Source organism: Rissa tridactyla, chromosome 11 (assembly GCF_028500815.1).
Source record: "Rissa tridactyla isolate bRisTri1 chromosome 11, bRisTri1.patW.cur.20221130, whole genome shotgun sequence".
NCBI classification, from domain to species: Eukaryota; Metazoa; Chordata; class Aves; order Charadriiformes; family Laridae; genus Rissa; species Rissa tridactyla.
In genome coordinates, this window is record NC_071476.1 from 19,192,309 (window position 1) to 19,334,067 (window position 141,759).

Below are 141,759 nucleotides of genomic sequence, written 5' to 3' on the forward strand. Positions count from 1 at the left end.
AAGGGCAAGTCCTGTCTTTAATTACAGCTATGCAAAAAAAAAAAAAAAAAAAAAAAAAAAAATAAAAGCAGCGGTTAAAAAAAAGCACTGTCAGAACATCCGCGCGCGCAGCGCCAACTTGAAACCAACGCGGGGAATGCAGTAAGAGCGGAATGGACTTAGTATATATAGGATAAAGATTCGGCGGGTATTAGCGAGGGGTAAGGGGGAGACAGTTGAAGCATTTAGAAGAGCTCAAACCCTTTGGCATGAGGAAAAAAAACCTCTTTCGGGCAACCAGCAGAAGCCGATCGCCCGCCCGCTGTAAGCGCTCACACAAGAGCCTCAGGGGTGAAATGCGACAGCAGCGCCTTAAACTCCTCCGAGATGCGCCTCAAACCACCCCGGGATGCACAGAAGCAGCTCCACGCGCCACACTGGAACCGCCACCGTTTATCCTCTTGGTTACGAGCTAATCAAGACACGTCCCTTCCGGGGAAATAAGTATTTAAGGGCCCACAGCGCAGCAGGCAGGCGGCCGAGCCGTCACGTGCAGACCCGCGTCCTGCGGTCGCTCGCGTCCGACACCGGCGCAAGCTCGGCCCCGCCAAACTCCCCTCCAAATTCCACGTTGCTGCAACCCGAGGGTGGCCGGGGTGAAAGTGCTGCGAGCGAGGACGGTGTTTATGCGCCAGGCAGAACCCACCCGACCCGACGCCGAAGCGCCCCCGCGGTCTTTGAAGCGAAGAAAAGAGGAGCGTAAATCAGCAAGAGACGCTCCGAGCGCCGACACCGACCCCACAACCGGGACGAAAAGCTGGCCTGCGGCTGCTTTCTGCAGGGTTAAAGGGACCCGGTGACCATTTTTCAGCAGCTATAAAGGAAGGAAAGAGTTTCATCGCGTTTCTCTCCACCAGCCTCACCTCTCTGGAACTGGAAGCGCCGCTGGGAGGAGGCGGGATCCAGCACCCCCGCAGCCAGGTGCGCACAGAGGGGATGGCGGCTGCTCCGTGTGTTCTCACACTTGGGTTTTTTCTCACCGAAACACGAAGGGGAACCAGCCCAGGAGATGAGCCCGTGAGGAGGCAGCAGCTTCCAGGCACACCCGGCACGGAGCGTTTGTGCTCGGGGCCATCCCTCCACCGCAGCCGGGCTTCGCCGCTCCTCCTTTTCCCCTCGGAACGCAGAACCGATAACGAGAAACCAGGTTTGCTGTTGGTGCCGGTAAAAGGTTAACTGAGAAATATTTCTGGGTGGTGTGTTTTTTGTTTTTTTGTTTTTTTTTTTTCTTTTTTGGAAAACAATATACATCCCCATGCCCGCTTACACCAACTGGTGGGACTGCGGGGGTAGCTCTCTGCAAGCGATAAGCTTCTCCCGTGATGGGAGGACAATAATCCGTGATGGGATTATATATTTATTTATTTAAATATTTTGTGCTGGTCTCAGCCCGATGCTTTTATCTGCGCCACGAGCAGAACGGCGATCGGTTTTCTGTGCCGCGGTGGTAGACAGCACGAGACGCGTGGGGCAAAGCGCTTTGGCCATCAATTCTTATTTCTGCTCCAGCAGAAACGTCACGTCTCCAAAACTTGGGCTACCCGGAGACGGGAGTTCTCCCGGCTGCTGCAACCACAGATCAAAAACGGTGTGAGGACAAAAACTGGCTTCCACCCGAGCTCCCAGGAAGACCCATCGCTGGATGAGCCCGGAATGGGAAGAGGCAGCTGCACAGCACAGATCCCGCTCCGTTCCGGCGGCGCGAGAAGGCGGATGCTCAGCTTCAGGCAGAGCGAGGCCAGAGCAGCTGGCTGGTGATTTAAAGCAGCCATTAATATTCATAATAACTTTTACATCTCGCCTTCCCGGCTAACAAGAGGAGGCAGACCCTCTCCGGGAAAGGCATCCGTACACCCGGCCGGGGCGCAGGAGAAGCGGAGGGGGCAGCCCCACGCAGCCGGCACGCTGGGCTGGATTTCTCCCGCACTAAGAGGCAGCGCAGCAAAGGCTTCTTAAAAAACAAAAACAAACAAACAAACAAAAAAAAAACACCCCACCCCCCCCCCCCCCCCAAAAAAAAACCCCACCCAGGTGTTCTGGGACTGGAATATTAAGGGTAGGCGCAGGGTATTTTTCGTCTGCCTGGGCTGTTCAGAAGACCACCTTAGGCAACACCCGCCGCACAACTCGCTCTGAACTCGAGCTGTTGGGTTTCCCCCCCCCGCCACACACCTCCCCGCCCCCTTCTGAAGCTTAAAAGAATGAAAAAAAAAAACCGAAAAAAAAAACCAACCCCAAACCACAATGTTCAAGCCCAACTCTTGAAACCAGCTACCTCGAAACTCAAGTACTGACCCGAAGCTGGCACCGAGCGGGACGTAAAGCAGGCGCTCCCTGCGCTAAAGAAAAGAAGTCAGGAGTCCGTACTATATTCTTAAATATGGTTTAATACTCTTCTCCATTTCTGTACATCACAACACCAAGATATCACTGCTTGGGATCTCTCTGCAGAGGCTATATAGTATGCGAAGGCTAGGAATTTTCACCCCCGTTTAACGTGTTTGTATGTGTAAGTGTAATACATATCAGTATATATTGATATACACATCAATATATAATGCAATATATATCACTGAAGAGAACACATTGATTAAAGAAATACAAAAATTTGGCATCATTTCCAAACTTAAATAGTAAAAATAAAAACTACAAAAAGGAGCTGCATACCCTAATGTATCATGTGAAACAACAAGCAGTATATTCAAAAAAAAAAAAAAAATAATGTAAATTTACATCCAATTTTTCTGGTCTTGTCATGTCACATTAGACCCATTTACAATGGCAAAAATCCAGAACGCACCCCGCTGTGCAGCCCGCAAACGTGCTCAAACCCGGGGTTTGCACACCAATCTACGGCGGACCCAGTCACGCCTTCCGTGAGAGATTCCAGCTTCCACGTGAAACCGACGGCGGAGCCCTCTGCCAGGTTAGAAACCGGGGTTACAAATCCCACCGCTCACCGCGACAGGCATTTTGGACCTGCAAGAACAGCGTGGCAGAAGTTTTAAGACAAACCCCCCCGTCCCCCACCACCACCACCTGGCCCCCTTCAAGTGAAACAGGATTATTGGAAAAAAAAACAAACCAAAAACCTAAGCAGACCAATAGGCAGGTATGCAACTTGGAAGAGAAGCTGCTTTTTCGAGGGATGCACCGGGAGCGACAGAGCCAGCGAAGGACAGAGCTCCGGGGGCACCGTGACAGCGGGGCGCCCCGCGGAGAACCCGGTCACCCCCGCAAAGAAGCAAGACCTGCGCCTTCTCTCGTGCCCATCGGTGTTCCCTTCACCCCTCCCCGGCCCGCGAGGCCGCCTGAAAACCCCTTCGCCCTTTTCTAGCCGGTTGAAATGCATTCTATATAGCAGGCACGACAAAAAAAAAAAAAAAACAAAACCAAAAAAAAAACCCAACACAGCTGGAATTTTTAACCCATTAAGGGCGCTTTAAGAGCTCAGCATCAGATTTACAGGACGCTTGTGAGCCAAGAGAACGGAGCGCCTTAGTGCTGGGAGACGGAGGGCCCCAGTGGGTCGGGCCAACGTTCAAGGTATTAGTATCAAATGCTCCAAACGCACCAGCACTAAGGTTTCCGTCAAGGATTCCCCCTCACTAATTATTCCCGTAAAATTACCCGCTTCCGCTAAAGCGCTGTGGGTTCAAAATTCACATAATCAAGGAAACCTTACGCAGTCCTAAAACAAAAACGCGAAAAAAAAAAACCACACCCTACTGAGGAACAAAACAAAGCAAAGTGTACCTTACTTCACTTCAACTGTATTTTTATTTTTGTCAAGACTGGAAAAAAAAAAAATAGTAAATCCTGAAGGCTGCACTGCTCAAATCCAAATTAAGCCCAAGACTCCAGCAGCATTTTCAGCGCAATCAGTGAAGTGCGTTTCCTAGTTTGTCAGAGCAGCGCTTCCGCAAACAGATTAAAGCACGTTTGGCCGGTGGGCCTCCCCAAACCACCTGAATTTGCAAGCCACGCGTTACAAGCCAGCACTCGAGGGAAGCGCCTCCCCGCTCTTTGTGAAGAGAACGAATGGCTCCAATTTCATTACGTTTCTTCTTCTGCAGCCTAAGCTGAGGATGCCATGTAAATGGGTCACGCGGCCGCAAAACGCGGCGGTTGATTTTCTCCAATCAAAGGGAAAAGAAACAAACCAGTAGGATCTTACTTCTATTAATTTTTTTTTTTTTTTTGGAAGGAAGAGGTTTACAGCAGTTAATGTATCATGAAGGTTAAAAAAAAAAAATCGTTTTCATAAAATACAAGAGCAACCAATTTCACCATCGAGTAAAAGTAAAAACTGGGATTCTTTTTAAATTAGTCCAGAGTGGCATATAGGAACTTAGTAGTTTGCTGCTGTACTGACACTATGACAAATCAAAGTGTAGGGTTTTGCTTTTTTAAATCCAATGCTTGTGGATCAAGTTCTGGAAATGTTCCAATTCTAAGGCAGGGATCTGTTGTGTTTTTCCACCATGAGTTTTGCTCCTTGGGTTGGATGCTGGAGGGGCGAGGCACGTTTTGCCGGACCCAGGTCGACTACCTAGTAGTCATCGAGGTCAAAAAATTCGTCGTCTCCTCCTTGGTATTCCATTCCCTGGAAGTCCACTCGGTACCGCAAGATACCTGGTAAAAACAACAGGGTTTAGCTTCTTCAAAACGCAAAGAGCTAGAAAGGCGTTTTAAGCAGTTCACTGAGCCCCGGCTCTGCACGTCAAGCGGTTTCTCAATTAACATTTTCGGAAGCTGAGTTAGCACTTGTATGGCAAGTCAGGCTCCAACTGGCAGCGGACGTGCAGCCCGAGTGAAAATGCCACATCCCTGTTACCGCCTGAGGTCACTTATTGCCAAAAGAAATACCTACCTGCCCAGCACAGACCAGGCTTCTTCCGGAAAAGCTGGTCTAGGAGGACCCCCATCTCCAAAAAAAAAAAAAAATACCGGTACCAGATCACCTGTCCTAGCACAACCGCTCAGAGGGAGGCCTATCAGTTAAATTCAGAGGGCGGCTGGCACCGAAGTACCTTTTACAATGGTGTAAAAGCAGGATTTAACTGCTGTCTTCCCGGCCTCTTCCCACCCCAAACACCGACCGGGGTTTTCTGGGAAACCTTCATCCCTGGAAACGTTTACTGAGGTGAGGGGTATACAAGGAGTTATTTCCTTTCAAGTCTGCAGGGACTGGAGCAAAGAGTACCCCACCACGCAAAAAGGCTGGCTCTGGCAGGACAGGAGGGACTCCTGGAATTACAAACCCTGAAAACTTAGAAACCTGTTGCTCCTTATGTGGCAAAACAATTCAAAGCTCGTTTCCTTCTGACTGGCGTTCTTCGGCCCCTAGAAATTCCTCTTTACGATACACTCATCTCTGGTTTACGTCCATCGACCTGAACACAGCAAGCGGCAACGCTCGGTTTATCAGCAAACAAGCAACAGCTTTGTCCCGGAATCCCTGCTCCGGGGAGGACAAGGGGCACGGCAGGCGTTTTTGCGCTACCCCGCTAGTGATTTTTGTCAGACTGAAGCACGCGAGCTATCGGCATCTCTGCCAGACTTCGCTGAAACTGGTCAGTGAGCTCCAGAGGAGGACTGAAGGATTTCCAAAGCCTCATATCTCCCTGGAGTTGGGCTAAAAATACTTTTCTTCCGCAAAGAAGCGGAAGACCAGGGGGCAAAGTACAGGGAAGCTCCGAGAGATGAGTAACAGACATCCAGCTGCTTCAGAAACCAGGCTGGCGTTTGTCATGCGCCACTTCCACCCAGCAGGGCACGCTCTGCCCCAAAACACCACCAGCGCAGGGACGGAGCGAAGCAGCTCAGGGCCCTTCTGGAATTCAGCTGGAAGGAAGGACAGCCCACCCTCTGAGCGCTCTGAAGGACAAAGGGATCTGAGGAACACAGCCCGAAAGCCACGGCCGCCCAACACGCAGCATCACCTTGCTGAATCTGGAACGAATTCACCTGGAGACCCCTGCTGAACACGATAGTTTCTTAAACGGGTATTGTGACTAATAGGAGCAAGATTAATCTGTGCAGCTTTCCGCTTGTGTTGGCACCAGATTATCAATTCACCCATTAAAAAAAAAAAAAGAAAAAAAAAAAAGAGAGACAAACATATTTTTCTCTTGCACTTTACCTCCAATTCCTCCAAATCCTTTCACAAATTGGGATCCTTCCTGTGATTTGTCTGTCACAATTTCCAATGTTGCTCCAAATTTCTTGTAGTTGTTTGCAAACCACTCCAGCAGGGGCATACTTTCTATCAGTTCGTGTTCCTGGCCAGTCTACGGCGACGTTTGAGGGAGGGGGGGGAAAAAAGAAAAAACAAGAGTTACGGTCATTGCATGTTAGGTATTGAGAAAATTCATATCAAAAGCTGTCTTTAGCTTAACCACCGGCTTTCTAGTCCCAAGACGGACACCAGCCTCCCTGCTCCGCAGCCCGACACCCTCGCCAGGGCCCAGGCGGTTGGCGTTCCTGACACATCTGTGTCAGGCAAGCGCTGGCACAAGCAAAAGGCGCCTGATGCTAAGAAATTCAATACTGACAGGCCTTGCTTTGGGCCTCCATACTAGAGAAGCTGGTGCAGAAGGGGAAAGGCCTCGTTTATTCCTCTGCTCAACCGTCACCTCATGCTACGCTCGTTAAGTTTTCCGTATTTCTTTGGATTTACTTTACAAACAGTCCATCGCCACTCATCTAACTGTTTACTCTAGGAAAAGACAGAGGCAAAAAGTATAGTTTTCCCAAGTAGGAGGTCAAGCGATGATTGGCACAGAAACGCTACCTCATTGCGGATAACGTTACAAACCTTCCGCGCGCAGAAGGAATTAGCCATTACCCCACCAGGAGGGAACGCAGCTGGAAACGGCTACCCTGGCAGTCCTCACGCCAGCCAGAGGTGACCACCCTTTTTGCAAGGGACAGGCTTTTTTTGCCCACCTTAATCTGCAAAATAATACAGCTCCCCTGGCCCACCAGGGTCTTTCGGCCTGTACAGGCGAGAAAGTCCCAGGCAGCGAATGACAGATCCACGTTTCAAATACACTGAGAAGCAAACGCTCCCTTGCACTGAAATCCACGTAATAGTTTCTAGCCTCGCAGTTGGTTTGTATCGACCAAATCGGTGCACAGTAAGCAGGGAGTAACGTGCGGGACCTCAGCCTGTGTGTTGCACGGTGGCTACCAAACCCTTTCAGTGGACAAGCTGGAAGAGGGGAGGTTTAGATTAGATCTCAGGATGAAATTTTTCACTCTGAAGGTGGTGAGCCCCTGGCCCAGGTTGCCCAGAGAAGCTGTGGCTGCCCCATCCCTGGAGGGGTTCAAGGCCAGGTTGGCCTGGGCTTGGAGCAACCTGGGCTGGTGGGAGGTGTCCCTGCCCAGGGCAGGGGGTGGCACTGGCTGGTCTTTATGGTCCCTTCCAACCCAAACCGTTCTATGATTCTCCGGATGGTTTGGTGGTGGTCAAAGGCCCCATATTGCCTGTCACTTCAATTCATTCACACAATCTTGGAGGTGGTAGCAGGAAAGGTGGGAGAAAAGCGAGTCTAGAATCCAAGGATTACAGTGAAGGTGAACAGGAAGAGCCACAGGTGACTGTCTTGAAGTCTCATTTGAGTGCCAAAAGGTCATCACGGCTCTCGTGCTTGCAATAATCTAAGCTCAGACATTCAGAATGCTGCACCAGTACACTGGGAATAAACCTCCGAGTCCCAAAGCTGAAATACCTCTTTATCTGTGAAGTGGGATTTATCCTTCTCTTGCTCTGGTGTCAAATACAGGATCTTCTCCTCTGCAACGGGAGAGAAAAATATTATTACATTGAATAAGACGACCAGATGTAGGTTCAAGACAGCAAGAGACTGACAATTACAGCACAGAGGGTTTGACCATTGACTCTGCCGTCTCTTTCTAGCTGAAGCTCTACGGGAAACCAAACAGGGCACACCAGTAGAGAGTAAGCGTAGTGCCAAAACCCCAGAAAGGCAGAGGTCCTGCTGTAGGCATGTGGTTTGGCTACAGTCAATAAGCATTGTGTTTTTGGCCAGAGGGGCCAAGTCAGTCTCCCCTCTACAATGCACTGGTGTCACATTTACACTTCCACAACTGAAAGGCCGGTTTCGTACGAGCTCTGTGACAAACTGCCACGCCAGCACTGCGATTCTCCACAGCGGAAGCTTGCTCATTTCAGACTCTCCCCCCCAGCCCCGAGTAGCTGGAAAGCTGCGAGCTAGTGCCCTGCCTACACAACATTCCCTTGACCAAGTCCTTCAAGATCTACTTAGGGAATTCCTCCAGCGTAATCTATCCAAGTGAGATGGCTTAGGTGTTCAACCCTCACGGACCTTTAAGTGTCACAGAAGCGCTACCTACCCTCCGTGCCTTGGCAGTGCAGAACGTATCTCATTATATCCAGATTTTCATAGACTATCAGGATCTCTACTGCTCCCATTTCCAAAGCTTTTAATGTATCTTCAACGCCAAAACAGTACTTCCCCGTGTCCTGACTGATTTCGTCGAAGTATCGTCCTGCAGCCAGGATACAAAGAGACAGATTGTCATGAACACCGATCACGCACGTGGATTTTTAACAATCCTGATCTGAATGCAAGAAACTGGAAAAGGAGATTGCAATGCTGCTGAAGGAAGCAAGGGATACGGTAACATGTCAAAGCATGTAATTGAGGACATTCATCGGCAGGAAGTCTGCTCTAACTGTCAGGAATTTGGAGGGAATGAGAATGGAGGAAACTTCAATCCCTGTCAGGAATCTCACTCCACTGAAAGGCTTACCTTGGCAGTGAAACAATCAGTTGGACTAACCCACCAACAAGCACTATTTAACTTCACTCTTTGCAGTGTCCGGTAGCTACTCATGCCCTCTTGTGCTTTCAAATCAGCAACGTGTGTCTGCTGACAGTCAAACAAGGGATCGTTTCCACTGCCAGCTTAACACAAAACTAACCTTAACTCTCTTCTTGATGAAGGTGGAACCAATCTGAGAAGATATTTTTTTCCCCTCCCTCCCAAATGTCACCGGAAGGCTTCAAACCAAGGCGATCTCTAATGAAAAGATTATCAGAAGACACGAGAAGCTGGGGGGGGGGAGGGGGGAATCAACAAAAATCCCCACTCCTTAAAGTCTCCTTAAGTCCTGCAGCATTTGAGGAGGCGTCCAAGTAACAGAAAGAATCACTCCAAGTCATGCTCTGCCCAACTCCGAAAGCATCGCAGGGCCGAGGCAGCACACAAAGGCATCAGCACATGCAGTCAAGCACATTTGGCTCGGGAGAAGGCTAAGCATGTAGCGACATACCTATTAGTTTCTTCTCTTGAATGAATTTCACATTGGAGAGGACCTCAGTTGACAACTCGATTGCTTGATTGAATCCATTTTCTCCTCCATACGAAATGTCAACTAGTTTGAGCACTTTGGATTGCAACCGCTAAACAAGAAGAAAGCGGAGACATGAGAAAGAGTCTATTAGGCAGCACTGCCACAAGACTACTTCACAACGCCACGAGAATAAGTACCTGGTAAGAGTCAGAGCATTAATCTATTTTGCTTCACTTGCACGCAGAGGTTCTGAGCCAGAGGGACCTCTGAATGCTTAATATTGAAGCCCAGTTTTCAGGCAACAGGGACACAGAGATTAGGTTTAGTGGAGTTTAATTGCAATAAAGCTTCTGCTTTAGCTTTGGGAACACAAAGAATGTGAACGCCAGTTCCAAACCAGGGAGGACAGGTTTCTTATTAGCACTGTTATTAAGAAAGGGAGATCTCACCTCCTTGCAGGAGGTATTAGAAAAGGGAGACCTCTTTAGGATACATCAGCTTTTTAGTTTTGATCAAATTGCTTAAGACACCAAGGTTACATTCCTCCCCAGGTGCATCTTGTACCAGAGCTACCGCCAATATCACCATGTTACTACTGACAGCTTAAATATTTGGGCTTTGCTCAGAAAAGGTCACTCACCTGATCAAACATGTCGGATTGACTTAATTCAGTTTTGAAGTCAGCTGATCCAGCTAAAACGAGACCAGCCACGTTCACCTTGTCGCCAGAAATGAACAGTTGCACAGCCGTCTCCGCTACCTTCCTTACATAGTTGTGTCGTTTTTCCATTCGCAAACGAGCAAAACGCAAGGCAGACTGACCTCCTCTACCTTTACGAAAGAAGAGATGCGAGGGTAGCAATTTGGAAGTAATTTCATTTCGGGGAGGTTATTAGTACACGGTCCCAACTGGGCCCTGAATAACTGAAGCCAAGGGCAGATGCAGCCTTCGGAATTAGTTTGCCACGAGCAGAGCCAGGGGCACTCACTGGAACAGCAAGTGAATAAAGAGGGTTCATTCACAACGAGAGATTCTTCTCCACGTATTCCACAGAGGGAAATATGTTGTTTGTGGTTGTTGGGTTTTTTCCCCTATACAGACTCACAACTCTCTATAGAAATCTTGAACATCTGTGCACATTTTCTATGTCCTGTACCTTCGTTAAAAGCCATTTCCTTTGTTACGCTGCCTCACACACTTCTCTGGCTGATGCAATGCACCCCAGCAGTCCCGGCTGCACAGGCTTACTGGGGGAGATGTTTCGATTTCATTTCGTCCCATCCTAATCTACAGAGAAGGACGGCAAAGCGGGAGCAGCTAACAGACAGCCTGCTGAATCCATCAGTGGCTCACTACAGCACAGCATCGTGTAACGGAACCACAACTCCGCTCGCTCCATTGGGCTTCGGTGCTTCTCGCAAGGAACAGCTTCTTGCTTTTCACCGTGGTTTGCATGCGACACCATCAGACACAAACTTTACAGGCACTACCGAGTGGCATTACTACTTGCGCTAGTAATATTTAATTAAGACTGTCCCAAACCCAAGGAAAGGATCACACGCACCAAGAAATAAGAAGCGTCACTTTAAGAATATCAACCGCCTATTACAGTGATTCATTAATTTTGACAGAAGGCTCAGACTAGAGGCTTTGCTGTCAGATTTCAGGGGAGCAAAGACTTGAGCAGAGCTGAACACCTACAGGCCAAGTCCCCTGCTTCTACCCTCACATCCCACCCCGCGATATCCTGCGGCAGTCTAGGGAGAGACCAGTGCGTTACCGTGCTTCTTTGGAAGATCCACAGTGAATTTGTGCAGGACTTCTCTTGTGTTTCCTTGAAGAGTTCCAAAGAGTGCACCGCTACCATCTATTACAATAAAGCCAAACTTGCTGTCGTCGGAAAGCAGCGCTGTAAGAGCCTGGAACAGGAAACAGTGTTGTCAGCAGTAAGCACCAGTTTATTAAGGACCTTGGTTCAGAAAGGCTACCAGAAACAACACACCGCAATAAATTTAATTCCACGGGTGGTCGCTGCTTTTTTATTTTTTTTTTTTTTTTTTACACAAAAAAAAAAACTAGAGGAAGAGCAGCAGATTCAGGAGTTGAGACTATTCCAGATTACTCACGCAATGCTGCCAAGAGCAGAAAGAAAACTGATGTTTAAGCTTGATAACCATTTTCACAGCACTACCAGTTCATCGCATGATGTCACGGGCAGGTGTAATAGCAAAACCCTAAGGATCAGCTCTGGAAAGCGTTAATTGAAACGGATCACACCTCTACGAGGCTGCATCACCTCTTCGGTTGGCAGAACTGGAAAAGTGATTTTTCCCAAGCATTCCAGCCAGGAAAGCAGAACTTGCTTAGTTCACTGACCGGGCCATTCGTCAGTTGAGTTTTACGCTGCAAAGCACCAGTACAGACCAGCTTTCAACTCGCCAACTACCACAAAGGCTGGTTTGCCGCACCTGCTGACTTCCAGGAGTCCCAAAGGCAGGATGGTGAAATCTACAGTGGTTACGACAAATTCAGCCTTACACGGCAGAATTAAATTACAGCAGCAGTAATTATCCCGTGCGTAACTGGCTATTGAGAAGACAGCCACAATATTTGCTGGAAAATGAAGTTATCCTTCAATTTTCTTCCCTTTAAAGAAGGCAGATAAATTTACCCTGTAAGGATTGTTGACTAACAACTAAAGCACTGCTTGGTATCAAGGCTTTTGACTTACTTTTGTCCAGTTCCCTGCCCGGCCCTGGTTTTGGTGGTGTGGGACATCCACAAGCACCCAAACTCCACACTCTTTTTCCAAGAAAATCCATCAGCTACTGTTCCCTCGAGGGCAGCCTGAGCACATAGGCCCATTCGGCACACACGCTTCTGTTCACTTATACGCGCCCAATAAATGTAATAGCAAGAATCCCCTTTCTGGCTGGCAAAAACACATCAGCAGGCTGGAGAACTTGTCAAATTCCTGACTGTTTTAAGTCACCAGTTTAATACTGAAAGAGCGATGGTGTTGGTGTACTGCACAGGACTTAACTGCCTGCACGCCTGCCAGCTTGATTATCGGGCTGGATGGAACGAATAGAAACCATCAGTCATCTTTATCCAAAATCCACACCACCAAGTCTACAGCTTTCAAGCTTAAAAGAAACAGACGCTAAGGTTTAATGGAATCTACTGGCCAAAATAAATATTCTGTATTAATTCCTCAGCAGTGGGATGAATGAGAGGAGGAAGTGGCATATTACATTGCAATCTATTTCACTGGGGCAGAGCCAAGCAAATCGTGTGACTGGAATGAGTGCCCCAGCCAAGGTATCAAAATAAGTCATTGTAAATCCTACCCTTCAGACACACATGAGGGTTCATATCCCTCTTGGGAAGTTCCTTCGGTTTCACACAGGCAATAAAATATCTAGAGGAAATCTTATCAGATACTCTTGCGAGGCAGCAGATGACTACAGCTCCGATGTTCCTGATTCCCTCTTATTTTAATAAAGTATCCCATGATCAGTGATTCCCCCAGTTTCGCCTTCGCTAATTCCACGTCAGCAATTCCACTGTTTGACCTATCAAGCACAAAGAAGGGACTATTGCATTTATTCTGTTCCTTCAGCCTGGGCCAAGTTTCCTCTTTGCAGCTTCACCCAAAGGTGAAGATCACGTCCCTTTCTGGCTCCTCGACATGCCCTCACTTTCATAGGCAATTTGTTGATGTACCGAGCCCAATGTCCTATCTGTTGAGTTCTTGTTGAGCATTGCGGGGGAACCACTGGGTTAAAAGCATGGCTCTACAACCAAATGAGACATACACAAGTCGAGACTTCAGTGTAACATCATCTCAAGACAGCATACAGTAGGCTTTTACAGGTAGATGTGATTCGGCAGTGCAAACAATACCAAATAAAACAACTGCGTACTCAAAAGGCACAGGAGAGCTAAGAGCCCATGAAGAAAGGTGCCATTAGTAATCACAAGTGGTAACAATTACCACAAATTCCCCTCAAGTTATTGCCACTCTCTTGCCGAGCAACACTACACACCAGCAAGAGTGTATTTACAGCTGCCTCCTGGGAACAGCCCACTGGGTAGCAGCTACATTTTTTTTTTTTATTGAATCAATGCCCTGAGGCTGTAGCTGCAGCCAAGACCAAATTAATCCCTTTCCTGATAGGGCAGAAGGCAACCTACCACTGTCCACCCACTGCCAAGAACTGCAGGGACAAATATCTCCCTTGGCTTTGCACCCCTGGCTCTCGCCCGAGTTCTCTTATTTACCTCCTGCTTTCAATTGCCGGTGGACATACGGGCTCAGCAGAACTCGAGAGCTGTACCCGTGCGCAGTTTTGTATTCCTGCTAGGTCAAAGATGTATTGGGATTTCATCCTTGGTGGGGAGACAGAATAATAGGGACATACCTCACCTGTGCAACAAGCACGCCTTTCCTTCCTGTACTCCTACCCTTTGAAACCCAACCATGGATCAGACCCCCAAAACCCCAAGCAAACAAGAGCTACATCACTGAAAGGCCTGTCACGCCCATGTCACACAGGTTTGATCACAGGCAATTAAGTCTCCATCCACACATTTATCCTGGTGAACGCCGTAGACACGAAAGGCAGTCAGTCATCTACTACAAACATTGAGACCTCGGCAACTGCCAACCCAGCCAAAACAGACTTAAACGCAATAAACTGACGTCATGGAGTCAAGACTACTGTAATCCACATTAATTTAAATATGCCTCAAACCGTTCGTTTAACTAAGATAAGTAGATGTTGGATAAAAGTAATCCCACTTTACCCCAGATAGATTAGACACATGCCAGCTCTCCATCAAGGGTCTCAGTTAACACATCTGATATCAAGACTGGCAACACTAATATTATCATTACTTTAAGGCCTGGCTTGGAGTAAGATCTATGGGCCTCTGAGGTTAAGAAAAAAAAACAACTTGCCTCCAGTTAGAGAGAAAAGCTTATGTCGGTGGGTTACGCGAACTCAGCAGTTACTAGCCGGGCCATAAATTCAGCTGTAGTAGGAGCTGGACAATATCTCAACTCCTTTTAGCAAATATCACACATTTCTGAATACCGGCCAGTCACAAGCCATCCAGTGGCTTCACCAGCAGGATGTCTTAATTAAAGCCTGCTGTTCTACAGACCATGGACCCAAGCACACCAAGGACTGTTCCAGCGAGCCTAACAAAGCAGCCTGACTGACTACTACAAGACCAGCAGGCAAGAGGAGACTTCTTACCTCCGTGTGGAATTTGTTGTCACACAAATACAACGACGTATTGATTGGTTTGAAAGGTTCGAAGTCAATGTTGACTTTCTTCTCTTTTCCTTCTTCTGTCACAATTGTTCCACAGTAAACAACCAGACCATTTGGAGGTACTACAAAGGACACAAGGTAATTTTAGATCACTAGGAAATATTGCAAGCTGTACCCATCCAAAACTAACTACTAGGCCTTGGCAGTAGAGGCAGAGTTGAAACTGAAGTTCCCAAGTTTTTTTACTTTCCATTTCCACCCCCTCCCCTCCATTCCCTCCCGTATCTCTACAATGGAAAACAAAGTAATTTAGTGCACCTATACTGAACAGCTTGGAGTGGGAAGCTAAAAGGTAACGCTGATGGAAAGACTTGCAACAAAGCCGCAAGAACGTGTGTACCTGTCCGTTAAACCCATCAGCTTGCAAGCTCAGAGAATCCAGGAAAAAGCCGAGCATGCCTGTGAAGCTTTCCTAGTTCTTATACAGCGATTTATAGACTGACCACCTCAATGAAGGCCACTGGCCAGCGTAAAGACAGCAGCGACAAACTCTTTTCTAGTACTCATTTTAGTTGGGTCTATTTCCTCCCAAAACGATGGCAGCTGCATAGTGGCATGCAGAAGGCATACACAAGCTTCTGCTTGATGGAAAAACCACTAGTTTAACACAAATGAACTATTATGGAACAGCTCTTAAGGCCGGCCAAGTTTAGAAGGGTCAGCACCGCTAAGGACAGAATCATGAGCCTGTTTATTAAAGGCAAGGACCATCTTACTATTCTAGCCCCAAGGTCTACCCCTGAAGCAGCCATCCGTGGGCAACATACCTGGAACATCAGTGCAAAACAGCAGCACAGGCCAACAGATTTGATTAGCGGAAAACTGCATAACGCAGGAACTTAAGGCTGCTTCCATGTAAGGGAAGTTTGCCAGCATCCATAGAAGCTAGGAGTTACCTTTGTTATAGAGTTTCAGTCTTTGCTGTACAGATGTAATGGCTCCCAGTACTGAAAGGCGATTCACTCGAGACTTAATGTTGGAGGCGGTGCCAAACTCATCCGCTAACATTTTTGCCACTCGCGAAATCTGGTCTTTGGGGGGAATGATCAACGATATCATGCTGGTACCATTGCTGAGAAAGGAAAAACAGAGGGGTTGTGAGCAGCCACCAGGCCAAGCAACAAGTGTATTTACACCATATTCCACGCGCGCAGCTGTCTCTCCTCCCTCCCCTCGAGGATGTTGTTGGTGTAATTCCCCTTCCGCTGCACAATAATGGAGAGAAAAGAGAACAAAACAGGCTCTTCAGAGGATTTGACTCCATAACCAAGCGTTCAGGTTAGCCACTACCAAGCAGGTCCTCCAAAAGCTGCTCGTCTAACCTGGGATACTCCTCTGGAAAAAAAGAGCATACGTACAGGCTAAGGGCTGCAAGCTAAAGGTGTGTAGGCAGTCCCCGGCAGAGATTATTTAAAACAATGCAGCCACATACTTTAAGGACATTTTTAAGCCCATTCCATTTGTTCTCAGACAGCTGGAGCGCTAACCAGCCCAAGTGCTGTTTTAACACTTTGTTCTCCTCAGATTAAGGCAGAAAACCGAACTGGAAGGATCCTTTTGCAGCAGTTAGTCTTTTCTACTTTCCCACTAGCACTTTGCTTTATAGACAAGCTCACCAACTCTGGCAGCTGCTTTAAATAAAGCACGCTTAAGTACATGACTGATAGCTCAGAAGCGCCAACCCCAGGCACCAACTCAAGAGATAAGACCCCACAAATCACAGAACTGGCTTAAGTTAAGTGAAAAGTTGGATATTCGTTTCTCCTGCGGCTTTGGGGTGGATCCTGCAGAGGTCTTAATCCCCAAAGCAGCCTCATGGTTCAAAACCATCCAAAGCCAAAATGAAAACTGGGGAAGTTCCTGTCTGCCTTCCAGCAGGTACCTCGCATTTGCCATTGAGTTTCCCAGATGTCCGAAGTGCTGCTTCTTCATTGTCTCAAATTTAACCCAGACCTCATACTTCACATTAGAGTAATGGCATAAAAATCAAATACCTCATCGTGTCCTCTAGCCCTCCCAAGGGCAAGCCAGCTAAGCTCTGCAAAAACACCTTTACTCAGGATTCTGAGTCAAATCACCAAAACAAAATGCTTTTCAGCCATAAAAAAAAAAATAAGAGGTTTTGCACGTTTACACTTCTTACGGCAGGACGAGACTAACGCGGTACCTGCCTGCTGCTGTTTCAGATTGTCATGCACTAGCGTCCTGCCTGAAGTGTTTGGGCTACAGAGACAGCAGGGAAGTGCTTTAAAAAGCATCACTTCATTAGCCTCTTTACAAGAGTTGCACAGCCCTCTTCCAAAGATCTTCAATTCAGGCCAAGTTGAAACGGATGCTGGTAGGTCAAATAACTCCCTGACCTTAAAGGCAACTAATTGGTTTTAATATCCAAGATCCCCATACACACTAATCAAGAAAGTCGCAACGAGACGCTTGCACGCATTATTCCCAGAAGGAGCTTTGAGCCATGCTGACAGCTATCAGACTTCCAGGTCACCCCAGCCAAGAATACTCCATATACCACTCAATTAAAGCAGTTAGCTACCCCAGCGAACGGCACAAGCCTTAGGGGAGATATAATGGCCTATCATTCCCAGCAGGCTCCTTTGAGCAAGAGGCTGGTCAGAATGAAAGCAGCTCTTCCCGACTTTTCTGAAAGTAGCACTCTTGAGGCAAGCTCACGCAGTTCGTTTCTTCCTCTGAAAGAAGAATTTCTCAGCCTTCCCAGAGATTAGAAAGCTCTGCACATCACGCCTGGCTTGCTGCACGAGCTAAGGGCATCCCCGTGCGGCACGCGGGAGATGGAACCGTTGGTCACTCCATGGCTCTCCTGCTAGGAAGAGGTTTCCTGTACTGAGGATTAGAGGGGAAAGAAAGAGAAGACAGTGAACTAGGTGAGAAGGTGGCAACAGCACGGAGAAAGACTGGGTGTGCCCTCCCAAGACCAATTCTTCAGTAAAAAAGCACTCGTAAAGGTACGTTTCATTTTTAATGCAAGCCACCCCTCAAATCCCAGCCCCCGGCCTCGTGTTATGTTCGACCGCCCCAGAAACACTGGCATTAGCAGAGCCACTGCCCAGAGCGCAGCTCTGCGCGCTGCGAGCTGGCTGGAGTGTACCGAACCCACATCTCAAAGAGGCCACTATAACCAGTGATTATTTATATTACACACAGCGTCTTATCTATAAGACGGAGTCACGCGTGTCAGTCAAATCACTGCTCCTTAGCAACACCCTGCCCAAAGCGCCCTACCCGAGGTAACACAGCAGACTTCACAAGCCCTCTTGATTTATTACTGCAAAGAAAAAAAATGAAAAGGGGCTCTTAGACGATGCATGCTCCCTCATTTAAGTCTCAAACTAGTTTAAAACAGCACACTACTGTGCTTGGTCCAACCCTTCAGCAAATTCCAGCCTGGATTTATATCCAAAAGCACCTTCCATTACCAACATCAAGTGCATTTCTTGGGTTTGACGTGCTTTCGCCACTATTTACCCAGCCAAAGCTATTTCAGGCACTAACAGATTCCAGCAGAATCCAGCAAAACAGCAGGCAAGCAGCTTGACGTGGGAGCAGCGGCAGCACCTCACGGCACCCCAGGCTGCCGGAGCCTGGAGCACAGGGAGCCAGCCGGCTTGTCACCCTGCATCCCCGGGCACCCAAACAGCCCAAGGGGGCAGCCCTGCCGGCATGCTGCTGCTGCCGCCTGCTGGGTACAGCTGATCCACCCAACTAGGAGTTCATTAGGCAGCCAGCTAATTGAAGGTAACAGTCAGCATCCCCTGCTCATCTCCCTCTTCCTTAAACACGCACGTGGTCAGGATCTGCTCGCTAAATCAAGACAGGTTGAGACCAGCAAGACACCAGCTGAAGCAGATCTGCACACCAGTGACCAGGATGGCTGCAGAACTTCCTCACGCATCACTAACACCATTTTCTCCTACCACAGAAGAGCGGTTTTCCCCTCTCTAAGCAAGCTTGTACCTGTATGTGACCTTTCTGCAGGATGGCAAGGTCTAAAAAAAAAAAAAAACCAACCAAAAAAACCCCACACAACTGGCTGCATCTGCTCAATTCACCACAATGAGAAAAAAAAAACGTAGCAAAGAGTTTCTAAGAAAGCTGCCATTCAAAAACACGTAGAAAAAAACCAGGTTGTTCTGCATAGCGATACGATTTGCAGCTTTCCTATCGGTCTTTGCAGCCACTGTGCCTGAAGAAGACGACAGGTATTTCTGCAAAAATCCCATTCCTCCTCCTCCGCTGGCAGATGAGCTGCCGCTGGGTTCTAGAGTACATTTACTCTGGGAGCGAGGAAGGGGAAATGATGCTGGCTACGGCCTCCAGAAAGGGACCTTCCCAAACAGCAGGCTGAAACCCAACAGGCTCTGCCGCGCGTGAAGCACATGGGACATTTGCTGCCTGGCAGGCCACTGCCAGCCACGAATCCACGAGTCCCGCAGCGAGCACACTGCCAGACAGAACTTCATTAGGGAACTGTTACAGTGAACAATTAAACAATCAATCTAGATTAAAGGCAGTGCTCACACTGGCAGCTCGGGATCGAACATGCAATGAGCTGGTTCTTCCCTGTATCATCCCCAGGAAGGACGGACCCGAAACACTCCAGATGATACGCTGCTCAGCAGCCTCCTGATTTCAAAATGCTGCCTTTTAAGAGTTTCGGTGCACCCAGGACAAATTATACCAGATCAGCTGGAAGCTAATGCTTTCAGACTGAACTGAGCCAGGAAGTTTTAAGCGGCTGGAGACAGTTGCCGTCCCTATTCTGGGCTAAGGAGTGCCTGCACAGCAGCCAAATAGCTGCCGTTGTAACGCAAGCGCATGCATCAAGACCCAAAATGCTCGGAGAGGTCTTGCTTTGTAAGAAACCGGCATCCCGTGCTCAGAGAGGTTTGCTTTGTAAGAAACCAGCATCCCAGACCGCAGGACAGCACAACGTGTGCCACTGCACAAGGAACTGGCAAGGAGAAAACAATTAAAAGCATTAAGGGCAGGTGTCCACACGCTACAAAGAAACAAGGGGGCAATTAAGTGCCAACCTCTAGAAAGGTAGAAACACTTCAGTGTCTGGGTACTATGGTTACTACTCACGCTGTGCCAGCCCTGCCAGTAATTGGCAATTAGCTCAGATTTAGCGTGGCCTGGAAGGTACCAGCATTAGGCATCTCTAGGATAGATGATGATCGAGGCTCTGACTTTGCTCCTAAACCACTGCAAGTGGGCTCCAACCTTGCTCCTACAACCCGCCAGAGAGCTGTTTGGGGGAAAGGAGGAAGCAAAAACAAGCACGTTTTGCTCTCTTGAGACAGCAAGTTCTTTAGAAAATAGAGATTTGTGGATAGGACAGCCTCTTCTAGTCTTAAAACTTCAATGTTACTATGGTTTGAATTTCAGACAACCGTACCACAAAACAAACAGCCTTCCCAGTTGCAGGCAGGCTTAAGAGCAAATGTTAACAAGCTCTCACAGCGAGTGGCAGTGTGTGCTGTGCCAAATCACTGCGAATCTAGCCCTGAAAAGCTGAAGGACGTTTTGCCACTATTCCTGCAAGCAGGTACTACGGCACCCAAGCATCGTTTTCCCTGCAAGATCTTCCTGCACTGCCTAAGAGATATCGTCCCACAGCACCTCACCGTGCCTTAAAACAGCTGTGGCATTGCAGACCGCGAATGGTACCCCTGGAGTCTATTTAGAAGAAGAGCAAGGACTTCACAGAAGACACTTAGACCAGCTGGATCACTGTGTCGAGTCCCATGCCACGTTTGGCACCAGGCGCGGTGCCCACTGTGTACACATTTTATGGTTCAGCATGAGGAAGCCACCACAACAGAAGGCAAGTGCACAAAGCGAGCAGTGTATCACATTTGAAATAAGCTGCCAAGTATATCCCGTGGATGGGTTTCATTACAGCTGACAGTTGAGCCTCCCGTCCTGGGTGGCCATCTTCATCTACAGGAATTCGGTTTCTACCCTTTTGCCCGTCAGAAGGAACAGCTGAGCAGATCCTTAGACCTTCAGCTTTCAGCTGAAACTAGAAACTGCTCTAGTGGTTTTCTAAAAGACTCCTACCATCTTACACAGCGTTACGACAGTAAGATGACTGCCTGCACGGCCACATACCCACACAGAGTGCCAAACGCAGCAAGCACCACTGCAGGGTGGCTATCCTCGGCTTGACAGACAAGAGCAATCCCAACCAGAAGTCTGAGGAGGAACAGTCACTCAACCTGTCTCCTGGAATTTGGGATATGCACTGGCAAGGGAGAGCATTAATTTAACAGACACGCTATAGAAATAGCAGCTACTGGCCTATCCTGTGGTATCAGAGGAGACTGGACAGACGGCAGCTGAGCTGTAGTTGTTCCACAATGAAACATTTTACACTGACAGCACACTGTGTAACGTGGAGATACAGAGGCGAGGAAGGTCAGCCATTCTCTATGACTCAAAATGAGCTTATTTTTACAGGGCACTAGCTTCATGACGTCTTGCTTTGCCCAAGAACCAAGGGCAGCACGAGGCCTATATGTGACTGCCAGAGACTGGCGGGAGCGTGGAGCAAACAGTTTTCAGATAATCTGACTGTAACCACATACCACAGCTTTCTATGAACGTACAGGAAGCTTTCTACAAAATAACTGTTACCACAAACTGCTTCAAGCAATGTTACCTTCCCAAGGTACCTTGGGATGTTACCTTCCCAAGGTAACATCTGTCGGTCTCGGATGGAGACTCCATTCAAGAGGACCACGGATTACTGGGTGCCCATCACACGTATTGAGGAGCCCAAGCTGCTGGGACAGCCAAGACTACCGGAGTTATACGATGGCTAGACCAGTTCCATCGCTAACACATCCACAGCCAGCTGCAAGACAGATGCCAGCAACACCTATGTAATCCAAGGCAGAGCTTCACCAGGCACAGACCACAGGTCCAAGAGAAGAACACTACTTCCGAACAAGTACCCACATAGTCTTTCACTGAAGCATCACGTGCCTGTAGCGCTAAGTTGAGAGCACAGTCCACAGAAGCAGTGATCTAAGTACAGATTATTTAATGGGTTTTTTTTTCCATCCTGTATCTGAGCAGAGATGTTGAGTGAAGCGCTATAAGAAGTGAGCGTCCTTTGGTATAGGCAAGTACAGAATTGCTGGTTTGGATTCTCTTACAAAACACAGGCCATTAGACACTCCCTATTCATACAAGCCCTGTATGCAACAGCGACGACCTTGCTGTAGGGAAGTTCTATGCACATGCTCTTACAACTTATGAGTTACGGCTGTGAAGTACACAAACAAGTCACAGCTGTGCCCTTTAAAGACTTAATGTCTTTTAATAAGACAAAGCCTTCATCAAATAGGAAGTGGCTCAAATCCACTTGAGATGCCAAAATTAAAGAGACAACAGCAGATGCAAAAGCTACGTAACTTTTCCTGGAAATCCTGTCAGCCTGCTAGGAAAGAGCAGAGACAATCTTAAGAGCCTAGGATCCCTTCAGTGCTTCAGAGGCAACGTCATCTGGAAGCTTACCCAAAGACCGCATTGCCTGTACGCAAGAACGTCAGCTGAATGCTTTGCAACAAACACAGCCAGCACGCCTTGATCTAATTGCTGCTTGAGAAACAACAGCTTTTTTTGTGACGTCTCCATCAGAAATAAATGAAATCGCACTCCCTGTTCAGATGACGGGCTCAAAGCACTGCTCGAGCAGGAGAGAAGTGCTGCACCAATACCTAGACAGAGGACACAACACCAGTTAGCTCACAACAGGACCTACCATTAGCTCCTTTGAAGTAAAACTGAGCTGAAAGTCATGCTGTTGGCAGTACTTTTTACAGCATCGTTTCAGCAAGAACCTCACAACCCCTACCTCAGAGGCATTCTGCATTTCACCACAGCATACACCAGAACTCTGGATTGTCTCCTAAAAAGCAACATCAATACGTGTTGTTCCTCAAATGTTTCCAGGTCACCCAAAGAAGGGTACGAAGAGAAGGAAGAGACCAGTTCACAAGCAAAAGTAAGGCAGAGATGACCTCTCTGGATCCAGTGCCACCTCAGAAGCACAGAAAATGCAGAAGAAGGGGGCAGGGTGGATAGGAGGGGACGATCGCAGAGCCAGGAGGCCAAGTCATTCTTTCCTCAAGAGTACTTTTCAGCATAAGCATTAATTGGAGAAAGCGAGCCCCCCTTCCCCAGTCCAAGAAACACTCCAGGATAGCTAATTCCCCCTCAGCCTTTGAATGCCACCTCTGCCCCAGACAAAGGAAAATCACTTAGCTGCACAGCATGAGGCCATGCAGCTATTGCCACCACGGCTCACACAATGCCAAGCTCTCTCGAGCTGTAGTTCTGTCCCAGAGCCCTAGACAGGAATCTTCTATCGCATCTGCCAGCATTACAGGAAGATGATACACAAAAAGCACTCCGTGTAACCAGAAGCAGCTTGAACACAGACATTAAGACTGTCCTGAAAAGGTATTCTGCCCTCTTACTACTAACCCACTGACCTTCTCCAAGAGGAAAAGCCCCCAGATGCCAAGCAAGGTTTCCGAGGGCGAGCTAGGGAGCACAGCACCAAGCCGGAACCCACCCTGGAAAAGAGAAGCAAGCCTGCTTTCCCCAGTGCACCCCCTGCTTCGGCAGCAAGGGAAAGCTTCCCACAGGGAGGCAGCAGATGGCTGCTTCAGCAGAGGAGCAGAAGCAAGACTAGCGTCTCACCAAGGGTCAGGCAAGGCAGTGCTTGCCCGCCCTCAGCAGTCACTGGCCTGCTGCCAGGATCTGCCTCCTGAGCTCAGCATGCCTCCCTCCCCAGGGACAGAAAGGAGGTGAAAGAAGAATCAGGTCACAGACCTCTATTTCTCCACATCGCAGAGAATTTGGCCAGGTATCACGTGTCCGAAGGCTGCACAGGTAGCAGGTGAGCCTTTGCCCATCGGTCCACCATGCGCTACCTGCACAGAGGTACACGTAAGCAGCTCCACACTCCAACCTTCCTCCTATCCCTAACTGGAGCCAGCTCTGACATTGTGGCCGCTGCTCGGGCAACCACCAGCACTCAGATCCCAAGTCAGTTCTCGAGCTCCAGGAGCAGATCCCGACTTCATCCCATACTGCTGAAGAGCACTGGTATCGCACACCCCACGGGGAAGGTGAATCAATGCCATTCTGAAACCCTTGGATCAAAGGCAACACATCACAAAACATAATTGTGCAGGCATGTTTTGAATTGGCTGCATCTGACCTCATGCAGAAAGCCCGGATGCCCAATTACTGGTAAGTGGAACAGACATTTCTGCACTTCAGACATTCGTGACTCACTGGGAGGCTTGGTTTTGCCACAGCTCCCCTGCGCTCCCTCCTCCCTCTCCAATTATTAATGCTTCAAGTTTAAAAGACTTGTTGCATTATGCTAATGGGCCAGTTGGGTACAAGATGTACACTGAGGGACTGAAGCAACAAATCCAGATTTGCTTGTTAAGATGTTAATGCCTTAGAGCTACATGGGAATAGGGAGCTAAATGGGGGGTGAGGGGTGGGAGGGGAAAGGGGGAAATTCCAGTTGCCACAAAGCCAAAGAAGTCTGTCCTCTTTTGACGTGCTCATTCCCATCTTCTACCACGTCATTCGTCTTCAGCAGGCAGGGGCTCATTCATTAGCTCTATGTGAATGACGATCTGTGTATGAATCACACTGTTCACTAATGATTCAGGCAGTTGTAAAAGAGGGTATCGGGCTGCCCGATTACCAAAGGCTATAAACACTTACTAGAGTTTTTGTCTGACACATAACCATTCTGCCAGATCGGGTCATTTTCTGCCACTTGCTAGCATGCACTCTCAGAACAGCACTCCCTAATTGTTGCTATAATTCAAAAGGAACAGGTAGAGCCGGCAGATGAGAAAGCCCAGGAAATATTTTAAGACAATTAAGACACATGGAACCAGCAGGGTGTCAACAACCCTTTGGACATCCTCCCCTGTTCCGGCTGCCTTCTCACCTGGCACAGGGCAGCTTTCTCAGACCACCCACCCTCCATGCCACAGCAACACAAGCTCTCAAGAGACACCGCCTTAGTCCCGAGAGGTCTGATCAGCCCTGCTCACATGAAATCCACATCCAGCTTCCAACCCCAGCGCTACGGAGACCAGCTGCCTGAAGAGACTCAGAGAGTCGAAGCAGGGAAACAGCGGGTAGTACATCCTATGTGACTACCTGCCACACAGCCCTCGGGTATCACTTCTGCCCTGCGCTATTTCTATTTTGGCCTCCCTGCAAATGTCTCCTTCTCCTCACACTACCAGAAGCAAAAGGCAGTATTAATATCATAGCCTTCACCTCTGTAACAGAAACGTGACCTCCTTTAGAAGCTACCCTTAAGACAAGCACAACTTCGAGGAAGCAATTCAGCTTAGGTAAGAACTTAAATCTTAACCTCTTCCCTAAACACTCCATGCTTTAATGACGGATCATAAAGCCAAAGCAGGAAACTCACTGGCAGTAAAGATAAATTCCACGTGCCACCTCGTAGACGCTACTCTTCCACTCCTTGCCCCACTCATCTGTCTCATGTTCCCCACAGAGAAAGAAAACAGCCATTTACCCCAAGGCTTGCCCAGCCCAGAGTCCGGCAGAAGCAAAAGCCTTTTAGGAAAGGTAGGTGCACAGGAGACATCAGCTTGCTGTGGAGAGATCCTCAAGGCTATCCCATGACTGGCACTAGCATGAAATATCAGCACTGCAACCTAATTCACACAGCACAAGTTGGAAATCCAAGTAGTACCTTGCCACAGCACTGCCCTTCACAGATCGACCAGCCCACCCAGGCCCGGTTCAAGGTCCCCATCGCTCTCCATGTCCTAAGGTGAAAGCTTCAGCTCTGCAGAAACAGATCCTGTATCAATGGTTAACTGTTTCCCAGAGCCCAAACCTGAGGCACAGTCACAACGACAAACAGATCTCAATAAAGAGGGTAGGGAAAGAGATCTGCTGCCAGCCTGGGAGCAGGGGAGGGAGCCTCTGAACCGACACATCTCTGGCAGCGTGGCCAGAAACCAGTCACAGCAATGAAGGACTACACCAAATCCTCCTCCTGACGTATGACATCACTTAGAGACAAGATAGTTACACCGGTACTTGCCTAGACATGGTGGCGTTGTTACACTCACGTAAAATAACAGTACACCACTATATATGGTGTAATGTATCTTAAATGCATTTATGGTACAGTAGAGGAATTCACACCGGCACTAAGACTCAACAATTCCAGCACACCCAACTAATCAACAGTTACTCCAGCACAGTTGCAACTTCAGTACAGCACCCGCTACCAGGAGAACAAGCCATCTCCAGTCAAGTGCTGCAGATGCTCCCAGGAGTGACCGAGTATTCGCACTGCCTAATTCAAGAGAGAAATACAGCTCACCAGTGCAGCACAATGTAACCCCGGCATCACCAGCTTCCCAGCACTTTGTTCAAAAGCAATGTGGAACAAGGCAAACCCGTACAGGACATCTACTTGCAACTAACCCCAGTTATTCCCTAAATGCATCCCAGCAGCTAGCACCGCTGCAGCATTCACAGCTGCAGTGTTAACCCACAAGAAGGTGGGCTCTCAGGTCACTTTTGGAAAGGCCCACCCCGCTAACAGTAGGACACGCCAAGGCTGCCTCGGACAACCTGGTGCTTTTGGAGAACAAACAAGTCTCAGCCTTGCCAACCTGTCTGGTCACAAAAGTGGCATCATCCCAGGACACCCCAGAACAAGGTGCGGAGATGCGCAGCCCACCACCCACCTTCACCCAAGCAGCCTCCTGCCCCTGTCCCACCAGGCTGGGAAACAGCAGCAGCATGAGGCTAATTCCAAAGCTGGGCCCTTCCACCGGGATCAGCAAAGCTCCAGATGGACTGCAGGAGAACCCAGCTGCAAATGATGCTTCCTGCAACACAAGCCGGGTAAATCATTTATGCCTAAGCAACAGGTCAGCTTTTCCACCCTCAAGGAGAACTAGTACATGTTTCACTTTGCAGGAACTCCCACGCACCTTCAGGCCTCTGTCCTTCCTGGTGACTTTTTATTTGCCTCACGTTTGTTTTCTCCCACATAGCGGATGGAAGTCTCAACTTCAGAATCCAAACCCTAGAGGAAATTGCATCACTCCGCTTTCTCATGGCTCTGGAGACACCAAGACCTCCCCTTCTCTGCCATTTCTCCATTCCCCTGCCTTGATACATTTCTTCCAGTTAGAACCAGAATCAGTTCAGAGTTAGTTTCTGGGTTTTGCCTGAGCCGAGCTGTTTGCAGGAAGAAAGCCCTCACTTCTAAGACTTTGAGAAGTTTTCCAAACGTGATTCAGATGGGATATCTCAGGCCTAAGCCTGCAAGGAGACTGCTACTTGTTGCTGATACTTGACTTTGCCAAGCATTTACAGCTTAGATTAGCAGAGAAAAAACTGACCGTAGCTCTGCAAACTATTCAGAACTGCAAAGACCAAAGGAACAAAGAGTGATTGTCAGTTTAACACTGACACTGGAAAACTGCATGAAGCAACAGCAGAAAGGCCCCGAGTGAAAGGATAAGGGAAAAAACATAGCAGCTAATGACACTTCTCCTTGAGCCGCTGCAACATCCACATGCAAAGACATTGCTGCAACTTCTGGGGGGCACAGTCTTTCACCAAGACTCCATTTTGCAAAAACTAACTGCGGACTGAAAGCAGAATCCCTTTGTAGGGGAGAAGCAGAGACGAAAATCTGAGCACTCCAAGCTACCAGAGATGAATGACAAGGCTAGACTTCTCACGAGGGCTTAACTTGCTTATCACCAGCCTTTTACCCTCATCATCTTCTGGCTAGAAAGGTTAATTGCCTGTAGCACAAAACTCAAGCCCCATTTGCTCTCACTCCTAATAGACTGGAGGTACCAGCTGCTCCCCCACCCTCCCCTTCTCACCAAATCAGAACGATCAGCTCATTAACTTTGTACAGCATCAGACAGTTTGCAACCCAACTTTGGAAGAGCTAGGAGTAGATAACAGACATTCCCGGTTTAGGAAGCAAGATACAGACAAAAGCTCCTTCTGCTCTCTGCCAGCAGAGATAGGGTTTCGGGGTGGGTTTGGAGGTTTTAAAAGTTATTTTTCATTGCTCTGATTCGCCAGATTCCTGCTACCCAGAGATCAGCAAGAATGGCAGCTTTCCTAAGCCGGGCTGGAAAAATAACACAGGACATTCTCGCTAGGATGTTACCTTAAAGTTTGAGAAGCAGTCTTACCCTCGCTGGCCTCTAGCTGATCAGCTGCTGGTAAAGCTGAAGCTCTAATCTTCTCCCTTGGTTTTCTGACCAAATACTGCCACTTACCTCATCTATCCCAGACACGATAAAAGCATTTCCTTGCTCTCACGCTTACTTAACATTTTGATAACATTCTGCAGATTTCATTGAGATTTTCCCAAAATAGCTGGGTAACAGGAGAGGTGCCCCAACTGCCACGTGTGAATTGAATGTCTAGCTCCAGTTTCCTCCATTTCCCGTCCCTTTGATCCACGGCAGGAACAACCAGCACATGAAACTGGGACACTGCTGCTGGGTCACTATTAGGAGTACATGAGTAAGGGAAGGTGGAGACGCTGAGGAGTCCCTGGCCCTCCACATCACCCTATTTGAAGGCTTTGCCCCCTAACCCACCCCAGAACAGGTCTTCCTACTTCTCAGGAAGAGGAAGAGACTCTCCCAAAGGCCAGAAAAGCCTGTTTCACTGCCTCACACCTCTTGTGACGGAGAGGATAACGCTTCTGGTGGCAAAAGCCGCAGCATCTCTTCCCCTTACTGGGCCCAGACAGAGTAGGATAATTTTAGCTAGAACTCCCTGGAAGCACGACGCGCATTTACACGTAACCAGCATAACCTTGCTTACAGCAAGGATTGCTAGCATCAGCAGCCTTCGTCAGGTGGCGGTTTAGCAGCTAGCACACATATTAAATTAAGGAACAGCAGTATCACGACATCTAGGAGATATGCTAGATCCAGAGGGCTCAGCTAAACCTCCTACATGCATTTTCTTGCACTGGCAGCACCTCTACCACAAAGCAGAGATGTGCCAGGGGTTACAGTTGGGGAAGAGGGAAGATACCTGGGCTGTGGCCCCAAGAGCCTGTTACCCCTAAGAGCCACCTGCTCCAAGCCACCCCTTTGGCCTCACCTCTCCCAGGAACTCTCCAATACCAGCTTTAATCTTGTTCTCTGCAACGTTCACCTATTCCAGACAACAGGAGAGCTGCTGCTAAAGGTAGACATGCTTATGCTACCGCATTTTGCATCAGGGAGAGCCAAAACGCTAACTGTACATTTCCAAAGCGCAGCCTAGCCTCCCTCAGCGCTGTTACAGGGACTGATAGCCATTTTCACAAACTGCAGCGGATGCCTGTAGCTCCCCAGGCCCTTTCAGCTGCACAGCAGAAATCGTTTACACGCTCCCATGCTTGCTGAGACCTCCCCACGAGTACAACACATGTTGTCAGCACTGTGCAAAGGCACAGCTGAATGATCTGCTTTGGCAGTCAAAGTCCACTCTGTTGCGGGGAAGGAAAAGCCTGGCTCCATACCCCCTTTTCTCACACCCCCATCCCTTGCACAGCTACATCGTAAATCAGGTAAAAAAAAAAACTAGGGAGACCTGTGGCTTGGGTTCTCCTCCTCTTTCCCCTCCTGCCTGGGTTAGTTTTCAGCTGAGTGATTCCCCTGGCCTACTCTACACACAAGATCAAACGCTAGCACTACGGAAAGAACAAGACCGTGTCTCAGCTTACGCGAGCTGTCCAAAGGCAACCTACCTTTTGGGGGGCCACAGGACGATGCCAGCGGTGCCCCAGTTAGACTAACACCAGTTCAGATGAGCCTATGGAAACTGAAGCCACAGGGATGGCTAAGGAGCTACCCTTCATTTTTATTTTATTGCGTGGTATACTGAGACGCACACTTTTTCTGCTATTTTACGGCTCCAGTACCTGTAGTTCTTACAATTACTCAAGCCCGACTGGCTTCCTAGCCCATGCAACAAGCCACTGCTGAGTTACCCACAGAAAACAGGCACCACGCCACCTTTGGCGCGGGGCAGCCTGTAAGAACATCCAGCAACTTTACTTCTGGTGGGAAAAAATAAATCAAAGTGTAAGGATGATATAAGCGGGATTAGAGACTTTAAATTTAACGCTATCCCAAACTTTGGAAGAGCTTGCTTTCGGGGAAATTGAGCTAAGCACTTCCACTGGGAGGTGAAGGGGTGAGAGAGATCAAGTAAGCGTCAGTAAGAAAAGTAATCAAGTAACCGCTGCCTGGGCCCCTGCCTCCCTGCCCTTACCCTTCTGCCTTCCCAGAGCCCGCCGCTCCCCTGGGAGGAGCCCGAGCCTGCGCTGGGGACAGAGGAGCCGTCTACTCCGGCTGGAATCCGCCGTTCCCCGGTGCCAGCTGGCAGGGGGGGGGCGGCCAGGGGGGCACGGCGAGGCCGGACGCGGCGTGGAGCTGGTCAGCAGCGGGGCCAAGGCTGGGACGGACACCTGTGACACCCCCGCGGGGGCGGCCGGAGGGAACTCATCGGCTTAGAGGGGGAGCGTGTGTGGGGGGAAAACGGCCGATGAGCGGCCGGGACCGCGGTGGCAGCGCTGGCCTTTTCCCCTGCGGGAAACACGGTCACGCTTCCCCTCTCCCACCGAGCCTTCCCCGCCGGGGAGGCCCCCCCCCGGCCTCCAGGCCCCAGCCCCTGCGCGGCCACGGGGACCCGGCCGCTTCACCACGCGGCGAGACAAAAGGGCACCGGGGCCCGGGAAGGGGAGGCCGGCGTCTCGCCTTCCCCGCGCCCCCCGCGGCCGGCCGGCAGCCCCCCTGCCTCCGGTTCCCGCTCCGGTCCCCGCTCCGGCCAGGACACCCCCACCCCACCCCCCCAGCCCCGCTCCCGGGGGCGGCCGCTGCCCCGAGGCGCCGGCGCAGGCCCCCGCCGCTCACCCTCGGGCCGCCTCCAGGCTCTTGATGAGCTTCTTGATCTTCCAGATCTCCACGTTGCGGTCGGCAGCGCTGGGATCGTCCGCCATCTTCTCCCTCCTCCTCCTCCTCCTCCTGCTGCGGCGGCGGCTGCGGCCTGCGGCGGGCCGGCGGCATACAGACAGCGGTTAGACCCCGGCCCGGGCGCGGCCCCGCCGCCCGCCCCCCCCGCCGCGCCCGCCCTCACCTCAGGCCCGCTCCCCCCCGGCGGCGCGCGGCTGGCGGCGGCGCTGACGTCGGACACCGGCTGCTCGCGCTCCCCCTCTCCGCGCTGCATGTGTTGCAATCGGCTCACATGGGGGCCCGTGACATCACTTCCGGGGGACCGGGGCGGGGCGGAGGGAGCCGCCGGCCGGGAGCGGGGCGCCTCGCCATAGGCCGCCCGCCCGCCCGCGCCCGCCCCCCGCCCGCGCCGCCATTGGCTGGCGGCTCCGCGCGGGGCACTGTGGGGCGCGTAGTCCGGCGGCCGCCCCGGGCCGGGCCGCGGCGCTTGTGCGGGGCGGGGCGGGGCGCAAGAGCGGCTCTCGCGAGAGCGGGGACGGCCGCGCTTAAAGGGACCGCGCCCGGCGGGAGCGGCCTGGCCCGCGGCAGGGTCCCCGCGGCGGCGCTCCGGACCCCGGCCCACCCTCATACCGACCGATCGCTGCCGGGCCGGGGCCTGCACCGGCGCCCCGCTAGAGGCCTGTGCCACTCCCCGGGCCTGCCCAGCCGATGTCACCCCGCGGCCTGCACCACCGCCAGGCGGCCCCGCAGCTGTCGGCGTCGCCCTCCTGGACGCCCGTGTTACACCCCGTGCCACCCTCGGTGCCCCCAGCCCCTGTCAGCCCGCCTGGACGGGGAGCGGAGTGTGTCCCCCCTCCCTGGGCCAACCACCCCCCCCCGCCCCAGCAGCACCCAGCATTTTGGGGAGTTTGGGGCATGTGGTTTTGGGGGGGCTGTGGCCAGCCCTGCACGGACTGGGGGCTTCTCTCCCTCCCGCCGTGCCCAGCCAAAGCCCACAGCCTGCACTTTGGGAACACCTGGTCCCTCCTGGCCCACCCTCACCAACATTTGGAGGAAGGCAAGGCTCAGGGGAAGGAGATGGAGGGACGTGGGAAATATTTTATGGAGCCGCGGGGTCACCTCGCGTTTCTCTTTTTCCCTGGAAATGTCACCTTTCTGCTGCCCTTAGTGGTGCCGGGGGCGGGAGCCACATGCGGTGCCCACAGAGGTCTCGGCCGAGCTCAGCTGCGGGCTCGGGGTGCTGCTGGGAAGGCACCGGTGAAATGGTGGATGTCCAGAGCAGGGCAGCGAGACCAGCCAGGGATTTGGCTGAGAGTGTGGAAATGGCACCCAGGGAGCCCCGGGGTGGCGGTGGTGGCGGCTGGTGGGGGGGACGGTGATCTCGCAGCCCCGTTCTGGAAGGGGAAGATAAGCACGGGGCTGGCTGGCATCCCCGGGCGGGGGGTGAGGGCCTCCCTGCCCCACGGTACAGCCACAGCCCTGCTTGGCCCAGGGCATCCTGCAGAAACTCCCCTACAGGTCCCCAACGAGTTGGGGGCTTATGCCAGCACCCTCCCCACCCCCCCCCGGGGGAGCAGGGTGTCCTGTGTGCCCCCACAGCGCCCGCGGGCTGGGGCATCTCTTATTAATGCTTTATTAATGCTACTCATCCTGGCAGTCCCCGGCTCTTGGAGAGGTCTCGGTGACGAACCGACCAGCCCACCCCCGTGTCACCGCGCTGGCCAGGACAGCGGGGCCGTGGGGAGCCAACCCACACCCCCAAGAACCACATCTAAATGTATCCGCAGCCTCGGTGCCTGGCTTTGCGAACCCACAACCCACCTTTTTTGCCCCAAAGACGCCGGGCAGTGGGTTTGGGAGTGCCAGGGCCCTGCCGGTTCTGCCTCGCGGACAGCCCCAAATGGGGCCGGCTGGAAGCGCAGTGATGAAATGGCGCCGGAGCCATTTACTTGCTGCTTTTATGAAGCGGTAGCAGACAGGCTGCTTTCCTGCTGCCCCCCCAGAGCTGATGCTCTCCCGGTGGTGCTGAGCAGGCACCGACAGCTGGATGCTGGGGGAGAGTCATGGCCGTGGTGTCCCTCCAGCCCCAGTCTGCCTCCCCGGGACATCCCAGCTCTGCGTCTGCCATCGCTCTGGTCACCACCCCTGCCCTGCCTGGCCTCTGTGCTGCGCCATGCCGTGCCGTGGGGGGGCGGCGAGCGCTGCCATAGCCCGAGCCCGCTGCAGCCTCCTCTCTCCCCCACGCTACCCCGTGGCTCCCTGGACCAATGTGGGCCCCTGGCAGAGCGGCACCGAAGCCCTGCCGGGAGCTAGGGACAGCATGGTCCCCTGTCAGGACAGGGACCAGTCTGGGACTCAGCCTGGAGCTGGGTTTTTCTATCAACAGGGTCACGCTGGGGATTTCTGAACCACCTGCTTGGGTTTAAAGTCCTGTTTCTCTTCTGGGGCTGAGCAACTATCGATTTCAGCCCTTACAGGTATTTTTTTCCACATGCATCTGGTCCCACACAGCCCTTTATAATCCTCCTTGGAACAGGAGGATTATGCCTGGCTTTAGGAGATGATCTGCTGAGATGGAAGTTTATGTGCCTGATATGACAAGGGAGGTGTACGCAGACGAGCGGGTGGACAACAGCTTACCCCGTGCTTCCCTGGCATTCCGGCTCTTCCAACTCCACCCAGGGACTCGGCTCCAAAAAAGCGCCTGCTGAGCATCCCAGTTACCACCTCCCAGCCCCACGCACCTGCTTTGCCGTGGCACACTCTGCGTCCTGACGCCACGGAGGCTGCCGTGGGGTGCCTCCGCGGCCCAGCAGCACCCGTCCCCAACAGCCGGCACTCCAGCACACCGTGGGAGCCAGGTGGGAGCCGGCAGCAGCCACGGGGGCAGAGCTACTGAATTAGGAAAAACTTTTCCAATAAACCGCTGTGCTATTTAGAGGGGCGTTTTACAAAGAAGCTGTGCCTTCTGGCAGTCGCTGTCTGGTGGAGAAGGGGAAGAGACTCCATCTCGCTTTCCTCCTGCGATCCTCGAGGAAGCCAAGCATCCCCTGCCCGGACAGGGGACACGGCAGGTCCCTGTCCTCATCAGGCATGGCCTCCAGAGATGGCACGCTGCGGCTGTCCTGAGCCGGGGGAAAATGCTTTTAGGAAAGGAAAAGAAGGCAAAGGGGAGATAGCGCGCACTGGATTGAAATCTCAGCCTTCCCTCCTCTCCTGGTTTGAGCGACACAGGACTAATTCCTCTTCTAATGCTTGGGAAAACTGCACTGCTAGAAGACTCTAGTGTCGGAATTTGTGAAAATATTTACTTTCTAGCCAGCTCCGGGGTGCAGGTTTCAAGGTCTCGGTGTTTCCGAGCTCCCCAGGTGCGGGGACGAGGAGCAGCGAGACCCGGGCACTTGACCCAAGCTGCCAACAGGGTTATTTCATACCAGGAACGGCACATTTGGTAGAAATTGGAAAGTTTGCTGAGGAGCGAGCTCGCTCTCTCTCTCTCCCTCTCTCCCCCTTGCTGGCTGCCATCCTGAGCACTCCTCGCCCCGGTGCCGGAGCCCTGAGCCCTTCCCTTCCTCCCGCAGCCGCAGCGCTCGCAGCGTCCCACCTTGGCTGTCCCTGCGGGGAGTGCACGGCTCCTGCTGGTGGGATGGGCTGGGCATAGTCCTTGTCTATTTTATATTGGTACGGGGACCAGTACTGGTTCTGTGGTGTTATTGATGGGAATTATCTAGCCTTATCCTATCAAATCTGTTTATATTTCAACCCTGGTCTTTCCTTGTTTTTCCCCAATTCCCCCTTTGCAGGTGGGGAGGGGTCATCAATCAATAACTGTCTAAACGACAATAAATTGCTGTGGGTTTCTCAAGCCACAGCACCTCCCCTGTTACGGTCAGGCAGGAGCCGTGAGGCTGGAATCCGCTCTCCCCGTCCCGTTTGCGTTACCGAACGCCGTTATTCCAAGGCAGCCAGGCCTGCAGAGCCCGAGGAGGCTGTGCCTTGCTCTGACCCGCTCCCCCCGCAGAGGACACGCGAGGGGACGCTCGCAGGTGGAAACACGCAGCACGAACATCGCTGGGTCACCTTTTTCCCCCCAAAGAACACGTGCCAAACTTTTCTTAATTACCGTCATACACAGACCAGGGATTTATCCCGGAGCTGCAGCGCTGCTGGGGCTAACGGCTTCCCGAGATGAGTATCGGCCTACGTGGAAAATGGCAGTGGGCAACGGACCCCAAACACCCTTTCTCCAGTGCTGACATCCCTTCCCAGCGGCCGGACGGCACCAGTTACTCCTCAGGACAGGAGTCGCTCCTTCTCACGAGAGGGAACAGCCCAGTTATTGCATCTCCTGCCTTCCCAGCGCTTTTTCCGCAGCAAGAACCTGTTCTCAGCACAACACACATCACCCGATTTCACCTTTCCCTCCCCAGTTCAATAATTTAGCCTATCAAGGAGGAGCTAAGAACAGCGCATTAAAAAATAAAAGAAACACCTACGAAAGATGCATTTAAACTGTGACAGGGAAAATAATTCATCGAAGAAGTAAAGGCCAACCCTGATCAATGATTCAGGACCCCCGAGGCCGCGAGATGATGATCCATTGCCTTCGCCCCGACGGCGCTACAAGCCCAGCAGGGCGGGAAGAGCGTGCGAGTGGCGGCAGTTCTGTCCCGGGCTGCCCCCGGCTCCGCTGCGGGAACATCTGGCTGCGCTTTCAGGTGGGAAAAGCTGCCACGGAGGATGGTTTTTAACCTGTTTCGCTTAAGGATGTTTCCTTTCAGTACCTGAAAGACCCAACTCGCTTTGCTGTAGAATTCCTCTTTTTCAGACCGTCGTTTTACACAGGGGATGACTTTTGACAGCGAGGGAAATTCAGGACAGAAGTCGCCCGCGATCGAGTTTTGTAAAGCAGGTTATCGTCAGGAGACGCGCAGCCAAGTGCCCCCTGCCATTACCAAACCCGCCTATGGGACAGGAGCAGGGCCACGCCGCGACAGAACAGAGGCCGTAGTTTCACACACGAGACCCGCACGGTTGTGTACCTCCATGGCACAAACAGCCCCCGGGGAGCAGCAGTTGCTGGGAACGCGCACATCCCCAGCCACGCGTCCCTCAAAGCTTGCAGGGAACCGCGCTGCTTGCGCGATCTGAGCGTGCCTCTGCCTGCCTGCCGTGAATCAGAGCCCTGCCGCTTAAAACAACCCAACAAAACAGGGCCCGGACCCACGCACGATGAATGTGCAACCACTCGGAGACTTGTGGAAGACCTACGCTCACAGAAAAGCCCCCCAAGGCTGCCTGCACCATACTCTGTGAGCCTCCCCCATCAACAGCCCCAGCAGGTCGGACCCCTAGACCCCACCGCCTCCCCCCGTGGAAGCCAAGCACTGAATTTTGGGTTGGAACTCCTCAGTCCTCCTGAAGCCAGGCAGCTCAACGCCCTGAATTGCTGTGAAGATCCACCCCCCCACCCCGGCCCTGCAGACCTGCGCCCCCCACCATGGCACACCAAGCGCACTGCAGGCTGGGCACCAAAGGCATTGCCCCTCATCTCCTCCTGCGGCTGCACCAGAACTGCATTAGGGAAGCCATTAATAAAGAACACGCTCTTAGCTTTGAGGAAAGGAGAGTATGCTTCAAGCTCCATCTCCCTTTACAGTCAGGTCATTCGCCACTCTCTTTAAAGAGGGTCTTTTCTCCCCCTCCGTCCACTTCATCCCGCCAGCCTCATTCACTCTAAAGCAGAATCTGCTTCCAGTCTGTCTCGGCTAAGATTGCTGGGGAGAGCTGTGTCTGAGGCAGTCTTGGTCCCTTCCAGTCACCAACTTCAAGGAAAAGGAAAGGAAAGTTCAAAGGATGAAGACTTGCTGCCTTCCCTCGTAGCTTCTCTTATTTCAGAGGCTGTCTAGACTGCCAGACAAAAGGAATCCTTTCCTCCCTCCTACATCTCTGAGCTGTCAGGACAAGGCAGCTGTAAAGTTCGCTTTTTCTTTCCCGCTGACTACACACACAGAGTAACAGAGGGGAAAAAAGGAGAAACAGATAAATATATTGTGGCAGGGAGACCACACCGCCTTGGAAGACTCAGTTGCTAGAAGCAGCAGTGGGCAACTGCACCTCTGAGCCTTCAGCCCGTTTGAGAGGCTGAGCCCGAGCACCAAGTGCCTGAAGGTGAAGTCCCACTGCTCCTGCGGATCACAGATCCCCCCTGAGAGCAGCAGAGAGACTCTCAGAAGGGACGGACCCTAATCTCACACCCCATTCCTCCTTTTTCCATGTGAACAAAGCACGAGTTCCACAAAGCTGCTGCCACTACAGCTGGCTGACTGTTCCCCTGCAGGAGTTCTCTCCCAAGCATGTAACGCGCTCGCGTTCTCCATCAAAGGCCAGGATACCAACAACTCCGAGTTGGACACTTTTCTGCTTTTATTTTAAAAAAAATCCAGAATGGATCCAGTAACAGTTTTATTATCAAGGAAATTGTTTTACCATAAGCAGAGAACAGACAGAGGATGGAGCAGAAGGCTCAGACAAGCAAAGTATTTAACTGCCACGTAGCCTCTTTTGTAAGAAATAACGTTACAGCTAAATTTGCAGTAAGCCCTCTCCTTGAGAACGCGGGTACTAACCTAGCTGCAGATCTGAACGTTCTCTAGCAACGTAACCAGCCTTCTCATTGCGCTTCACAGGCCTCGTCACCTGCTCCCAAGTACTCAGATCCACAAGGAGGGTCCGTACAGGTGTTATTCTTCTCCCAGTTCCAGCAGGACTTCCATCTCCACCCTTCCATTTAGTGACATGGTTTCCAAACTTTGATATCAGATTTAGTACACCATTGTGTCAAGTATCAGAGAGAAATGATCAGCAAGTCCCCAGGTGCCTCAGTTGAATACCACAGGGCCAAACACTTCAGAACTTCATCTGGCATGAATTAACTTTCATCAAGTGACAATTTATCTAGCAGACACATCACTAAGTTTATACATTAAAGAATTTTATATATAGAATACTGCAAAAACACAGTAAGTCTGAATTCTGCCCACTGCTGCTCAGGAAGGTCCCCTCTCTCCCAAGCGTCAAGAAATCGACCTCTTCTTCATACTCTAGTCATGGCGAGACAGAGACTTCTTATTGCTTCTCTTCCTTCTGATCCCCTGGGCTTCCAGAACCCTCTCGCTCAGAGGCCATCTGTGAAAGAGTTGGTTTATTATTTGTAGTAACACCACCACGCTGCTTTCTCCCAGATGTGGGTTTTTTTTTTTTCCTAGCTTGCTGCTTTGGTTAGTTCTAGACTGAAGAAACCCTTCCTCCAGTGAAAAGGGTCATTGTCTAGTGGAGAGTGGAAGCCACCCTCATCTCTGCATGACTGCTATAGGAAGGAGGAAGTTATCTTCCCGTTATTTACGCTTTCCCGGTGGATGCAACAAGCTTACACCGCAGCGCTGGACGTTTCCAGTTTGATATCAGAAAAGCACCTTTCCATAGTAAGGAGAGCTTAGCACCACACCAAGGTGACCCGGGCAGAGCGTGCCACTTCCATCCTGGGAGACTCCCCCCCCAACAGCTGAAGCACACGCTGCCAGGTGCCAATGGGTGGGCCTTTCTCTGGGAAGGAGATGGAGAGGAAAACCCCGATGGCCCTACCACTGTAATTTTAGTCACGCTGAACAGGAAGCCTGCTATACAATCATCCTTAAAGTCAGTCCAGGCGCTACTTTCGGCACTCTACACACCTAGGGGAAAGCCTTGTCTGTGCTCTTCTTAGCGCTCCTTATTAAGTATCCAGTACCTGTACAGAAACACAACGCACCGCCCGGGAAGCGGGCTACCTACAGCAGGATGGCCAAGACTTCGGGCCTTCAACTCTACGCGGCTTTCCACAGCAAGAGTCACTCAGAGGGAGCTGCACCGAGACTCAGCGCCACCTCCAAGCACAGCTCTCGCCCTAAACATTCGGTGTCCCCACTCACCCCTCCCCAACCCGGGGCCGCAACATGGAAATGACCGTGAACCTACCTTCTTGTATGCCATTTCGAAGAGCTTCAGGGAAGCCTGCTGCAGGCTGGTTGCCGCCTGCCTGATGTTTTCTCCCGTTTCACTGTCTTTACGAGCCAGAAGTTCCCTCATTTTAGCAATTTCTTCCTTCAATTTGTTGCACTGCAAATAAGTCACAAACAAACATGAAGAAATCCCGCATTCGGTTCGCTGAGAATCTTGTTCCTGTCATTTCACCCACCTATTGGCTGCAGCAAAACTGGTTTTTGCCAGAAGCTGCAAAGTTCAGTCTCAAAGCGAGCCATACGGGACCAGGGCTGTGTTCCGCTCCCAACGGGCACCTGTCCACTTCACTAAACATGCCACAGTTGGCATTAATCGCTCCCCTTGTTTGCCATCTCAGCAGAGGCGCCGAGGACAGAAAGCCCTGCAGAGACTGAACAGCCCGCCAAGGATGAGAGCTGCTCTCCCTGGCACACCTCACCGGCGAGTCAGTCACCCCGGGAACCAGGGTAAAAAGGGCGGGGGGGAAAAGCTGGTTTTCAACTATATTTAAGGCATGTCAGAAAGCCAACAACTAAGGCTGTTCACCGCCCTGTTTAATCCCTTCGTTGCACGTGGGAGAAGGAGCGGAGAGGCAAATAAAAGCAATGCGGTCTCATCCCAGCCCCTGTAGCCATCTGTCAAATGCTCCGCACAGTCTGGCGTTTCTCTGTCAGACTGGCGCGCTGCTGGAGAGGCAGGCCTGGAGAAGCGAGGTTACCGGGGGACAGCTGCGCCGGCAGCGCTTGCTCAGCAGCGTTCCCAGTCAAAACGTGGGCAGAGTTCTCATTCAGGTAGGGGGAAGGGGATGGATGCCTTCTCTGTCAGGCCACCATCTCCGCCCGGACAGCACAGGGCTTCTTCCAAGCTCTGCTACCCACTTCCCCTCGGTATTCCCCAAAAAACGTTACAGGGAACAGGGATTTAGGCTCCGTGCTCCCGAGAGATAAAACTCCAGTGATCATAATCCCAGACACAGCCAATATCCATCCTAGAAGAGAGGAGCTGGGCTGAAAAACAGCATTTGAACTGATCAGAGGCTACTTACCAATGAACTACAATCTTGTTCCCTCGAATGCCTCACAGAGGCCCTAGGAGCCCTTTTATTCTGCTTCCGAGAGTTGTTAACTTGAAGACCGTGCAATCTGTTTTAAATTTGGCTTTTGAAATTCATAACGCAAAAATTAAACTGTCCCTTAGAACGCTATGAGAAAGCACTCTCTTGCTACTAAATATCCACTTCACTCCAAAGATAGAAGAAAAACTGGAGTTAAGTGGATACAGTAATTTTTGTTGCCTCTGAGTTCTTGGGTGCTGCGTTTGTACTAGGGAGGCTGCTGAGAGCGCACAGCGGCTTTGCCTTTATCCTTCTGCTAATACACTGGGAGGCTCTGCTCGTAATCTCTAGCTTTTGAGCAAACCCTCCTCTCACACAGGCCACAGAACAGTTCTTATCAAATGACGGCAAGGCCAAGTCAAGGACGTAATTCACGCAGAAACCTCTCATTAACAGCTTCTCAGGCTCTCAGATCTTCAGTGACACTGAACTTGCACTTTGAAATAGGATATTTGCTATTATCTAAACCATGTTCTTCTAAGCATGTCCTTACATCCTCCCATCAGCCCCGTCCATCCCACTCATCAAGTGCAAAAACCAGAAGAGTTGATGACTGTGCCATCATTCCACAGCACGGAAATACACCCAGAGTCGGTGCCACTGGCCAGAGCCAGCTGAGTTCAGTGAGAATCTGAGCCAAGATACAGTAAGGAATCTCACCTCCTGTACTGGTACAGGACCAGAAACTACCTACCTCATCTGCAGGCAGCTGATCCTTGAACTCCTCCATCTTCGACTCTGTGTCATGGATGATGCCTTCGGCCATGTTTACAGCTTCCACACGTTCCTGGGTAAGAGAGCTTGTAAGTGCCTACTGCATACACTGGCAATACGAGTCATGTACATATGAACACGCAGCTGACGTGTCTTTCCTCAAACTGCCGAATCCCACTCTAGCTCCCACCCAGGGTCTTCCTTCATGCAAGCAAACCATTTCTAGATGCACTCTGGCACCAGAAAGCCCAAAGAGACAGCCTGCGCGAGGCAGCCCTCACGCTTTCACACGTAGCAAATCCCACTTCCCTGGAAGTAGAAGCAACTCGCACAGCACTACTGCTGGCACACTGAAAGAGCCAGCAACTGCAGAGACAGGACAGCTCTCTCTGCTCCTCGGGAAAGCAACGGAACTTTCGGAAAATATTCTTAAGGTTCTTCAGCAACAAGGACATCAGAGACAACTAGAGTGCTGGGTTGCTTTACTCATGTCTCCTCCTTACAAATGCTTGCAGCATCCCAAGAGTGGAAAACCCCCACTGTGCTAGGTAAGAAACACCAGTTCCTAACGTTACTGTCGCAAAGACAAGCAACGGGGGACAGGGTAGGCTGGAAGTACAGAGGAGCAGTACTCCTTCCGAGATATGATTCGGTCCCAGTGTCAACATGAACTATTTCCCCAGCAGGAGTCTCTGGGACACTCAGCCCCCTCCCATCTGGAAGAGTCGTCTACCTGGATAAGGGTGCGACAGTACTCTCAGGAGGCTGACCACTTACAGTGGAAAGCTGATGAAAAATAATTTTGTTTCTACACGATGCCCTCACTCTTTGTGGGATGTCAAAGTTCACAGCAGGCTGCTGAGTCCAGCAGAGTTTATGCACTCACGATACTTTCATGGCAGTAAAACCGTGATCAGAAAGGTGTAATGAGGGAGTTTTGACAATTACAGTTATGCGTCAAGTAAAGAGAAGCGTTAGTTAATAAAGCAACGTAATCACCTTCCTCTGACAGGCCACTGGACAGAGATGAGTCCCACTTCAGGACTGTGACAGGGAAGAACTTATTCAGGGATTTAAGTCACAAAGTCAAAGTAAGGTAACAGGAAAGAGTTTTCAGTGCAGCCTCTCCAAATGGAAGGCACCACCTATGCTTCAAGGCACTGACGCAATTATTTAAACACTGGGACTTTCAGACCAAGGTCTTTAAAGGTTCTCCATGTAACCTAAAAATGCTAATAAGCCAGTGTTTTGTAGCTTTAGAGCTTTTGAGGCAAGGCGATGCTGCTTCACATGAATTTATTCCATGCGTTCTCTCCTCTAGTCCCCTTCTGATCCTTCAGTACTGAGGGTAAGTGTCACAGCACTGCCTGAACACCTGAGATTGTGTTCTTCTAGTCTGTAGAAACCTAAGTGGATAAATTCAGTGTGCCAGTTTCAGCAATCGCTAACTATATGCTCGTGCCATATCTAGAGTAGGCCTTCACTGTGCCTGCTTAAAAATCAATGCTCTATATTTAGTAGCATAATTCATTAGTACTACCCTCATTAAACCAATTAGCTCCAACCATTAACCCTAGGTTCAGTCGCTCATCCGTGGCGAGTGTCAGTCTTTTCTTGACAAAGTCAGTGAGGCTTGCAAACACCTCCTGATGGCTTCAGCTGCGCTGACGGCAAATACTGGGCTCAGAATACAGCATTCAAGATGCCACAGTGAGATTTTAAGCGCTATGGAAAGCAACTTCCCACTCACGAAGGAAGAGGGCGAGGCGCAGCTTTGCTTCACAGGTTCTATAAATTAAGCTTTAAAATAAACTCATAGAAAGAAACTTAATATCCCATACTGGCCCCATTTAAATGGAACATCACTGTGAGAACCCAGCTGTAGTAGGCTAGCTTCAAATAAACAGCCAAGATAACAGGCAGGTGGTCAGTCAAGAGATCGATGACAAAAAGCAAACTAGAATTGCCAAGCTCAAAGCTTTTTTGTCATGAGTATTAGGCAGGCACGTTTGCTTACTGCTGCCTCCATGTCCCGGTAATTCAGGGAGGAATTAAAATGCTAGTCCCACAGGGCAAATAACCCAACCCAAACCCAAGATCCACGTGCCTCCGCGTACACCTTCTTGCAAGTCTGGAGCGTAAATTGAATGTAAGGAAGCAAGCAGACAGTCGGGTAACTGCAGAAGCAAACAGCTGAAGACTGTACAGACCAGAACCTACAGCTCCTCCAAAGGCGGACACAGAACGGTAATAACCGGCAGGTACGCTACTAGCTGGAAGATACCGTAACGATCACATTACCTTTCTTCGCCTGTCTTCCTCTGCATATTTCTCTGCATTCTTCACCATGTTCTCAATTTCATCTTTGCTAAGGCCACCAGAAGACTGGATAACAACTGCATTAGAGAAGAAGCATTAATAAAGAACGTGCTCTCGTCTTGGAGATGAGACTATTACTTCCCAAACCCCCTCAACGGCAGCAGCCTTGCTCAGGGACTCTGCACCTGTGAAGACCCCGTGGGCAGTACAAAGACAGCCAGTCTTTGAAGAGGCAGTGATGCTGCTGGCAAGATAAAAGCCTGACACCTTAGATCTATGAAGTCCCCAGCTCTGCCAGACACTTCCTGTCCTCTGATCTGCGAGTCACTTTGACCATTCTCCAGTTACTCCTCCTGGAAAGTCAGTGTGCGTACGAAGCCCCCAAACCAAAAGGGCATTCTATCAGGTTAAAACAACTAAAAAAAAAAAAAAAAAAAAACAAACCAAAAAAAAAAAACCACCAGCAGAAAACCAACCAAAACCAAAAAATCCAAACAAAAGGAATTGCTTTACTGGGATGCAGAGATTCCTGTCACTGCTGGAAAGCAGCCCAGGCTGGTAGCAGGATAAGACAACATTCTCCACCCAGCTCCTCACACTGCCCTTAGTAAGTGAAGACAGCATGATCCTGGGGGTAGGCTCTTAAAGGTGTCCCCCCCTCTTTTTTTTTTTTGTCCATTAGTGGCAAAAAGTATAGTCTGGACTTAAGGTAGTTTCTGTAGTAAAGCATGATTTCATTGCGAAGGAGAGGACCAACACCCAGGATGTCACAAAGTCCAAAAAAAGGGTATACGACAATCCTCATTAGAAATAAGTTTTCTACGTAACATTTCTCAATGGTACAAAACCCTGAACAAAGACACACAGACGTGTCCTTTGGATACAGACATGGGACAGGCAGTTCAGCTTTGTGATTAGGACCATGCTTGCATACAGATAGGCAGCTAAAAAATTCTGGTTGCCTATTATCAGGAGGTGGCTATTAAGAGGTAGGAGGCAGCCACAGATTGAAAATCTAGAAGGGAATCAAAGTAACAAGCAGTGTGGGTTTGGTAGCAAATTTCTGCCAAAAGCCAAGCAGCAGGATTAAGAAAAGCATATACCTTCAAGTCGCCAACACAGAGTTAATATTTTTCTTAACTGGACATGCCATTGATTGCTCAAGTGGTTGTCTCCAAGAAATAAGTGAAGGGCAGTATAAAGATTTCCCAGTTAGAGGCACATGAGAGATCTATTTTCTATCAGGGGAATCTACAAATGCTTCAAATTAATTTAGAAAATGTCAACCGTGTCGTTAATTACTCCAGACCAGCGGGTCTAATACTTCATTGCACTACAGGGCAAAATATACTGACAGCTTGAAGTCCCCAAGCCTCCTGCCATTTACAGACATTTCCAGCCTAAATGGATGGAAATTAGCAAGGTGGTTAGGCAAAATACCTGATGCTTCAAAATACTTAAATTTCAAGACCTTTGTAATGAAGTAATTAGAAACAAAGCAGGGTCTCAGCACAGGGCTGATCCGTTCAGCTGTAATTGACATGCCTCGAGTTCAACAGAGATCTTCCTAATTCGATTTCTCCATTAAAAGCTGGCACCTTCACGCAGGCAGCCTCAGACAGCAATCTCTTCGTGTGTTAGCAGGGAGCACTCCCAAAGGAACTGCGTGCCAGGAGCACAGCTCAAGAATAACTCATACAAGGTGCTGGATTCTCAAACCCCAACATCTGTCCTTTCAGGGTAACGTAGGGCAGAACGTCGCTGCTCCAAGCTCCTCAGTGACACAGGACACTCCCCTAAGCAGCAGGAGCACTGCTCCACAACATCTGTGAGCCCTCAGTTAGCCAACCTGTATGTCCAACACCTCTCCGGGGACTGAAGCACAGCTGATACATACATGAAACCCCAAGGAACAGTGGCACTCTGCTCAAACGTTGCTACAGCCATCGCAGCAGAGCGCAAGATGAAGAAGGGACTGTCATACAGCGCAAAACGGCTTGGAATGTAGTAAAACCCTGCCAGTGAGGACCTTCTTGACCTTGCTATAGGAGGTGCTTCATCTCTGCCTGATGTGCAAGGCGAGAGCATCCATTGTTGGCAACCTCGGTCAGCAGGCTAACAGAGTGCTATGTGTTTACAGAGGCTTTAGTTCCTTAAAAGGAAGCTACAGGCCAGTTGTCGCTTCCCCCTTTCCCTATTTCGTTTTGCAGTAACCCTTTGCCCTCCTTTCCAGAGGCAAAGATGACTTCAACTGCATTTATGCCGCACTGGCAACAGATTGCTTGTGTCATCCTGAATCCTAATCAAGCGACATGCATCATGGTCCCCACTCCTGGACTGCAGGATGCCCATCAGGGCAGCACTCCAATACCTTTGGAGTCTCCGTGTCACCCTCAGTGCCCAGCATGCTATGGGAGCATCATTGCTCCACACTTCTCCTCCTCATCCCTGGGCAGTATCCCAGAGCACTTACTCTGCTGTTCGCGTCCAGTGCCTTTATCCTTGGCCGACACGTGAACGATACCATTAGCATCAATGTCAAAAGTGACCTCAATCTGGGGCACTCCACGCGGCGCCGGAGGAATCCCAACCTGAGAACGAGAAGTGCTTAGCCATTAGACAGGAGTTCAGGGTACGACGCTCCAGTGTTGGGCATGTTATCTTGGTGATCTGTCAGTTGAATCAACTATCAACTAACTCTCAGAGCCAAGTTCTCTAAACTGTCTGTTGGCATCATGTGGTGAATTAGCACCATCTAGATTTAACAGGCCACAGATTTCTACTCAGAATAAGCACACCAAAAGCACAAGAGGTAGCCCCCAAGTTTGGTTTGGAAGTGACATGGGTTCTGCTATATTGCTAAACTCTTCCCCTTCAGGACGTGGCAGGGTACTCTCTTTCCTCAGTTCTGGACATGACTTGACTTCACTGACTACCTCAAGGCTACCATATTAAAAGCGAGTGACCGTCAGTCCAGCTTCCTTCAAAACAACAAAAGGCAAAGCCCTTCTTTTCTGGATGGTGCTTCCTAGCAACAGGAAGTTTGGGCAAACAGGTAAAACAGTGCCAAACTTTGCCAACACTGACCAAACCACTTCTGCACAGGGAGCTGGCTAGGCAGCCATACACCGCACGCGTGAATCCCTGGAGCATATCTGTTCCACAGGCATTCACAGCAAAGCAGTATCATGCTAGAAATGGGTTTCTCTAGGAACTGCAGGTATCATGGAGCCTGCTCCAAGCGTTGTCTTTGCCACACCAGAGGAAAAGGCCCACATTCAGGTTATCTGCTGCGCGGCCTGGTACTACAGAGCTCTTTTTGCTCTCTGTGCCCAGAAGTGGAGATGGCCCTTCTGGGTGATCAAGCCCTAACGCTGTAGCAGCCCCCGCACCATGTAAGACTGCTTTGAAACTTTTGAGCTCCATCTCAAATGCTAGTTCCACCCCTGCCACTGAAAGGCAGTCCCAGAATCAGGCCGTGCCTTTAGAGACTGCTTTTTTACCACAAATAGGGTCAGATGTCTTCCGTAAGAGGACTCCCCCCAACACTGCCTTCAGAGGTCAACTGAAACGGAGAAAGCTTTGAACTTCTCAAAGAAGGTCAAGTCTAAGGTCATGAATACTGAATAGCCAACGTACCAATGTGAACTGGCCAAGAAGTTTGTTGTCACTAGCCATCTCTCTCTCCCCCTGGCACACTTTAATCTCCACTTGAGTCTGCCCATCAGCAGCTGTAGAAAACACCTGTGCAAAAGGAACAGAAAGTTACTGGACAGGTAGCAAATTGCAACACACGAAAGGATGCAGTTACGTGCTGACTAAACGACATGGAAAGCGATAAAGAGAAGGTACTCTGAAGAGATACAAGAATAATTAAATGCTTGGTGTTTTGTCAGAGGAACAGGGGAACAACAAGGCACCAAGACTAGCAACAGCCAAGGGCACTGGCATCTTGTCTTATATGCACTTGAGCACGTGAAAACTGTCAATGCCATGTCAGCAGCAGACTGCAGTGGCAGCCAGCCACATTTCCTCCTGAAGCAGCAGGGCTCCTGATGCAACCCCACGCCCCAGAGAGAACAAGTGTTATCAGTCAGAGCACACACTAGCAGACGCAGACAACGCAAAGTGAAAGAAAGGATCACACCCAAGTCTACTTTAGGGCCCTACAACACAGGGGGGAAAAAAAAAAAACAACCCAAAAACCTCCTTCCGAAGTATGCAGACCAAGAATGGTGGTCTCAAAGGGGTGTGGTGCTCAGTTACAGAAGGTCTCCACACAATTCTTCTTCAGAATGATGTGTTGACAGTTACATCATGGCACACACACTGTGGTCATGACCAGGCCACAAACATCCTGGGGTATCTTGGCACACATTAACGCAACTTACCTCCCCTCTTGGGCACACTAATAATCAATAGAGATACACAATGGCTGACACTAAATCTGATTTCTAAGATGCTTCTCCTTGCCAGATGCAGAAGAAACAAGACTATCTACTGGGATGCTTTGGGTAGGCTTCACTGGGCATTTTGAGACCACCACAAAAGACACCCCCCATCTATAGTCAATTTGTACCTGGCTCTTCTTAGTTGGTATGGTAGTATTCCTGTTGATGAGCTTTGTGAAGACACCTCCCAGTGTCTCAATCCCCAAGGAGAGGGGAGTTACATCCAGCAGCAGCACATCAGTAACATCGCCAGCTAACACGCCGCCTTGAATAGCTGCGCCAATAGCAACGGCTTCGTCAGGATTAACTGCTTTGCTAGGAGCACGGCCAAACAAATCCTGTACAGTCTGCTGCACCTGAAAGGAGAGAAAGCACAGCTTGTATGCAGAGTGAACCACCACTGCCCAGTGCTGTGGCCACAAGAACATGCCAGCCTTGGCTCAAGGTCTGTATCTTTATCCTCCTGCTGCCATATAATCCTGCGGCACGACAGAAATACTAAACTTCAGGCTTGTGACTGCTGCCTAATTCCCCATCTTCCATGCACCCTGTTCAACGCACTCGTTTCAGTCTAGGCAACCTCTTCTCTGGAGACTTTCTTGCAATCAAGTTTGCCAGCTGGAAGTCAACCTACATCAGTCCTTTCATGTAGCCCAGTGATATTCAGAAGGCATCACTCCATGCTTATCAAGCAGGAGTCAAGGACTGCTCCCCGGGACCTTCTGCAAGCCAGCACCGGGCAGAAAACAGCTGTCAAGGACGGTACAGTTGTGGATGCAGAGTGCAGGGAAGGTAAAAAAAATCCAGAGGAGGACAGTTCATCTTGCTTGTGTGTAATAAAGGAGAGAAAAAATAAAAAAGGAAGTTGTATGACGTACAGCATTTTCAAACTCTTTATTTAATGCGCTGTTTCACCCAGAGTGGTAGATTTGCTATGTCAGCAGACAGCCTGTGCTGTGTTACTAGTTTTTCACTGCTCTGCCCTTTTGGAAGGATGCGCTCATGATTGCAACAGATTTATTGCTGAAGTATCCAGATGGGAACACAACAAGGTCTCTGCACCAGAGCACAAGCTGTCTGCTCTGCTCCTCTGCCTTACAAGAAAAGGGTGTGGGACTTCCTTGCCGCTCGCAGCTCCCTGAGCACACCCGTTAGGCACACATCAGCACAGGTGAGTGTGATGTGCCGAGAAAACTGCGCTGTAAGCAAATGTTCAACTCCTCTGCATTTATGCCAAGAGATATCTGCCCGGAGCGTTCATTAGAGGAAGACACTTTACATATGAGCATATAATTAAGTGCAAGCCTTTCCCTCTGGAGGCATGTTTTACAGTCCAAAAGCAACATTACTTCTAACCACCCACTGTACGTTTCCAGGAGCACTGTTCACGTGACCACCCCAAAGAAGGCACGTTCCCTCCTAACATGGGGAAAATGAACACAACAACGCACACAAGAGCGGGCTCTGCGCTGTGCGCAACATTTAGGCACTGATCTTGGCCCAGAGCTGTAACTACAAGCACTCAGGAAAGCATTCTATAAGCTCAAACCCACAGATGCTGGGGGTTGTAAATAGGGCATAAAAAAAAGTACAAATAATCATTAAAAAAAATAGTATTTAAGTACTGCCTCCCACCCCCAAAGGATACATAACAGTTCAGAAAGGGCTTCCCCACTTCTAGAAGTGTTTTTCATCATTTTATACATGGCTAAGCACACCGTTTTTCCTTTACCCAGCTGGAACAGCAGGAACTTTGGGAAGGTATAACACAGTTACCCCACTTGAGCTTTGGCCAAAGCAGTAGCTTCTGTTTATCTTGTTGCTCTGGTTCCCCTGCCTGGGTGACCTTCTGCACACACTAATATCATCTCCAACCACCAGGCACATTTAACACTTAGGGAAGAAAAAAAACCCCACCCCCCAAACCCCAAATCAATCCCAAGCAGGGCCACGTCCACACCTGAGAAACCTAGAAAGGACCTGCAAAACACAAATCTTAATAGCAAACAAATAGTCCAAGCTTGATGGATCCCCATGGAATGAGATTTTGGTGATCTCTGTAGAAAAGGACAAGCTGTACCCTTGAAGGGAGCATGTACGTACACGTTCAGCTCTGACTTCAGGGGAGCTAAGCAGTAGCCTGCATCGCTACGAACAAGAACAGTAAATCACCAGCAGACAGTACCTTATCTGCAAGACTCTGCATGTCAGCAGAGCAAGCTTTTAAGTTACCTGTTGGTGCTCATCACCACATTAACACAAGGGCCAGGTATTAGGTAACAAGCGTTTGGAACAGCCAGTTAAATATGCTTGACAACACCCAGCCTCACACAGGTAGCTGAATACAGGCAACCAGCAGGTAACGGACCCGTTCTGTTTGTTCAGTGTCTTCACAGCTAGCTGTGCTCTACACGGGGGAAGAAATCCACCAGAAGGCAAGGATTCCTGATATGTAAAGCGCAACTCAGCTAGAGCCCCCAGATCCTAGCTGAGCTAATTAAACAGGATGACAGTGTCCCTTGCCACTGCTTTCATGTGACTACTCTGCTCTGGGGGTCCTTCAACTGCTGGAGCTTTGAAGTTACCAGATTCCCAACTTTTCTGTTACAGATCACCCTTAACGGTCAGTAAGCACTGGCTAGCTGTGCCAGCTTCGCCCATAACAGAGACATATCTCATACCTTTGGCATTCTGGTCATGCCACCGACGAGGATGACTTCACCAATGTCACTCTTGCTGACTTCAGCATCCTGCATGGCTTTCTGGCATGGCGCTACTGTCCTTTTGATCAGATCAGCTACAATGCCCTCAAACTGCGAGCGACTCAGCTTCATGTTCAAGTGCTTTGGTCCAGAGGCATCCATAGTAAGGTATGGCAAATTAATATCAGTCTGCAGCACAGAAACAGACATGGAGTGAAAAACAGGAAGGGGAAATAAGGCAGCTCCATACAGGTTTTAGATCAAGTTACAGGTTCTGTTCTGCCTGTACTGAAACATTTCCACACCTGCTCACTCCGAAGCCCAGTCTTGAAGTGACAGCAGGCACACTTTTATGTCTGGCATTTCAGACAAGAGATATTATATTACGTAACTCATGGTTACAACTGTTAAGTTCCCATTTTAATACTGTGTTATTTTATGGTCTTTTATTAAGAGTAACAATTTCTTTTCCATCATAGCCAGGAGGTAAGAGGGAAAACATTAGAAGTCACAACCTTAATCCTCTTCCTTTTGCACAACACAACAGAAAGACCGTCTTCGGAGTCCCGAAAGATTTTGCCAAATGACTAACGTTTCATACACAGTAAGCGACTTCAAGGAATAACTCATGACTGTTTTCTAAATGCAAACAACTCATGCTTGACAGCCGGTCCACCGCCATTTAACACAAAGTTCATCAGTGCCAGGGACCATAATCCCCACTTTTCATGGCTGTTTGTGAACGAACTTACAAATTCGCATGCTAGATTTTTAAAGCAAATCTTATACTGAAACCATCTTGTTCAAGTGCTGAGTCATGCTGACATCAAAAGACATTACAAATCAAAGCAATTAAAAACATTAATGCTTTAAGCTCTGGAGATTAAGTTTACACAAGAACTAAACACACATTACTGACTACAGGTGTGCACCCACTTTATAAATAGCATGGTCAAAAATATTAAGGGTAAACAGGGCCAAAAGCAAGTTGTTTTCCCTTCACTGCTGAAGAGTTAAGGAATTCAGTTTTTCCTGGTATGAACAGATGGCATTTGCCAACTCTTGAGCTAGTAAAACAGAGCCTGCTATGTCTCTGGCAGAACTATGCATCCATTGTGACTGGCCTAAACTCCTTGCTATGAGCTCCCCACTGGCCAACAAAAAGACCACCATCAAAAAAAAAAAAAAAATGTTTATTCAGAACCTAGAAACTGGCAGAGACCCCATTTCAATTACTATATAATTGACCTTAATTTCACTTAGGCAAGACTATTACACTCCCAACTTGCTGCTCCTCCAGCTCCTTATTCAGTAGTGAATAAAAGACATGCTTGAATGCATTAATATACAAAGTGGATGGAAAAAAAAATGGGCAACACATACTCCCATTTGCCTAGGCAACTCTTCTATAGGCAAATAAGTAAAGATTCTTTATAGAAATTATTTATTATTAGACAAATTAGCTGTTTCAATGGAATGAATAGACTGAGGTTTTGGAACTGCTTGCACAAAGCCGCTAGTGCTTCCAGTAACCCAGCAGTACTAGCTGCAGCTGAATTCCCCAATGCCCAGCATACTTCTGAAATACATAGGAAGTTGGGAACACGATCACATTCCCTGAAAGATCGGAAAACATGGTGCCAGAAGAAAGGCAAAACCCAGCACCCGCTAACATTCTCAGCTTCCAACAACTAAATGTGCTCCTTAAGTCTATCCTGCAAAGGACCTTCTGTTAAAGTGATACTGTTTGGTTACACAGAAGCTTGTTCTGCCACCACAAGAAAAAAGCAGCAATTTCATACAGTTTTATAAACACAAATAATATAAACCTCAGTGTATCAAAATGTTTTACTGGAGTGCTTTGAACCCAGCCACCTACCTGCACAGATGACGAAAGCTCACACTTTGCCTTCTCTGATGCTTCTCTCACTCTCTGAAGGGCCATGTTGTCTTTCATCAGGTCAACACCCGTCTAAGTGACAAACAATATGGGTTAACAGACTCAGCTTTTGCACAGGAGTCACAGAAACCTTTTCTTCATTGCAGTTCACCTTCCTATCACTCTTGACTGTAAAGTTTTTCGTAGACAAACTACGAAAGACAGCCCGATATGTGCATTTCTGCTGATGTCTCTCACTTCTAGCAAACATATTTAGCATTTCAGAAACATCCGCTAGCCCTCTCCGTTCTGGAAGTGATTATGCAGTAAGCTTTTCCAAGCTTTATTCTCTAACTGCTGCATCATAGAATACAAAGGCAAGACTGAATTAGCAAAGGAGCTGGAAGTACACTGTAGTTTCCTACAGCCAGCCAGGCAACCCTGTATTATATGCATCTGTGCTGACACACTCAACTGGACCACAGATTTTTAGTATTAAAAGTAACCAGACTACGTATAGGATAGTCTGCTAGACTAGAGGAAAAAAAAGACAGAAGTCCTGGTATCTTACGTCTTCCAGGGAAGGAGTATTTCACCTCAAGAAAACAAGCATAAGAATTAGAAGCCAGGCTAACAGGTGTCTAATACTCTAACAAATTTCAACTGTGCCACAGATTACAAACCAAGTCCCAGTAATTTAAGAAAATTCCCGTTATTCTATAGAAGCTAAGTGAGGTTAGAAACAGTGTAACACAAAATTGAATTCTGACGAGATACCTTACCTCTCTCTTGAACTCTTTAACAATATGCTGTAGCAAAGCCTGGTCGAAATCTTCTCCACCCAAGAAAGTGTCACCATTGGTGGACTTCACCTCAAAGACTCCCTTCTGGATTTCCAAAATGGAAATATCGAAAGTGCCACCACCCAAATCATAGACTGCAATACTACAGGAACAGATAGAGAAAAAAATGACTTTCTAGACAAAGTTGTGTGGCTTAAAAATCATTCTCCTCAAGAAACAAAGTGTGTAGAATTCATGTTGCTGTCCACACAAGTTAAAAGCCTCTCTAAAGAGAGCAGTAAACAAATTACACAGCATACACATTCCTTAAGCACTCTGAGTCTACGTGGAAGTCTTCTCTGAAAGATGTGCTGCACGATGCCTAACCTTGCTCGTTATTTCAGAGAGGGCAGTACCTCCTTCTTCCAAAAAAAGGACACACTCATATCCAAGGACAGGGACACCAGAACCATTATGAAACATATTTTTCAAAATGTGAGGCTTTCAAAGCACTATAAGAAATACAAAATCCGTAACAAACCCCCTGCATTTATATAACCATCCTCGACAGTGGCAGAAGGCTGAATGCAGTCAGGGAAGAAGATGCAAGCTGTGGACACCAGGCACCAAACCTCAGCGTTAACTCTTGTGCTACGCTTCAGCACCAACGGTGACAGCCTCCCATCCAGTTGTCCTTAGCCACACCTATCACTGCTACCAGCAGGTCGGCTAATTAAATTGACACTCAGCTTCAATAATTAAGTTGTAGCTGCCAAGTTAGGAACTCACTCTCTTTAAAAAGTATGGTTGGCATAGAACAGAGGTGACATTACTCACAGCTGTGAGTCTACTTTGGCAAAATTCCAAACAATGATTTTAAAAAACAGAAAGCAGAAGATGCATTTACTCGGAAAATTACAGCACGCTTATTTAAGAGAGGGTCGGTGTTATGAATAGGCACTTACACTTTGTCTTCAGACTTGTCCAGGCCATAAGCAAGCGCAGCTGCTGTCGGTTCATTAATCACCCTCAGAACATTCAAGCCAGCAATCTGCCCAGCATCTTTTGTAGCCTGAGGAAAAAAAAGGGGAAGAGCGCTGAGTACTGAGAGAAACTAAATGCAATGTATAAGTCTGAAAATCTTACAGCTTGGTGAGTACCTGTCTCTGAGAATCATTGAAGTAAGCAGGGACTGTGATCACAGCATTCTTTGCTGAATGTCCCAGGTAATTTTCTGGAGAAAAAGGGAAACAAAACAGAAAGTTAGCCTTATAAGAATATCAAGCTATTTTTATGTAGTTTGAAATCATTTTCCTGAATAGACAGAAGACAAGCTTGCTGCCCAAGCGCTTGCTGCCTTCTGGGAAGAGGCTGAGGGAGCTGTGCAGAAATCAAGTCCTTCCACAAAACATGGAATAGCCTCTAGATTTCTGACAGAGCAGCAAAGCACCTCCGCAATTCAACCAGTGACTGGATGCCACTAGTGAGAGAGAATTCATCTGAGAGCTCAACTTGCCTTTTTAGTGCGAGACTGAAGTTGCTTTCCATTTCTTTGGAGCGTTCAACATGTGATACACTTAAAACTTACTCGTTTTCATTCTATTTATAGAGTCTGCTGTTGGTAACATTTATAGAGTACAAATAATGTACATATGCTAACTTTGTAAGTATTCGAGACAGCAGGTCAGGAAAAATATGCATTACACCCTAATGGAAGGTCACAAACTTCTCTCAAAAAAGAGAAGGATGTCATCAAACAGAGATTCAGACCTGCTAAAAGCTAAAAATGCGTTCTCACTGCATCATGCGCAGAGGCAGGATTTATGCCTATGCATTAGCCCTGCACAGACCTTACACACTGCATTATTCTGTATCACTTGCAAAGCCAGATTATTCCACAGCTGAATTTATGTCGCTTCCAGGCCAAAAGCTCACAGACCTACACAAAGCAAACCCCTGCTTAAGGCAGAGGAACACCACCCTCAGACACAGATTCATGCCATCCAGATGCTCACATAGCATGTAGTCATATTTTATTCTTGGGCGAAGCTTTAGCAAGTGTCTAGGACCTAACGCTGGAAAAAAATAATCTTTGGATGAAGCTTCACTAACAACCTTTAGTCCTACCCTCCAAACACTCATCATTGGATGCAGAATGTTTACCAAACAAAGCTGGGGAAGGCAGCTACTGACTGTTATCTCCAGTTTTCCCAGAAACCACATTAGGAATTGAAAAGGAGAAAAAATAAAAATCTCCAGTCCAATGGCTACTTTCCTCTAGTGAAGACGTAAAGCCACCACTGGCTAAGAAGCTATTCATTCAGCCCAAAAATTGGGTCCCTTGAACACTCCCTTTCTTGCTACATATCTAGCAGGTGAATAAAAGAAAAGCCACTCAAAACCCTGGCTGCCACAGCCTGTGCTCAGCTGCAGCCAGGGAGGCACAAGGACTGCAGCTTACAAGGAAGAGGAGCTCCCCCTTCTGAGTGAGTGTGTATTCAATTCGGTATGTTTTAAAAAAAAAAAAAGCACTAGTATCTTGCCAAAGATCCGAGATTGAAGTAGGCACTGATCTTCCTTGAGGCTTCCTAACAGTCCATCGCTGTACCCTTCCATGATCTGCCCCATATACAAGGATTCTGTCTGCTGTACAAGGATTCCCATACCAAAAAGGTACCTTTATAGCTGCTGCACTTCCATTCGCCATGACCCAACACCAAGGTCACACTTGTGCTCACACATGGCAAAGACCAAACTGTACCAACCTGCAGTTTCTTTCATCTTCATTAGTACAAAGGCACCAATCTGGCTTGGAGAATAGAGTTTCCCATGAGCCTCTACCCAGGCGTCACCGTTGGAGGCACGGACAATTTTAAATGGAACGTTCTTACTGAAAAACAGAAGAATTCCACACTCAGTTTCCGTACCAGCATACTGCACAAAACCTCTACAATTAGTATTAGCGGACGAACATGTGCAAGTTCTAAAGAATACTGAACTTTATAACAGCAGCCTCAGATCCAGGGAATCCCAGAAGTACCAATATACTACTACTGCTTTTAATCATACATCACAAGTTTTAGGTACGACCATACAGCTTTGATTGTAAACGCCCTCCAGAACGAGAAAAGTCTTCATTGCTAGATGCTGACCATTCTGCACAGCATTAGCAAGGCTTTTTTCTTCTTTGCTGAAAACCTGAAGATCATCAGCAACATCGCAAAATACAGCTTGGCCCTCAGCACATAAGCAATGAAACTTTGAGACACAAGGGCATAACTACTTCACCCAAAAATACAGCATGTCATGTTATGCAGTACTATATTTTATGCATTCCTGCTGGTACTGGAATTGCTCTCCACTCTCACTTACATATCCTTCTTGACTTCAGAGTCATCAAAGCGCCGCCCGATGAGACGCTTGGTAGCGTAGAAGGTGTTGTGTGGGTTAGTTACTGCCTGCCGCTTTGCTGGCATTCCAACCAAGCGTTCGCCGTCGGCCGTGAACGCAACAACCGAAGGTGTTGTCCTGGCACCTTCAGAGTTTTCCAGCACCTATGTATAAAACGTAACAGGATGCCATCAAAAAACATTGATGAAGAACACTAATTTGGACATTCAACTTCTAATAATGTTACTGCAAACTGGTATTCATTTTTTACTTACTTTTGCTTGCTTTCCTTCCATAACTGCCACACAGGAGTTTGTTGTACCCAAATCAATTCCAATAACGGCACCTTTAATTGCTTCTGAGCTGTAAAGCATAGTGTGGGAAAAATAAAATTACTGCTAAAGGAAAAAACCTAGCTCAATAGCAAAAAGGCTTTCTATCCTGAAAATACGATATGATTTTGTTTCCACCAGATGTTGAAGCAATATGCACTGTATTCTGACCTAAGGTGTTCTCTGACTCTTACACAGGAATTTAACCTTCTGCCTCTATATTCGATCAGATCACTTATAACTAAACCTCCACTTGTTTATTTAAACATATAAAACGCTATTCTTCACCAGAATAATCCGTACTACATATATTCTCCACATCCCTTAAGATTTTGACATAAAATAAAATCGTAACTAATTGTGTCCCTACACACATGAAGTTTCCTGGACTTGCTTTGGGTTATTTTTCATGTACAAACATGTTTGAAAACATCCACCTGGAGTCAAAATGCAATAATAAATTGTATTAGTTTATTTACCAATGCTTAGCATGAAGAAAAGAATACACAAAACCAAGAAATTACTAAACCCACGTGCAGGGTTCTCTGCGCCAGAGCCAATGATAACCATCTTTTTGATCCTGACGAGCAACAAATTAATTTAATTCTGAAAAATGGGAGTGGTTTTTACGTAAGACAAATTTGACTCTCCTCCTCCTTTCTAGGAAGTCTGTATTACTCTCTTCAAGGCTACAGAGAACTCCTGAATCATAATTTTGCCTTACAAAGACGTGTTCTGGGATGAAGAAAGCATGCCGGCGGCAGAGCAGGACCATGTTTATTACCAGGCTATGGCCTTTTTACTCCCCAAGATACTACGTCACCCTAACTCCAGTGCAAATAACATAAAGCAGTGACCTTGGAAGTTTGCAACCGCTCGGTTTCTCTCTACTAACCAGAACCGGGCAGTTTTCCTAACACAAACAGATTTCCCATTCTGTGTCCTGAATCAGCATCAGCCACAAAACATCTGACCAAGTTACACAACTAACTGCTACTCTTTTCCCATTATCTTTGCAACAAGAAAAGCAAGCAATTAAAATGCATGAGCTGCTTGAAATAAAGTTTATCTGTAGTGAAACAGAGCCATGCATCATTCTTATTTCACGTCAGCGTAAAACAATTTGTTCCACCAATTTTTTTTAATTTTTTTTTTTTTTTTTTAAAATCAAACAAATCTCAACAATCCACATTGTGTGGATGCTGCTGATGGTAAGAGGATGGGGAAAGAACAATTTTTCCCTTGGAAAAAAAAAAAAACAACAACAAGTAAAGAGATGAAGACACAGCCTTAGAAAAGTGACACACATAGCTGCTATTTTTGTGTTGCTCGTTTTGCTCTGTTATTTCATCTCTGATTCCAATAATTAGTTCTGGTATCAGCAGGAGAGTAAATACAAATATCAAATGGCCAAACATGAAAAAACAAGGAAATACTTACGCATATTTTCTGCTGGATGCTGCTCTGAGAACATTTTGACTGAGGCCATTCCAGAAAGTCTATAAAATAAAGACATTGCAATGAAAAATTAGTTTTAAACATTATGTGATCTTTACACGAAGACTTTCAAAGGCAGACAACACAGCAACGCAGCCTACTACAATGTTTTATTTTTAAAAACTTACATGCAAACTAAGGAAGAATTTAAGAAAGATACAGACTGCCATAAAAAAACAATTCAGGGAATCACAGAAAGGTTTGGGTTGGGAGGGGCCTTAAAGATCACCCAGTTCCAGCCCCCCTGCCCTGGGCAGGGACACCTCCCACCAGACCAGGTTGCTCAACGCCCCATCCAGCCTGGCAATTACTACACCTACTCATCTGACTGATTTGTGTTACCAGAACTGAACTATTTCCCTCATACAAAATAGCCTACGAATATGCTACCAGGCAAAACACATTTCAGTAAATTAACTTTGAACCTTCAGCTTTCCATGAACAGCAGCAGATAAACATTAACTCCTTTCTCAAAGCTTTATGCGTGGTCAGTGGCAAATGATCTACTACATCTCCGAAGAATCTACAGTTGAGATTCTGCAGCAATTCTTTCCTAACTTTGACCATAACTTTGCACGTGCGAATCAGTATCTTAGCAAACTCTGAAAGTATTATCCCCTTTTCTGTTCTGAGAATGAGTTTTTTAACAAAACGCCTTCATAAATGGGAATCGAGACATGAATATTTTCCTAATTCCTCAATACGATCGGCCTCGCCGCACTCCAGGAGCTGCCATTTCCACACGGGGGGCGAGGAACTGAGCAACCTGACCATAAACCTCCCCCAAAACAGACACAAGCGCGCACCCGCGCTCCCCCCTGCTCCCCCACCGGCGGCTGCACCGCCATGAACACCTTTCTTCACAAAATCTCCGTACTTGAAACAGCCCAGCGGGTCGGCGGCACAGGCCCGCCCCCGTAGACCCCCACTCTCCCCCCATATCCTCTCCCAGACCTCCTCTGTCCCTTCAGGGCCGCTGACCCCTAGACCTTCCATAAGACTCAGGTCTCCCCAATCCCGTCATAGCTACAGACCCCCGGGCCTCCCCCACGCCCGCAGGGCCGCCGACCCCTGGGCCTCCCCCATCCCCTGAGATCCCTCCCTATCCCCTCAGGGCCGCCGACCCCCAGGCCGCCCCGTCCCCCCAGGCCTACTCGCTCCCCTCAGAGCCGCCGACCGCCAGGCCCTCCCCGTCCCGTCAAGGCCTCCCCCGTTCCCTCAGCACCGCCAACCCCTTGGCCTCCCCCGTTACCCTGGGCCTACTCGATCCCCTCAGCGCCGCCGACCCCCCGGGCCTCACCTGGGCCGGGCCGGGCGGCGCGGGGGCGGGCGCGGCGCGCAGCAGCAGGCGCGGGAGGCGCGCGGCGGCGCGGAGCATGGCGGGGCGGCGGCGGGACCGGGGCGGCGGCGGGACGAGGGGGCGCGCGCTGCCGCGGCTCTTCTGGAAACCTCCACCCACGTGCGCCGCGGGGGGGGGAGATCACGCCGCAGGACCCCCGTCGCGGGCTGTCCCGACGACCGCCTGATCGTTCCGCTCGCTTTCGGCGCTCCGCTGGGGTACCGACACGCGGGGAACGGCTGCGCGCTGCCTTTCTGAGACGGCGAGAGAGCCCGCCGCCGCGGCTGGGGCTGACTGAGGCGAGACACGGGCGCCGAAGTGTCCCGGTGCGCACCGGCACGGCGAGGGCAGCCCGGGTCCTGCGGGCGGCCGCGCACTCAAGGTCGGACAGGATAAAGCGCAGGGCGATTGCAGTGGCCTTGCGTCAGGCCGGGCGGCGCGCATGCGCACTTGGCTCCAGGGCGCCGCATGCGCTGCTGGCCCTGCCTCCGGCGCATGCGCAGGAGGAGGCTGCGCAGGCCGGGTGATGCGCATGCGCGCTGAGGGGCCGGGGCCGTGCGCGGCCACAGCTGCGGCCTCCGCCTCCGGTTGAAACGGTCCCCGGAGCGCGGGACAAGGCCTAGGCCAGTGGCGGGCAGTGCCGGGGCTGCAGCCGAGCCGGGCCTTCTGCTTCGGCTGAAACGAGTCCCGGGGACGCGGAACGCCGGGTAGGGCCCACCCCGAGGCCTTCACCTGCAGGCGGGGGAGAGCCCGGGCCCGACAAGCGGGGCTTGGGTCTGTCAGTGCAAGAACGCTGGAGGCACAGCCACATCCGAGGCTGTATGAGCTTGGCACGTAACAGGCCTCTGACTGCCGCCTGTCCTCCTTCCTTCCTCAGTCCTGTCAGCCTTAGTCTCTGACTGCCACATGTCTCCATTTCTTCCCCAATCCTGCCAATTTTATACCTTTTTCCCCAAAGGCACGTTCAGCTAAAGGCCTCTGACAACAGAAAGCGTGGAGCCCGGTGCTGATGCTCCGCCAACAGGCGCTCCGCGCTTCACAGAAGGCTGGTTTCTAGTTTGTCAGGGAGTGCTGCGTTGCACATGGAAGCCCATCGTTTCACTTCCCGCTGGGTCTCCAGAGGAGGCGGTGTGGGCCGTGGTGGCCTTTCACCGCCAGCACCGTGGATGTGGAACCTGCTCCTGGAGAAGCACAGGGCAGGGTATGGCCCCATCTCCTCCTTGCTGGGTTCCTTCTTTAGGGCCAGGAACCATCGCTGGGGCCCGCTAAATCCCAGCCGACATAACTGAGCCAGGATTAGCTAACACCCATGATTGACAACTGTTGGGATCGTTTCTGCATGGCTCACAAAAGCCTTACCTCATCCCTCAGGCATCTTTGCTTCTGTAAATACCTAGTCCTGGGACGGGGCACCTCTGATCCAGCAAGGCAGGAGGGTACATACCAGTGCCACCCTCTCCTGTCACCAGAAAGGGGCAGCAGCCAGCCGTGCTAGTGCTGCTTTCGGGCTGTGCCTGTGAATCATAAACCCGGGAGAATGACAGCTTAATTCACATCACTGACAGCTCCCAAGTACTGGCAAGGCTGCAATTAAAACACTAACGCACCGAGAAGTGGCTCTCCGGGAGCTCTGTCTGCACCACCCGTCCCCGCTCTCCTTTCGTCTCCGAGGCAAGAACGGCAAGCTGTCTCACCCCGTGGCAAGCAAGCCCTTTGCTCAGGACAGGAGCCCCTCACACAGCTACCGACAACGCAACAGGCAAATCTGTTTCAGCAGTCTCTGCAGTGGTGGTAAAAACGAGAGAAAGAGGAAATCCTCCTGCTTGGAAGGTCACAAAATCCCCTCACTGGGTCCTTGTGAGAAGACAGATGTAACCCGCAGCAGCCTTGGGCACAGCACCTTGGGGTCCGGCTGACTTTAGGTGTCTGTTCCTGGGTGTTCGCCTTCCAGGCACAGCAAACCCCAGGCAGTGAGGGCCCTCGGAATCCCTCGGTGAAAGGCCAAAGTTCAGTCTCCACTCCTGAAATGTGAGATGCTCACCTTCTGCTCACTAAGAACCACAGCTTTGGGCTTCAAATAGCCCTTAGTTGTTGCCCTCAGCTGCACCACTTGCAGTGTCCTTTGCACCATCTGCTCTCCCCCCTTTTCCCGCACATGTTGATCCCTCAGAAGGGATCTGCCTTGTGTTCTCCTCTCCCTAAATCGTGCTACGCAGCCCATAGCGCTGGCAGAACGCATGGCCGTACCCCTTGGAGCTGGCTTCAAGTGTCCGGCAGGGTGCTCTGCGTCAGGCAGGATCAGCCCCTGAGCCTGCACTTCCCTGCCCTTGAGCTTTCCTAGGGAAAGGGGAAAAACTGGCAGGGAGAGGACTGCAGGGCAAGGTGATGCGATTCCTGTCGGACAGTCTGCAGCGAGGACCAGGCACCAGCTGCCTACAACACAAGAACAGAGAAACGGTGAGAAGGAGCTGCCCTGTGGGGACCCAATTAATTTCCTTCCTGTTAACCGTTGCCAGACGCGAGGCTGCTTTGAAGAACCACAGCGGCTGGTCTCGCAGCGGGGCAGCCCTTTGGCAGCTGCAAACGCAGGGCTCCACGTGGATGTCATGTCCCGGCTCCCACAGAGATCGACAGCGGAGCATTTGGTAGACTCCCGTAGGAGCAGAGCGGGGCCGTAACTCCTTTCCTACAAAGCCTCAAGACACTTGGCTGCATTTGGCAGCTCCGTAGGCATCTGTCTCAGAAGGATGTGACTGTAAATGGCAAAAACACGAGGAGGTTACACACGGTTTTCAGTGGAAGAAGCACATCAGAGGCATCTGCCAGTGTAGAGGCAGGCCGGGGCTACCGGCGGCATGACAAGGCCCACAGGGAGCTCTGCATTAGCTTCTCCACCTTCATTATTTCCCAGCTGTGGGGATTTGAGGGCAGTGCCTGCTCTCTGGCTCCTAGATGCTTTGGAGTTACCCTGAGCGATGACGGTATGTCTTCTGGTGACCCGGTGTGAAAAGGCTCATTGAAAAGGCTCATCGAAGCAGCCACCAAAATAGCTGCCCTTCAGTCACTTTCCCGCTCACCAAAATGGAGTTGAGAAGAAAAAGCAGTGATGGATCAAACGCAGCGTGGCGTCAGTCTGCGCCCTGAGTCAGGGTGAATCACAAACCAAGTCCCGCCACGCTCGGTGCGCAGGAGGAGAAAGTCGTGTTTGAATTCAGGGTTATCCCCAAATGCTTAGTGAAGGGCTGGCTGGGGGAAAGGCAGGCTGCGGCGTATAGAAGCAATGAGAAGAGGGCAGCAGGGCAAAAATTAGCCCTCCCATTTGCAGGGGTGGGAGGGATGCAAGCATTTCTCTTTAGCTTGGTTATTTAATAGTTTGTATGCTCCAGCGTCCTAACGAACCACCAGGCTTCCCTGGTTTCACCCCCGTGATTCCAGTGGCACTGGCAACAAGCAGCAGCCTGTAGAGCATCACAAAATAAATCAGAAAGCAACACAGAAGCAACAAACCAGCGACAAGACAGTTGTGAAGGCTGCCTGCGCGTCTGCCAGCAGCTCACCAGACCTCCTTCCTACAGTGCGTGTGGCAGAGACCTGTCACTCAGCCGAGGATGCAGGTGACCGGAGGGAGCAGCAAACCGCATCTCACCCCTACACAAGTGCAGCTGCCATAATAAGGATCTGAGATGCCTCCAGGAACCATAATAATGAGGGCAATTAGTGCGTTAGAAATGAAAACTTCCAAATGCTGTACTCTGCAGATTTTTTTTTTACCCTGCTCTGAAGCGGCTGAGGTACAAAGAGAGAGTGGTTTCGGGAAGGATGCTGCGGCTCTCAAGGCTGGTCTCAGCCCTGCCGAGAGGACAGGCTGGCTTGAAGGTCACCCGTAGCCAAGCTGTGGTGGTGGGAAGGGCGGTGGATCTCAGCCAGCCGACCTCGTGGGCAGGGGAAGGCCCTGGGGACCCCTCTGTTAAGGATTCACATTGTACGTGCCTTGGCACAAGTCTCCCCTCTGCCCTTTGCTGCGCAGGGCTGGATTCATCCTCCCCCCCGCTGGCTCACGGTTGGGTTTTCCAGCACACGCCAGTCCTCTGCTCTGGCCCGGTGTCTCGGAACAGGCTCATCTGCTCTCCCACATATCCCCCAGCATCCCAGCGTGACCCAAATGTGTTTTTCCCGTCTCTGTGTCCCTAATTTCTCCCTCATTAAATGGCTTTGGAAAGATCATTCCCCCTGCGACACGCATGCCTCTGCTGGCGTGAATCTCTCCCTCACTGCTAGCCTCCTGTCCTCCCCAGCCTCTCCGCTCCTTTTGCCCTCTACTATTTGCAGAGCCACCAAATTTACAGCCATGGCAACTGAGAGCGCTCCGTACTCCCTCCTCCAGGCCATCACGAGCATGTGTGACCATACTATTCCCTCCGAGCCAGTTCCTCACAGCGCCTGTTGCCCGCTGTCCTTTTACCCTTTCTGGTTTAACCTGCTCTCTGGATTTGTACCCACCAGCCGAGAACCATTGCTTCCCATTCCCGATGCAGCTCGGAGGACGCAAAGCTCCCCCAGCCAGCACGAGTCCCGAGGCAGCATCTTTGTCTTTTCAGAAAAAGTGCAGCTTTTTATTCTGAAAACAATATAAATCACTCCATTGATACGTACTTGCTATTTCCTTTGTTATTTCCTAAATACGTGTCCTTTCCTTTTTTTAGCTACGGTGCCGTGAACCTCGTGCAGCTCCTGTGTGCAAACACGCTTTGCTTTGTGCTGACTGAATATGGAGCCAGGAGAGAAAGACCCTTCCCTGCCTGGCAGGAGCTGTGCCAGCAAGATCCTGTTGGATCAGCCGCTGCCAAGACGCCTGGCCCAGGTGGAGCCTGCAATTTATTTAATACATACAGTTACAACAATTTCATTTTGAAATCAGCCTCATGAGACAGGTGGGAAACAAAAAGGGTAACATTTGGAGGAGAAAAAAAAAATCCTGATTTGGGCTCAGGCAGAAGAAAAGCTCCTTCTCTGCTACCTTGGCAATAAGACAACGAAGGGGGAAAACATAAAATCATTCACATGCCTGACTCCCTCCTTTCCAGTAGCACCAACATATATTTTCAAGAGCTTCAATGCAGGTTTTTACTGCAGAAAATAAACAGTGAGTTGTGTTCCCCCAAGCAGCAGCAGGAGAACGCATCCCGACTGCCCGCAGCCTCAGCTCCTCACCTCCTGCTGAGCCTTCCCCGCTCAGGCAAACCTCCCCATCGCCCCCGGGTACAGACGTGCTTGGCACAAGCCAACTCCTTCATTGCTGAAGGACACATCTGAGACCTCCACGTCTCGATGTCCAGGAGCTCCCGCAGCCCCTGCTTACCTGGGAGCGGGGGTTGCTCGGCTAGGGGGCTGCGAGTCACACGGGGACCCGGGTTGCCGAGGGCTCTCTGCCCCTTTGCTTTTCACCGGGCTGGCTTCCCCCAGCTCACTTCCCCAAGCCAATTCCCTGCACAGACAACAGCGACGCAGGGTGGGCACAAGCAGCCGGGCCAGGCAGGGAGATGGCTTAAATTGATTTAAGTAGCACTGCAGCCAATTACAAACCCCAAGTCTTCGCACATGTTTTTCTCCTGCAGGAGAAGCCAAAACCCCTGGGTGTAATTAGCAACACGCTGCGTGGCTGAGGGGCCAGCTCAGATGACTCTGCTCTGAACTGCCGCTCGCGGGTCACATCCCTTCCTTCAGAAGGAGACGGCTGCAGTGAGGATGCAGGGAACGTGCTGCCCGGCTGGATCAGGTACGTCTGCACACGGCTGCCCTGCTGCAAAGCAGGCGGCACGGGGGGAGCCTGATGCACCCCTGTGTCCCGCCTGTGACCCATCGACCAGATCCGGGAGCAGCCTGAGGTCGGTGGGGCAAGCGGGCATCACACCTTGGCCCCCAGCAGTGATGTCCCTGCGCTGCTGTCCCCGCGGCGGGGGTCCCAGCCCTGCTGCAGTGACCGCTCTGTGGGCGCACGTCCAGGAACCTGGGGACAGGACAGACACCTCCACAGCCTGTGGGAGCCCTGCCCACGCTGGGACAGTGAAGGAGGGGATGTCCGTGTCCTCCTGTGCCCTGGGCATGCTGGGGAAGCCCTAGGCTGGGATTTCTCCCGCTCTCGGCAGTAACCCAAGAGCTCCAGGGCCCTGAGACAGCCCCCCAACAGCACTACCTATCAAAAGGTACCAGCAACTGCTCTTTGGGCCATTTTTTTTTTTTTTTTTTTGTAAGCAAATGAGGAAACGAGACACGCAAATCACAATTCACTCAAACTCATGTGGTAGATCAGGGATAAATTCTGACCTGGGGTGTTTTCTCTTTGGATCATGTCACTCGTTTTTCAGTCCATCAGCCCTGCCTGTTTTCAAGCGTCTCAAATGCTCTCCTGACCCAGAATGAGGGAAACCAGCTGTACCCCAGGCTCACGTGCTTTCTGCGTCGGTCCTTTCTCGGCGACGTGAGCTCCACACTTAACTGCATCCCACATTTTGGTCTCCTCGAGACCAAAACTCTTCACTCCTCGAAGCCGCGAACCTGCATCCCTGGGTGAGAAAGATCAGAAAAGGACAGGGGTGGGGAAAAATACGAGCCATGAGCTCAACACCAAGCGTCTTATTTCCATGGAGGCATCTCAGATTCTTCCTGTCCCCGTCGTTTTTGTAGGGAGGGCATCGTTTAGCACATTGATTCAAATGACCTCCACCATTAATCTTTGCAAGGCTGGTGGTTTTTTTTTTCTTTTTCCTCCAAGAGAGCAGGCAATTTTAGCCACAGCATCATTCTGGGGGGAGGGAGAGGGACGTGGACAGCTTTGAAGATACCCGACTCAAAGACCTAGTTATTCTGCCTGTTTTTCCCTCACCAACTTCAGCAGCAAGAACACATAAATTGTGTGTCATAGCTGCCTTTTCATCTGTCCCGGGAGTTATAGACTGCACACATAAGACAATTCATGTTCCTCTGCATAATGAGGTGAGTTTTATAAATCATAAATCTTCACTTAATATGCAGGTGGTGTTTGCTGCCAGGTTTAGGAAAACTGATGCAGTTGCCAAGTTCATGAATGTCATAAATCATTCATGCTAAGGTAGTCTGCAATTGCTCAGTCCTTTGAGACAGACCAATTTCAAGGTGGTTGTTTAACACACAAACGCGATCTTCATTGATTGTTTATACAAATATATATTTTCATTAAGTTTTTCCCTCTCCATTTTTTTTTTTATTCTTCTTTAGGTGCCAAGAGCAATGCCCTGAACAGTCCCCGCTAGTGGCTTCTTTCCAGTTTCAAAATTCCATCAGAAATCTATTACCAAATGCATAAAACCCCATGGATTTGTAATAGAAAGAGCCTTCTAAAGCTCAGAAAACACAACCTGGATGTCTCAATAAATCCCGATGCATGTGATTAAAAAAAAAAAAAAAAAGCAGAGCTAGAGAGCGTGCCTCGATTCTTCACGGGGTCGTTTCGGACATACGGTATTTTCTGCAAAATTGCCATTAATTAAAGGTGCGCTGATCCCAGCAGGGTTTGCAGCTCTGCTCGAACGGTAGCTGCTGTGTGCAGAAGAGCAGGTAATGCACCCCCTGTGGGAAATACCCTGGGTGCTTCTGGATTTAGCTTAGCCTACACATACCGGAGCTTGCTGGGTGCTCTGCAACCCCCTGGGAGGTGCAAGATTCAGTGGGAAGTCTCATGGGAAAGCAGCTTTCCCATGAGATCTGCAGTTTTTAGTGGGATGGAAAATTAGAGCTGGGTAAATCCAACAAATACCTGGGAAGAGACACCCCTCCTCCGAGTACCAGCCCCCAGGGGCTGAGCACGGACAAACCCGCTCGGGGGCTGCGGGGAGGTTGGGTTCTCCAGGAGATGCTCCTCCTGGTCTCACGTCTCCCAACCCCAAATGTCCCCAGGAGCTCTCAGCTCATGGTCTTTGTGCCTCATCTTCCTCTGTCACCACCTCCTGGGCTTTGCGTTTCGCTTTCTGGTTTCGTACGACCGCGTTATTTCAAGGCCGCTCTTACAAGGCGAAAGCTCTGTCCCATCTTGAAGTGTTTAGGGTCATCGAGGGAAGGCTGTCACCTCCCCTGCGGAAGCAGGACCTTGGATTAGCAAAGCCTTTCACTTCCCACCTGATTTACATCTTGGAGAGATCCAAAAATAAAAACAATAAATAAGGCACAGTGCTACTGGACAGAGTAGTAAATCAAAAAATGTTTAGGCTCAGAGTCACCCGGCACTTGAGAGGGGCTGTTATCGAACACCACATTAATTTTGAGCGGATCTAAGAAAACTGCGTAGGTGGAAAAAGGCAGAAAATTTTGACTGCTGTTCCTATCTTCCATCATCCTTTGCCGGTGTAATTAACTCATCACAAATAATTCAGGCACTGAGTTCTCTCTCTCTTCCCCCCTGCCCCGATCAGCCAACAAGTGCTGAAGTTTCTCAAGTTTATTCCTTGTTCTGAACTACTCACCGAATAATTTTTGCTAATAACTCCCCAGGCGCAGGCTGTTCCTCAGCATCTCGTTCTAAGCGTGTGCCAGCCAGAATTTGAGAATTGAGCCCGACTGGTCAGTTTAGGTCAGATGTGGAGGTCTCCTCCCTTGATTTAAAGAGCATGAAACCTAGAAAAGGCTTTTAGGGAGAAGGTGGCTTAAAATTTGCCTTGCCACAAATCCGGCACTGGATTCGGCTCCCAGCCTGCCCTGAGATATCCCCAGTTTCAGTGTTGTTCTTCATGGTGCTCCTCCGATCTCGTGGTTCTCAGCAGAGGATGGGATTGGTAAAAACGCCCTGTTTTTATTAAGGCTGCTGCCTGCAAAGCAATTTGCTGGGATATTAATGAAATCTCAGCCCCGGGCGCCGGTGCTGCCAAAGGGAGCCCACCCCTCCATTTCTGCAGTTCCAAGGTTGCAACCTCCTCGCTGCGAGGTGCCCTTCAGAGAAGCATCTTTCTAATGGTAATGGCAGCTGACGCTTCCCACTAATTCAGAGCGGAGATAAAACTTAGGTGAATCTCAAGAGCTACGGGACCTTCATGGCCGTAAGTCCCTCCTCCAGGAATATTTATGTTCTCGGGACTGATTAAGGTGGGGTTGAGCCGTACCTTGCGTTCCTTGACGTTCTTTCCACCATCGAGCCCGTGCTGGCTTTGTGCTCTCTGTGTGAGCAAGTGAGGATGGAGGTGGGGTAGTGCCGCTGTGCTCCTAACCAACGACATTCAACACCGGTGAACGTAGCCTAAAAAAAGAAGAGAAAATGTTGATTATTCCCTGGGAGCTCTGAATTCCTGGGTAAGAACTATCGCAACCCTGTCCTGTGAAGGGCAAGGCCTCCTGGGAGTGGTAATCGGGGATCTGGGGATCAGAGAGCTGAGGGCCCGCCAGGAATTATTAGCGGTGAAACCTTGCAAGCAAAAATTCCAGGTCGCCAAAATGCAGCAATGGCAAAATACGGAATTATCAGAGTTATTCCCACCCTGCTGGTGAAGGGAAGGAGCTGGTTCCTTCCAGGAGCTGGGAGGGATGGTGTCTCTAAGGATGCAGAGGGGAGATGCAAAATTCAAACCTGCCTTTAATTGTTCCTCCAGGTCATAAACTCGAGAGTTGTGGCAGACATTTCTGTGCAAAACGCCGCTGCTGGTTGCGTTCTCCTCACGCGGGGCGAGCCCCAGGGCCAGGCCGGGGGAACGGGGGCAACAAAAAAAAAGACAGCTAGAGCTATAAAAGTGGGGGAAGAGGGGGAAGGAAGAAATTCAGACGGAAACAGGGAAGAGCAGAGCTGGAGGGCTGTAGCAGCGGTCCTGCTGCCGAGGCGGGATGCGGGCAGGGACGGCAAACAGGCTGGGGCTACCAGCGCCGTGGGCGAGACCCATCATTGATTGATAGGAAACCATACTTTTCCTTAACATTTTGAGTTAAATAGGGGAAATTTTTCCATAGCCTGCACAGTCGCGCACAGCCAGAGAGGGAAACGGGGCATCCTGGCCGATCCGGGCGGCTCCAAGGAGGGGGCTGCCGGCCGGAGGGATGGAGGTGCAGGGTCCCAGGGACATCCCTGGCAACCAGGCCGCCATGGGGACCCATCAGCCAACACGCAGCAGCGCTTTCTCCTTTCCCTCTCGTCCCTTTTGTGCACATCCCACTTCTTCAAAGCCCCCGACCGCCCCAGCTAGCTTTTCCCCCTCCCCGCTCCTTTCTCCCAAAAGTGTGACATTATCACCATCCGCAGAACTGCCAAACAAGCGGCTCGCCTTTGCGTTTCCCTGCGGGGCTGCTCTTCAATTAAAAGCTCTTCTTGATGTCTTAACTTTCACCTCCGCTAATTGAGGTTCCCTTTTTCCAGCCTCCTCCCCCTTTTTAATGAGAGGCCGAAACGCCGGTGAAGGCAGCTTTGCAACGGGCAGCGCTAGTGACGGCGCGGTGCGAAGCCCAGGGGCACGTTTGGAGGACGAAGGCTGCCAAAGCCGGGCTCCTCGTGGCTCGGCCAAGCGTCACCGAGCCCGGGAGCAAAAGCCAGCGGAAAAAAATATAGGATCCAGGCCACGTATACGACAATCCTGCCCTTGGTACATGCTCCCGGGCTCCATCAGTCAGCGCTTCGGCAGCTAACGACACCGTGAGGCTTCTCCCATCCCTGTTTAATGCAGGGCAGGGACACAGCGATGGGATGGAGGAGAGTCAGGCACAGCCGGGTTTGCTGCTTGGCCTCGCGCCTGCCACCCGCATCTCCCCTCCTGGACCGCCATCGCAGCACTACCACCCCCAAATATTGTAAAACCATGAGCTGTGTTGAACATAGCGAGGGAGGAAGAGAAAAATAAAAAAAAATTAACAAAAACCCACGTCCTGTACATCCTCTTTCACTTGCCTGCTAATTTATGAACAGGTAAGCCTCTCCCCTGCCAAGCTTTTCTCCACATAAAAAAAAAAAAAGGGGAGGGTTAGAAACGCTTCGTAAAAAATATTGAGCACTTCACAAATTTTGAAAGTCCTTCTCGAGCAGGGACGGGGATAATTTGCTGTGAATTACGCCTCTTTTTAAAAAAAAAAACAAAACAGGGCATGTGTGCAAGCAAAGCAACCGCACACCTTTGTTTATTTTACATCCAGCCTCGGCTACGTTCAGCAGTCCCTGATTATGTATGCTCAGACGTTTTTAAAAGCTGCTCATTTGTGAAAACCAATCTTCTTATAAAATAATGAATTGGAAGCTTTCATGGGAATTAACCGCTCGCTGCTGGGAACCGGCGGGAGGATAACGAAGATATCACAGGGGCTTGCAGGCGGGCTCCCTCCCCGTGCCTCACCCAGGGCTGGTCCTTGCTGGTGGCCCTGGGTTGCTGGAGATGCACCGACCGCACGCTCCAGACTGTGTCCGGTGCTGGGATCCCCAGTTCAAGGACAGGGAACTGCTGGAGAGAGTCCGGTGGAGGCTACGGAGACGATGAGGAAAGGCTGAGAGCCCTGGGGCTGTTCAGCTGGAGAAGAGCAGACCGAGAGGGGATCTCATCGATGCTCAGCAAGAGCTAAAGGGCGGGTGGCAAGAGGACGGGGCCAGACTCTTCTCAGTGGTGCCAGGCTACAGGACAAGGGGCAACGGGCACAAACTGGAACACGGGAAATTCCATCTCAACACGAGGAAAAACCTCTTTGCTTTGAGGGTGCCAGAGCCCTGGAAGAGGCTGCCCAGAGAGGTGGTGGAGTCTCCTTCTCTGGAGATACTCAAACCCCACCTGGAGGCGTTCCTGTGCCACCTGCTCTGGGTGACCCTGCTCTGGCAGGGGGTTGGACTGGTTGATCTCCAGAGGTCCCTTCCAACCCCAACCATTCTGCGTCTGGGATGGATGGAAGATTTTGGGGCTCATTGCAAAGGGTTCCCTTGCACCAGCGCTGATCCCTGCTGCAGTCGCGTCCCCTCGGTGCATCTTCCTGCTGCAGAAGGTCCCCGGTTCCTCTGCAGGACTGCCGCGCTCGCCGAGCTGCTCAAGTCCAGGTGTCCTTGAAATGCTGCTAAAGGGACAAATGTCTGCAAAATCGCTCATCTCTTGCCGACCTGACCATTTTATTCCTTTCTTCATACAGCGAGCCTCGCAGCTTGTAAAGGCTAAAACCATCCTCGCCAGCTCTCCAGCAGTTTTCAACCTGAAACGCTGCGTTGAAATACTCTCATGACTTCAGGTGTAGATTTCATTTCTGGCCTTCGAACAGTTTAAGACTTTTCTGATGTTATGTGCTCGGTTGTCTTTAAAAATCGTTCCTCGGCAGCGTACAATTGCCTTACAAAGTCACGATGCGGGGTTTGGGAGGAGGGAGCAGGAGCCGGAGCAGAAGGGCCGCTCGGAGCCCGGGAAGCCCTTCCCAAAGCCTGGCAGATGGGCAAAGCAGGCGCTTTGACGAGGGGAGAGCGGCGTGAGCTCCGGGCTGGAGGCGAGTGAAGCGAGGACAGCAGGAAGCGGGGGCAGAGCGCAGGAGCCAGAGCCAGGAGCCGGGTTTCCCAGCCCGGAGGGTGCTCGCCACACGGGACCACTCACACCCCGATGCAAAGCCCCGGGCAAGCGGGACGGGGGAGACTCACAGGCGGCATCTGGCTCATCTACAGGCACCGGGGTAGAAACATGCAGCTAAAGCTTTGGGATAAATTCAGGAGGAGGCGTACGTACCTTTTTGTAGACAATAATTTTGACTAAGAGACAGAAAATCAGTTTTATAGGGGATTTTAGCAGGATGTCTGCCAGCATGAATAAACACCGAGCGCTCCCGCCTGGCTCCGAGGACAGGCTGGGAATGGGGCTGCGGGGCAGAGCCAGCCTCAACGGGCTCAGCGTGTGCCCGGGACCCCACGTCCACCACCCCCTGCTCCACGGGGGCTCGAAGCTTTGCCAGCACCAGAGCTACTGAGAAAAAAAACAAAGATGTTTTACCCTTTACAGATCATCTAATGCTCTAATGAGATTCCTTAAAAACACAAACGAGCCACCTGATACGGCAGGATGAAAGCCTATCTCCATGGCAGTGATTTTCCTGAAGACGCTTTTCATCTTTTACCGCTGGAAGCTTCGACGTAAAAATTTATCGCATGCCCTTCCCCTAATAAAATGTGATGGTTTTACTGTATTTTTTATATAAATGTACATTTAGTTTTGAATTATACCAAGAGGCAGGCGCTGGCTTTGGTCGCCTCTGCGACACACGGCGTAAATCGCGGCTCCCTAGCAACTTCTCAGGACCACGGTCTTCTGCCTAAGGGTAAAAGTAACTTCTCTTGACTTCAGTGAAAGTTTCTGGTATCCTGCGGTGAGAGAATAGGCCCCCAGAGACTCATTTGCTGTTGATTAAAAGCAAGACACTAATAGCACCGGGCACCGTGGTACAGCGAACACTGTGCCACCTCCCACCCACGCCGCTGCATCGACTCGAAGCCTGGCCCTGCTGCTCCCGGGAGCCCAAAACTCTCAGAAACGCATGAAAATGCTGACGCCAAAACTGCTTGTTTTTGTGGTTACGCCCTCAAGCGGCGCCCGGTGCCACCCCGGTGCTCCCAGCCGCCCCATGCTGGGCTGACCCCCTATGTCTGCCCATCCTCACCCAGCCCCCGCCTCCCCGGGGACATCCCACCGCCTCCAGGTGACTTCCGAAAAGGTCCTGGGCTTGCCCTATGGCCGTAGCCTTGGTGTGCTCGGCAGCCGGGCAAGGCGTGGAGAGACGGGGACAAGAGTTTACGGGGTCACCACCTCCCATTGCCCGTAGCGAGGAGCACCAGCCTGGCTTTCCATTTCTTGGCCAGCGTGTCCTGGCTGGGGCTTGGTGGTGGTGGTGGTGGGGGGTGTGTTCAGCAGAGCCCCCCGAGCCCGTGGCTGGTGCATCAGCTGCTGGAGTGGCCGCATTTGATCCGATTGAGCATAACAAGCAGCGCGGGACCTGGGGAGATGCGCCATCAGCACGATTAGCCACGTTCTCCGGGGAAAGGGCTACGCCGGGGAGATGGGGAGGATGACTGGTGATGGAGGAGCAGCAGATGGTCTCTCTCAAGGAGAACGCCGGGACAGTAATTACAAGAGACAAGAGGGGAGCTGCTGGCTCGCTCGCTCGCAAGAATTTGTCCAAGCAATCACGGGAAGCATGAGCCTCTCCGGCGAGCAGGGAAGGGAGTGCGGCGGGGGATGAAGACTTTTGCCCGCAGGCTGCCAGCGCCCGGCCAGAGCCCACCCACCTTTCCAAGGGGGCACGGACTCTCCCTCCTCTTCGCTCCGTGCCTGCGACTCCCTCTTCACCACGATAATTATGATTTAATACGCTTTAAGCTCGGCTTGGCTTTCTCCTGCTCTACGTTGTCCAAAGGGGATCCCAACCGCCGGGCTGCTTGTCCCAGCTGCCCCTCAACGGGTTGGAGATCAAGAAGTGACTTTGCTTCTTGCTGCTTGTGTGGGACAAGCTGTGCCAGGAAGGACAGGCTGTGGCCTGGGAGCATCGCTTCCCAGGAAAGAAAAAAAAAAAAAAAAAAGAAAAGAGAGAGCAAAGCTCACAGCTTGCGAGTGTTTTCCATCCTCTTTAGCTCAGCTGTGATTTTACGCCTTATTGCCCCTCTACCCCGTGCCCTCATTTTTCTACTCTACCATGACTCTTTATTCCCCTTGGAGTAGCTCCCTGCCAGCCAAAGCACGGAAAAGGTTAGAGAGGAGTTTAATTAGCGCTCCTCCGCTCCTCTCCCTCCCTGCCTGCTCCCCTGCGCCCGCCGGTGTCCCTGCAGCAGGCCTGGACGAGCAGGGGACGCGGAAACGGAGCGGGGAAGGGGGGCTGTGCCATCCCAGGGGGCTTCTACCGCGAGGGATCCCCCCGCCGTGTGAACCCCTCGATGTTCTAGCTCTGCAATGCAGCCTGAGCAGTAGCTGAGACCTGCAGGTGACGAGGAAATCAGGGCTAATTAGAACCGCTAATTAGATCTCTGCTGAAACGCTGCCTCTGCTCTGCGTCCTGAGATGGGTCCCTCCTGCTCCGAGGGCTCCTTCTGCTCCTGCCACCCCATCGGCGGCGCGTGTGCTACACACACAGAAGACAAAAAGAAATTTAAAAAAAAAAAAAAAAAATCACTTTTGACAAGACTGAAGTATTTCGCATCACGCTGCTGCTGACTTGGGCAGAGCTGCAGCCCCAGCTCCGCCGAGGGCATGGAGCCAGGAACATCCAAGGGAGATCTACAGTGCTTCCCATTTATTGAGAAGTTATTTCCCCATAATCATTCCCATTATTCCCCTCAGCCTGCGGGGAAGGAGCTGCCCAGGACGGCTCCGCACACCCTGGAGAGAGCTCAGCCACCTGTGTCTCCAGCGCCAGCCCAAGTGGGGCCAGCAGCGGCCGGGGGCATCCGCCTGCCGGGACACCCCCACCTCGGGGATCTGCGAGGAGCAGAGCTGGGATTTTCCTCCTGCGGGCTCTGCCAGAGGACTCCGCAGTGTGTCTGCCCAGCCCCAACACCAAAACCCTTCCTGGGGAGCCCTGTCCTCCTCTGTGGTGGAGGAGCAGCAGCGCACAGCTCAGAGGGACATTCCGGGGGACGCCGGGGACAGCCAGCTCCTGGCCCTGAGGAGCCGGCAGTGCCACCTCGAACGTTCCTCATCATAGAATGGTTTGGGTTGGAAGGGACCTTAAAGCCCAGCCAGTGCCACCCCCTGCCCTGGGCAGGGACACCTCCCACCAGCCCAGGTTGCTCCAAGCCCCGTCCAACCTGGCCTTGAACCCCTCCAGGGATGGGGCAGCCACAGCTTCTCTGGGCAACCTGGGCCAGGGGCTCACCACCCTCACAGCAAACAATTTCTTCCTCACATCTCATCTCAATCTCCCCTCTTCCAGTTTAAAACCGTTCCCCCTCGTCCTATTATTACACTCCCTGATCCAGAGTCCCCAGAGAGCTGCAGTGGAGGAGCCGAGCTCCGACACTGCCCACCCCCTTCCCGGCAGCAGCAAACCCTTTGGTCGGCTCAGCCCCTCCCAGAAGGGCACTCAGCACCCGTATCCATCACCTCCGGGAGGGAGAGGACGACCTTAGAGCTCCTTAGAGCTGGGGTTTAAGATTAAAAGCCCCCCAGGACAGCAAAACGCGGACCCGCTGCCAGGAGCGTCGGTACTTTGGAGTTTGTGGGAAGGAGGACAGCCAGAGCAGAGCCACACGGACATTTCGGTTTCGGTGCCGCCAGCGTTCATCGTGCAGGATGCGGCATTGACCAAGGCAAAGGTACCCTTGGGTCAATACCGTTTGCTATTTATACCAGCAGACCTTATTAGGAGTGCCAGATCAGGCTATAAGGCCCTGATTTACTGGAGCACTTAAGCCTGTGCCTAACTTTAAGTACACAAGCAGATCCATTGACTTCGGCGGTTTAAGGTTCGACATTTGTAAGTAACTTGCTGAACAAGGACCTACATTATTCATCCGAAACCCCGGGTAATGCATTCTTAGGAAATAACCGTAGCAAACTCTACAAATCCCTGCTGGAAGGACATCCTAAAGCCCTGGCTAGATAGGGAGATTAGCTGGGATTGCTTTGTAAACAGCGCGCATACAGACAGAGATATTTTTTATTTTTTTTTTTATTTATTTTTTTTTTTTTAAAATCAGGCATTGCAAAATTCAGACTTGCAGCGGGCCCGGCTCTGCCTCCCGGCTGGGTCTCGGGAGAGGGGACACGGCAGCGCCCCGAAGCTTCATAGCGCAGACCACAACGGGGGGACGGAGGATGCAATTAAGCAAATTCATTTAAGTGCAAACGCGGCTACCTCAGACCACAGCCACTCGGGCAACAGCAGCCATAGCTGCGGCCAGTTCAGCTCCTGTTACCACCACACCGAGGTGACATAAAGCCACGTAGAGGTAAGACATCGGCATAAAACACTACGAGCAGAGGAAGCAGGCGTCTCCGCACTTCAGGGACCCCACCCCCCCACCCCACCAAGGTGCAGACCCACGGTACCTGCGGGAGATGAGCCGAGCCAGCCCGCTGATAGCCCCGGCCACAGCGCAGGGCTCGCCAGGTCGCAGCGATGGAGCAGAGCCAAGGACACGCCAGGGACCATGCCCACAGGGCAGGGCTGGCGAGGCCCATGGCAAAGCCACCCCACAGCTCCGGCAAGGACCGAGGGGCTCAGCTGAAATGCATCTCCCAAGCCAAGGGGGGAGGTCCCCAACGAGGCGGCTCCCACCTGCCCCAGCAGCAGGAGCCCTGGGCACAGCTGTGCCACGTCAGGACCCCAATCACAGGATGGCAGGGGTTGGAAGGGACCTCTGGAGATCATCTCCTCCAACCCCCTGCCAGAGCAGGGTCACCCAGAGCAGGTGGCACAGGAACGCCTCCAGGTGGGTTTGGAATGTCTCCAGAGACGGAGACTCCACCACCTCTCTGGGCAGCCTGTGCCAGGGCTCTGCCACCCTCACAGCAAAGAAGTTCCTCCTCATGTTGAGATGGAACTTCCTACGGGTTTGTGCCCGTTACCTCTTGTCCTGTCCCCGGGCACCACTGAAAAGAGCCTGGCCCCATCCTCCTGACACCCACCCTTGAAGTATTGATAAGTGTTGATAAGGTCCCCCTCAGCCGTCTTTTTTCCAGACTGAAGAGACCCAAATCCCTCAGCCTTTCTTCATCAGAGAGGTGTTCCAGTCCCCTCAGCATCTTGGTAGCCCTTTGCTGTCCCCTCTCCAGCAGTTCCCTGTCCTTGAACCAGGGAGCCCAGAACTGGACCCAGCACTCCAGCTGTGGCCTCCCCAGGGCAGAGCAGAGGGGGAGGGTGACCTCCCTCCACCTGCTGGCCACGCTCTTCTTGATGCCCCCCAGGATGCCATTGGCCTTCTTGGCCACGAGGGCACATTGCTGGCTCATGGTCACCCTGTTGTCCCCCAGGACTCCCAGGTCTCTTCCCACTGAGCTGCTCTCCAGCAGGTCACCCCCAACCTGTCCTGGTGTGGGGGGTTATTCTTCCCCAGGTTCAGCACCCTCCACTTGCTCAGAGCCTTCCCGGCACTTTTACAGTGTGCTTTAACCGCCCCCCTCTTTCCTCATCCAGAGGAATTTCCTCCAGGAGAGGTTTTGGATGGCTGGGAGGGAAAGCAGCGATGGTGCGGATGCATCCCGCTGGCCACGCTGCTCCGTTTTGAGGGGACCGGAGCAGGGGACCTCTCTTTGCAAGGGACCTGGAGAGGCAGCCACCAAATCGGCGCTTGCCCACGCAATGTTTTCTGTTACTGCGGCTGCAATTATCCCCTGCAAGCCGTCAGGAGCAACCCGCGCGGCATTCGCGGGGAAAAAGCGCCGCGCACGCTTTGCTGCCGGCGGCCAGAAGACGGCTGGCAAAATGAGCTAAAACGGCATGGGTTTGAGCCATTTCATAAAATGTAATAGAGAATTACGTCCCCGTTGTGCCATTCTACCAGATAGTCGGGGAAAAAAAAAAAAGAAAAAAAAAAAAAAAAAAAAGACCCAACGAAAAACCAGCCCCAGAAATCCGTTGAAAGGATCTCATTCCGCATTCAGCTGATGAGCAACCGGAGAAATCCTTGCCGCATCCGAGCGCGTTTGGTGGTGCCCCGTGAGATGCGGTGTTATCCTTTTTTTTTTTTTTTTTTTTTAACAGCTTTTCCATGCGTCGTGCCACGTGGGTGACCACCTCTAGGTGCGCGGACGGGGTTCCCTGTGCGTGTCCCTGCCCTGCGCCCCGTGCCGGAACGCGGGAGGAAGACCGGGCTCTCCTCATCTTCCTCACCGTGCTGCTGCTGGTGAGATTCGAGCAAGGAAGAACCAAACGTTATGGATCCCTCAACCGCTGTTATTTGTCCCCGTGTGCATTGCTGGTATTTTGCATTAAAATATATGTTGTTAAATTTATGCCTTAATATATATATATGTGTAACATGGCTGAGTTACGGTTGCTGTGGGAACTATAACTTTCTTTTTTCCAAGAGGCTGTTATATGTCTTATTATGTTGTATCATCTGGAGGTTGGCTGGAAACAAGATTGCTGCTGTTAATCCTTCAGCGGGGAGGGCTGATTAAACCCAGCCGTCCCCTCCTCGGGCCCGTAGCTGCACGCAGGGTCTGTATCACCCGCGCGGGGGACAGCCCTCCTAACACCGGCCCTAATTAGACTTCTCGTTTGGGGCAGAGGGGCCGGACCCGGGCGCAAAGCATCAACGTGAGGTGGTTTTTCCTTGCCTTACCCGGGCGGCATGAGGGTGGCTGGGGGACAAGTCCAGCCCCGCGTGGGTTGGGGACCAGCCCCGCTGCTGCTCCCACCTCTCCTGTCCTCGCCGCAGGGACAAACAGGGCCAAGCTCCTGCTTCCCCCCCTCCGGCGGCCAGGGCTTGGGCAGGATTGGGGCTGGGTCCCATCCCTGCCAGCCTGAGCCTCTCCATGAGGAGAATCCGGAGAAGGGCAGATCCCAAATCCTCTGGGATACAACCCCATGAAACCGCCCGACCCCCATCCCTGCCATCAGCGGGACGTGCCCAAGCCCCACGCCGTGGGGTTTCGCTCCCGGGGGGAGAAGCCTGTCCACAGCCCCCTTCCGTACCCGCCCCCAGCACGGCTCCGCAGCATCCGAACCCTCCTGCCTCACCGGGATGCTCGGGGAGCATCTTCATCCCCCCCCCCCCCCCCAACCCCTGCAGAGACGAGGCAGCACCTGGGGGACAGCGGGACGCTGCTGGGACCCCCATCCCACCGAACCCCGCTGAAAGCAGGATGCGTTCCCCAAACCCTGGCGCTTGGCGGGGGTTTGTTTGTGGTTTCGGCCGCTGTGAGTCACCCACCGAGGTGGCTGATTAAAGGCTTTAATGGGCCATGGAGCGGGTTGATTTGCTGGGAGGCTGCCGTAAAAAGATGGGAAGGCTGCTTAGCGCCTCGGTCACCGGAGGTATAAACAAAGGATGGATTTTGCTAGCACATGTCCACTCTCCTCGTAATGAAACACAAATTGCTCGCCGAGAAACTGCTCCGGGATATAGATGTTTGTGAGAGGCTAAATGGGCCTCTTACCGTTTAAATATTTATTCCTTTTTCCTCCTGCTTATTTTTTTTTTTAATTTGCAGAAGGCACCCGTGCATAAAATCTTCGATGCGCAATATTTAAAGGGAAGGGAAGTAACTCCTAGGTGGTACATGCTGCCCTGGCTGGTGTCAGAGCTGCGTCTCCGGCGGCGCATTTGGGTGCGTTGGGACCCCGTGGGGATGAAACCCCCGGCGCCGAGAGGCAGCGCCGACTCCAACCCCCAGCGGAGATGCGAGCGGCGGCCCCCAAATGGCACGTGGTGGGGGACACCCAGCGGTGCTGGAGGGATCCTTCGGCAGGTTGACGTGCCCCCAAGCTGGGTTGAGAGCTCCCAGCCCCCAAACCCCACCTTTAAGCTGGGTTTGGGGCTCCGGGAAGCCTGGCGACGCGAGAGGCTTTTCCTTTAGAGCATCAATCCCAGGCGGGCTCAGCCCCGCTGCCCGCGGGTGTTCCAGCCCAGAGCCACCCCATCACATCTCCCCGTGGAGGGCAACATCCACGTCCCCCACGCCGAGGTGTTCTCCGGAGCATCGTGGCCTCACATCGCTCTCCTGCCGGGGAGGAGTTTTGCCAGATATAAATAATCCTCCAACTGAGGCTGCAGGATGGAGTTATTTACAGAGGAGGGATGAATCCCGCTGCAGGGTGACGTTCCCCGCATGACTAATGGCTTTGGTAGCACTATTTTTGAGTCTGTCCCCACTGGGAGGAGGTCGAGAGGCAGGAGATGGGATGGGGACAGGGCGGTTTTGGGATGTCCTTGACCCTGAGCCGCCAGGAACGGGCTGGCGAGAGCGTAGGAGGAAAATGGAGAGGAGCAGAGGCTTCCCTTGGGCTTTGTCCGTCCCGGTTCAGATTCCTCCCAGGTGACTTTTCAGCTTTCCCGCCGTCACTCAGCCTTCAAGAGCAGAGATTTCCTGATGAAATTAAAAGGAAAACTGGTATATTTGCTGCTTTGAGCCAGGGCCTCATTAAAGCTCACAGCAAAATCCCCGCTCACGGGTGGGGTGAGGTTTTCTCCCCATCTCGTTACAGGGCAGTAGAGCAAAATTAACCCAGCATAAACCCAAACCCAGAAGGTTGGATGAAGGAGTTGGAAGGTGAAGCCACGTCCTCCCTGGCTGCCCTGGTCACACACAAACAGCCTGGCCCTACCTGGGCAAGCCCTGCTTTGCTCCTGCCCGCACATCCCTGCCTGCACATCCCTCCTGCCCACACATCCCTCCTGCCTGCACATCCCTCCCTGCACATCCCTCCTGCCCGCACATCCCTCCCTGTGCATCCCTCCTGCCCGCACATCCCTCCCTGCCTGCACATCCCTCCTGCCTGCACATCCCTCCCTGTGCATCCCTCCTGCCCGCACATCCCTCCTGCCTGCACATCCCTCCCTGTGCATCCCTCCTGCCCGCACATCCCTCCTGCCTGCACATCCCTCCCTGTGCATCCCTCCTGCCTGCACATCCCTCCCTGTGCATCCCTCCCTGTGCATCCCTCCTGCCCGCACATCCCTCCTGCCCGCACATCCCTCCTGCCTGCACATCCCTCCCTGTCCATCCCTCCTGCCTGCACATCCCTCCCTGCCTGCACATCCCTCCTGCCCGCACATCCCTCCTGCCTGCACATCCCTCCCTGCCTGCACATCCCTCCTGCCTGCACATCCCTCCCTGCACATCCCTCCTGCCTGCACATCCCTCCTGCCTGCACATCCCTGCCTGCACATCCCTCCTGCCTGCACATCCCTCCCTGCCTGCACATCCCTCCTGCCTGCACATCCCTCCCTGTGCATCCCTCCTGCCCGCACATCCCTCCTGCCTGCACATCCGTCCCTGCACATCCCTCCTGCCCGCACATCCCTCCCTGCACATCCCTCCTGCCTGCACATTCCTCCCTGTGCATCCCTCCTGCCCGCACATCCCTCCTGCCTGCACATCCCACCCTGCCTGCACATCCCTCCTGCCTGCACATCCCTCCCTGTGCATCCCTCCTGCCCGCACATCCCTCCTGCCTGCACATCCCTCCCTGCACATCCCTCCTGCCTGCACATCCCTCCCTGCCTGCACATCCCTCCTTGCACATCCCTCCCTGTGCATCCCTCCTGCCCGCACATCCCTCCTGCCTGCACATCCGTCCCTGCACATCCCTCCTGCCCGCACATCCCTCCCTGCACATCCCTCCCTGCCTGCACATCCCTCCCTGCACATCCCTCCTGCCTGCACATCCCTCCCTGTGCATCCCTCCTGCCCGCACATCCCTCCTGCCTGCACATCCCACCCTGCCTGCACATCCCTCCTGCCTGCACATCCCTCCCTGCACATCCCTCCTGCCTGCACATCCCTCCCTGTGCATCCCTCCTGCCCGCACATCCCTCCTGCCTGCACATCCCTCCCTGCACATCCCTCCTGCCTGCACATCCCTCCCTGCCTGCACATCCCTCCTTGCACATCCCTCCTGCCTGCACATCCCTCCTGCCCGCACATCCCTCCCTGCCCGCACATCCCTCCCTGTGCATCCCTCCTGCCCGCACATCCCTCCTGCCTGCACATCCCACCCTGCCTGCACATCCCTCCTGCCTGCACATCCCTCCCTGCACATCCCTCCTGCCTGCACATCCCTCCCTGCCTGCACATCCCTCCTTGCACATCCCTCCTGCCTGCACATCCCTCCTGCCCGCACATCCCTCCCTGCCCGCACATCCCTCCCTGTGCATCCCTCCTGCCCGCACATCCCTCCTGCCTGCACATCCCACCCTGCCTGCACATCCCTCCTGCCTGCACATCCCTCCCTGAACATCCCTCCTGCCTGCACATCCCTCCTGCCCGCACATCCCTCCCTCCCCGCTCGGCCACGAAACGCGGGGCAGGCAGCACGTGAGGTTGATGGAAAAGTACTGCAGTGAAATGACAGAGATCTCCCTTCCACAATACTGATATTTTAAAGTTATTTATGTACTAAATGTACCAGGGTTGCTATTGTCTCCACAGCTCCATTTATTGTAAGGCGTGCGGCATGAATTTATCATCGAGGGCTTCGTGCTGGGGAGGGCTGCCTGCGCGGCCCCGGCGCCGCGGGAAGGAGCGGTTGTGGCCGGCTCTGCCATTCCCGGTGACCTTCCCACCTCCCCAGCGCTGCCCGACCCTGGGCCAGGCGCTTACTGGTGCTTCCACCAGGGCAAGTGCGGAAATCAAGGTTTGCTCTATAATTCGCTTTTCACCCGTAGTAAAAGGCAAGTGGAGGTTGAGAGGAGAGGCAAGGGAGCGGGGTGGCAGGGATGGGACGGTGACAATAGGGCTGTGTCTGGGTGGTGCTCCCACTTCCATCCTGGCCCCGGCATGGGAACAGGGTTGGGAGGACACCAAGGACGGCACCTGAAAGCAGGGACATGGTGTGCTGCCTTTCCCTCCCCGTGACTCGGTTTCCCCGTCTGCAGAATGGGGTGGCTGAGGTCCCTCGGGTGGCCGCACTGTTTGGCGGCCCCGTGGCAAAGGCACATGGCCAGCCCTGTCCTGGGAGCCACCCTGCCCCAGCGCGCACGGAGCCAGGTCCCTGTCCCCAGCGCTCGTCCCAGCTCCGCTTTCTTTGGCACTATGCGTCGATCCCCCTCAAACAGCTGCATTTCCAGGAGCCCTGGCTGTTGGCGCTCGGCAGGACATCTCTCTGCCTCGCAGTTTACCTTCTGCTCTTCGGACAAGTGTATTCCTGCCCTTGGACGGCTGTTTGGGTGGCAGGTCCCCGCCAGCCCGCCATGCCTCTGCAGCCCCATCCCCGCCTCCGGGCTTTTTCCCGGTGACTGGCTGGCCTGGCGATTCGCACCACCTGGTCTGATGCCACTCGCCTCTACCGATCCCTTGCCTTTTCTTCTGCCTGTTCCACATTATTAGTCCTTTTCTTCTTCTCCTTCCATGTTGTTTATTACAATTTGCTTTTCTGACGTTCTGTTGGGTTTTATTTGTCTTGGCATCGCATCGTCGGGGATTTCACTCACATCATTTCAGCCCGGGTTTGCACTGACATCATTATGTTTCTTCTTTCCCTCCTGCTCGATTTTTCTTTGGAGCCGGCGCTCTTCCAGTGTTCGCCGGCACGCCTCGGGGACGGTGCTCTTTGGCCTTATTCCGGAGAGTTTGCCTGCCGCGGCGTGCAATCGCTCACAAGCACACGCTTGGCCTCGGGCAAGCTCAGGCAGAGCCTGTTTTAGCATTTCTGGGCTGAGCCGAGGAAACGTTCCCGAGTCTGCAAGAGGAGCGGCTTCAGGGGCCGAGTCCCGGCTGGGAGCAGGAGACCTGCCTTGTACCAGCCCCTGCGGAGTCAGCCCCTTCTCTCTGCCCCACGTCCCTGCCACCAACGCCGAGGTAATGGTGCCCATCTGCTCTGGCATCCGAGGAGGTAAAGGGCTCTCATAGAATGGTTTGGGTGGGAAGGGACCTTAAAGCCCAGCCAGTGCCACCCCCTGCCCTGGGCAGGGACACCTCCCACCAGCCCAGGTTGCACCAAGCCCCGTCCAACCTGGCCTTGAACCCCTCCAGGGATGGGGCAGCCACAGCTTCTCTGGGCAACCTGGGCCAGGGGCTCACCACCCTCACAGCAAACAATTTCTGCCTCAGATCTCATCTAAATCTCCCCTCTTCCAGTTTAAACCCCTTCCCCCTCGTCCCATGGCTCCCCTCCCTGATCCAGAGTCCCTCCCCAGCTTTCCTGGAGCCCCTGTAGGGACTGGAAGGGGCTGGAAGGTCTCCCCGGAGCCTTCTCTTCTCCAGGCTGAACCCCCCCAGCTCTCTCAGCCTGTCCCCACAGCAGAGGGGCTCCAGCCCTCCCAGCATCTCCGGGGCCTCCTCTGGCTCCGCTCCAACAGATCCATGTCCTCCTTATGTTGGAGGGCTCCAGAGCTGGACACAGTACTCCAGGTGGGGTCTCCCGAGAGCAGAGCAGAGGGGGAGAATCGCCTCCTTCTCCCACTATTATTGAAGTTCACTGCCATGAGACAGGAACGATTGCTGTCATCACAAAGGAAAGATCCAAATTCCCACACGATACTTCTTTGGCTTCAAGCCCAGCTGGTTGGGGTGCCCCACACAAGCAGGGGTCACCGGTGATCCCCCCCAAGCCTGGGGCACCCACCCCTTCCACAGCCGTGGTGGTTCACATGCTGTGATCATCTGGTGCCACCTGGCTGCTCGCCTCCGGGTAGGTACCAGGAGTGGCGAGAGGAGGAGGATGGGTGGGCAGGGATGCCACCTGAAGGCTCCAGGGTGTCTGTCCTTCTGGTCCTCACCTCCTGCATGTGCTTAAGAAGCCCAATGTGCTCCACGGCATCAAGTCCTTCCTCGCTAATGTTAATATCCAGCCCTGGAAAACCACCAGAATTATACATAGCACAAATTGTTTGGGCAGGGACACACAGGGATGTGACAAACCGGAGCGGGAAGGAGATACCAGCAGTAACGCAGGTATCGGGTCAGTGCTCGAGTAGGCAAAAGCGCATAGGTTCCCCAAATCCCTGCCTGGTGCATCATCTGCTCAATTAACAGTTGTCATTCATGGACAATTTCCCTTGGTGGTGACCTGCTGGGGATGGACAGAGAGGCTGAGCATGGCCTGGGACGTACCAGCCATCGCGTAAAGCCTGGGGACAGCCTGAGGTGAGGGGAAGAGGGACCTTCGCAGCAAGAGCACAAACTCCTGGTGCCACCACCCGAGGCGCAGCCCTGCAGGAGGCTCCCAAAGCAGCAGCGAGACCCCCCCTGTCAAATCACCCCAGTGCACGTGAATTGATGGGGGGTGAAGAGGGGGCTTGCTGTGGCCACTTGTTATGGTTTGAGAAACCCAACAACAATTTTTGTCGTTCAGACAATTCTCTCACCCAATGACCCCTCCCCACCCAGGAAGGGAGAATTGGGGAAAAAACATGGAAACACCAGGGTTGAAATATAAACAGATTTGATAGAATAAGGCTAGATAATTCCCATCAATAACACCACAGAACCAGTACTGGTCCCCATACCAATATAAAATAGACAAGGACTATGCCCAGCCCATCCCACCAGCAGGAGCCCTGCACTCCCCGCAGGGACAGCCAAGGTGGGACCCTGCGAGCGCTGCGGCTGCGGGAGGAAGGGAAGGGCTCAGGGCTCCGGCACCGGGGCGAGGAGTGCTCAGGATGGCAGCCAGGGAGGGAGGGAGGGAGGGAGCTCCTCAGCAAACTTTCCAATTTCTACCGAATGTGCCGTTCCTGGTATGAAATAACCCTGTTGGCAGCTTGGGTCAAGTGCCCGGGTCTCGCTGCTCCTCATCCCCGCACCTGGGGAGCTCGGAAACACTGAGACCTTGAAACCTGCACCCCGGAGCTGTCTAGAAAGTAAATATTTTCACAAATTCCGACACTAGAGTCTTCTAGCAGTGCAGTTTTCCCAAGCATTAGAAGAGGAATTAGTCCTGTGTCGCTCAAACCAGGACACCACTGCTGTCTGCAGGGGAGGACCGTGGTCACGTATCCCTGTGCCGGGCTTTGCTCCGTGGCCAGGCACCCACCGGCTGGGAGCAGGCTGAGCCCTGGCGTGGTGCTGGTTGTGGTGTCGTGCCCAACTTGGGGCTGTGTCCAGGGGTGGAGGCTCTCAAGAAGGAGAGCTCCACCACCACGCTGTGTAATCCCGGCTGACAAGCCAGCCGGAGCCTCCCGCAAGCCTGCCAAACAGAGCTGGGAGCCTCCTCCTACCCCAGATCCCGGCACTTCTGAGCTGGAGATGCCAGATTTTACCCTCAGTCGGAAAAAAAGAAAAAAGGAGAGGGAGGATGCATAGAGGGAGCCGACAGGAAAAACACGATCAGACATCCCGAATAGCAGAAAAAGCTACAGCGTGGCATGTCTGAGCAGAACAGCATGTCGGTGCTAGCAGCCCGGGTGCTTCAGCTCCCGGTAAGGAGGAGAGGGATCTCGGCACAGCGGCTAACGTGGGAACGGCAAGTCCCGACTTCGTCAAGTACATCTGAGATCCACATTTAGACTCTCTGGGAAATGCTGGCTGAAAGGAAGCTGGCACGAAATTTCCATTTGCAGTCGCAGGGGTTTTGGGGAAATCGATCTCTTTAGAGCCCTTTGGAAACCTCGGCCTGATGGCTTTAAATATTTACTCTCCTCCTGCACACCAGGTCCCAAAATTACAGGGTACATACATTCTCCCAGGCAGCCAATTGATACGGATGCTGTAAACCTCCAAAACAGCCCGTGCAGGTACTGATGAAAGAACAATCCTTAATAAGATTGTGATTTGCAATTGCGAAACTGTGAGAAGCTTTTGAATTGGGGAGGGGCGGGGGGAGGGGGGAAAACCAAACCCAGAAATAATTCTTGTGACTCCAGGGCGTTGATGTCCTTCACGTGGTGGGCTGGCCATGAGAGCAGGACAAGGAAAGCCCACTCCTCAGGCAGCTGCGCCCACCGCCTCCCGCTGCGGGGATCAGCTGCAGAAACACCCGCCTGGGATCGTCTCCTGGTGCTTCTGGGGTTTTGGATGACTCGGACAGGGAAACTGGAAGGCAGAGATAATGCTCGTCCTGCTGTGTAGCTAATGACGTTGCCATCTTGGAGGCTTTAAAGTGGCTGGAGTGAGCATTAGGAGTCTTTGGGATCCATCATTTTTTCTCTTAAGCGTAACAGCAGGTTACATCTATTTTTCCCCTTTTCAAGATGCCTCTGATGTCCCTGCCCGCCTCAGAGGGAGCCCTTAATCAAACCCTAAAAATTCAACAAGACTCTTCAAAGGAAGCTTTTCTCACTTCGTTATGGCCTCTCCCAAAGCGACCAACCCCTTTGCCCGATCCCTCACTCCACCAGCGCGGGGAGCACGGGCAGGACAGGAGCCTGCTCTGCTCTCCAGGCCACCAGAACCCATCATGATTGCTGCCATCTCCTTCACCTACACCTAGAGCCCAAACGCCGCCGCTCATCGCAGCCCAGAACCATCAGCAGCCCCAAGAGCCAGATGCCAAAGGTGCTGTCTCTCATGGGCAAGAGGCACAGGAGGCGTCAGCGACCTACAGACCCGTGGCTGATGGCAAAAATCTTGTACTCCAGCTACAGCACGTTGGACGAGGCTATCAGGAGGGTATCTGGATGGAAATGCCTAAAGGTGACCTGCGAGGAAAGCCTGGAGACTGAGCAGAGCACAGAAAGAAGGTGTCCAGCACCTACCTGCGCTGGCCGGGCTGCAGAGGAGGTGGCACTGGGATGTCTCAGTCTCCCAGCCAGACTGCCGTAGGTCTGTCAGTGAAGAACCCATCTGCACGTGTTTCAGAGGCACCTGATGATAGTGGAGGGTATGAGCATCTTTATTCTTCCAGTCCAGAGAGGTCCTGAGAACAGCCAGAAGACACTTCAGTGGCTCATGAGAGATGTCCTGCTGAAGTCCTGTTAACGTCCCATCCCGTCCTCTGCAAGTCCCATCCCACCAGAGAGCTCCAGAGGATCCCTGCTGCTGCCCTGCACCATGGCAGAGACTCAGACCAACCTGGGGGTCTCCAACTTTGAGACCAGTCTGAAATCAGCAGCAAAAGAGCTGCGGGACACTCAGCAAGGAGTGCAACATCGCGCCTGGTCAGCGAGACTATGGGTTAACCCCTGGGTGAGGAGGAGGAGGATGCTGCGGGTTCACTGGTGTCTCCTGCACCAAGCAGCTGAAGGCAGCACCTCGGAGTAAGGGGTTTGTGTTGGCCGGATCAGCCCCTGCAGCCCATCTCAGCTGTCGGCAGGACATCCCAAACCAGAAATGAGGTCATTTGAGCAAGAACATGCAGATGCGAAAGGGAGACAAATTCTGGAGTGACTTCATCGATCATCTCAGGAGAGCTGACACGTGCGCTGGGGTCCCTCCTGGCAGGGAGAGGACTGTGCTGGGACTGCTCCCTTAAACAAACGGGGCTGACTGGTGAGCACTGGGCATTGTCCTGAGCACAAGAGGGCATGACCTAACGCAGGTGATGCTGTGATGAGCACCAAGTCCTCCTCCACAGGGGAAAAACCCCAGCAGAACACCCTGCCCGGGCTCAGGGCAGCGGCAGGACTCAGCCAGGGCTCCGTAGTGCCCACTGAGCGCTACTCGGACTGACCCCACCGCTGGAAAGTAAAGACGACAAATCTCACCTGGTGCTTGCCGGGCTGAAGGTTGGCTCCGCGTGAAGCCAGCAGGCAAGGTCTTGCTTCGGGTGTCCCTCACCGTGGGGTCTGGAGCCTGGCTGCAGCCTTGAGGGCTGCCCACCCTGAGGTGCATGAGGATTGCTGCAGAGCGTGGAGAAAACGCACAGATTTTTCTTATTTTTTTTTTGTTTGTTTTAAAAGAAAAAAGAGATGGATGGTTTTCTGAAGGAGGTCTGGACTGGATTCAGCTGTTTGTTTAGCCAGGCCAACACCGCATCGACTGCCGCCTGAGCAAACAGCCTGCTTAATATGTCCCCAGGGGAAAGGGCTGAAACGTCCCGAAGGCTCACCCCAGCATTTTACCAAAATTTTTATTCCCGGTCGTTAAAACGTGCTGCTGGGCAGGCCGTAGCAGGTGGTCAGCAAGGTTCTCAATAACCAAGCTGCTCCATACAACAGCAAGCTCTTCCAACTCGCCCCCCTGCTCCGGGTGCCTCCCCAGGGCCATCACCAGCCTGACCGCAGGATGGATACCACACTTCTGCAGCCACCCGGGGCCACAGACAGCTGGTGGGACAGGGAGGGACGCAGCCACTGATGGAGGTGGCCCGTGGACCAGTGACTGCTTTGCAGAGTCAAGGTTTAAACCTAAACGAGTGCTGGGTCTCATTCGCCAGCTGTGAGCCCCAGGGAGGCCGCACTGCCAGACCTTCCTCCTTAATTCGAGGGGCTAGCAACAGTTCGTGGATTTTTTCCCCTCCAACGCCAACCGAGATTTTCACGTTGAGACACACAAAGGTTCATTGCTCCTTCCCAGACCGTAATTGCCAGGAGATGCACACGGGGAGCACCAAACCCACTGCGCCTTTAGGGTTTGACCCGTTTGCCTGAAGGTCCCGCAGACGTGGAGGTGGGTGGCCCTGGGTCATCCCAGGGTGTGTGTCCAACACCGCTCCAACACCCTGAGCTACCAGAACCATGAAATCCACAGCAAAACCATTGCTGATGCTGCTGTCAACTTCCACGAGCATCTCCAATGCTTTTGAAAGCCAGAAAACAAGGAACAACCAGAACATAACGCGTACAGCCAGAATATAACACACCTTCTGGTAAATACGGTGGGATTTAGGCTCAGTTGTACAAAATGCAGAACCGTATGAGTGCCTGACAGCTATCGCGGTCACTGAGACCCCCTGAAGAAACCAGCTGGGAAACTCACTGCCTCTGTTTCAAAGTTGGCTTATTGATTAAAAAAAAAAAAAAAGAAAAAAAAAAAGAAAAAAGGAAGAAACATTAAAAGAAACCCCCAACAGTAAAGCCCCAGCCTCGTTCAGCCTGGCTCTTTCCCCAGCACTACAAGCGGGGCAGTAAAGGAAGGCGACGTGGAACCGGAGCGGCGCCGGAGCCCTGCCTGTCCCCAGAACCACCTCGGCCATCGCTGCCCTTCCCGCGGCTCCGGCTGCCGCCTGCCTCCCAGCCAGCGCTAACCTCGATTTTAAGGCTGAGACCCCAAAGGAGGGGACAAGGCAAAAGCCACATCGGCAAAGAAGATAGAGACACGAGGGATGGGTTCAAGCATTTACAGAGATCTCACCCAGCTTGGACCCACCTTTGCGGAGCGATCGGCACGCACATCTGCAGGGATTTCCCAGCCACATGCGGCAATTTGGGGATGGCAGCAGAGTCCCAGCTTCCCATGGGCTGGCACCGCGCCTTTGCCATGGCACAGGGACAGGACACCGTGCTGGGCAGCCCCTGCACCGGGCGCCTCCAGCAAAAGCAGAGCAAGTTTTCACGCACCGAGGATGAGAGCGAGCCCCGCTCTCCAGTCAGAGCCCTGGGGTCCGGAGAGCCAGGAAAAAAAATATAACGGGCTTATCAAAGACTAATTAGGGACAATCCGAGCTCCTCTATAGTCAATAAAGTTTTGCTACTAGCTGTTATGAGGGCTAGATTTTACCCAAGGAGATTTCCTGTTAAAAAACAGCTTAATTAAAGCAGGTAAAAAGTCCTTGTAGGGCTCCCTACTCCCACCCCAGCAGCCCAGGCAGTCAGGTTACGAACACGCCGCCTCACGGACCTGAAACGGGAACCGAGGGGAGATAAAAAGGGGCAGAGAGAGCCCAGGGGCTCCGCTTACACGTGGGAGCAGGGAGACGGTTCCTTCACGCCGAGCTAGAAACACCAGAGCACAGCATCATCCCCAACCCACACCATTCCATCCCGCCCTCCCCCAGCGTCCCCCACCCAGAAAAGCCCTTACCAGCTCCTGTCCTCGCCCTCCTCAAGTCCTCAACCACCTGGCCTCCCCCAGCAGCCCTTCATTTCTTTAATTGACTTTGGTTTTTTTTGCCCTGCGGGTATTTTCAGCACCTGCTGGACCCGGGTTGTTTGCTTTCGGGTGGAAGCAGGCAGCCCTGCTCTCGTCTGTCGCGGTAGACGCGAGCCGAAGCCAGCAGGGTCCAGGCCAGCTCTCTTCAAGCCGGGCAATAGCTCTATCTAGCTGGAATAAGGGAGCCAAATTCAAAAAAAGCTCCTTTTATCCTTGCCCTGCTGCAGACCGGAGGGTTTGGATGTGCCAAGAGCTCCGCTTGTGCTGCGGTTCCGCCCCCGCCGGCAGCAGCCCCAGGGTTTCGGGCTCATGGGGTGCAAACTCGCCCCGTCGCTGAGCGGTTGAGTCCTCCTCTCTGTCCGGACCAGAAAAAACCCTGCTTTGCCTCCAGCTTGGGAAAGCATGAACTCCCAAGGCTTACATCGGCACGGGGCAGGGGGGGGCGTTGCCGCAAAGCTCCAGTTGGGATGTTTGGATTCAGGATTTGGAGGACATCTTTTGCATTAATCAAATAAATGCATCGTGTGAGGCGATTTTTCCATTTAAATGTCTGAGGCAGACGCTAGCTAAATGATCGGCATGACGGGAGCAGCATGGTCTGGGCGTAGAGGGCACGGGAAGCAGTGGCAAGACTCCCGGGCTGCGAGCCGGCTGCTCGGTCCCTGTGCCAGGCCACCCGCCGAGGACGGAGCCTCGATTAAGTCCCGATAAATCCATGTAGGAAAAGGTAATTCTTCAAACTCGCTGCTGGGACTGAAGGGTAGGAAGGGCGCTCTTCTTTGCAAGACCTCGAAATCCACCGTCCAACGTGTAGCCATCCCTTACAAAGAGCCCGAAATAATTGCTCCAGCTCTAACTTTTCACGCAAACCAAGAGGTTTTTCGGCACTCGCTTTCCCTTGTTTGCTTTCAGAGGGGAGCCTTTCCCGGTGCTATAAGGTTAAGCCGCTGGGACTTAACGCTCCTGAATGCAATGAATAAGGGGAATAAGGGTGGCTCGAACTGGTGGCTGAGCTGCTTATTGCGTGAGTGGCAGCCAGATACGGCGGGCAGAGGCGCGAGAGCCAGGCTTAGGGTGATAAAATAGTTCATTTGGGATAAGCATCCAGCAGGACGGGGGTTCGGCTAATCCTCCCCTGCCCTCGCTGCTCCTGCAAGGAGGAGCGGGAACGTGGCGAGAGCGGGATTTCTTGTAGCGGTGTGGGGTCTTTCCAGGAAATACTCAGAAAATACAGTTTCCTAAGCAGATCTGGGAGCTTGGGGAGACTTGAAAATACAAAATAGTTGCTGGAAAGGAATCTGAAAAGGATAGCTCCTCTTTCTGCGTGGCGTTACACTTCACTTCTCCTGATGGAGAGTTCAAGAGCCAGCTCTTTTTCCTCTTTTCAATTAACTCCGGTGACTACATGCTTTTGAGAAAGGCTTCCATTAGTCACAGTTGCTTTCCTCCTCATCCTTCATGCCTTTCAGCTACAAGACCAGGCTAACTGGTACCCGTATAAAACAGATTTCATGATGACAAGTATTTCCCTAAGTCCAGCTATGATCTGAACGTCGTTACGTCTGCATAGCGTTACCTCTTTCCGAGAAGTCACCATTAGTGCAAATGCAGAAAATAATGATTTGGGACAGACACCTAATATCAAACAAATCCTCGCGCCGACTCCTGCCATCTCCGGTTGACAGTGAAGAGCACCAGGCCATGAAGGAGCACCGTCAACAAGATGATCCCTTCCAATTATCTGGAACTTGAAAGGTCTGGCAGAGGGTATCCGCACACTGGGAAACTCCGGTCTCCCCCAAAATAGCATCAGCCGTCTCTGCACCCCTTCTGATGTCGAAGCTGCCCCAGCTGTGGGCTGCTCTTGGCATGAGGACCCGAGCAGGTTTCTCATCAAGGCTTGTATTTTAAAGGTTTCCATAGTTGCTTCCTGGGGAAGACTGTGTTTCAGTGTAAAGCCTGTACGATGGGCAACAAATCCACCTTCTGCGACCGCAGGGGTCAACCTTTCCCCTTTCCCAGGCATGAAAAACTCATGGTGAAAGGGAACGCTAAGAACGGGCAGCTCAGCAACTGGAAACGAGGGAGGAAAAGCACCGGGAACACCTGACGAGCCAGCGCTTGGCAAAAGCCGCCTGAGCAGCTCTGCTCCAATGAGTTACCATTTGCCCTTGGTCTGAAAAGAGAGCAATGTATTTTTCCTTTCCCGGCTCACTCGCCCACGTGGGGAAATGCAGGCGCGGAGACGAGCGGGCAGAAGAGCACCCGTGCCAAAGTGGGTGCCGGGGCTGCGGTGCCCGCGAGCCGTTCCAGCTGCGTGCTCCGTGGCGGAGCGAGCTGCCCGGAGCTGGCACTGTTTGCAAACAGGAGGATCTGTTGGCTCCCCGTGTGGTGCAGGCTGTTCCCCCTTCCCCGCTTGTTTCGCTGGCACCTCAGCCCGCGGTCCTGGCGTGACACCCCGGTGGGCACGCTGCCACCTCGGCAGATGGGCGTCGTTGCGGAGCTACGGGAGGAAGAGCGTGCACGTCAATTGTCGGTGTGTTAGAGGGAGAATTTATGTGCAGGAATGATAAAACAGCAGCTCACGCAGTGCCCCGACCTCTCCGGTGAAGGAGCTGAGCCGCTGAATGCCCAGGCGGGATGAACGTTGTGAAGCCACCATCAGCTCCCCGTGCCACCATGGGGCAGTCGGGGGCATGGCAGGGACTGGGAGCCAACTGGGAGCACAGGTACTACTGTGCATCTCCGTGCTCCTGGCACTCTGCTAGAGAAATCACTGCACGGAATCATGGAATCACAGAACGGTTTGGGTTGGAAGGGACCTTAAAGCCCAGCCAGTGCCACCCCCTGCCCTGGGCAGGGACACCTCCCACCAGCCCAGGTTGCTCCAAGCCCCGGCCAACCTGGCCTTGAACCCCTCCAGGGATGGGGCAGCCACGGCTTCTCTGGGCAACCTGGGCCAGGGGCTCACCACCCTCACAGCAAACAATTTCTGCCTCAGATCTCATCTCAATCTCCCCTCTTCCAGTTTAAAACCGTTCCCCCTCGTCCCATGGCTCCCCTCCCTGATCCAGAGTCCCTCCCCAGCTTTCCTGGAGCCCCTGTAGGGCCTGGAAGGGGCTCCAAGGTCTCCCCGGAGCCTTCTCTTCTCCAGGCTGAACCCCCCCAAGTCTCTCATCCTGTCCTCACAGCAGAGGGGCTCCAGCCCCCCCAGCATCTCTGGGGCCTCCTCTGGCTCCGCTCCGACAGCTCCATGTCCTTGCCGTGCTGAGGACTCCAAAGCTGGACACAGCACTGCAGAGGGGTCTCCCCAGAGCGGAGCAGAGGGGGAGAATCACCTCCCTCAATCTTGAAGCCCTGTAGCTCTTTCCTGAGAGCCCGGTCCTCCCCTGGAAAGAGCCACGGGCACTGCCATGGCTTCCACGTCAAGGGAATACGAGCATCATTCTCTGCTCCAGCAGAGCTTTTCATCGATGGCTACAGCCCATCCCGATGCTGTGCAGAACACGTTCAGCATTGGCCTCTTCCATTATTGCAGCTGTAGCAGCTGGATCTGAGGAGTGACCTCAAAATAACAAAAGGGACATGCTGTGAAGTTCCTATATGAAACAACAATAAAAAAACCCAACTTTATTGCTGTTACTAAAAGGACTAACAGCAGCACTTTGTTCAAGCTGAGTTTTAAGGCCAGGGTTTTAAAGCGTGCCCAGCGGGATACGTGCCAGTAGTGCATGGCATCGCAGCTCCATGAGGCTCCTCTGAAAATACTCTCCCCAAATTCTTAGGAACTGCCCGCTGTTTTGAGTCCTTCTGCATTTTTTATGTCACTCTTGATTCGTGCAATGAAAAAAAAAAATTGATTTCGGGTCCCTTTGTGCCAATGTATTACTCCTGCAGATGTAGAACCATCGTATTCCAGTGGAAAGGGTTAAATAGATTTTGAGACTCCATGAGCAAACAATATCGGCCACCTAACCTTTGAAGTGCTACTTGCCACCGCTCTCTGCTCACATTTTCTGCCCGTTTAAGTGTGTTGTTAGGTACCTGGCCATATCTACACGGCAAGTAAAGATCTGATGACAAGGCATGCCAGGTCCCTGTGCTTGCTGAGCTACGCTAGCAGAATACCACCGGCAGGGAAGAGGAGCGCAGAGGCTTCGCTGAGCATTATCGCATCGGATGGAAACTCTTCCGAGTACCCTGGAGACGCGCTGTCCTTGCCAGAGCACTGCAAAGTCCGCGTGGCCACATCTTTGCTGCGGTTGCTTCCTTGCAAGCTAATTTTTGTCTCCGCTGCGGAGACGCCCCCTGGTCCACCGGCTTGACGTGCCATCGCTCCTGCCCAAGGGTTTCTGCAAACGCCGCTGCTTATCTGTCGTCCTGCGCAATTTTTGCTGGAGAAAGATGCCTTCCCTTCTCCAGGGAATTGGCCCCAGGTTATTTGCAACTTGTTTTTGTTTCCTAAACCACATGCTCTTCTCCTTCAAGTGCTTTTTCGTGTTTTTGAATGAAAGCCCGTGTAGCACCTCAAGCAGCGTGGCCATGACCGTCTCCCCATTTGTAAGCAAATAAAACTGGGCTTGAGCCTGAACGTCCCTTGTCCACTCAGCAGCGTACATATGCGTGAATGGATGTAATACTGTTTTTTTATTGTGGTTTTTTTTTTTTTTCCAGGCTGGTTTTTAGTCTTGTGGTATACCAAGGACTTGTGGCCAGATCTTCAGCAGCTCAGCGGGGAGCTCAGGAGGAGAAGGAAAGGGGTAGGGGCAGAGGCAGGCAAATTTTCCCCTGCGGGTCACGCTGTTTGGAACCACAAATTCCACCCCACTTCTTTGGTCCTCTCCTGCACAAACAGGACAAGCTCACCGAAGGGCTGGGGTGAGTCTTAAGAGAGAAAAACAAAACCTGGGAGAACTGGTGAGGAAAGCAAGCCATGCACAGAGGTGCTCCCGGCAACCTCAGATCCAGCCTTGTATGAGCAGAACAAGACCCATTTTCCACTTTGTACCAAAGCTCTGTGCAGTGCATGAGATAAAATAGGATAATAAAAATGTGCCCTGGTTTTCATTTTTGCAGTGAGGATAAGCAAGATGAGAAGGTCGTACCGTGCAGAGGGCACGGAGAAAAGCTGACTCTCAATCCCAGAATCATAGAATGGTTTGGGTTGGAAGGGACCTTAAAGATCATCCAGTTCCACCCCCCTGCCCTGGGCAGGGACACCTCCCACCAGCCCAGGTTGCTCCAAGCCCCGTCCAACCTGCCCTTGAACCCCTCCAGGGATGACTCTGCACGATTCAGAGTTCAGCTTTGCTTCTGCGCTTCAACTTTGCTTACATTTTCACCTTCCAATTTTTGTGCACTGTCACACCAGGGAACGGAGGGGCAGATGCAGTTCAAAAGCCAGAACACCTCCCAGAAGTTACACATGACTCTAAGTCTTTTTTCTTAGTGTCACAATAGCTTAGAGTTCAACTCGCGCCAAGGAGCCAGCATTGAGGTCGTCCATCAGCCAGGAAAGCCCTGCAAAGGTAGCAAAGCACATGAGAACAAGGAGCTGGAAAGAGTCTTGGTGTTGAGGTGGATGTAACCAAGGACCTTCTGAAACCAAGGTGCTACATCAAAACGTCCCTGAAGTGGTCCTGTCGTGCCCACAGAAAATGAACATGCCCTGTGGCTACTACACACTCTCAACACCGAAGACCCAATATACCATGACCCTCAAACAGTATAACCAGGGGATTTCCACATCTTCTAGGAAACCATCAGCACCTATTCCGTTAACGCAATTATTGCTGACGGCTCTTAAAAACAGACCCAGCGTTATCTTGCTTTTTAAGACACAATTACCCCAATCATCCCTTCAGTAACACCTAGGTGGGCAAGAGCTGAGGAGCTCACCCCGGTATTTGCTTCTGGACACTGCACTGAACCGACCCCTCTGCCATTTTGGTTTCGTTCCTCTGACCCACCGGCAAAGGAGACCCGTTCTGTGCAGCCTCAGTGCTCGGGCATTTGGCTGAAGGGGCTTGCAGGCTCTCTACAGCTTTATGTGTCCTCACGGAAAGCTTGAGAAGATGAACGGATCGTTTCTCTTGCAAGTGCTTATTAAAAATGTGAAATGCATGATGATGGCCTGCCAACTGTCCAATTACTATTTCTGCCCATGACATGGAGGGATGGTGAGACCATCTCCCAGCCAGGCACGGTGCAAATCGAAGAAGCACAAATTCTCTTATTTCTGCGGGGTCGGAGCTTCTGGCCGAGGGCTAGGGGTGCTGGATGGACTTGTTCTCCTCCAGCACGAGTAACTGGCACGAGGGATTGTCAGCACTCAGAAGCTGCATAAATGAGCAAATTTAGATTGGAAAAGGAAGGGGAAGCCTGTTAGATCTTGAATATAGATATCATAGTGTCTTGGTAGATACTATGTGAGTTTTAGCTGCTTTTCCTTAATGAAGAAGCTGTACCCGAGCCAGGGAGGAGCCCTGCCGTGCCCTCTGCTTGTGCATGGAGGGTAGCTGGGTTTTCGTAATTTGTTTCTGCCCTAGGGATTCTCCATTTCTTTGGCCAGGTGGGTTTGGAATATCTCCAGAGAAGGAGACTCCACAGCCTCTCCGGGCAGCCTCTTCCAGTGCTCTGGCACCCTCAAAGCAAAGAGGTTTTTCCTCATGTTGAGATGGAATTTCCCATGTTCCAATTTGTGCCCGTTGCCCCTTGTCCTGTAGCCTGGCACCACTGAGAAGAGTCTGGCCCCGTCCTCTTGCCACCCGCCCTTTAGCTATTGCTGAGCATTGATGAGATCCCCTCTTGGTCTGCTCTTCTCCAGCTGAACAGCCCCAGGGCTCTCAGCCTTTGCTTATCACCTCCATAGCCTCCACCGGACTCTCTCCAGCAGTTCCCTGTCCGTGAACTGGGGATCCCAGCACTGGACACAGTCTATTGCTGAGCATCGATGAGATCCCCTCTCGGTCTGCTCTTCTCCAGGCTGAACAGCCCCAGGTGTCTCAGCCTTTTCTCTTCTGAGAGGTGCTCCAGTCCCTTGATCATCTTAAGCCCCAATACACATCCTACCAAAGGCCTGTTGGCATTTTGAGATGGGAGGAGTTCAGTACGTTTCCTACCACCACCGCTACCAACAGACAGTTATTTCCAATCAGCAGAAGATCCACAAGCAGGTCAAGCTCAGACCATCTCTCAGATGGGGCTGGCTGGGGAGCAGGAGCTGTGGAACACAGGCATCAGGAGAGCAGAGCTTTCCCCCCGCCAAACACTACTGAGTAAACCCAAGACTTTGCTCGGCTCTAAGAAAGCAGAAAAAACAAGCTGTGATGTGCCTAGCCTTGACTTTCACCCATGACGGGTAGGAGCAAGAGCCAGCACAGATGCTGTGATCCCCTCAGGTCCATCCTTGGGCCAACAGAGCTGTTTGAACGGGCCACAACAGGGCTGCGAAGGGGGTTGGAGGAGCTGTGGCTTGGGGCTGGTGTTTCTCGGCTGTTTTCCCAAGCCAATGGCAACACAGCAGGGCTGTCCTTTCCTCTGTCAGTTCCTACCCATTGCAGCTGCATCATGTCAACCCAACAAGAAAGAGCCCCTTATCCAAGGGCTCTGGGCTTGGGCTCTGGTCATCCCCAAGGGAGGCTGCAGCCCAAAGCGCTGGAGGTGGTCTGGCTTTAAACTCTGCATGGAGACCGTCACAGTGTCACCACGGATGGGAACGTTCCACGCACCATCATCTCCACTGGAGATGGCCAGGAATAGCTGGGGGATGCAGGTCTGATTTTCAGTTGAACGTCGCCCAGGATGGCCCATCAGCCTCTCTCTCTCTTTGGCCATGTGTGCCCCAAAGTTTCAGGCACTTTTCCCAGGTCTGCTAACGGTTCTTGGCAAAGAGCTGGCTCCCGCCGCCGGCTGGCTGCAGTTTTTTACATCTGCAGATTTCTGCTTTTACAGCTTCGCAGACATCGCACCGTGCTGCTCTTGTATCAATTCTGGAGGTAGTCATTAGTCGCAGTTGCCTGGGGAAGGCTGCTGAGCTCAGCACTATTAGATTTATTACGTGGTCAATCTCATAACACAAGCTCTAAACTCACATGCCTTAACTCGGGTCCTCCATTTGTCAGACCGTTAAATCTATGCAGAGATCACGGTCCTCCGTAACAGCGCAGTCAGTCCTGCTGGGGGGCCAGGGATGGATGGAGCGACCCCTCCACCTGCAGTGCCTTCTTCAGCCAAAATCCTCCTCCTCAACAGTCCTGGAAACTTTTTTTTGGCTGGCAAGTAGGCATTAAGGTCCTCATGTGGGAATAATCCTGCAGGAGTGGAGCCTGCGAGATGAAGGAGTCGCCAAGCAGTGAAAGCTGCGGGGTAGACCTGAGAGCTCAGATGCATCAGTGCTTACATGGGGAAGATGCATGGCAAGAAGGAAGAAGCCTGTCAATAAAGGCTTTTGCTATTAAATATTCTCATTTCTCTTTGCATTGTTTGGGCCTGAACCCCTTTGTGTCTCTGCCAGGCTCCTATTCGGGGCTTTTTGCTCTTGCACGGCGATGGCGAATCCCTCACTGAACGCCCCAGAGAAACGCAGGCCTCTGCCCCGGCCAGCTCAGTGTTGCCAAGCATCTTCGGTAATCAGCCACACCAGCTTCCGGAGTTCTAGGCCTTGTCTGATTTTGAACATATTTTAGCTTGAAATATACTTATTTTGGCTTTAATAATTTTTGAAAAAAAAATATTTAAGAAACTTTCGCTATAACTACACTTTCTCTAGGGTCAGGTGACTCGCGCAGCTTGTCCGAGCTGTGGAGTGGTCAGACATCTGTTGTCTATCCTGTCCTTTTGGATTTATTTTAGTTATATTATTACTGACTTCTTTTAGCTTAAGTTTTGCTTAGCTTTGTGCAATTGCATGATTTTCCCCTCCATTAAAGAACTCATATTATACAGAGAGAAGTTCAAACAAACCTTAATAATCGTGGCACAACCAAGCGCATACACCAATGGGAGCGGGGAGAGGGTAACATATAAACAAGCATAAGCTAGAAATGTATAAAAATAACCCTGAATGAACCCAAAACCAAAGGGGGACGGCTCCCGCTGTGCTCCTCCAGGCAAAGCCTGTGGGAATCCGACGGCTCACTGTGACACGGGGTTGGAAGGGGGAGAATTAACACCGGGGAAGGGATGGAGACGTGGGACTGGGGCTCCGTTACCCTTTTCTGCTGCTTTGTACCTTCAAAGCAAAAGAGACGTCACTGCTGATAAAGCAGCTCGGCGAGGGACAGTTTGTGGTGCGCTTCGCTTAATCATTTTGAGTTCTTTGAGCTGAAAATTAAGAGAAAAATGACCAAACCCCCTTAGTTTGGGACACACGCACCCCCCCCAGCCAGCTGGGTCTGGTTTTGGTTTCTAATGAAACTCACGCTCTTGGATGGGAGTGAGAGGGCACATTTTAACTGGGGAGGGAGCAGGAAGTCCTTTCCAGGCTGGTTGCTGGTGAGGAGGAGTTTTGTTCCTGCTGGAAGAGAGCAGCGTGACGAAGCCGTGAGCAGCCGAGGAGAGGCAGAGGCATTCGCAGTGCCCCCCCCCGGCACGCTCCTTTATCCTGACAGCTGGAAATGGCCTCAGTTTAAACAAGGTTAGCTTTTTTTTTTTTTTGGTCCTAAGGAGCATAAACCTCTGTGACGATGGTGCCATCTGTCCCCGTGAGTACGTAGGCAGCGATGCCTATCCCTCCCCACGGTGGCTTTGGGCGGAGGGGGAGAGTCTGTCACAAAAGTGCGCGGTGACAGCAGACCTGACTGGGTAAGAAATATTCCCAGATAAGAAGGGCGAAATATTCCCAGATAGGATCTCGCCAGGGCAGAGCGAGATGAGTATCGCCGGCATACAAGGACTGCAGGAAGAGCTGCCACGTCCCCGGAGGGTGCTTTCCCTCGGGGACGGGACACAGCCACCGCGGAGGTGCCGTCGGAGCCCCGGCTTTGCGCGTGTGCTGCGGGGAGAGGCCCTGCTACGTGGGATGGAGGCGTGTCTCAAATGAAAAGGGAAAAGGGGGGAAAAAAACGGGAAAAGAAAAAAAAATGGAAAAGGGGAGAAAAAAAAACAAACGGGAAAGGGGAAAAAAAAAGGAAAAGGAAAAAGCGGGAAGAAGGGAAAAGGGAAAAGAGAAAAGGAAAAAGGGGAAAAGGAAAAGGGAAAAAGGGAAAAAGGAGAAGGGAAAATAAAATAAGATAAAATACAAAATAAGAAAAGAAAAGAAAAGAAAAGAAAAGAAAAGAAAAGAAAAGAAAAGAAAAGAAAAGAAAAGAAAAGAAAAGAAAAGAAAAGAAAAGAAAAGAAAAGAAAAGAAGAGAAAAACCAAACAGAAGGCCCAGCAAAGCAAGATTAGCTGATGAGCATCTGTCTCCCCCTGATACCCACCTAAAGCCACAGCTGGAGGATGCGTCACGGTGAGCAGCATCTGCCCGGGCCCGGGAGCCATGGGGCGCTCGGCCCCCTCGAGACTCGCTCTCTACGGGCTGGGAGTTTGCAGGCTGACACACAGACCCGCACCGCTGTCCCATGCAGTCCAGGTCAGGAAGGGCTTTGGGAAGTGGGTCTTCAGAGGGGCTTTGCGACGCCTCAACCTGGCCCCTGGCTGGGCGATGCTGCTGTGCTCCGAGGAGCGGCGCTCAAAAAATGGCATCCCATGAGCCAAAACCCCCTGAATGAGAGAAACTCATTTAGTTCAAATCTAGAAAACTAGATTTACCTCCTGGCTACAAAGGCTCAGGCACCAACTCCTCCTCCCAAGGCTTGCGTGAAAACCCAAGGGGACAAGAGTGCCTTTGGCGAGAGATTGCCTGAAATGCGCGGAGGGTTGGGTTTTTTTTTTTAATTAAAACCACGACTTTTTAATTCTAAACTAAACATCCAGAGTCTCCTTCCACCTGATGAATGGCAGGTGCTGCATCTTACTCCACCGGCTTGGCTTTTCATGTAAATATTTCCCACGGAGGGCAGTCTTGGGTTACGAAGACTAAATGGTTTTGATGCGCGTGTGTCTTCCTGCTCCTGGACAAGCCCCACCCAGGATGCCCCAAGTCACTGGTGGGGATGGGAGCCGTGGGACTGGAAAATTCCCCACACCTCCTCATCCTGGTGCTCCCAACAGAGGACGCTGCCGGGATCTCCCACCCCGCGAAACGATAACGCAGAGCATCCCGAAGGCAATTACAGCCTGGAGATAACACGTAATTTGCAATGTCGCTGTAAATTGACAGCTTCGTGTGCAACAAGATAACACCTTGTGCTAATGAACGTGCGATTTGTAAGCTGGTGGGTCCAACAGCGTTTTTAACGTGCCACAAAAGCCCGCGTCAGGGCAGATGAGGGACGCGCGTTACCTGGGGCTGATCTCGCGGCACGTCTGCCCGCGCCGCAGCAGAAACCGCTGGGGCTGTGGGTTATCACCGTTGGTGGGAGAGACAGTTTGGCATTGAATTGACTGTATCTGATAAGTTTAAGTCAATCTCTGAATTTCTAATTAGGGGATTAGGCGGAAAAAGGATTTCCTTGCAGAACACTTAATCGTTGTTTTGCTAATTGTCAAGGATCAGGAGTAAGGACCTGCCGTTGCATATTAGTAGCAGCATTAGATGCTAGTGCGGCTGGTTTAACAAGGACGTTATCACTCTCTTAAAATAATTGACGTGAACAAGCCCCAATATTTTAATTTTTTTCATGAAATGCAATGCTCCGTTTCCCTAGGTTTTGTTTTCAAAATCGGAAACATTTTCCTAATTTCCGAAACGCAGTATAGCAACAGCACAATTTCCTCCAAAACAAAAGCTGGATCTCTTCCGAGTCGTTCAACTTCCAAAAGTTTGAATTCTCCAGTTTAAAAAAAAATAAAATATATATATATATAAAAATTCCGTCTGAGCACTTCTAACGTGAGAGTAGCACAATTGTACTTAGCCTGCCACTGGGGATTGCTCAGTGCAGTGGCTTGATTCATGGAGGAAATGAACTTGTTTAAAAGTAACCGTTTTTAATAGAAACGTTCTGCTGACTGTTCTCCTTGCACGTTTAGCTGGAGTCTGTTTCGGCACAACATCAGGTCCTGGAGGCTGGGATGAGCTCCGTGCTCCGCGCCCACCGAGCACATCCTGCCCCCAGCCTGCTACAGCAACAGATACCAAGAAGTCTACTGTAATTGTGGTGTTTGGTTTTTTTTTTTTAAAAAAACAAAACTATTTAAACTCTTGAAAACTTCCGAAGTCAGCACTTGAAGAAACACGAAATGCAATAAATTAATGAGAAACAGAGAATGAATCATTAAAATTGCATCACTGCGACGTGTTCCTCATCGCGTCTCCCTTAATGTTCCCACAGTCGGAACAATTGATTAAGAAAAACACCGCAGTACCCTAAAAATTGGAAACAGTTAAGAAGAAACAGGATTAGCAAAGTCTTACAGGAAAGGTCAATTATTTCTCCCAATTTATTGCTAACCTGACATCTGTAAACAAATCACTAGAGGAACTCCCCGAAGACTACACTCTGTCCAACAAGACATCCTAATTAATGAGGATGCGTTATGCAAACACAAACAGAAGCAAGGAGAGATAATATCGAAACCGAACCTTAAAAAGATACAGTGGAAACAGTTACCCAGGAGGTTGCAGGAGATCAATAAATGAGAAGAACGTTCAGAAGAGCCAGAATTCGCCACGGCGTAAGAGGCGAACAATCTTTACAATCTTTGCGGTTATCGGAGCTAAGGTGGCAAAATGACTTAAATGAGTTCAGAGAGGGCTTAGCGAGACTGGCTTAAAAATGAAAGAGGGCTGCGATGGTCCATTGTGCTTCGTGGCAGCCGAGGCCTCAGCCAGTGCTTTTGGGCGCCCTGCCCGCCTGGCTTTGGATGCTCTTGGACTTAGTGAGCATCCCGTTGACCTTCAGCATCTCTGAAGGCCAAGTCATCGTGCTTGGAGAGTGCTCCAAGGAGGTGCTCGATCCCGCCGCTGTTCCAGCTGAGTTCTCAGACCCAAGGGTCGTGTTTTTCTCCTCTCTGGCTGCTGGCTGGCAGCCGTGCCTCGAGAGCCGCATCCTCTCCACCGGCCAAATCCGCCGGCAGCCGGGCACGGCGCCTGCCCCAGAGCCCTCCGCCAGCAAGGCTGGATTGTGGCAGCTAGTATTAAAGATTCCTCTTCATCAGCATCCCGACGATTAAATATGTATAGAGGCATCTGAGATCTAATTTATTTCTTTTGTGCTGTAATTTCCTTTTCTCGTCGACTTTTTTTGAGCTGCTTATAATTAAGACCTTCAGACAGAGCTCAGCATGGCTGGAAACCAGCCATGGTGGTGTTATACCCGACCCGCTTAAAGTGCATCCCCCTCCCCCTCTGCTAGTCAACCAAGAGATTAGTCTTTATTAATTCCAGTAATTATTTGATTTCCTTCTTTCTTAATGAACGGTGTGACACTGCATTGAGTCACTGGTGTGCCACTTGCTGGTTTTTTTTTCCCCTCCCTTTGGAAAGTTTTCAAAATATTTATAAATTTTAAAAGGAGCGGAGAAAGAAAGAAAAAATAAAGTTGCATTGTGTTTATTTGGCTAGCGCTCCCCTTTCTCTTTCTCATCCGCGGGAGCTGTAATTCGGTCTATTGTCCCGGCTGCCACGGGGCTGCCTTCGGCAGGCGGATGGCTGCCCAGTGTCCCCTCTCCTCTCTGCTCATCCCTCCGTGCCGAGCGGCGCTGATGGGATGCAGCCGAGCCTGAGGTGCTATACTGGGGTAAGGGAGCCCGCCTGAGGGTAAGGGGCACCACCCCAAGGATCAGAGACCCATGGGCCCACTGACCCACACTTTGGGGGTCTTCTTTAAAGGGAATGATTGTGATTGAGTTGCTGTGGGAAGTGCTTTGAGGTCTTTGGGCAGACATGAGTCCAACCCGAAGCACAAACATCCCAGAGGAGCTGCTGGAAATTCCCGTAGCAGAGAATGGCAATTTTCCTCCACAGGGTCCCTCTGCTCCCCTCCCAGCCCCTCGCTACCCCAAAACACCAGGGAGGAGCAGTCTTCTCCTCTTGCCTGACATAGTCAGATGTGAACGACCAAGAAAGCCTTAGGAGGTACAGAAATGCCCAGAAAACCTCTGAATCCCGACACTGGTGGGTCCTGTGGGACTTCTGCTGTAGCCTCATGGTTAAGAGGTGCTGGTTCTCCCCACGTCCCCGGAACAGTGCTTCACCCAGGACGTGAGCTCAGCCAGGAGGAATCCACAGGAAGGATTTCAAGAGCTGTCAACTACATGGCGGGTACATGCGGGTGCTGAGCTGTGGGAGGAGACGGCACCAAACACCCTTCGCAAGGCACTAGGCTCACCCAAAAAGTGACCAGCCGGCTGGATGCTGCAGTTGCAGATGAGAGGTGGTGAACTTTCTGGTCTTGTCAGTCCAGAAAGTCAAGAGAATAGCAAGGATGGCAGGTACCGACTGCCAGGCACAGTGCCAGGAGAGATGAGACTCTCCAAGAAGCACTTGGAGGTGAACAAATGCCCGGCGGATTCAAAGCAGACTTACCAGGGGACTGCTCCAAGGCAGAGCAGTCTTGGAGGGACGTGTCTTTGGCAAGAAGCAGCACGCTCCTGGGGACCGGGAATGGATCGGATGGTCCGATCCAGCGCTTCCCAGGTGACATGAGAGGCTCTCTGGGTACCTGGAGTGGTCCTGAACCCTCAACCCTCAAATGCAAACCCCAAAGCTCAGGTCTTCAGAGGGGCTGAGGGCATGCAGAGAGGGTCGTGTTGGGGCAGCATGACCCAAACATTCAATGAAGCCCCCCCCAGCATGCTCTCAGCCCGGGGCTTCTTAGAAAGAGGTTTTCCATCTCCATCCCTACCTAAGACAAGCAGTGAGAAGCTATTCCCGTTTCCCCGCGCTCAGAGCTGGGAGCCAAAGGGGCAGACCAACACAGCAGCTGGCTGCTGACGGCCCCAGGATACCTTCAACCCCAGCATCCTCCACCTCCCGGCTCTTCCCCGGGCTGAGTTGGGCTTCTGGGCTCCCGCCCAGCGCAGTGCCTCCGGCTCCCTCCACGCTGGCTCCTGCAAAATCTGCCGGCAGAAGCATCGCTCCCTCCTACAGCCGCGGTGTGCTCTGCGGCGAGGAGTGACTCTCCCTCCAGATGGCTGTAAAGGTTAACAAGGAATTTATTCAGAGCTACATACAAATCAGATTGTCTTTTTTTTTTTTTTTTCACCCCCGAGAGGGAACAAAAACAACCACGTAATTTCAAGCCCACACAGGCAGCGCAGCCTTCCAAGGTGGTGCAGTTGCTATAGACGACCGCAGGCAGCCGAGCTGTCACGCTGCGCCCCGCGGCATCGCGGGGACCCGCCGTGAGTCAGGGGATGGGGGTGAGCCACGCTTCCGTCCCCCCCCGCGCCGCCCCCTGCTTGGCACCCAGCTCCAGCCTGGCTCCTCGCCTCCCTCCCGGGATGTTCCGGGGAGAGGGATGAGTTGGCTGCTCAGCCTGTCTTCCTACGGTGATAGGAAGAGCTGCTCTTCTCGAGGGTGGTGTCCAGCCCCATCTGGACATGGCCAGTAGAGACAGATGGCCCAACGTGGCACCTGATTAACTGGATGAGGTGGGTTCCTCTGCAGGGTGCCAAAAAATAGAAGAACTGGAGGTTTGGGGCAGAATTTGAGACCTGACGGTGGTTTTGCCATCCAGAGTGGACACTCCACTTGGGGCTGCTCTGCCCCCATTGCTCTGCTCCACCTCCCCCAGCCACCTTTCCTCCCCATCACATGGGGACCCCACAGCTCATGGCCAACTTATCATCCTGCCCGCAAAACCTTGCCCATGGCCAGCCAGGGGGCTGATCCTCGGGGTGCTCCCACCACCCCACTAGCCGGTGGCTTGCACATCAGCTCTTAGGGACCAGGACCACCAAACCTCTTCGATTTAGCCTGGGAATCACTCAGCACATCTCTGGGCTCCAAGTAGAAAGGGGTAGATGCAGAGATACATGAATTTTTGTTGCCCTTCGAGGCTGACACTAACAGAGCACCAGGTCTGTGATGCTGCAGAGATCCGGAGCAGATGGGGACTGCCGTGAATACGGAAAGACGGGAGATATTCCTGCGTGAAAGCTCCAGGAGAAACACCACACGAGCTACAAGAACCACCCATATTGACAACCCAACGACACAACCGTCAGCGACGGTGCTGGGAACCCCCAAGGAGTGGTTTGCACCGAGACCTGGCTGCAGGCAGCTCGTCGGCGAAGACGAGCAGCCTGCCTCGGTGCCGGATCTCCCTGGGGAATGGTTCTACAGCAGCTCTCGGGGGAAGCACAGCCCTCGGTGGCGTCGGGACTAACCTGGGCTTTCCCAGCGGGGATGGATGGTCTGCATTTCGCGTAGCGATCTCCCAGGTCCCCGAGGGCTTGGGACATGAATTACAGATACAGATGGAGTCATTTTACCAGCCTGATAAGCGTCTCCCAAAAACTTTAATAAAATATATTTTTAGACGTTTCAGATAGAATTGGGGTCAGACGCGGGAATGGCACCAAGGACGTTGCTAGCCATGTCAAAAAACGTTGCACTCGAATGAGACCAACACAGTAATAAAGCATCGCGGGACACGTTGGCAGGTGTCAATCATTTCCTACTGCTTCCCTCCCAGCACACACAACACTAAGGGTTGGCCAGATGTACGAAACTTCCCGATTTTTTGTCCAGGGTGACTCTGCTGGCCCAGCTGTCCGGGCAGTGACGTGCCCCTCATCATTTTACATGCACGGAAATGCGGAGGGCATAGAGGGCTGGATTTAGGGGTCAGGAAGAGGAATAACATTTCTTCCTCCCCTCCCGGAGAAAAGGTGATTTGTCATCAGGTTCCCAGTGATTCCTCTGGGCTTAGAGTGGGGATAAAGGTGAGCAGAGAGGTTTGATTTCGGTTGGCAGAAGGAAAACACACACTCTCAGCTCTGCGGGGGGCTCGAAGCATCATCTGACATTTTTAAAGAGAAGTACTTCTGGGCGGATTGAATCCTGCCGTTCTTGCCACACAGTCTTATTGGTCAAATAAAGCCGATGCCTGGGCTATCTTGCTGGAAGGTGCTTCTCTGTCCCTCCCTTGTGGATGCCAGTATAAGAAACGGATGGGTTCATCCCGCCCTGGACACAACTGCTCTGCAACGGTAAGCCTTGTGAGTTCAAGGCAAACCCTCAAAATACCCAATATATTCACCTGGAATTTTTCTAAGCTCTTTAACACAACCTGGACCACATGTTTTTTTGTCGTCACTGGCCTGTTAAGTCTCACAGATGAACAGGAAAGAGCAGAAGGAAGAGCTAAAGGAGAAGCTATAGTTAGCTATTATCAATAATAAGAAGAAGCAGAGCACATGCCACATTAGGAATTAGAAAATATGTTCCTCGGCTGTACATTCGCAACATGTGTGTCGTCTTTTTTAGCACTGATGTGCTGCAGCAGAATCCAAAATCTGGCACTGTGGGTTTTTTCCCCCCAAGCCTGTCCTGTTACCCAAATTGCTTTGGCTTAAAACATTAGTTCCCTTGGGCGTCTGTTATTCGCAGACCTCGGGATGCCAACTGAACAGCTTCCAGGAGCTCTGATGTCTCTCTTTTTATTTTATTTTTTTTAATACTGTGAATCACTTTATTCCATCCACCTTCTGGAACAATTCCCTGGAGAGTATCGATTCTGCCGAGCATCTGCTCATGCAGGAAAACCATGGCCATTCCTCCACTGGAAGTTTTCACTCCTTAAGGTCATTAAAAGCCCTTCAATCCCATTTCCCGATAAATCTTGGGGGCAATGTATCAAAACCAGTTGTCCCCGCAGATATCTGTTGCTTGGATTGCCTGGAGACCACCCCCACTGCTCCCAGATGCTCGATGCCCACTGGGACCGCAAGCAGCCACAGGGGCCCTTCTCCCCCGTCCCCTTCCACGGGTCATGGTTTTCCCATGGGTTTCCCCAAAATTTCTCCTAGACCCTACATGGAGGCTCGCTGGAACAGGAGAGAAGGGGAGTGGAGAGTGAAATGACAGCTTTTGTTGATGCTCCCAAATTATTTAGGGTATTAAGGACAAGGGCTGACCGTGAGGAATTGCAGGAGGACTTTGTGATGAGTGACTGGCCAAGAATATGACAGGAGGAATTCAGCGTGGATAAATAGCAGGGCACGTGGGAGAAACCATTCCCAACTTGAGAAGTAAAATGATGGGCTCGGAGCTGACTATTCACTCTCAGGAACGAGATCTCGGGGTTATAATCGATAGTTCTCCAAAAACATCAGCTCGTTGCTCAGCAGAGATAAAAAAAAAATAAATAATAAAATAAAATAAAAGCATCTTGAACGTTAGGGATTACTCAGAGAAGAACAGAGAGCAAAACAGAAAAAAAATCACGCCGTTGCTGTATAAATCCCCTGTGCACCTACACGTTGAACACCGCGCAGGTGAAAAAGGGATGCCACAGAGCTGGGAAAGCTTCAAAGAAGTGTGGGAAGGGCGATTAAATGCGCTGGATGGCTTTTGTGCAGGGAACGAGCACGCGGGTGGGAAGCTTAAAGGCTGGAGCTTCCACCCATGATGACAAGCCTTTCCCACCCGCAGGGAGCCAGCCGGTGGCCACGGCTCAGCCCCTGACTCAACGGCTCCTCGTCAGAGGGTCATTCAAGCCCACGCAGGTCCTTCCTCTGGGTCGGTGTTTCTGCCGCCCCCTCCTCTTGCCGTGGAGGAGCTGATGGCCACCACGCACGGCACCCTGCTCCATGGGTGCCACGTGTCCCCCCCGTGCTGGGCAGGCAGCGTGGGCACCGGGGAAGAGGAATTGGAGCGGCTTGGCAAAAGAGCAAGGGAGAGGTGCCAAAAAAAATATAAAATAAAAATAAAGGAGGAAGATCTTCACCTTCTGTTCTTGTAATTCTTCTGCGCTAGCAAATCTGGTGGGAGGAGGAAAAGGAAAAAAGGCAGAAAATCCAGCCCACCGATGGAGGCAGGATTATTGCGCTGGAAAAGAAAAAAAAAAAAAAAAGCAAGAGAGTTTGGAACTAATCTCATCCGCCACTGTTTGACACTCTCAAGTCCAAATTCCGCTTCCCAGACCTAACTCTTGGGTATGCCGCACACTGGGGGAATTTTTCATCTTTATAAAGGGAGGGGATGAGACCAAACTCCTTCTGACATTTGGGATCAGGGCAAGGGGCAGCTGAAAAGAGAGGGAGAGATGTGGAAAGACAGGAGGACGAGAGCAAGGAAACACTCGTGCAAAGACAACACTTGTGCAAGGCGGCACTAAGGAGGAGAGGGACATGTAGGATGCACTCTGGGGTCTTGTCACCGGCCAGGGTGGCACAGGTGAGGAGCATCTCCTGCATCCTTGCCACTCGGGACACCAAGTCTGCCCGGTTCAAGGCCAGGTTGGCCGGGGCTTGGAGCAACCTGGGCTGGTGGGAGGTGTCCCTGCCCAGGGCAGGGCGTGGCACTGGCTGGGCTTTAAGGTCCCTTTCAACGCAAACCATTCTGTGATTCTACCATTCTCCTAACAGTTATCTGCAACTGTCCGGCTCCGTTGAGTGATGTTGTCTCCGCTCCTCTACCTGGAGGACCAGCATGCTCTTTGCAGACAGGCTCTGATGTCTAAATACAGCCACTTCCGACTATTTCTGCATTATCAGTGAACACAGGTTCCTTTTGCAAAGGGAGAAAAAACGTTCAGCCTGAACATGTATATAAGCAAACAGCTCAAAACCAGCATTTTGGCAGGATTCAGTTTATCTGCTGCTGGCAGGTGGCGTGTTGCCGTCAGGAAGGATGGCAGGGGAGTGGAAACTGGAGGCCTCCGCCGAGTCAGGCTCCCCTTTCCCTGGGTGCGACGCGACCAACAAGACCATCCTCACCTCGACAGCTTGGGCATAACCAGAGAAAGCAGGTCTTGGAGGGGAAAAAAGAAGATGGACACAGGAGTGGAGAGACATGCCCAAGAACGTGTACATTGTAAGGACATTTAAGGACACTGTAGAGAGGTTGTTGCTGGTCTCTTCTCACAGGTGATTAACAGTAGAACAAGAGGAAATGGCTTCAAGCTGCAACAGGGTAGGTTTAGGCTGGACATTAGGAAACAATTCTTCACCAAAAGAGTGGTCAGACACTGGAATAGGCTGCCCAGGGAGGTGGTGGAGTCACCATCCCTGAATGTGTTTAGGAGTCGTTTAGACGTGGTGTTGGGGGATAAGGGGTAGGGGAGAACTTTGTAGAGTGGGGTCGATGGTTGGACTTGATGATCCCAAGGGTCTTTTCCAACCTGAATGATTCTATGAACATACACTGATGAGTGGTGCGGACAGTCCCAGCCTTTCCTGGCCTTTGAATGATGCACCCCCTGAGGTCCTCCTTTCCAAACTCAGGGACTCCACAGGGTCCTCCCGACAAGGACAGAACAATCCTGGTAGGGAACAGTGGATGATATTTGCAGCTCTTGAGGACTCGGTGTAATGTATATCTTCATTTGGTATGCACGGTTTAGCGGGGGATATTTATTGCTGGGGCGACTGTCTGCTCCCTGACGGAGCTCGTGCCTTCACGGGGCAGCCGCCGCCGCCGTGCGTGGCAGGAGGACGAGGGCTGCTCACTCTGCCCTTCACAGGGGCATCTTCATCCATTCCCATTATTTCTTCCTTGGGTCTCTTCTGGCATCCCCAGTGCCGCTGAGGAGGAATCGCAGCTCACAAGAAATTACGAGGAAGTCACTTCGTCCCCGTATAAATTATTAATTTTAATCACATGAAGGAATAATAGACTCCACTGCACACTAGCCTTCGCCCATCAGACAGAGTGTCCTTGCAGACGCAATGACTAGACTCACCCTCCTTGGAGATATTTGCAGGATTTTGTCTTGTTCTGGAGCAGGGAAGGAATTTCCGCCCGCTGCTGGATATTTCTAACTTTCTATCAAAAAAAGTGTCTTGCGCTTGGAGTGAATTATTTCCCCTCGGTGTCTACCTGCCAAAATCCTGCCCTGAAATCAAGAAAACCGCCTTTAGGAGAAGACGTTACTCGTTGCATGGAAGCCTGCGAGAAAGCCTTTAAATTTTGCTTCGCTGTTTCAGATTGGTGCAGACGTCAGCTTTAGAGAGCAAACGACCAAGCACGATCTGGCATCGTCTCAGCCGATGGTCCTGCTCCGTGGGTGCCACCTGTGCACCCCACGTTGCAATAACACGCTCCTGGGGTGAAGCTGTGGATGAGCCGTCCTCGAGCTGAAGATCATGGAAGCGCGATGCAAGCCGGTGTGTTGATGAAGGCAGAGTGCCTTGCGGCGGTACACTCGCTCAGGTTGGTTCAGGCGTATCCCCCAAACTGAAATCAGGTGGCTAAAACCACCCAGAGCCCGTAAAAAGCCTCCGCTGTCCGCATCCCTAGAGCAAGCTTGGATACCAGCTCACGATCCTCCCAGCTTGCTTCCAGCGAGGGGCCAACGCATATTTACGGCTTTAATCAAATTGGCGAGGTTAGCTCTCTCCGGTCCTTGCCCGGAGCGCGGGAGGAGGGAGGAAGCACGAGCCTGCTCAGCGTGACCGTGCCGAAAGCAAAACCCAGATGTCCTCTTCTGAGCCATCACGCCCCACGGCCACGCTTCCCACCGCTGCTTCTCCCGCCCGTGCAGCAGGCAGGGACCCAGGACCAACTTCTCTCCCTCTTGTTTTGCAAAGCGCCTTCAGTTGCCGAGGTGGCAAAGGGTCCCTTTACAGAACCATTTCAATTTGCTCTTCCGTTTCTCCATACATCAATTTTATATACTTTTTTTTTTTTGTTTCTCTGTGGTTTCACAGGGATGTATATGGGATTATGAATAAGGCATTGTGAGCTGAACTGAATGTGTTATTTAATGAACTGTATGAAATATTAAACCATGCCTGACATGAAGCATGGTGAATTCTGTAAGAAATAATATATTACACTTGGGGAGGACTGAAGATAATCAAATGTAATGAATGAATTTACAATCAGGACACACAGAGCTTAGAGAAGTTAAGTTTTGTTCATCGTGAGCCTGAATTATATGTGACGACCGTTCAAGGCAGGTTCTTCCACCGCATGTTTTCTCCTGTTGTGAATGACATTATTGTATTTTTCCATTTAACATAAATCTATTTTTCGGAAGGCTGCTTCCACCCGAATGGCATTGGCAGATCCCATTAATCATGGTGCTCTCAATCACTCAGAATTATTTAGAGCCTCTTTTGTGTGTCTCTGGCTCTTTCCCCATTTCTGATTAATCTTAAACTAAACCAACTAAATAAATAAAACTGCAAGGACCCAAAAAGCATTCCTGTAAAGATCTTATTTAAGTGAGACACATCTTGACAGCTTAGGAGCTGATCCCGTGCAGGTTGTGAAATTTCTGCTCCCAGAGATTTCAGGAGGAGGACAGAAGCTTTTTGGTCCAAAGCAGGAGGCTCCGCTTGGAACGGAGCTGAAGTCTTGACCTCAGCGGGGCTCAGCCTTCTCCATTTTGGGATCTTTTCCCTCGGGCACAGCCCATCCCATTTGGTCCTGAGCCTATTTCGCGCCTATAAGAGATGTCTGATGGGCCATGGTGGCCATCTGCCGCAGGGTGGCTTGTGCCATCCACGTGCCACGGCCAACTGCAAGGACGGGGCATGGAGATGGGTCTACTTTTGGGCTCGACTCTGGGTTTCCACGCCACGGCTGGATGCCAAACTGAGCCGGCCTCCTCAAGAAATGCGAGAGAATATCGCTGCTCTGGCACTTCTACACCTCTCCGTTTCCCAGGTGACAATTGCTATAGCGATGCCACCCCCTGCCACCTCCGAGGAGCCCCGGCAACACCAGCCCTCCAGGTGCTTCTCCAGCAAAAACCCAGTCCATCTCCAGCCAGACACTTGCGTGTGCAAAGGTGCCGCTGTTCCTACAGCCAGAGAAGCGACGGTGAAAAGGAGACGGGTTCTAAAGACGGTAGATTTAGCCGCACTTACGGGCCGTGCACCAAGGACACTGCAGGCAGAGCCAGACTCCGACCTGCTACCTCCTGGCAGAGACGTACCTGGAGTTGAAGAGAATTGGAAATAGTCGCTTAATCCCCAGTGTCGTGGCCAGGGTATGCTGCAGTCAGGGAGATGAATATAACATTCCTGTGTTAGAGAAAGTCTTTCCTTGACGGCACTCCCAGGACGCTTGACGAAGCATGCCGACGGCATATATCCATCCGTTAGCCCGAGTCCTGCATCTTCATGTTAGTTAGCGAGATATTTTTGTTGCTGTTCTTCACAAGCGTATTTGGGGCTTAGAAATATCATATACGTGAGTCACGGGCATCACAGACACCAAGGCCTCCCTTCTGTGTGAGTTACACGGCACCCCAGCGCACTGCCGTACGTGAGGGTGCTGTGTGCCGGCCAAGGAGCCGCCTCAGCCTCAGCGAACGACAGAGAGTTGATTATGTGCTTGCCAATTTTGGGGTGTTAGGGCTAAAACAAAGATACGGTGTCGGGCAAAACCACAAAACCAGCTTTAAATGCGCCTCGTGGGGCCGATCTCTGAGGAAGGGCGGCTGCTCTGCCTCCTCTCCCAGGGTGCGACGTCCCTTCGCTGTTGGGCTGCCTTTGGCTCTCGCTAATAAACTGATTGATTCAGCTTGGCTATCCGGAGTTCTGAGTAATTTCAATATTGAACCTCGTCTGTAATTAATTCAGTCAATACAGTCAACACAAACCGTGGGCATTGCAGGGACGCCGACGCCGGGCGGCTCGAGCACCCCGTGCCCGGGCTGAGCACGGAGCCGGGGACACTGTGCACGAGTCCCAGGAGGGGAAAACACCCCGAGAAAACTTGGCTGGGACACCAGGGACTCCTTTCTACCCAAAAAAAACCCCACAGGACCCCAAGGGATCCAGCACGGATCCAGCAGCCGGCTTCATCTGCGATACCCATGCAGGCCAGGCTGAACAACGAGCGCATGCTTCATTTGGAGCAGTGATTTTAGAGTTTGGAGGCGAAATAATTTAAAACACAAGAGCTTAATAGCCCTGAAATCAGGGCAAAAGGCAAGAGCTCTTGTGGGGACACCCAGCCGTACCCAATTGCCGGCTGCGGGGAATTGTCCCAGGCTGCCTGCCGCTGGAGCACGAGGCCACCCCGGGCATCCAGGAAGGCAGGAGAGGAGCCGAACGAGTGCCTGCTGCGTCTGGAATATAACACCTGAGAAACGAGACGGGTTTTCTGCAGCCTCGTGAAATGCTGGGTGACAGGGGCTGCGCAGTGACAACATTGCGCGTTGTTTAGAGCAGCCCGGCGAGGAAGCCGCGGAGGAGGAAGGACTTTTTGTGCCGGGAGACATAAAGGCTGCTAATAAATAATAGAGGGCAGTGTTATTACTTTTTTATCTTACGAAGTCAGACCAGCTTATGAAGCCTGGGCTGGAGCAGAATGCTAATCGGTGAGACTTGGCAAGATGAAGCTACCGCTCCTGACCCACACAAGAGTTAACTCGAGCCGAAAGGAGAGGCGCCTCCCTTCCCCAGAGCCCGGCTCTCCACAAGTGACGCTGCTCCTACCCCCAGAGCACGCCTCCTCCCAGTCCCTTCCCCAATTATTGCTCCTCTGATCAATACCAAGGGCACAAGGTGAGCTTCAAGACGCTGGGGACCGCTGGCTGGGGCTGAGAGCGGCACACGTGCTGAACGAGACGTGGCCCTTGTCCTGCAGCATGAAACCATAGTATCATAGAATGTGTTGTGTTGGAAGGGACCTCTAAAGGCCATCTAGTCCAACCCCCTGCAGTGAGCAGGGACATCTTCAACTAGATCAGGTTGCTCAGAGCCTCATCCAGCCTGGCCTTGGATGTCTCCAGGGATGGGGCCTCCACCCCCTCTCTGGGCAACCTGGGCCAGTGTCTCACCACCCTCAGTGTAAAGAACTTCTTCCTAATGTCTGATCTAACCCTGCCCTGCTCTAGTTTAAACCATTGCCCCTCGTCCTGTTGCTACATGCCCTTGCCAACAGCCCCTCCCCAGCTTTCCTGGAGCCCCTTCAGGGACTGGAAGGGGCTCCAAGGTCTCCCCGGAGCCTTCTCTACTCCAGGCTGAACAACCCCAGCTCTCTCAGCCTGTCCTCACAGCAGAGGGGCTCCAACCACCCGGGGAACGGTCAGCAGCCGGGCACCGGGAATCCATCTGCCCTTTATTTAGCCATGATACTTTTTCTCTTTGCCCTCCGTACCAAACAGGAGAGACGGTTTCTGGAGGCCGAGGATGGTGCCCATCGTGGCTGGAGGGGGTGATGCCTGGGCTCACACGGGCAACACAGAGCCCTGCGCTTTCTGCATGCCATGCTGGGGAGCTGAGACTCCTGAAATCTCCAGCAAGTGAAAGGCACTCCAGCAATTAACGCTTCTTTAGCTCTCTTTGTCTTAGAGGAGTGAACAGGTCAAGAAAGCAGCTGCGAGGAAAGGCAGCGCAGCTCAGCAGGAAGGGGCAAGCAAGGCTGGGAAGCAGAAAGAAAGCAAACAACGAGCTGTTTGGCATGAGAATGTTTCAAAGTTTGATTTTCCCAAGGTGAAATAGCAGCTCGCTTGCGAAAACCTCCCGATTACTTCGTCGATCACGTGCAAAGCTGTGGGTTACAGCCGTTACTGTGCCCGGCACTGTAACATCGGGGGCTCAGGGGTGTTTCGCTCCGAGCCTGGGTAGCAGGACAACAGCAAATTGGGCAGCAAATACATTTTGATTTCAGTGCTGCTGTGATTTTTCATCTCTCAGACTCCTGTGCAGGATGTGGCCCTCTAGCTCACATGCCTTCCATCACACAGGCTGATTTCAGATAATTCCCCGAGACTTGTTTTTGATAAACTGCTATTTAAGTGTGCTATTTACAGATGGTAGAAGGCACTATATTAAGAATCTGCGGAGAGCAAAATATTCTGTTTATTTGCGAGAGGAGGCACATCTGATCCTTGGCAGTGTCACTTTCGCCACCGTGCCGGCACTGGCTGCGGGGACGGTCCTTTCACAGCAGGACCATCCTCGCTCTACACGCTCAGAGACGCGGCACCAGCTATTTTCATGGCAGCATCTCCCCGCCGGTGCAAACAGAAGCTGCGGGTGATGCTGGCAGGGGCAAAAGAGTGTATGGGCTCGTAGTGTCATCGCAGCTAGCCCAGGGGACCGGTACCCACAGCAGTGGCCTCGTGGTCCCATCTATGGCAGCCCATCAGGTCCTTTCCCGGCCCCTCACGTGCCCGAGGGATGCCCCAGGCTCCCCGCGCTGATGCTCTCCGCTTTCCGCCTTGGGACGTGGACGGATGTTGGCTGCAGGGAGGCTTGTCTGCCTGCCCAGAGAGATTGCAGGGGGAGTATCGAAGCGCTGTCATCCTCTGAATGATTTTGCCTCCTTCCTTTGTAAGCAGGGCACCCGTAAGCCGGCAGGACTATTTTTCTAATTATTAGATTTTACTGGAAATCAATAAGCAAATAAGACAATTTCTTTGGTCCTCCGTAGCTCTTCTTGCAGGTACTGCAAAACCCACCCTGAGACTCTTCCGGCGTCGTGATGGACGGCCCGTGTCTGACCCTGCTCAGGGCCGTTTGCTGCCAGGTGGGGTTGGATTAAGCCATGAGTACGAGATGGGGTTAACCGTGACGTGAAGACGAAGCCCAAGGTAATTACCCACTACGTTCTTGCAGGAATTTGGGATACTGGATTCCCTACAAGCCCTGCCGCCTCCTCAGGAGGTCTCGCGCGCATCTCTCGCTCTGAGCACCGCCTGAATTGCCTCTTAATTTCAGCCCTGTCAACACGAGAGCTAAATGAAGAGCCATTTTCTATGTGAAGGAGTGCTAGAAGAGAGAGGCAGGCCCTTCTCAGCGTGCGGCACTGGGCAGCTCATTAGCGGGTCCAGCAGCCATGGCAGCTCTGCCGGCAAACTGGGGCACCCGCGGGCTACCGCCCTGTGCCGCCGGCGTGTCCCGGCACCTCTCGGCACACAGCGGTGCCAAGCCGGGGAGAGGAGATGAAGGGCAAGTCCCACTCCTCCAGCAGGATTGTTTTCCAAAGTGTTAGACTTCCTGGAGATCAATAAATACATAAGATCATTCTTCATCTTACTGTAAAGAATAGCCATTCTCCACAAATTCTCAATATATATTTGGAAAAAAATAATAACAATAAGAAAAAAAACCCCCGTCTTGAAAGTCTAGCTTCTCTCTTTGCTGAGGCAGTGGAAGAAAACAGCGGAATAGAAGTAATTAGGGAAGGAGGCAAGCCATGTGCCGCGCTCGGCACGGCAAAGCCCACGCGAAGGCGCTCGCCCCACTGGCGGGGTCCCTTGGGGCTTGCTCCCGCTCATCCCGGCTACCTGGGGAGTGCCAAGTCCTTGGATGAGGAACACGGTTTACAAAGAGACCTTGTGAAGAAGCCAAAAGAAGAAGGAAAAAAAAAAAAAAAAAGGGCCGGGCTGATTTAAACAAACCTGGAGTGAATAAATTAGTGGGGGAGCGGAAAAGAGTGGATGGAATTACACGGGAGCGTTACATAAAAGCAGCTGACGTCTCGCTCTTGCAATTAATTCAAATTGGGCTGAGCCTGGGCTTTGGGGAAGAATAACTGGTGGGCGGTAGTGAAAGCAAAGAATAAGCAGTCGTGTACCGAGCTGGAGGGTGGCGTGTAGCCGTGGTCCCTATTAGGGCTGGGTTTAACCAACAGGCTCGTTCAGGACCTGTAGGAATCTACCGGTGAAAGTCCCCGGTTTGGGGGGGGCTGGAGAAATAAAGAGAGGGGGCACAGGCAGAGCAGGAACACAGAGAGGGAGGCATGCCTGCACCTCTCTGCTGGCTCCTTGGCTTACACGCAGTTTTCTCCTTTTTCCCTAAATCTGGAGCAGGGGCTGCCTAAGGGTGACCTAAAGATTTGGCCGGCAGGGACACAAGGACCCGGAGCTGGAAGGGACCTCCTGGGTCACCGACCCCATGCCCTGCTCTTGCAGCCCTGACGTCCCACAGGCATCATCTGTGTCAGTGGCTCGGCTCCTCCTGCTGGAAAGCGGTCCAGCTAGCCATGGCTTTCCTGGCCAGGGCCGTGCTCACGGCTGCCGGCGATGCATATGGGGCTCCAGGACACGGGAACAGGGAGGTGACCCTCAACTGCACCTCCTAGAACCTAGAAAAGGGGGACGGGGCAGTGATCGCCTGTGAGAGGCCATTGCATGTGGCAGCTCGGAGCCAAGCGCAGCGATGAAACCCACCTCTGGCAAAATACCAGTGAGCCCTCCTCAACCTCTGAGCGCTAACGCCCATCATGGCAGTGCCACTCCTCATCTCTGGGGCTTAGGAAAGGAGGTCAAGGGCAGAGCAGCGTCCTCCTGCCCGCGATAGCATCCCTTTGGGTCTCAGGAGGGGCTCCTCGTCTCCCACAGCCCCTCGGGGTTTGCCATCATGCTGCTGGGCTTCCCCCCGGCGACTGCCTGCTCTTCTAACGGCGCCTGATCGGCCTGCAGGAGGCAGCTCCCACCCATGTCAAACCTAATGCCGCTAATCCTCTGTTCAACCCACCCCACGTGTCCTCTTTAATCCCCATCTCCAGCCCTTCAAGTGCTCTAACCTTTCCGATGGCTTCTGCTCCACAAAGCACACCCGGGCACACGACCTGCCCCTTCCTGGGAGCTGGGGATGGAAACAGGCAGGAGATAATTCTGACACCTGAGAAGCTTTGTGCGGGGACGGCCAAATGGGGGGCGAACCCAAAGCTTGGGAGCAAGAGTCCCACGGACTCAGCTGGAGCCCAGCTCTGAATTCAGGACGGCGCTCCTGCGGTCTAACGCGTTGAAGCAATCTTCTGCAGTCTTTATATTTGATAATCTCAGATCCGTGGGAGTCTCTACTTCATAATCCATATATCTTGTGACCCTCTGGAAGCTTGACAACTATTTCATGCTCGGATGGCTCCTTGCTCATTTTCGTCCGTGCAAGAAGAGCGTGTCCTGATGGGTGCAGGAGTAGCTTGTATTTCCATCAGGCTGAGACAGTGATTAAATGCCCTCAGCCAAGCACAAGGCAACTTCAACTGGGTTTGTTCTTTGGAGACTGGGAGGACTGGGAAGGAGGCCAGAGAAAGCGGCAGAAGACCCTGGCCAGGCAGGGGCTGGAAAATGATGCTTCGAGGGAGGTTTGGCACCTCCAGTAAATCTCACCGGAGTCTGTTGGAAAACTGAGCCTGTCTGAAAACCAGGGCTACCCCCTGCTCTGGCGGGCAGCCCCGGCTGTCCCCCGGGGTCCCCTGGGCTAGCAGGGTGTCTCCTGGGTGGCCACGCCACAGCGTGGGGTCTCCGAGCCTCTCATGTCCCTCCTCAACATGCCATGCCCCCAAGGGGGAACCAGGATGGGGAAACTGAGGCACCGCTGGCCCCAGTTCCTCTTCTTGACCTGTTCTTGGTACGGCGGTGGGACATGGAGCTTCCCATGGCTCAGCCCCTGCTCCCGGCAGTGGAATCAGTCAGAATCCCAGTGTTACGCCGTGCGGGAGCAGCGTCTCTCCCCAGCCTCAGTGTAGGGGCTTGGAGAGGTGCCCAGGCAAGATGGTTTAGGAGCAAAGATGGGTTTTGCTCTGCGACTACAAAGCTCCCGACCGCAAATAAAACCTGCTAATAGAAAAACGGTACAAAGGGAGCCAGGCTCTTGGGGCCAGGCTGGAAGTGAGAGCAGTAAATCGGAGCATAAAGCGGTTGCCGTAGCTGCTGGTCAGGCCGTATTTCACCATTTCGAGTTGCAGTAAAGAGGAAAACGTTTTCTTCACGGTTTCATGCTACCGTTGCTAAGCCTTGCATATGTAAAGAGCGAGCGTCTTGTACATCCTCATGGGCTTTCCAGTCAATTGAATGCTTTTAATACGCTCCCTTCCCTGTTGCCCTTGCTCGCGATGCTAATGCGCGCGCTTCCCCGTGCTCGGGAGTCAGGCACGCTGCCACCGGGATGTCTGCGCCGGCCTCCGACACCCATCGAACGCAACGAAAATTAAGCATTTAGAGGGAAATTATGGCTCTGCCCCCCCTCCTTGCTTCTGATTTCCTAATATTAACCTGGGTGTTTCTCCTCCGGGGACTCTTGGCACCCCAAGGTGTCTGTATCGGACGCATACCCCACGAGGAGAGGCGGGCGTTCCGCAGGACACCAGCCACCAGGGTGCCGAGAAACCTCAGCACATCGTTCGGAAAACAGCCGGGAACACGTCGGTTGCGCACAGCACTCTGCAAACATGACCGGGGCGGTCAGCAGCGCAGGACCGGGAGATAAAAAATAGATCATATTTCAATATTTTCACAATTTTCAAGCCAGCCCCTTGAACGCCGGGGAGAAGACTCAGTGTTTCTGAACCCTGTCCCTCTCCATGCTGCACTTTACAAACATTGATAAGCCTCCCGGCGCTCCCCAGACACGCGCATTATCCCTTTTGTAGCTCCCGCAGATTAAGACCGAGCGATAAGTGCTTTTCCAGGGGCTGTATCCAGGACGGTTGGCACAGCTGCTGCTGTAAGAGGTCAGGATTTCCTGCGCACTTCCCAACTCCACCTTCCTGCAGCACTTCCCAGCTCTACCCACACAGCCCCGTTTCTGCGCCCAGACCGGGGACCACCCCCAGCGCAGCAGCAGGGAGTCAAGCCAGGGGACGTGCCACAGGAGGACGACAGCAACCCCCCCCAGCAGGAAAAACTCATTTTCCCACCAGCCGCACTCGGTGGCAATGGCCCACGCTTGGACTCGTGGGAGCAGACACCGACACGTCCCAAATTCTGTCGCTGCAACCCCAAACCCCGCGGCCACCCGCGCACCGGCTCCGGGTGCACTCGCAAAGGCAACCAAAAGAGGGGAACGCCACTAATATACTCGTACAGGAATTAGAGGAGAGACTTGGCCACCAGCCATGCTGTAATACCGAAGATCTTGTTGCTACCCGTTTTTTTTCTTTTCCGTGTCAAACCCCCAGCTAGCGGCGGCAGGCCTGATTAGCTCCGAAATGGCAGCAGCAAGCCCCCGTGAGCGTGCGGCCGCTTGCTGGCCTCCAGCCCTGGCTTTGCGGCTGCGAGGCTCTAATGAGGACATCAGCGACGCTCTTTATTGAAACAAATGGTCGAAGGCAGCGCGCCGCTGCCCAGCCCGTGCTGCGCTTGCTGGCGGGAGAAGGAGGACCCCGAGTCCCGGCAGAGAGCCGTGTGGGTGCTGTCATGGGGGCTCTCTGTCGGCAACCGTCCTCGCGAAGATGCAGGGTTGCTCCGCAGATCGATCCTTCCCTTCCTCCCCTTTCATGCCACCTGCCAGCCCTGCTCTTAAATTCTCTTGACTTTGGTATTTCACCTAATTTCCTTGCACTTATGAGAATAACGGGGGGAAGTTTAGTCTGAGGTGCCCTCTGAGGGCTCACAGGTTCTTGGGTATCTACAAGCAGCTGGAATCTCTTCCTGTAGAGATATCTGACATTATCGCGGTGTTGGAGATGGAGACTCCATAACACTTCCTGTTCCTCCTTCTCTCCATCCACCTCTTCTATCCAGACCTTCCCAGCTTCCTTCCAAACCTCCATCTGGACCTTCCCAACCTCCATCCAGACCTTCCCAACCTTCATCCAACCCTTCCCAACCTCCATCCAGACCTTCCCGACCTTCCTAACCTTCATCCAACCCCTCCCAACCTCCATCAAGGCCGTCCCAACCTCCACCTAGACCTTCCCAACCTCCATCCAACCCTTCCCAACCTCCATCGAGGCCATCCCAACCTCCTTCCCAGACCTTGCCAACCTCCTTTCCCGGAGCCCAAAGTTTGTCCAAGGGCTTCGGTGGTGTTGACCATTGGCCTTGGAGGAGCTGTTTCCCCGGGAAAACGAAGCATCATGTTGGTTTCATACCTATGTCTAGTAGAACTATGAAATATGAGAAAAGATTTAGATTTATCAGTCCGGACAGATTGGCCTCTTTTGCTGTGCCTATAAAAGCTCTGAATGATGCCATCCGTCAACAGGCGGACAGCATCGGCTCTGACTGAGGACCAGGCAATTTTGCGTGGCTGGGGCCAAGTGCCAATTCCTTAAGTAATCCCAGGTTTCATTAAAGAGGCAGCCAGAGGAGGGCATCGCTTTGAATTTTTTTTTTTTTTTTAAGTCAGCTACAGGACACTTACAAATTACTGTGGAATTGATGGTGGGTGACTCGTTAAAATTAATTATAGCCATAATTAGGAATATTCAGGAAGAAAACCAGAGGAAAAATGGTCCATGGAAGGATATTTTCTATAGTCATATTTTAAAATGAAGCAAAAATTTGCAGCTGCTTTATTAATTTAAATAATAAGATATGGCTTTTCCTTGCATAGCTTCGGAGGGTTTCTAATGGAGAGAGGCTGTTAGATGAGGCATTTCAGAGGAAATCAAATAGCCTCATAAATAAATGAGTTTTCTTTTTTCAGGGCATAACTGTATTCATTCTTACAATATTCAGAGAGCATCACATTACAGGGGGAAAAGAGTCAGGAGGAGCCTCTAGACTGCTCCTGCATCCGAAGGACAAACTCCTTCCCCGAGCTGCCGGCTCCGTGACAGGAGCCCATCCTGCCTGCGCCTGCGGTGGGGCAGCTCCGTGCAAATCTGCGCCTTGCTCTGGTCCTTCGCGCCTGTGCCTGCTCCTCACCCTCCCGCAGCATCCCCCGCCTCCCGTTACCCTGAGCAGAGACCTCCAGCAGTGCCGTATGCCCACTCCAGTGCAAACCGGTGGCTAACCAATGCCACCGCCGGGCCAAAAGAGCCACGGATCATGGGTCCTTCAGAGAGGGGGCAAGGCGAAAAGCAGTTCCCCAGGTCCCAGCATTCCCACCTGCAGGTTACCGGGAATTAGGAGAACAACATCACTACTGCATCCCGCTCGCCCCGGTGATGGGGTGGCCGCCACGGGTGACAAATATCATAGGGGCTGTGTAGGACTGGGCATAACGTGTCCCCCAGCTCTTGCTGGTGGACCCAGCCCTGGCTGGACCAGGGGGCCAGCAGATGCCCCAGTAGCCAGGTCCTTTACAGACCCTCATTGTTGGCCCCGCCAGCCAAACCCCTGCCTGTCACCGAGCATCCCACTGCACGTCCCACTGCTCTGCGGGCTCGTAGGTGGCTGCACAGCTTGGCCTTTGGATTAACGGCCGCGCTAATTGGGAGAGGGAGCACTGCAGCACCCAGCTCCGGGTAACGCTGCGGCCGCCAGCGGCTTCAGCATGAGTCACTCTGCTCTAACTTTGAAATGCTCTGGGGTGAGGAGGACGCGGGCAGCCTGTTTCAACACAACTGATGTCCTTTATGTCCAGACGCTGACTGGTACCAAAAGGCATCACGCACGCTCACGGCATGGCACGGCAGGGTCGACGCTCGCGGTACAGATGGGGTAAAATGGGTGCGAACACACGATCGCAGGGTCCAGCTCAACCTTCCCATAGCGATGGTCAATCTCACACCTGCTAATAGCATCCCCAGCAGGGCGGGGATCCGGATTCACCCTTTGCTCGATTGTCTTCTGCACCGAGCCACGAAGATCATCTCATTGTTTAAACTGGTTTATGGGTCCTCTGTACCAGTGAGGTGCCACAAACACCTTCCCTGTGAGCACCTACACAGCAAAGCCATCGCTAGGCAAGCAGTGTCTCTCGTGGCTATTCACTGACCATCCCGTCCCCGCTAAATTTGGATCATGGAGACACAAGCAGGAAAATTAGACCTTTGAAGCGTTTTGAAAGCACTAGAGCTGCAATAAATACAAAAGGCGGGTCGTACTCCCGAGGGATCTTCCTTTAACTAACCACCGTCTCGGTCCAAGACACACAAAGCTCATATGATCCTTTCCAAAGGTTCAGCAGGTTTGGGACCCTGACACCAAGAAACCAGGTAATGGCTGAGGACCCGGAGGTTTACGCACAAGCCAGAGATAACTGCAGCACTACTATCGTTTGGGTTTGGGGGATGTACCTTGTTGATGAGTCCAAGACACGCTCCAGGGAACGGTGTGAGTCCCTGCAAGGCTGCTCCAAATTTCCTCCATTGGGACACCAATCTCTGGGGAAAAAAAACCAAAGAAACAAACAAACCAAAATTAAATCAGCACAGTGAATCGTGTGGAGAAAACAAGGGTGCACCCCAGCATTCGTCCCTTTTCCAGTTGCCTGTCCAGCATCTGTGAGTGCTCCTCCCTGCCGGCCCCATGGCGACAGAGGCTTCTGCCTACCGCTGACTGCAAACTGCTGGAAAAATCCGTACCAAGAAATCGCTCTCCCAAATTTCCTCAGGGACACGCAGCTTTTCGGCAGCGCTGCACCGTAGGGCCTTGGGAGCCAAGAGCCCTCCACTCAGGGATGCTGCCGCCCGGGGATGTGCGTGTGGCACAGGTCCGTTAGCCCGGGGATAAAGCTTTTGGGGATGCCGCGTGTGAAGGAAAGCCCGAGCTGTGCTCCTGCACATCCCAGCACGGCTCTGGATTCTCCCCACACTGCTGCACTGAGCTGGGACCGGTCTCTGCCCCCCACGCCCCATTGCTCCCCATGCGCCCACTGCTGCCCCGAGCGCCCAAGGAGAATTACGGACACAAAGAGAGCAAACTACAGCTTCCAGGAGGCACTTCCTGGGGGATGCGCACCAAAAAGTCAAGGAGTTTTAGCTTTATTTGGGTTTTTCACTGGTGGATTTTCAACAGAAAGAGCCTGCTTTTCTATTCCGCACCAAGCGGGTGCATTCCTCCACTCAACAGCCCAATTTCCTCCCGAAAAAGAAATTCATTAGGAAACTTTCAAGCCGATCTCAACCGTGGCAGCTAGTTGAAATTGCTTAAATCCTCTCCAGAAAACCTTCTTACAACACATCCATCTCCAGCTCCCTTTGCATCCCCCTGGTAACTGATTCGAACTCATAATGACCTATGAGCCGCCTGCCTGCTTAGTCCGGCTCCGGCGCTCCCCGTACCTGTCACGGCAGAAATATATTCTCACAAATTTATTTCCAGGCAGTATTTCTGCAGCGAGGTTATTTCTCTCAGCCACCCTCCTTTCAGGCGATAATTACAGGAGAATTTGCAAAGCTGCAAAAACCTTGCCCCGTTTATTGCTCTTCCCATGCGAAGCAGACGGGCGTAGGAAAAGGAGGGATTTGAGCAGAGCATCCGCGGCTACGGGGGGCGTCGGGTGACGCGCCGGACCCATCAGGACACGGAAAAGCAGTGGGAGATCCAGCATGGCCACGAGGACGAGGAGACGTAACCGGCCACGCTCAAACCGTCGTCCCCGAAGGACCGCGCGGTGGCTCATTAGCCACGGAAGAAAGGGCTAATTTTAGATTGGGTGGCAATTAATAAGCATTGTATTATCCTTCCCGTGCTAAAACAGGCTGTCAAAATCTTTGGGTAAAACAGCAGTTAAATGAGGGGCTGACGGAGAGTTACAATAAGGAAAGACAATGGCATCATTATATTGGGATTTATCTTCCCGCGACAGGATTGTCCTCATTATTCAGGAGTGGTGTACCCAAAAGCCACTAATAAGCCTCCCGCCCAGGATGGAGATAAATCCCAAACCTTTCGAAGACTTTTGAATGGAAATGCTCTGCGGCATTCAAAGGGCCCTTTGATCTCGGCGCGTGTATCGCTCCTGCCAGCACCGCTGGTCCTGCCGGAGGTTAAACGGGCTTTGGGGACTTCACGCTCCAGGCCAGCTGGGACCAAGGTCTTGCTGGGACACGGGGACCAGGCTCCAACATCGGATGGATGTTTGGATCAGCCTGAGAAGGAGCTGGGGAGCACCACCTGCATGGGACCCGGGTTGTCACGGCTGCGGCAAGGAACCGGGATCATCTCCATGCGACGTGGAGGCTCTCGGTTCGGGGCAGAACAAGGCCGTTTTGGCAAACCGTCTGCTAAAATGCAACGACGACGAAAATTGAAGGAATCCGAGCAGGGGGAGAGAAGTTTGTAGGACGGTGACAAACTTGCCGGTGTGCCCCTGTCCTCCCCAGAGAGCTGAGGGCGGCGGGAGGCCGGGGACGGCAGCTCAGCTCTTCAATGTTTTGTACCATAATTAAATCGCATCGACCGAAAAAAAACCCAAAACTCCTTCCCATTCATCGTGCAGAAAAATCTATGCTTCAAAAAGAAGTAGGACGCTTCCTTTTTTAACGTTATAAAATAATAGGGTAAGTATTATATTCAATCCATAGATGGGAGGCGCCGCGTTGTGTTTATAGCTATGTTTTCCCCTTCAGCCTGCTCCAAAAAAAAAAAAAAAAAAAAAAAAAACTCCCAATAAAAGCCTTAGGTGTTGATATAGATTCGGAAAAGCAAATCAGTTTAGCTGTCAGCAGCAAGGTGGAAAACATGAGTTTTTCTTCCCGCATTTAAAAGGGCTCAGGGGGTGCAAGCAGCGCCGGGCTCGCTCCTGCCTTGCAGCTGAAGCTGCTGGAGCCCCCCACCCCAGCACCATCCCGCTTTTCTGCCTGCTCACACGGGCTGGGATACAACTGGGAAGCTCTTCCCAGCAGAAACCCAACTCCTTCCATGGCCCCAAAGGTGCCCAATCCCAATGCCAAGGCGCAGCCCGTTTCACCCATGTAGGTCTGGTGCCCGTCGGAGCAAAGCTGGAGGAGGAGGAAGCCCATAAGTGTCTTTTTTTTGGTGGTAGAAAAATGACAAAAGACTTTTCAACAGGGGGAAAAGGAGAACTTGTAAGACGCGCACGTCCTGCCCTGATACCGGGAAGGCAAACCCAGAGGACACGCAGGGTGGGAAAGGCCAACAAATCTCTCCCATCTAGGGGAGGTTGGTGTAGTTTTTAATAAGACAAAAATTGCGTTTACCGAGGGCTTCAAGATGACTGCCACGAGGGACCCGCAGGAGGCACGCGGGCGAGACGGGGGAGAGGAATTGGAGGCTGGTATCGACGAGACTGTTTGCGCTGACGGAGCCTTTGTGGAGAGCAGCACTGCCCACACGGCCCAATGCTAATGAAGGCATTTCTCCTGCGGTACCTGCACTAGGGCATTTTTCTGGGCTTTGCGAGTCCAAAGAGCAGCAGATTTGAGGACAATCCCCCCCCCCTCCCCAACCAGTATCCCTGCTTCTTCCTCCCGCGGCAAACCGCCATGGCAAACCGCGAGCATCACGCTGCGAGCGCTGGACCCCCCACGTCAGCTAACGGACATCTCACAGCTCCTCTGGGTTCAGCATCGCCTCGCTTCACATTTATCCGCTAACGAAACCCCGTGGTTAATTTATCCGACTGCCTCGGGATCTTCCCCGGAGCAGCGCAGGAACCTGCAGCATCCAACCCCAGCCCCTGCATCCCGCTGCCGGGTCCCCCGAGCCACACAACACGGCGCTCTCTCCTCCAGACTGTTTATCTTAACAAAACCATTTAATCTTTGCCCCTTTCTGTTTCACCGTTCAGGATGGAAAACCTTTTAAATAAATATTTAACGACGCCTATTGGGTGCTGGGGATGATAACGGGGCCAGTAGGCACGCGGAGCCACGTACCCACAGATAAAACCTGCAGCAAAATGAGGTCTCTTGTTTTATTGTTCCCGATATTATAAAGATTGACTCTGCTATTAGAGCTTCCTGGAGGATTTCTCATGGATAAAAATCTCCAACCAGCAGAATTTAATCAGTTAGTGACGAAAAATAAATTTCAGGTGGTGGCAGCTTTTAAATAGGTGTAACTTTCTTCCTGAAAACATGGTAGCTGCTTTTCTAATAAACTATCCTGCAGACATGACCCACTCAAACACGCATGACATGCACCAAGCGTGGCGTTCCCCCTTACCGGCCCAGAGGGGTTGCGAGTGTTCTGGTCCGTCACCCCATTCCCTACGGAGAAGCCAAAGCAGACCTCAGCAAAGTGGTCCAGCCCAGGGACAGCAGAGTAAATTAACAAGGAACTAATTAACCGTAGTATGGCACTCTGCAGGCTTGAGGTAGGGCACGCTTGGACAAGAGAAAAGCCTTATTTGCGGGTAAAAGAAGAAATTTTTCACTCTGAGGGTGGGGAGGCAGTGGAACGTGTTGCCCAGAGAAGCCGTGGCTGCCCCATCCCTGGAGGGGTTCAAGGCCAGGTTGGACGGGGCTTGGAGCAACCTGGGCTGGTGGGAGGTGTCCCTGCCCAGGGCAGGGGGTGGCACTGGCTGGGCTTTAAGGTCCCTTCCCACCCAAACCATTCTATGAAAACCACTAGGGCTGGTTTTTCTTGGGGAGTGGGTTTGGTCCATCCTCAGCTCTGGGATTTGGTGGGGGCGCAGCCCCTCGCCTCCCCCCGCCGCCGGAGAGAGGTTTCGTGCTTGGTGCAATTGGAAAAGCAGAACCCCAGAAACCAACATCGGGAAGGGAAGGAGGAGAGCTAAAACCACGCAGAGGAGAAGATTGAGGCTGGCGGAGTGAGCGGCCCCGGCCATGCCAGATGCTCCTGCGGGCCGGGAAGCGTTTTCACTGCTGGCCTCCGAACACGGTATCTCTGAGCTGACGGCCCTGGCAGCCTCCCCCCCAAGGAGGAGAGATCCATCTGCGAGGAGTCCTGCGGCGCCCGATGAGCCCTGCGAGCGTGGGGGGCTCTGCCCTCGGGGGGGATGAGGGGCTCCCCTCCTCCTGTCTTTCTCCACTCCATCCCTGGCTTGGCCAAGTGAAGTTCAGCTATTACACAGTGTCAGGAGATGAATTACATGAAATTATAATTACATTACCCTTGCCTGCTCTGGGCAAAATGCAAAAGGTCATCTTCCCTCCCCTCGCTGCCTGATCTTTAATATGTTAGGCCACTTATAGACACTGCCATGACATTTACAATAGGTCCGGAGAGAGATGCTGCACAGGCACTTACGCGTTTTTCCTCTTCCGAGGGAATCGGTTTGGCCGGGGACAGCCAGAGCCGTGCTGAGCCCCTGTGCTTTCGGAGCCGGGGTTTGCCGGGGGGCTGGGTGCTCGGCACCCCCCTGGCAGGGTGAGGCCAGGGGGTTTCCCCATTTCCTGACCCAGAGGGGACTGAGGACGGTCACCCCAGCACAGGGCAGCTTGATGATGAGACATCTCTCAGCCTGGAAACTGCTACGGCTTCAGGAGTGGCAGTGCCTGGGGTGGGTGTGCAGCGCTGCCGGTGACCCCCGTTTGCAGCACAGAGAGCCCAGAAGGGCGCAGAACATGGGGTGCGTGGGGCTGTGCACCCCAGGGACCTCGGCGGGGGCTTTCACCGCTCCTCCACCCTCCCAAGACGTATCGCTGAGGACAACCGCACCGTTGAAAGACTTTAGGTACCTCTCAAAGACACACATGAGCTGGCACTAAAGGTTGGTGACTTGTGTCTTGACACGAGACGCAGCCCCGACCACCCGAGGCAGGTCTTGCAGCCAGCGCCGAGCACACGCTGCCGCACAGCCTCCGGCCAGCGTCGGAGGTTACTTCAGGCATCGCTGTCTGACCCAAACTCACAGCGACAACCACAGAATGGTTCGGGTTGGAAGGGACCTTGAAGACCATCCAGTGCCACCCCCTGCCCTGGGCAGGGACACCTCCCACCAGCCCAGGTTGCTCCAAGGCCCGGCCAACCTGGCCTTGAACCCCTCCAGGGATGGGGCAGCCGCACCTTCCCTGGGCAGCATGTTCCACTGCTTCCCCACCCTCACAGCAAAGAATTTCTTCCTAACATCTAATCTAACCAAGACAAGACACGGACACCACGGGTCTGGGCGTAAAGGCCACCCCACGCCGCAGCGCAGGGCTGGGGTCCCTCGGGGCGGGGAGACGCAGCTCCCGGAGGCGCAGCCCACTCCTGTAAGGTGAGAAGCCAATTTCCTGCTTTTCACAGCAATTTTCTTCAACTCCAATGGCTACAAGCTGCTCTGCTGATTGTAAATAAATACAAGGGGAGCTTGGCCCAAAATAGAAAGCAGAGAAAACCTCCCTAGCTCAATAAACTATAATAAGCACTTGCAGGCAGAGAAACCGTAATTTGCAGGGCCAGCTCTCCCCGCGGGATGCAGGCTGGGCCGGGCTCCGGCTGTTTTCCCTTCATCGCGGTCCATCACGGATGGGAAAAGGGGGACCGATCCCAAAGCGGCTCTCCTGGACCCATCCTGCTCCTCACCCCGGCGATGCTGGGGCTGGAGGCTGGTCCCTTCCCCGGGGCTGGGTGGGGGGAAAGGGCTGAGCCCTGCCGCGTCCCCGGGGGTCTGCTCCGCCACGCGTGTCCCTGCCCAAAGCCGAGGGCACGGCCGATTTACAGCTCCCTGCAGCAGAGACACTCGCTCACGGCGCAGCCCTTGCGGAGGGCTCGGTCGTGGCTGTTTCTTCAGGCGTCATAAAAATAAACAAATCCAGGCAAAACGAGTGCCCGCATGCACATCCCTTCTCCTTCCCCGCACCCTGCCGTGCCCTCTAAGGCCAGGGCTCTCCTCCACCTCCTCCCCATGGAGGAGCCCCCTCACTCCCTGCCCCTCCGCCGGGACGCACCGGTGAGCGGGTCACCGTCCCCCGCAGCTCCCGTGTCCCCCAGGCAGCTCTGCCCTGGGGCGGAGAGGGACAGCAGGACGCTGCCAGCACGGTTTGTTTACCCCATCACTGACGCTGCACCAAGAGGTTTAGGGACCCATCTCCTGGCACAGCGAGCATCTCCGCGGTGGCTGTCACCCCGGGAAGGGCTCCGGCTTGCCAGGCACCGGGTCCTCTCTCCCTCTGGTGCCTAAAGCATCTCTCGGAGGTGCACGGCTTTCCACACATGGAGGATCCCACGGGAGGTTAAGGGTACAGGCAGGGATTTTCCAAAGCAGCCGACAGATTTACACGACACACTGTTTTAAAAGCGAATGGGATGGTGGGGGTGATTAGCCACGGGGACAAGCCACCGAGAGATGGTGGGATTCACCATCTATCTATTTTCCACCAAATCCCAGTGTCCTCGTCAGCCGGGACGTACTTTAGCCAAGCACGTGTTGAGCTACTGGTCCTTCCTGGGTGAAATCTATGAATCTCCGAAAAACCAGCAGCAACCAAATGGCTTCTGAGTCTCGGGAAAGGGTCTGCGGATCCAGTTCCTGCTTTGTCGCTGTCTTTTGCCTGTCTGCAAACGGCCGCTTCCCCTTCCAAATGGATGGGGCTCTTTTATGGGGCCTCTTAAAAAGCTTGGGAATGCTAAAGGAGCTCTGCCAGCCCAGTCCCAGTGACCCTTGGCTAACAGCCCTCCAGCTCCCGGACGCGTGAGCCGTCTCGCCGCGGGGGTGCCGAGCTGAAGGTAGGATGCTCGTGTGGGTCAGCGCGAACTGCCGGGGCACAGAGCAGCTCTCCTTCTCATAGGAGACGCACTCGGGCACAAAGCTGAGCCAGGCAGGAGGGGGACACCCCTCCGAGGGGTGGCCTTTCCCCCCCGCTACCCCTTGCCAGGGCTGTGCCGGGCAGGGGTGCCGGGGGATGGTAGGGGTAGCAGTCTTGGGGGCTAAACCAAACCCCTTTGGTGGGGAGATATGTTCTCAGCTTGAGCGTCATGGTTTCTCTAATGGTTTCAACTAATGTCATGGTTTCTCATGTAATGGGGGATGGGGACCGCATGGAAGAAGGTGTCCTCTGCTGAGCACATGCCCTCCCTGTACAGACATTTACTCTGCGGCTGCCTAAAGACCCGGAAAGCCGAGGCGCATGACTCCCATGGATGAGGACAGCTGATGCCCTCTGAAGATCCCTACCTAGAAGACATTTTTTGTGGCTTGGAGATGCTTCCCAGCTTCAGGGTGCTGGGGGCTTGACACGGGCAGCGCCACTCACCCAGCAGTAAGAGGCGGGGAGCACGGGCAGCCTCCCTGGCAGCCCTGGGCACACACCGCCTTTGCGACGACCTCGCTCCTCAGGAAGGAGATGGTCCCCAGGGGACTCCAGGCCCTGAGAGGTCAGCCAGCACCGCCAGACCCACGGGATGTCTCCCAGGGCTGCCACCAGCAGGGAGGCATCACTCGGGTATCCCCCCCCCACCACAGGCTCTGGAGCGACAAATGCAAGCCAGCCAGCCACTCGCCGCTCACAGGCAGTCGCGGGGGTGACCCACGGGGATGAAGATCCACCATGATGCTCCATGCATGGCTTCACGAGGGCACCGTGCCACCACGATGCCCCGCGCGCGGTTTCACGACAGCATCTCGCTGGCTTCCCCCTACTTTCGGTGCTCATCGCATTCAGAGGAAATAACATCCCTTTGGTCTTCTGTGGCTCTCTGTGGTCCTGCCATACTCCCGAGAGGTTTTGTGGCCCCACTAGCTCAGGACCAGCGAGGCCACCGTCCTCTCTGGCCACGTCCATCGCTGGCAGCACTGTGCTATAGCCCAGCACCGTATTTTTAAGCGTTCCTTCGAGCTCGTGGTTTGCTATTGTTGCTCTCCTTTAATAACCTGTAATAGGTTTTCCTCCTCTAAGAGAAGACCTTAGTAGCAGCGGTTTGCCACCGTATCAATGGTATCGGGCGTTCTCCTCTGCTGTAGGTACACTGAGATAAAGATTTCAGAGTCCTTTGAGCTACGATGTAGACCCTTCCACAACAGTAAATGGCGATATTTCCATTCAGTCATGTATTTATATCTTCCCATTGAGGTCAATAATGGAGTATCCCTTGAGCTGGGAAAAATGATGAGTGATGTCTAGCAATTACAGAGACCGTAAGGCAACAGTGAATCTGATTTTGGCATTAAAAGTCACGACGAGCACCTCTGTTGCCTATTTTATTTGCTGGTTTGGACGGCGAGGTCCACCGCTGTGCAAGGAACAGATGTCTGTACACAGGGCACGTTTTGGGGTTGTCGGAATCTAAAGCAATTAACCGCTTTTGCCTCTACCAGTTTTCTGGCGTCGCGCCTGACCTTGCATACAATTCATCTTCCTCATTCGTGTTAGATGTTTGCAAGTCATCTTGCTTTGAGCAATGTAGGCTGCAGTGGGGATTGAAATGTCTGATATTACCAGCCTTCCCCTCTTCCTCACCACGGAGCCAGCCGGAGCACTTCCAGCAAGCGTGGTTTATAGCTGCACATTGCAAACGAGCAGTAAGAGCGCACTCTGAAGATGAATTGCACAAAACAACTCTCCAATGAGGTGCATTTTGCATTTCAAACACCATCACTCCAAATGCCCAGCTGTCTTTGCCAGAGGAGTCGATGGAAAAAAAAAAAAAAAGTTTTCGTTCCCATTTCATACAAATACCCTTGTTTGCATTTCTGGTTTAGAAATGCTTTTCCGCAGCAGTAAGACCTTAGCGCCCCAACTTTCCGAATTCAGGGTGGAGGAAGCCGGCAAGAGCTCCGGCAGATCTGCAGACAACGAGGCTTAAAAGCCAGGCCTCTCGATTCCTGCCACTTGCTTGGAGAACTGCATTAATACCCTGAGATTTTGGTAAATAATAGCACGAGGCTTTACGTCTAAAGCCATCGCATGTTTTCAGCTTTTTGTGGTGTTTTTCATACTTCCCCCTAAAAGTCATAGGAGATGCGACAGCGCTTTCGGAGTGATGCAGAATCACAGAAAATAGGGCTGGAACGGACCTCAAGCATTGGCCCTGCCTCAAGGTAGGGTTAGCTCTGTATTATTCCCGAGAGATGTTCCTCCAAACACTTCTAAGGATAGAAAACCCCATAGCCTCCCCAGGCAAAACATCCCGGCGCTTAATTGTCCTTACTGTTACAAGGTTAGAAATCTCCTTCTCTGCAATTGGAGCACTAATTCCCGTCTTGAACCTCTGCAGATTGAACAGAGAATATTCCATCACTTAGATCGTTAGGGAAAATACCGACTCCTATTAGATGAAGGACGGATTCCTGCAGAAAGTCACTCAATCCATCCTTCCGGTTGACAGCAAATCATTGACTTCTCTTGTCTGGTTTCCAACCATGTTTTGCACCTCTCCCACGGTAGTTTTATGGAGACCTGCTTCCCAACCTTGTTAAAAGGAATATCATGTGAAAAACGGCAGAATCCTAGCAAAGCCAAGACGTCTGACATCTCTGGCTTCTTGTCAATCCAAAATATTTAGTCTCATCACTCAGGGAAATCAGATTGGCTTGACAAACATGTTTTTTTTCTTTTGAGAGGGATTCTCTTCTTTCTTTTTTTTTTGGTACTTAGAAATGATATTTTTTTGGGAACTTAATTTAAATCAGTTGGATTAAAATGCTAGTAATTCCCCATACCTCCTCCTTTTACCACTCTGTAAATACACATTTTACCTTTGCCTCCGCCAATATCCTGGAGCGTCGTAACATCCCTGAGATGGCTTCTGTCAGTTCTCTGACTAACTGCGAACTGGCTTTGGTCCACTTGAAAATACTTTTCTTCTCTGCAGCTGATCGTTATTACCCTTTATAAAGCCTGCTGATGGCATGGCATTTCGCACCCTGAGCCGCCTGGTTTCATCCCTGCCTGCTCATGCCACCCGACATGCCATCGGGAATGTGACCTGGGTTTTAGTCCTTGCAGCCTTTCCTCCTCTCCCAAAGGCCAGTGATGAGCTAGAGCTGACCTGAGGACAGCCCCTGCTCCATTTCCCATCCTTCTCTTTCCAAAGGTTGGATGGGTCTCCCCGTTTGCCCCAAAAAAGGCTTGTTTCACCTTAAGTCACACAGATCAACAGCCTCAGAATATGTGACCATATTTACTAATCACTCATAGTTTTCAGTAGGTCATAGACTCGTAGAATCTTCATGGTTGGAAAGGACCTTTGAGATCATCAAGTCCAACCATACACAAACAAAAAAAGCCCTTACAATCTCTGCCCCTAGAGCATGCCCTGAAGTGCCACATCTAGATGTTTCTTAAACACCTCTAGGGATGGTGACTCAACCCCCTCCCTGGGCAGGCTGTTCCAGTGCCTGACCACTCTTTCAGTAAAGTAGTTCTTCCTAATATCTAATCTAAACCTCCCCTGCCGCAGCTTCAGACCATTTCCTCTGGTCCTGTCATTATTCACCTGGGAGAAGAGGCCAACACCCACCTCTCTCCACCCTCCTTTCAGGTGGCTGTAGAGGGCAATGAGGTCTCCCCTCAGCCTCCTCTTCTCCAAGCTAAACGTGCCCAGCTCCCTCAGCCTCTCCTCATATGACTTGGGCCTCTCCTCATATGACCTCCCACATCCCCTTATTCTCTAGCGCTTGCAGCAAGGACACGCGTCCTTAATGCATATACCAAAACCATCTCCCTTCTCCTCTGTTTCTTCTTCCAAGATGAGTTGCTCCCTGTTCTGACACCATCCCAGGCAAAAGAATTACATGGCCTCAGTCATGGGCAACCCAACCGTGGTATTAAAGAGCTTTCCTGGAGATATCTTTGTCTGTATTTGTTTGGCTGGTCTTTCAAAGTCTCTGCAGAAGTGGACTGGCATCACTTCACCAGTCCCATGGGTGAAAAGCTAAACCACCATGTGAAAAAACAGCCAAATCATAGAATCACAGAATGGTTTGTGCTGGAAGGGACCTTGAAGATCATCTAGTTCCACCCCCTGCTCTGGGCAGGGACACCTCCCACCAGCCCAGGTTGCTCCAAGCCCCGTCCAACCTGGCCTTGAACCCCTCCAGGGATGGGGCAGCCACAGCTTCTCTGGGCAACCTGGGCCAGGGGCTCACCGCCCTCACAGCAAACAATTTCTGCCTCAGATCTCATCTAAATCTCCCCTCTTCCAGTTTTAAATCATTCCCCCTCATCCCATGGCTCCCCTCCCTGGTCCAGAGTCCCTCCCCAGCTTTCCTGGAGCCCCTTTAGGGACTGGAAGGGGCTGGAAGGTCTCCCCGGAGCCTTCTCTTCTCCAGGCTGACCCCCCCCAGCTCTCTCAGCCTGTCCCCACAGCAGAGGGGCTCCAGCCCTCCCAGCAGCTCCGGGGCCTCCTCTGGACCCGTTCTAACAGCTCCTTGTCCTTCTTTATCTGAGGACTCCAGAGCTGGAGGCAGCACAGGGATTTTACTTGTAACCTCCTCCTTCACTCCTTACCCAGGCAAGAAAACAGAAAAAGACGGAAAAGCGCAGGACACATTTGCAGCTTAGTTGCTGTGGTCTTTCTTCCACCCAGCCAGCCAAACCAACAAATCACTGTCAGATATATCTTCTTCCAGTGGCTGGTCACATTGACACGCGCAGAAGATATTAATTCCAAGCGGCTCCTCATCCATTTCAGTCAGGAGAGATCAAATACAGCGTTTGCTACGGGAGGTTCGCGGCTGTGACAGGCTTTTGCTGGCTGAGTTAAGAATAGGTGCTCGCAGGGTGGAGGGAGAGAAGGAAGAACAGCTGAAATCCGGGGGCTTTGTGCAGCTGCACGTGAAATCCAGCACAAGCTACCGCCGAAGCACACTGTACCAGGGGACGCGGACAGCTGGGACGTAGCACCGGGATCGTATATTACAGCTGGCAACATTACAAACAACTAAAGGACAATTGTCCTGACATTTTTTTATGGCACATATAGTTCTTTTTAATAAGCGTTTCTTTCATAATTGCATCTGTTCCTCAAAGGATTTACTGCGGATTAGGAATCCCATGCGAACACAGGGAAGCAAACTGTGATTAATTATGCTCAACTTGCTCAAGGTGTGCTGTGGGTAGACACAGAGAGGCTAAAGATGAAAAAAAACCCCGGAAAACAAAGCGACTGGCCTGGTTTTTTTCCAGCGATGAAGCTCCGAGTAGGGAGAAATCCTTCAAAACTGTGGTCTTCCCAGGCAGTTTGGATGACCGGTGTGGTCCCCCACCCCACAGCGTCCAAATGCATTTTGGTTTGAATGGACCGGCCCAGTTCAGCCTGATGAAAACCCAGAATTAGAGTGCTTTACTAGAGCTGGGTTTAGACTGGGGGGACGTGGAAAGGAGAGAGGTGGGAAAGCAGGACTGACTGCCAAGAGGTAACCCGCAAAGATGGTCCCGCCACATATTGGTGATTGTCACCAATAGTCCCTGGAAGCCAGGTGGTCATAGAATCACAGTTAGGGTTGGAAGGGACCTTAAAGATCATCCAGTTCCAACCCCCTGCCCTGGGCAGGGACACCTCCCACTAGATCACGTTGCTCAGAACCCCGTCCAGCCTGGCCTTAAAAACTTCCAGGGATGGGGCCTCCACCACCTCTCTGGGCAACCTGGGCCAGTGTCTCACCACCCTCATGGTGAAGAACTTCTTCCCAACGTCCAATCTGAATCGTCCCATCTCTAGTTTTAATCCATTCCCTCTAGTCCTACCATTACCCAACATCCTAAAAAGTCCCTCCCCAGCTCTCTTGTAGGCCCCCTTAACATACTGGTAGGCCACTCTAAGGTCTCCTCGGAGCCTTCTTTTCTCCAGACTGAACAGCCCCAACTCCCTCAGTCTGTCCTCATAGGAGAGGTGCTTCAGCCCTCTGATCATCCTCATGGCCCTTCTCTGGACACGTTCCAGCACGTCCATATCTTTCTTGTAGTAGGGGCTCCAGAATTGGACGCAGTACTCCAGGTGGGGTCTCACGAGAGTGGAGTAGAGGGGGAGAATCACCTCCCTCGACCTGCTGGCCACACTTCCCCTGATGCAGCCCAGGTCCCCTGCCTTGGGGACAGCGACATGTCCCTCCTTGGCAAGTCCCAAAAGACAGTGGGAGAAAGGAGCACGATGAGGCTCCTCTAAGCTCCGCTGCACCCTATTCTCTGTTCCACAGGACCCATGGCCACAGGAGGACGAGGTCACGCTTGGCCAAGTCTCTCCCCAGCAGCCCCCGCAGAGAGCAGCTGGCAGAACAGGCGCAGTTCGTTAGCGGCACAATCCCCGCGTGCACCTCTGCTAGCTAATCAATAAACCATTTTTCTACTCAACCGAGAGCCATTTGTCACCGACATGATGAAAAATACCCTGCTCATCAGGAGACAGTGCCCCCAATCACCAACAAACGGTCGGAGCAGACCAAGATTTCTGAGGCCCCATCCATGGTGGCCTCATCCTTCTCCTCCCAGGCAGCACCCACTTCTCTCCCTCTCCTTCCTGAATTACCAGAAATAGATACCACAGGAATATTTTATCAGAAAACAGGGGGGATCCCTCATCTCAATGCCCCTTACCTTCAAGCTTAGCTGGGAGGTGGCCCCTCCACAGACAGCTTGGTCTTAGGAGCTATGAACCATTGTGCTATTACCACCACGTTGAGAAGAAGCTATGAACCATTGCGCAATTGCCACCACATTGAGGTCCATAGAAGCTTAGAGATACCTTCAGCCCATGCTGCAGAGTCCCCTCAGGTGGGCTGGGAACCCACCTGTGTCCCCAGCAGCCCAGCCAAGATCAGGATGCTTGCGTGCAGATGGTAATACCCTAATTACAACTTCATGGTCATTAGTTGAGGAGCACAGGCAGAAGATCTCTGCTCTTTGGGGAGAGGACTGCTAGTCCTCATGGCTTCCTTCTCTTGCAAAAGTGGCACAGCTCTTCTAAAGCTGCTCCGATTTTGTTTTCCGAGCACTGCCTCTGTCTGCTTCTCAGTCATCTGCTGAGGCCGCTTTCCGCGTTCCTGAGTGTCATCTGTCCTGAGAGGAACGTTCCACCCCGCATGGTGTATGATAAAACAGCTCACAGGAAGCAATGAAAGGGTTAAAGACGGATTCGGAGTTTGAAAACTATTTGATCCGAGCAAGAACATTATTTGAGAATGGGGAATTTCTCCCTCTAATAAATATATATGGGAAGGAAAAACTGCTGCCAGTAGAATTACTCATAATGTTATAAATGAAAATGGAGTTGGAGATGCTGGGGTTTTTTGTGCAGTAAGAAAGGCTTTTAGACCATTAAGCTAGAGACATTCATTACTTTCTTCTCATACACACGGCGCAAAACAAGGTTTCTTAGATCTGAATGCTCAAGGAGGCTACACAGCGGTTTGTTCGCAAGTTATGAAGGACACGGCTTTAAATTAAATGAAAAGCAAGAGAAAGATGAAAATATATAGAGACCCTCCCTCCCTGGCTGTTGCGTTTCACATGAGATACTTTGGCGGTGCTCAACTGGGGCACGCTTGCAGGGGATGCTGAACTGCCTCTCCGTCTCAGTGTACAGCTGGAAGCGGATGCCCAGATGGTACCCAAGTAATCAAAAATACGACGAGCGCAACTGCAATTATTACTAATAAAGAACAACAATGCTTAATGGTAACTAGACGCTGGTTGCCCCACCGATTTTTCAAGCACGGAGAACCAGCGCTCACCACTGTGAAGAACCCAGGCACATCAGCAGGTACTTGAGAAGGTGAAAAAGGCAAAAATACAAGTGAGAAAACCAGGGGGAAACACATTTACCCCCCGGAAAGGTGGCGCTGGCGTGGGCACGGCCGCCCGGCGCGCTGCGGGGCTGGAGGCAGCAGTACGTGTGCCGCTGGGAGGATGGAGGACTGGATGCTGTTTTCAAGATGTGTCAGCCGGGCTCTAAATTCCGGTATTAAAAAAAAAAAAAAAAAAAAAAAGAAATGAAAGAGCAAGGCAAACAGTTTAAATGAACCCAAGAGGCACATCCGAGTTACAGAGCAGGGAAGAGGACAGTCATTCCGGAGACCATGCGCTGAAAACATTAAGCAATAAAAATAACGTAAAAACTCCCCGGTTTCCTTGTAGCAGCGAGTGCCAGCGAGAGCAGGGAGGAGCCGGCTGCCGGGTACGTGCGCGGGTGCCGCTGAGCCAAAATGTTCTGTATCACGCTCCCGTACAGTAACATTCACAGGGGGAAAAGAATTGATGTTTACTGCTGGCAGTCGTACTTAACGAAAAGTGGGATCAGTCCGTGAGAGGGATGATGGCGGAGATGCCATCTATCATTTGAGGCTGGGGGGTGGCGCTGAGCATTGGTGAGGCCCCGCTGACAAGCACGGTGGCCTCCCAGAGCTCCCACCCTGCCCTGGAGAGCCGGCTTTCCCGGAGGCTTTGGTGACGAAGGGCATCGGCGAGGCAGGAGGGAGCTGGGAGAACCACCGCTTCTGGGAATTGGTGGGGGGCGGGGGCTAAAGGAGCTGGCTGGGACCTGTCTGGGCCACCCACAAGCACCCGAGAAGGTTAGCAAGTCTCTGCCAGGTGGCCCGTGGCAGCCTCGTGGACCGTGCAATTATACGCTCAAGGCGGAGAAAGAGGAGATAGGATAAAGCCTAAGAGGGATGCGGGGCTCACGGCTTCATAGGTAGGAGCAGTCCAATCTCCTCTGAAGCATTTCCCCGAATTAATGCTTTTTGAACGTGACCGCATCATTTAGAAAAGCATCCAACCTTAATTTTAAAATCACCGGTGAAGGAGAATCCATCACGAGCCTCGGCAAATTGTTCCGATTGCTGATCACCCGTCCTGTTACCCTGGATTTGTCTAGCTTCACCTTTCAACCATCAGATCTTTGCATGCTAAATTGAAAAGCCCTCTGTCAACAATTTGCATCCTTTAACCTTCCCCTGGAGAGCTGCAGTCACTGCAGCGCGAGGAGTTTGCTCTAACCTTGAAACTGCCTCTGAAATTACGGCACAAAGAAACTCAGCAAGAGAAGTTAAGAGGGGCAAGCAGGAGATCCGCAGTCTTAATGAAAAGACAAATACCAAAAATTGACGTGGAAAAAGGCTTTCTGAAAGAAACCTTCCCTTGCACAAGACCGGGGACCTCATCAGCCCAAAGCCTGAGGATACAGTGTGGACACCAACAATTCTTGGTCGTGGTGCAGAGCGATCCAGGTGCCTGACGGAGAAGATGTCCTTCCTTTCCACTCCAAAACCCTGTGGAAGGCATCAGGAAACCATCAGGTTTCTGAAAGGTTGGAAACAAGACGTGGTCCAAAAGCCCTGATGGAGGTGGTGACCCTGCCCGTGA

The 141,759-nt window shown here is 52.0% G+C and overlaps 2 protein-coding genes and 1 non-coding gene across 6 annotated transcripts; all 3 read right to left on the reverse strand.

Annotated features, from left to right (window-relative positions):
* Positions 1-2,406: 2,406 nt before the first annotated feature.
* On the reverse strand, positions 2,407-32,080 carry ETF1 (eukaryotic translation termination factor 1). 2 transcript variants are annotated; one of them, XM_054217369.1, is made up of 11 exons: positions 31,944-32,080; positions 30,754-30,886; positions 15,625-15,800; positions 14,651-14,790; positions 11,167-11,305; positions 10,026-10,216; positions 9,365-9,494; positions 8,422-8,577; positions 7,776-7,840; positions 6,185-6,332; positions 2,407-4,674 (listed from the first exon to the last, which is right to left on the reverse strand). In XM_054217369.1, exons 2-11 carry the CDS (start codon positions 30,837-30,839, stop codon positions 4,592-4,594), a joined length of 1,314 nt encoding a protein of 437 aa, XP_054073344.1. In that variant the 5' UTR covers positions 30,840-30,886; positions 31,944-32,080; the 3' UTR covers positions 2,407-4,591. The 2 variants fall into 2 exon arrangements, with proteins under 2 accessions (XP_054073344.1, XP_054073343.1); XM_054217368.1 differs by lacking the exon at positions 31,944-32,080 and adding an exon at positions 30,977-31,077.
* A 5,120-nt stretch (positions 32,081-37,200) lies between these two features.
* HSPA9 (heat shock protein family A (Hsp70) member 9) lies at positions 37,201-59,405 on the reverse strand. 3 transcript variants are annotated; one of them, XM_054217190.1, is made up of 17 exons: positions 59,313-59,405; positions 57,956-58,014; positions 56,459-56,546; positions 56,166-56,347; positions 55,559-55,683; positions 53,954-54,027; positions 53,759-53,865; positions 52,794-52,956; positions 52,012-52,104; positions 50,112-50,321; positions 47,559-47,786; positions 46,619-46,723; positions 45,453-45,570; positions 42,962-43,056; positions 40,641-40,733; positions 38,809-38,949; positions 37,201-37,980 (listed from the first exon to the last, which is right to left on the reverse strand). In XM_054217190.1, the coding sequence occupies exons 1-17, from the start codon at positions 59,388-59,390 to the stop codon at positions 37,921-37,923; spliced, it is 2,019 nt and encodes a 672-aa protein (XP_054073165.1). In that variant the 5' UTR covers positions 59,391-59,405; the 3' UTR covers positions 37,201-37,920. The 3 variants fall into 3 exon arrangements, 2 of the variants coding, with proteins under 2 accessions (XP_054073165.1, XP_054073164.1); XM_054217189.1 differs by having other exon boundaries at positions 59,265-59,405; XR_008468832.1 differs by lacking the exon at positions 37,201-37,980 and adding an exon at positions 39,029-39,820 and having other exon boundaries at positions 38,866-38,949; positions 59,265-59,405.
* Positions 47,233-47,303, reverse strand: LOC128916386 (small nucleolar RNA SNORD63). Its single transcript, XR_008468947.1, has one exon. It is a non-coding gene; the product is annotated as a small nucleolar RNA SNORD63 (small nucleolar RNA).
* Positions 59,406-141,759: the final 82,354 nt, after the last annotated feature.

Coding starts and splice junctions, on each gene's coding strand:
- HSPA9 (XM_054217189.1), bottom strand. CDS start 59,390: ATGCTCCGCGCCGCCGCGCGCCTCCCGCGCCTGCTGCTGCGCGCCGCG. Junction 54,028..55,558: donor GAAGATGAAAGAAACTGCAG/GTTGGTACAGTT, acceptor CTTTTTCTCCAG/AAAATTACCTGGGACATTCA. Junction 52,105..52,793: donor TTAAAGAGTTCAAGAGAGAG/GTAAGGTATCTC, acceptor TTTGTCACTTAG/ACGGGTGTTGACCTGATGAA.
- ETF1 (XM_054217369.1), bottom strand. CDS start 30,839: ATGGCGGACGATCCCAGCGCTGCCGACCGCAACGTGGAGATCTGGAAG. Junction 14,791..15,624: donor ACTGAAACTCTATAACAAAG/GTAACTCCTAGC, acceptor TGTCCTTTGTAG/TACCTCCAAATGGTCTGGTT. Junction 4,675..6,184: donor AGGATTTGGAGGAATTGGAG/GTAAAGTGCAAG, acceptor TGTTTTTACCAG/GTATCTTGCGGTACCGAGTG.